The 144,179-nt window shown below is 43.1% G+C and overlaps 1 protein-coding gene and 1 non-coding gene across 2 annotated transcripts; one reads left to right on the top strand and one right to left on the bottom strand.

The window, feature by feature from the left end:
* The first annotated feature begins 42,428 nt into the window (after positions 1-42,428).
* Positions 42,429-119,566, top strand: LOC126108806 (protein roadkill-like). Its single transcript, XM_049914171.1, has 4 exons — positions 42,429-42,522; positions 85,182-85,620; positions 93,510-93,680; positions 119,152-119,566. Exons 2-4 carry the CDS (start codon positions 85,193-85,195, stop codon positions 119,531-119,533), a joined length of 981 nt encoding a protein of 326 aa, XP_049770128.1. The 5' UTR covers positions 42,429-42,522; positions 85,182-85,192; the 3' UTR covers positions 119,534-119,566.
* On the bottom strand, positions 94,049-94,123 carry Trnaa-cgc (transfer RNA alanine (anticodon CGC)). The gene has a single exon. It is a non-coding gene; the product is annotated as a tRNA-Ala (tRNA).
* Positions 119,567-144,179: the final 24,613 nt, after the last annotated feature.

Below are 144,179 nucleotides of genomic sequence, written 5' to 3'. Positions count from 1 at the left end.
GACCAGACAGAGCGATTAATAATTATATTAGCTGGCAGCTGTAGCTAGCAGAGTTGAAACCAGTCGGAAAGATGTCCGCCGTTTACGTTTTCAAGGTGTATTAAGCGTATAGTAGAGCAAAAATGAGACACATTGAAATGGCAAAAAAATTGTTTCTTCAGTACTTTAGTAATAAGAATGTGAGGCCAGGGTCACTAGATTACAGGCGTGGCGTGTTTGCCAGTGCAGGATCGTTGGTAATGAATGAGTCGCGAGTGTCGATGTTGCGTCGTCTCCGTATTGTATAAGCAAGAGACGCCCTCCCCAGAAATGAATATGTGTAACACAACTGAAGCGAAGGGAACAGTCAATTCTGGGAAGCGCGCCATATTTGTAACACTTTCCCTCGTTTGCCACTTGCCTCATCTAAGTGTAATACTTTGCCTAGCCTTTTACGTAAAAATATTTAGAGTACTGTTACCAACAAAAAATATAGGAATACAGACTTTTATATAAGAAAAGGGCTTCACATTTTTCTGTCGTCAGAGATGGCGCAAAAATCAGATTTCCCCAAAAAAAAAAAAAATTCAATTTGTGCAGCGGCTATTCTACGGGGCAGTTGGTCGGATCATTTGCGTCCGGACGTGGGGGAGCAGCGTCGCAGACGTCGACACCTCGTCTGGCAGCACGACGTCAGTGATGCGGAGCCGAAGTAAAGGAGACGAATCTTTCTGAAGTAATCCCGAACAGATACAAAAGTTTAACTCGGCAAGAGCACGGACAGCGTCTGACACAAGAATGGCGTCGCGAGCCACTCCGTTCCCCGTTGTAACGGAATTTTAGGCGGACAGCTGTTTTCGCAACAGTTTATTGTAAACACTGCGTCATTTGAATTGTCCGTTTATCTGATTCTGACGAATTACAGGGCGGTTAACTGGAAGGAACTGCGATTACGATGAGAAGTTGAAGGTTTTTCTTAGCTGTAGATTAATCGGAAAAACGGAACATTTCTTATCGTATCCTCTGTGGATTAGTATGCTGATTCAGTCTATTCACCTATGCGATGAAATAAAAGAAATTAAACAGATTTACCCCTAGTTCGCAAATGCCTTCATCGCCTCGCTAGTACGGACGACCTCCAGATTCAGCCGTTGACAAAAGTTTGCTACCGACGCTTCCTTCTTCCCCAAACAGAGCAGGGCACACAGCGAGAGGTGAATAACGTACAAAGAAATGAATGACTTCGTTAAATATACTGATATCAGCTGTCTTTTTTTTCTGCTTGGATAAAAACGTTTTGACCGGTTTTTTTTACGGTTTTCTTTACATGTTTACCGGGATATTTTTTCACTCAACCGCCTGCTTCTCGGGAGTGTAGGGTAAAATCAGCTGGAGGCACCTCTGACAGAAGGCCATCCATGAATGTGCCGAGTGCGAAACAGCTCGATTGGGATGCATTACAGTGGCCGGCGACTAGGAGTGTGTCTCACACGTGGGGACGGACACGTGTCTCGCATCTGGAGGGATAGGCGAGATCCCGCCGTGGGCAGACATGCGTCATGTAGGGATTCACTCTCATTTCGATGATGAACACTTGCATCTGAATTCTTCTCCCGTTTTCGCTTATTTCACAAAACCGCCATTACTCGCGGGAGAGTTAAAACCGCCAACATTCCGCGGTGCTGGCAGCAACAATCGGTCTCTGACGCAGGGACAAAGCTCTGTCGGTTGCAGGAGACGGAAAATTAACAGAAAAATAAATCCAGCTTCTACATTACTACTCTATGTATTTGTGACTAACGTCTAAATGTGCTGACAATCAGTACAGAGTAATTTTGCAGATCTGATGCTGGTTTCGTGATTTTGTGTGTCGCGTGCTGGCTTTCCAGTGACGCGACGCAATATGGACGGACGACCGGGGTGGGAGTCATTCAGTGTAGCGTACGTTAAAAGTGAACAATTTAAGCAGTGCTGGTTGAGCAGGGTTTCGCCATCCAGCATCGTTATACAGAGTACTTGAAGATGTCTTAAAAAGGTCAAAGTAAATGAAGAATGAGTCACCACTTAATTAAGTAAGCATGTCATAGCAAGTGGCAATGATAGTCTCACGACTCCATAGAAAGTGCTGGAAACGACAAAATGACGGAATGCGTTGGTAGCGATATACAACTATAAAATTTAGTAGACGGCAAGTACGTGAAAGAAAATGCGAAACGTTTAAGCAAGTACTAAATGTATAAATGTGGTGAGAAAAGCGTCTGGCACATTATTATGGGGCAACATATTATGAGCCCCTACAGCGTCGGTATTAATGGAACGAGAGAGACAATGCACCATTGGTCAGTTCCCTATGGACTGAAAATGAAACGCAACTTTTAGTGGCGTTGGTCGCATTGCTCCTATCATAGAGACGAACTAATTTTATAGTTTCTGTGATGTGGAAGTGATGACTCAGAGACTGATGAATAGCGTGGTATCAACTGTTCTCTGTATCTCGATATATCCCTGCGACACAGTAACCCATGAGACCAAATTTCCATGATTTGTTCTCCTGCCAGAGGCGAACTATATTCTATTTACGGTTTTCACTGTACTGAAACGTCGTGAAATTTGCCTCAAGTCCTCCATGTAGGTATCTGACACCTGCAGCAAGTTTCCATGTGTGTACTGAGCAGTCAGGATGAACGATACGACAGAGACGACGACTACACGGGAAACAACATTCAGGGGAGGAAAGTTTCGGAAACCGTTTTAATCATGTGGTTACATGTTAAACAGTAATCGGTTTTGCTTGAGTGAGCAAACGTCCATGTCCCGAGCTTCATAATTATTACACGCGTGGTCTCTGCAATGCAGCTGTCCTTCATGAAGCAGACTTACCAGTCTTTGCGCAATAGGTGGAGACATTAACAGATGGTGGAGAGTACGGAATCCTGGCAGACGCCAGTGGAGCCATGATGTAGTGGAGGGTGAAGAGGAGATTGGAAATAGAGAAACGTTCAAGCGTTCATAGAAGCGTTCATTGAAGCGTTCATAGCTGATTTCTTGAGCGATCAGGATTACGCTCGTTGTGGAAAGAAGTGCGAGATGGGCACTGCTGCAAACACATTTCACCAAAAAGCTTTGGGCGTTTAGGCACGGCGACAAAACTTCTCAAAGAGTAAAAACACACTCACACGGCTGTGCACAGAGTCAGAGGGTGTCTTGTCTCCGGCCACTGTTTGCCGTAGCCCTTGCCTCTAAGCTAGAGGCTGGCTGTGGCTATAAGCACATTTCCAGGATCTATATCGCAGAGGTTGCGTGATAAGACGGAACTGCTATTGGCAGATCCGTTTGCAGAGACTGCTCTATGTAATTAATAGTAGCTGTCCTACTATTTGACGTTCACAGAAACGGACTGAGTACCAGATACGCTCCCCTACGCAAGTATGTTACTGAGAAATCGGAGATTCGAATAGTAGGGAGCAATTGTATCATCGCAAATGTCGTGGCAGTTGTGTTTGTCCCATATTGGGCAATCGCTTCGAGAGAGTGTGTAGATATACAAATCGCGCCGATCTGTGGTACAGCTTTGCAATGTCGACTTTTGAAACACGACGAATGGTACGTTTAATAAGAGGAAATGAAAATGATAACCTTTGTTTTCGAGGTCATTCAAATAAATCGCAGGATTGTTGTAATATATACCAAGAATGTGGAACCGACTACGGTAGAATTTGGAGATATAAGGCGCTGCAGGAATAAAATCAGCATGTTGGCAACAGACGTCACGTAATCTGTTGGTCGAGGCGAACACAAAGCCGTGAGGAGTACAAGTTTTCCTCTTGTAGCCCGTCGAGTTAAACACGAGCGGACAAATATCCGCCGATTACACGCTTTCCAAGTGTGTTAATACCTGTAGTAAAAGAAAAGTTGTATTAAATGGAAAAAATCGTCTGTCCAGAAATGCATGGCTCTTTTGAGAGTAGTTACCGTGTTATTCTAGTGAGAAGCAAAAAGGCCGGGCTCGCCCGATTTCACGGCTAGCACACGTGGCAGTGCGTAGCCGTTCATAATGAATGAGACGCGAGTGTGGATGTTATGACGTCACTGTGGTGTACGAGCAAGTAACGCCGGCCGTGGTCTCTAGTTAATGAAGTACTGTCGCAAAGAGACTGCACAGCTACGCACTAAGCTCTCGATAATACGAGATACAGTAATAACAACAACTCATTCTCTATCCATTATCATCACGACAATTGTAACACTCTTTTAGTGAGTGGCCGAATACGTAAAGGGCCACAGCACCACGTCGCAATGGAAGGTGCCAAATTAAGCTAAACATCTCAAGCAGTCACCTCCTAAAACACAAGTTTAGGCCAGATTAATTATACGTAAGCGACAGAGTTGCTGACGGTAACATAAACACCTCTGAGACGATTTTAGAGTGTATTGAAGCTAGAGCCAAACAAAAAGTATGCCCTTGAAATTCCTTAACTTCCTAAAACGACGGTCTTTTTCGAGTGCTACATGTCTTCTCTTAGTGTGGCCAACAACAGGCCAAGCTGTGTCGGCTCTATAATAGATGCAAACCTTCACAAGTTGCTTTCTCGGTAAGCAAATTTGTCTCCGATGCTGGTTTGACGACGGTGAGTTTCCTGCACTGCTAATGGCGCATTTGATTGCCGGCGGCCAGAAACATATGTGAAAACAGTGAGGGTATTAGGAAACCTGAATATGCGTAGGACGATAATGCGAGAAAACAGTTAGTAATAAATGTAAATATTCGCCTTAGTGTTTTGGCAACATTATTTACGTTATTTATATGCAGGTAAAACCAAGGAACATGTGTTCCGTGAGAAGACAGGCCGCAGAGACGGGAGTGTACAGCAGTAACTTGTACCGTCACGGCGGCTGCTGGGAAGCTGCAGAGGCTCTCCTAGACTCGATAACTTTTAACCCGTGGTGGAAGCAGCGTCGCAGACATCGACACCTTGTTTGGCAGCACGGCTGCAGTCGGCTGGTTCAGAAAGAGGCGACGGAGAGATTCGTCCGAAGCTCGGTTTGTTATTCACGGCTAATCCGGCGAAGAACGCCGAAAGCGTGTGTCAGGGCAATGTCGCTGCGATACTCTCCGTCCCCATTTGTAGTCTCTGTAATTGTTCGTTTACGTATTGCTGAAGAAACAAAAGCCTCTGAACTAATTACGGTGGTGAGTTAACGAAACATTCAGCTTTGCGAAGACAACGGCTATGGAAATTACTCTCGCTTATATAAGTTACTATCATTTTCTGGCGACCAGTATCATGGGTAGTTTCTGTTGGAACGAACGACGACTTTTGCGATTCGGTTTCTACGTCTGCATACGAGTTTCAGCAGCTGTTTCAGAGCGATAAAACATTATCAATCCCTGTTAACAGGTAGCTCACACAACGTTTGTGAATGCCGACATGATAATTAAGCAGTATCAAGACGAAAAATTTTTTTAGCTCGTCAATTACTATTGCGAAAATATTGAAATGCTTTTATATGCGGACAGTGTTTAATATAGCAGACAATCGTTTGCTACAGGGAGGTGGAACTGTCACGCAAGCACGACGCCACAAGTGATTAGTGGAAGTGAGTAGCATTTTTCATTGAAGAATTCGATGTGTAATTTCGATTGGACAGAATGATAACTTTTGCGAGTTTGTGTGTGGAAGGCCTAACTCTAAATGAGAGTTTAAATGGACTACGTACAGTTATGTGTGCCCCACCGACGTTGTTTACCGTTTAAAGGTTTATCGTTTATATATGACGATAGTATCTGTTCCCGAAAGAACAGTTACCGTTGATGACCTTGCAGCTTTGCTAGAAATGATAAGTAAATGGACACCCTAGCTGCAACAGGCGTTGATATACTTCACTGGGGACATGTTGAAAATGTGTGCCCCGGAGATCCCGGGTTCGAGTCCCGGTCGGGGCACACATGTTCAACATGTCCCCAATGAAGTATATCAACGCCTGTTGCAGCTAGGGTGTCCATTTACTTATCATTTCATTTAGTTTATCGTTTACATGTAAAGTTTGATTGGTGGTTGTGCATTTACTATAATTTCTCCGTTTTCATTTTCTCCATAAAACCGCCATTGTCAGCGAGCAAGTGATAAACTGCCGACATTGTGGAGCGCCAGCAGCAACAATAGGTCGCTGGGGCAGCGACAAAGCACTGTGGGCTGCTGCAGACGCAGAATTAACGGATAAATAAACTCAGCTTTATCTTTCTACGATGTGCAAGCGCGATTAAAAGTGCCCAACGTCAGTACCGTGTCATTATGCGAATGCGACGCCGGTTTTACGATTTTGTGTAACCCGTGCTGGCGTTCGAGTGGCGTCCCTTTTGGTAGTCGGTCAGCGACGTGTGTGAAAAAAAGCAAACGTAAGCAGTGGCGGTTGGGCGGGGTTTTGTAATCCTGCACTGTTACACATTATCAGACATGACCGCAGTCTCAATTCTTCGATAAAATGAAAGTGCTTAAAACCGTAAAATGATGGAATGCTGTGGTAGTGTTTTTTTCGCTTCAAATTACAGTACGAAACCCGGCATCGGTAACGAGGTTTCGGGAGTCGATGTGATAGCGTTTACATGACGAACCAGCAGCGGTAGTGGCAGATCGGTTTATGAAAAGCACATTCGTTAGCCGTGTGTAGAACTGTTAAATAACGTTTATATTTTGTTTGGCAGAATGGAAGCGATTATTAACGTACCGTTACTTTCTCGAAACGGAAACACAAGAGATTCAAATATTTTATTTTTACGCTAAAGATTCTCCTCCGTTCGACATTTATAATTTACTATAAAAAGGTATCAGAATTTCAGTGTCCATATTATACACAATGGAGCCCGTAATATTTTTCGCGCTGTGTATTCCGTTTACCGTCATATTCCCTATACGAAAGCTTAACACGGCAAGTCGCATGCTGCCATCTGTCGGCCATCGACTACACTGCGTCCTCTGTAACTCCTTTCGCAGTTACCTTCTTCTGCTACACGGGGCGCCATCACAGCGTATACCGCTGATTCGGGTGCGAATCAAGCACTTTCAAGAAATAAAAGCGGAACATCCGTACATCGAAATCTCTTGCTGTGGACGACGAGTGAAGGCTGTACCCTATTTGTATGACAGAAGGTAAAATGAGACAACTGTGAGTGGACAAGACTGCCACACCAGAGAAACGGGCGGCTGCGATTTCAAATCCGCCTCCACACAGCACCAGAGAATATCGTATAACGCAGTCAGGAGCCGTAGAATAAATTTCAGACTGTTTTCGTTCTCGAGCGAAGCGTTGGTCAGCACTTTCAAATAAGTAGTAGCATATTAAAACATGAAATAAGTTTATATTTCGTATTTCTCTTGAAAAGAATGGAAATAAATAAAGTTTTTTTCGTCACATTCCAACACTCCCCTGAAAGGAAAAAAATTGATTTCAATGTCAGGTGCAAGTATATTGCCTACGAAGCGTACTTTTCAACTACTCAAAATAATACGTGGCATTAATTTTTCTTTAGTTCTTCAGTAAAAGGTCACAATTCGTAGCATGGAGTAACAAGAGGCATAAGCAGTTAGGTGCGGCGCTGGAAGATACATTATCTGAATGGAGAAAGAGCCAAATTAACAACCGGCGGCAGTCTATAGAGAACGTGGTCGCGGACCACCTCTTGCGAGCGATCGACTGTCTGGCGGATCTTGAAACGGAAAATCTGAACTACATCGACAGCAGCGGGAGGCAAAGAGCGGAAAAGTTGTGTTACGTAGGCAGAGTATCCAGGAATCTGTGGCCGGCGATATGGCACCGGGTGGACAGATTAAAATCGGCGTAACTGGTCAGTGAGTGGGACACGTTACTGGAATGCATCTTACAACTGGCAGCAGACGCGAAATAACGTCTGCCTTTTTCGTAGAAGATCAAGTTTTGCTTGCAAATCATACAGACGTGTTAAGCACCTAATACTACTAGAGATGTACCTTGTAAAACCGGGCCAAGTTTCAAAGGTGAACGTAATTTGCTTGACGCTGGGTTTAGAATGAGGAAATACAGTAAATAACGAACAAGTACTGGACAAAAATTGAATGTAAAATTGTTAATAATCGTGCCGCCCGTAAAAAAGTATTATACAGAGCGTTTAAATTGATTGTATTGATACCGAGAAAATATACTGGAGTTCAGAGGTGAGTAAATATGGAAATGCTCGATGAAGATAAACAAGTGATTAGATATAGTTAAACACGTCGTGCGTTGTCTTGGAGACAGGGGTGCCTTGTGACGTCACCCCACGCTGTGGGCTGCTGCTGCATCTGTGGACGAGCCTCGGCAGCCGTGGCCGCCATTAAGATTTCACGGATGACTCAGCTGCCACTGCAGCTCGGCGACGGCAGACATCTGTAGCCGAGTCTCAGCATTTCGTGCCCGTCGTTCTTTGTTGGAAAATCGCAGCATTCATTCACACTATGCAGTACTTAACTCGGTTCGCCCTTTTACTAAATATTCAGTTTATACAGTAAACTATGAATTACATGCAAAGGTAATTGTAAAATCATTCCTGTGTCGGAGAAAGAAATGTTCTGGCTGGAGGAATTGTTTCCAGGATGATTGCATGATGGACGCAAGACTGCTTTATCGTGTGAGCATTGTGCTAACTCTTTACCTAAAAAAAAAATGCGAGAGTAGTAGTAGTAGTAATAGTCAACTTCGTCATGAATTACAGGCTCAGTTATGTGTAGTTCATTGGAAATAGTGTAATTTAGTTGTGTTTAAAATGAAACTTGGCATGGACGATAACTATAGTGAGTTTGTCTGTGGAGGGCCCAACTTAAAACCTGGGTTTCTGTAATTGCTGGTAACTCAATCGCATCACGAAAGTTATCATTCAAAATTGTCATCGCATCAAATTACCAGAAACGTACTGTTTGATTCCGAGTTGCCTCATTCGTTACTCCTTTCTGTTTTCATTCATTTAACAGAGTCCCAGTTACTCCGGAGAAACTCTGAATGTAACTGACATCATCCCGTGGCGCCAGCAGCAACAGTCGACCGCTGATGCAGCGACAGAGCTCTGTGGTCTACGGGAGACGGGGAATTAACGGAAAGATAAACTCGGCCTCTACATTACTATGATCTGCAATTGCGATTAACGTCTGAATGTGGTTACGACCAGTACACTGTCACGATGCGAATCTGGTGCTGGTTTCGTGGTTTTGTGGATCGCGTGCTGGCTTTCCAGTGGCGTGGCGGAATATAGGCGGACAACCTGGCTGGGTGTCATTCAGTGACGTATGTGTAACGAACGTATGAAGCGACTAATTTAAACAGTGCTGTTTGAGCGAGGTTTGCCATCCATCACCGTTATACAGAGCGTGGAGAAACAGTTTGACCAAAAATGGACGGCGGAAGGACAGCATGAAACATGGGAATGTGTGTACGGGAACTAAGAGTCGTAAATCCATATTTTCAGCGCTACGGGAACGTAATTAAAATCTGCCATACTGAGGCCCTTGTTCAAAATGATGGGTATTTTCCAGAAAATGTATACATAAATTTCAAGCGTCACAAACCCGTGTATCGCATTTAGCTGACGAATGAGGCAGTACTTCTTCAGAAATGAGGACAACCACATGCCCACGTTTCTTGTTTGAGTATATTTAAAAAAAGTGAAAATGAGTGAAAAATGAGCGACCACTTAGTTAACAGGAGTATGTCTAGAAAATGTTCGACCTCCGTTTTCATGCTGCCGTAGCGCCTTAAATATTTAACTGCGACCTGTATTTTCTATACTCATATTCCTTCGTTTGACGCTCTCTTTGTGCCCTACGCTTTTGGTCAAATAGTTTTTCCGCCCTGTATATGCCAGACGATGCGTTACAGAATGTTGTTCGAATTCTCAGGAGTCCAGTACACTTAATCGTTCGCAGGATGTTCTAATGGCAAAATGTCAGAATGCGTTGGTAGCGATTTGTAACTTTAAAGTTCAGTAGACAGTAACTATGTAAAAGGAAATGTGACACGTATAACGAGGCACTACGGAATCAGACGTGTAATATGTTTCCTGATTACAAAAAGTTCTCTAGTGGAGCGGTAACCGCATAAATGTCGTGACAAGCGTGTGTGTCACGCTATTATGGAGCAACGTATGAGACCCCACAGAATCGGTATTAGTGAAAGCATGCACCGTTGGTCAGTTGCCAAAGCGTTCAAAATTAAACAAAACACTTAACTGGGTCTATGACATTGGAACTATCATCGTGAATGAAGACGAAATAAATTTATAGTGTCTATGATGTGGAAGTGATGATTCAGAGACTGATGAGTACGGTGAATTTAATTCCTCTATAAATATATATATATATACTTACTTACTTATCGCGAATGGACCCAGAAGGATCACGCAAAGCTTTCTGACGTCGTTTCTTCCATACTTCTTTCATTCGTTCTCCATGTTTTCTTTTTCTTTCTTCTGTCCATTTTGTTCCTGGTCTCTTTAGTGCTTCCTTCTCCGACACTACAATCCACTTTTCCACCTTATTTCTAAAAGTTTTTCTATCTTTGACATCTTTAAGTTCAATATTTGCTTTTTGTAAATCTAATTTTACTTGGCTAATCCATGGTGTTGTTGATTTGACTTTTTCTATGTAAGTGAGAATTCTGTTGGTGAGTCGTGTGGGGGGAAGTCTAGTGACATGTCCATAAAATTTTAATCTTCGCCTTCTTATGTCTGCTGCCAGGTTTGATATAGTTTCTGTGGTTCTTCTTGATTGTATCCGGTATCCTTCTTCTGTTAATTTTGGACCTAAAATCTTTCTCATAATTTTGCGTTCTTCTTTTAGTATTTTTTCTAAATCACATTTTGTGTGGAGTGTGAGCGTTTCACTAGCATATAGTGCTGCTGGCTTAATTATATATATATATATATATATATATATATATATATATATATTGTTCGATTGAAATTATCTAACCTCGCCGCAGACATCCGGAAAAGAAGACTAAAATTTTACGGTCATATCCACAGACTCCCAACACCCAGACTCTCCCACAAAATTTTAATATACATTGAAAAATTGAAAACCATACCCTGGATAAAAGAAACCAAAACAGATCTAGCAAATGCACAAATAAATTCTTCAGAAGTTATAAACAGAAATGTATACAGGCAAAAAATCGATAGTTGGAAAGTACAACCCGAGAATGAAGTTTGCAAGAGACAGGGGACAAAATGGACAGAGGAAAGAAAGAGAATTCATGGGGAAAGAATGAGAGAAGTTTGGAGAATTAAAAAATTGAATCGGAAAAGCTTTGCGTGATCCGTATGGGTCCAATCGCACATAATAATAATAATAATAATAATATATTGTTCGATAAATATCTACGACACTATGGAACCAAGTAGCCACTACTCCTTCTCCTGACCAGAGGCAAACACTATTCTACTTATTAACTGTTTTGATTATACTGAAATGTGGTGAATATTGCTTCTAGCCCTGCATCAAGGCGGGCTAACAGAGTCGGATACCTGCCGCTAGTTCCCATGTTTGTACTGAGCAGTCAGGATGAGCGGCGCGACACAGACGGCGGCCACGCGGGACACGACATTGGGATGACCAAAATTTCGGAAACCACTTTTCTGTAGTCGTGTTTACATGTTAAACCTTAACCGATTCTACTAGCCGGAACGAACGTCTGCGGTACGTTCCAAGATTCTTATGTATCAGACCCATGGTATCCGCTGAGCAAACTATCGACGATGAAACAAACTTGGCAGTGTTTCCGTATTGTGAAAGGAAGACGTCAACATGTAATGTAGAGTACGAATTCCTTACGGAGGTCAGTGAAAATATAAGATGGGGAAGTGTGAGGAGCAGATCACACGTAAAGGGATGTCCAGAAGTCTTATCCAGGCCCATTAAAGCGTTCGTGGCTGCTTTATTAATAGACCGGAATTACGCTCGTTGTCGAAAGAAATACGAGGCGGGCACTGGTGGAAGCGTTCTGCACCTGAAAAGATTAGGCGTTTTCATATGGGCAGGAGACTTGGAGTAAATTCACATTCCCACCCCTGTACGCAGGGTTAGGGGATGTTTTTGTCACCAGCCACTGTTGTGAGCCGGAGGCTGTGCCACTAAGCGAGAGGCGGCTGTGGTTGTAGGGACACATCCAGCATCGACATCGCAGATGTGGAATGTAGTAGCAGTCCTACTATTTTACTGTCACAAAACGATTTGAAGGCCGCATACACCTCCCCAAATATGTATATAACCGACAAATCAGAGATTCGAATACTAGATAATAATTGTATCATAACGAATTTCCCGGAGATGTGCTTGTCCCACACTGGGCAATAATTTAGAAAGAGTACGTAGACATACCAAATCGCACTGGGTCGTGGGACAACTTTGCGATGTCGACTATTGAAACACGAGTGATAGCATGTTTAATAAGAGACAATCAAAATACTAACTTTTGTTTTACGTGACAATCAAAAAAATTTGCAAGATTGTTTTAATATATGGCAAGAATATGAAGGACACCACGGCAGAGTTTCGAGATTGGCCGAAGGTACGGAACACGGTTGGTGTCCAAAATTTTACACAGGCCGACGTGCAGCGTGTAACGCATTCAGGCACCGTGAACAAAGCTCTTGTGGCGTTGGTTCTCGCGACCGGCTCTGCCCAGCAACAGGACAAAAGATTATGGATGAGACAAGTTTTTTTGTTTTAATTTTCTACCGCCTTGTCAGTGAATTACTGTTTGACTTGAACGTGTTCTTTGTCCTCACAGGTGCAGTGTGTAAAGGTTCTGGATAGATATATTTTAATCTGTTTCCAGTTACGAATGGAATCTGTCGATACACACCGCGTTTAAATTCCGCATCGGCACAAAGCAGGTGACATTGTCGACAATTTTTTATACATCTTCACAATCGATGTCTGTTGACAATATAGACGCTGATAATGCGTATATGATTAAGAATTGGGTGTGACTCAAGACGAATCTTTCTAGCCGTTACAAGTCTTGATAACGTTGAAGCGTAAATACGTAACAACGCTTGCCACACAAAGCGTGTGATCCGGGTGAGCATAATAAAACAGAATCTCTTGCATTAACTGACCCGGATGAAAATGTTTGGACGGTGTTTTTTGACGATTTCTGTACGTGTTTTCTGGAAGATTTTCTCACACAACCTCCTCCTCCTCCTGCTCAGAAATTTAGGATACCATCAGATGGAGGCAGCTGTACAGAAGGCCGGCCATGAATGTGCGGACTGCGAAACAGCACTGTCGGCATGCATTAAAAAAGGTGCAACTGGCCATCGACTAGGCGTGTGATTCACGTGTTGGAACGGACACGCATCTCGTGAATGGCGGGCGACGCGACGTCCTGCTGTGGGTGGATTTTAAGAAAGGCCAGATAACAGCCGTCACTCGCGAGACAGTCGAACTGCCACCAGTGGCAAAGCTCTGTAGGCCGCAGGGGACGCACAACTGACGGAGAAATATGTTCGGCTTAACTATGTATAATATTTCGCGGTTGGGTTTTAAGCAAAAATATTGGCAGCACTGTTAACGACGCAAAACCGAGACAAACAGACTTTTTTATTTCATACAAGGCTTTTACGTATTCTGTCATCAGAGAGGCCGCACAGATCAGATTTCGCAACTGTAGTTTCAACCTGGACAGCGGCTGTACTCCAGAGTAATTCGCCGAATCATTGACGCCCCGACGTGGGGAAACAGCGTCGCAGACATCGACATCTTCCCTGGCAGCACGATGACAATGATACGGTACCCAAAATAAGAGCGATGGAACTTTATAAAATAATTCCGAACCGCTACTCAAGTTTAACTCGTCAAGAGCACCGACAGCGTCTGACGCAAGAATGCCGTCGCGAGCAACTCCGTTCCCAGCTGTAACGGAATTGTCGGCCCACAGCAGGTTTCGTGGCAATTTATAAACAACTCGTCATTTTAATTGTCCGTTTATCTCATACCGAAGAGCTACAGAGCGGTGACCGAGAAGGAAATCCGATTACGATGATGAAGTGAAGGCTTTTCTCAACTGTAGTTTAATCGGAAGACCGTAATATTTCTTATCGTGTTTTCTATGGGTTAAGGGAGACAACACTATGCTCTTTCAGTGAATTCCCCTACACAATGAAAGTAAAAAAACAGAAGATTTACCCAGAGTTGGGAAATCGCTTCATCGCCTCACTAGTAAAGGCGACCTCATTTCATGGCAGATGTGGTTTGGAAACTGAGTTTCAGCTGTGAGCAAAAGTTTGCTACCGAAACTAACTAGAGACGCTCCTTACTTCCCAAATAAAGCATTGCGTACGGCGAGAAGTGAATAACAGGCACAGAAATGAATGAGAGGAAATCATATATAATGATTTCATCGTTTTTTTTTCCTTTCTGGTCTCAATATACACCTGCGGCACAAGACAAGCAAAACGCGTGTGACGTTGTGGTGCACGTGTAGGAACGGTTTAGCATAGTCTGTCGGAACAAAGAGGTGCTGTCAGTTTAAAGACCGGAAGACAACACAGCTTCATTTGTCACCAATCCTGATTAGACTGAGCTGCTACATGTAGCCTCTGCAACCGTACGTGGATAACCTCCAAAGCAGTTTCGATATTTACTTCGAGGCGTCGGTCGGAACGAAACAAAAGTAGTATGCGTCATTCACAGAAATATTCAGAGTACGCTATAGTGCTACAACGATGAAAAATAATATTACGACAATGTCAAACCTCATTTTCATAAAATAAAGAAGAACTGACGATATTAAAAATGTAATTATAATTTTATTATTTTAATTTTTGTGCTCAGTGAATCAAAGCCTTTCTATTGCACGGAATAAACTAGCATTGTTTGTACTACGAAACTATATATGATTGTTAAGTGAGAACTAATTCTATGTAAGACATTTTGTCTGGGCGGATTTTGTTCTCGTACTGATCGGTAGAGAAAGAAAAGTTACTTAATCGATGTATGTAATGTGAATGTATAAAGGCTATAAAAAGGAGAGAGACAGAGATAATCCTGCGGACAATGACCATATTGTATAACAAAAGGTGAATACAAGTTATTCAAAACAAATATCTCTAAAGCGTATCGTACTGTGATTTAAAAAGACTGATAATTGCGGTGTTTAATCAAAACCTGTCCTGAATAACAGCGAAGAACATTTAAGTCATCATATATTTTCTTCGTTTGACCACAGTTGTGATTCGCATGTTACTTTTTGTTACGCGACGTGTTAGGAATATTTTCATTATACGCGCAAAAGTGCACACAGCTTTGATCGAACCTGCATCTTTCAGAAACGATAACTCTTAATCAGTACAATTACGCGAATACCGTTTGAATCGCAACCGTGATCAGAAAAGTGTTTCCTGGACCTGATTTTTATAAATGTGTAGACTTGAAAGCGAACAATATTGCACCATCGGTGGCTCGCAACAATTGAAAGAAAACAAAACAGGGACTGAACAACTTTAAATTTTAAGGCCGTCAGCGTTACGAAATCTGAACGACGTAAGTTAATTAATTAAATATTAACAGGAAGAGAATTATTAAATTTTAAAGATTAAATGATAGCAAGAATTTAAAGCATTTTAGCATCAGTACGTTTCTTTGCATTAGTAGTTGAGTATCAGATACCATCATATCTATTTAAAAGATAGTGCGTAAATAACATTGCCACCTTTTATAATTATTGTTCTGGCAATTCAACGTGAGACGCTTTCCTATGTAAAGTCAGTGTATTGAAGACATATTAAACATTTTATTAGTACACACTAGTTTTAGCTTAGCAACTGTGCTTGTCGTAATTGGGACACGGTTTTCATAGATTATCAACATACACAATGCGTGCCATTTTGTAACGCAGTTTCCTGCCATGGACTTTTCGGACACGTCGGAGAGCGGGCGCCAAACTTCGTACGAGCACCTAGTAATGTTAAATTTCTTCTCTATTCTCATTAGGGCAACTTTCATGCTGATTTGATACGTGGATGGAATGTGTAAGAAATCACAGCACTACTTCGCAGAGGAGGAAGCAAACCACAACGAAAACTCTTTGGCAACAAAGGCTGTGCGATTCGATTGTCGATGCAGAAAATAAAGCGATGGAAATTTGTGCGTTTGGAACTTGTAATCCCCGTTTTCCTAACGATCGATTAGATGTACGCCATTTATATGTTTGTGACTAAGACGATACCTGAAAGTAACTCGTACAAAAACTATATGATGCAGCCATGTTAAAATCTCAAGCACTTTGGAATTACTATAAAGGTCCCCTAAAGCTTGGGAAACTTATCCAGAATCGACTGGAAAATCCCCTACTTATCCATGTCAAAGACGATGGAATACACAACATAACCACGGGACCCGTGCGAAACACGCTCGATGGTACAGTTTTAAATAATGTCAGAATTTCGAATAAGTTTAGTCATTGGTGTAAGGGTAGTTGTGGGAACAAGAGGAAACATTTTTAAAAACTAACCGAACGACGTGAAATAATAATCGTGGATTATGTATGATACTTTCATGTTTCCAGAAATGTGTTTTGCATTCGGACTGTTTGTCCCGGTTTGTACGAGTGGCAGAGGTCAGGGACTGTCAGTGCATCCACGTAACCTGTAACTTCCACTCGAGAGGCATTTTCAGTTACAGTGAGCACGTTACATCATGGTGGCTAGGTAAATCAGAATTGAAGGTGCCAATGGCAGATATGTCTGTCGTTTCAGAAGGTGTACTCGATTAGGAAAGTCAACTTGTACAATGGCAGATATAGCGGATAACTGCAGTGGCCACAGACATTATCTGTGACAGTGCTGTATATAGACTGTCCAGTTAATAAGTGCTTTACAACAAATAAAATTATTTTTGTAACAAGGTGGTATAAAGAGGGAGACTCTTATTCCTGTTTAATAGCTTCGTAGAATATAGGTATGAAGCTCACCATCCGCGATACCCTTTTGCGTGTGACAGTTGAAAGTCTTCTTTAAGCTAAATTTTCCGCAAGTAGCAAAATTTTAGTGCAATACTAATATGCAATGACAGAAGCCGGTTAAAAAACTTTTTAACGATACCTCATTTACCCCCGTACGATTAGTATGTGTTGAGAAAAAGAGATGTTGGCTTGTCTACTAGTATGAAAAATACGCCTTAATTTGAGGAAGAAATTTCTTAGGGTTTACGTTTGGAGCACAGTTTTATATGACCGTGAGACACGGACTGTCTGAAACCCAGAACAGAAGAGAATAGAAGCATGTAAGACGTGGTGCTACAGAAGAATGTTGATAATTAGGTGGACTGATAAGGTAAGGAATGAGGAGGTTCTCAGCAGAGTCGGCGAGGAAAGGAATATATGGAGAAAACAATGACAACAAGAAACGACTGGATGGTAGGACATCTGTAAAGACATGACGGAATAACTCGCACAGTACTAGAGGGAGCTGTAGAGGGCAAGAACCGTAGAGGAAAACAGAGACTGGAGTACAGCCAGCAGACAGTTGAGGACCTGGGCTGCCTGCGCTGCTCTGAGGTGGAGAGGTTGGCACAGGAGGGGAATTCGTGGCGGACCGCGTCAAACCAGTCAGAAGAGTGATGAGTGAAAAAATAAATAAATAAACGGTATGGAGTGTGGAGTAGTGGTGAAGACAGCGATGATAGTGACTCAATGACAATGACTCAGAAACGTCAAGATGTGAAGGGGACGTCAGACAAGAAGTGATAACTGACTACAATGGTTCCGGTTCGGTAATTTCGTGGTCCGCTAATTGCAGTGTAGGTAGAAGTAAATTCCGTTCGACAGGAAATCTAGATGTAAAAATTTCTTTGGAGATCCTGCACAATCATTTAATAGCAAAACTTTTTTATGACAGCTTGCTACAAAGATGGCGAGCGAGACGAAGAAATGTGCTGAACAGTTCATAAACGCACACGCTGGACACATTAAAACAGCGATCGTGTGTTCGCAAATGGGTAGAAAAAAGTATTGGGGAATTGTAATCTTTATTCGCTATCTTATTCCTCTCAGGTATTATTTAAAGACTGAATTTTGAAATGTACTGTTTGAGGTTCCTTCATTTTAATGACAAGAGTGTTTATTCAAAATGACTCTGGTATTCCCACTGAATTGTGTGGATACAGATGTGTCATCGATAATCTATAGAAAACATTTGAGGAGGCTTTTTACTCCCGGACATGAGTTATGCCATCATAAATCGCTGTTAATTGTGGAAAGGGCGGGACGTCTATCAATCTCGCTTTGATATTAAATAGTTTCGCTTGTGTAGAGCGGGTAGCGGTTCTTTGTGACACTTTGTAACTTACAGTGGAAAAGACATTGTTTTTAAGCCACAATATAGTGAATATCCTCTAGCGTCTAAAGCCTTTGCTTCACGGATGTTTTAAAATGGGTATACTTTGTTTACCGAGAGGTTCTATATTATTCATCAGCGGTTTCATTTTCTCGTTTCTAAAAGCAGTGGCTGCATTGGAACTATTAGTATTAACTGGAAAGAAATGCCAACAGCTCTGAAGGAGGCAAAACTGCGGAGATGTAAATGTAAGACCTCTTACAGAGGGAAGCTGATGGCAGTGCGGTGGCGAGACAGCAGCGACGTGTACACGCTTCCCCGTGTTTACAGCGGCGAGCTGCGGCAGACTGAGGAGATAAAAGTACAGGGGAATCCTGGAGTGATACTGGAGTGCACAGGGAGAAGGACAGGCGTTGATTCAGCTGACCAATACGGGACCAGTTATTCGGCCACGAGCAAACGTCTTCGAAAATATATATGCAGCGATTTGTCCATTTCATGGACGTAGCAGGTCTGAATGCGTACCTGTTGTACAACCGACTTGGTGGTAACACTCCGAAGACCTGAGTTTCAAATGAACCTCACAGAAAGAGGCAGTACCGACGTCAGTTGATGCTCTCAGGGTGGAACCTCGACAGGTGTCGGTGCCGACACGTCTGGTGGGACGACATCTTCCAGAATAACACACACAGTCTTTCGCGTAAAAGCAGGCGCCGACGCGAAAATGCCGTGTGTGTTGCCAGTCGGAAAAAAGCGAGAAGAAAAGCACGTGTGTTTTGTGTAGAGTGCGAAGTTGGGGTTTGTGGAACACGATGCTTTGAACAGTGTCATACAAAATCTAATTTGTAATAAATTTGTTCGACAAAGCTGCACATACACTGATTCCACCAATATTATACTCCAGAATATCGAATTATATTTATTTTTATAAAAAGATCGTTATTGTGGAAAGCTGGAAACTATTTTCTAATAACAGTCGCCCAGTTTGAAAATCTCGCGACAAAGCGCCGACCGAGGTGATTCTGTGAAGTAATCTACAATTTACTCGTGAAGCAATAATTTGTATAACTGCAGCTGGCTCCTCTTAAAGGAAGAGAACGTAAACACATATTTGAAGTATGAGAAAACATATCTCGTTTGCTCTCTGTTCCTGTCATGATGGACAGTCTCTTTGACACGTAACAATTTTGTATGCAGCGTAATGATTCACAGATTCTTACACTTCTATCGATGTTCTAATAGACGAATATTTCGTTCAATGTAATTGTTTTTGCTTCAAGAGCGAATCTGTTGTAATATTCTTGCCGTTTTTGGCAGAGATGTAGCAACAATTGTGGAATTGATGTGATCCGTGTTGGAAAAAGTTTCATTGTTTTTTATGTATTATTACCACATTTGTGTGTTTTTCATTTCAACAGTTGTGTTGGCTTATTTGGTACCTTACGTAACGCAGATACTGCATTCCATAGAAGTTTCCCATGTCTCGCGTTCATTGATCCGACTGGAGGTGTTGTGAACAAAACTTCACGTCGTCGAATGAATATACGACGTCTTTCTGCTGAAGGTCAAGTCTTCCGCTGTTTACTAGCCTTTTTGATTCCCTTGTAAGAAAACGACGTCCTTCATTAAATATCTGTTACTTACAAGAGAATCGTAAGTAAAACGTCCCGAAATGTACCACTTCATACCTCCCACGGTCCTTAGGAAATTGAAAAAAAATGAGGTGTAATGTTTTAGTTACTGCAGATTTTTACAGAATTACAGACGTTCCCTGTTGAAAAACTGTGTTACAAATGAATATAAATGATGATATTCGCATTCCTCGTAATTCGCATTCAGAACTATAGCTTAGTGTCCGCTTGGAGCGCTGCTGTCAGGGGTGTATAGAGAGCGGGAAGGAGAGTCGGCAGTGTGTGTGTCGGACTGCGGCGACATTCACCACGAGGGGGGAGAGGCGGGGGCCGCCACCTGCACGTGAATGAGGCGCTTCTGTCTCCAGCTCTGCCTCCCTCCCTCCCTCCCCCCACTTTCCCCGTCTCTGTCCATCTGCCTGTCCATCTGTCTAGGTATCTGGAGGACGCAGCATGGTATCTCGGAAGCAGACTTACCAACAGGTGTGGGAGTAGCTTGAGACTCGCCTCAGAGATGCACTGCTGTCCACGTCGTATGCTAATGACCTTGGAGGCAATGTTAAGAGTCAGGCCACAGTTCGTGCAGATGATACATTCTCTATAATGAAGGAGTGTCTGAAAGAAGCTGTACAAATATTTATTCATATTTTCACATGATTTCAAAGTAAAGCAGGATTTGACAAATTGCTTTTTAAGCCGGAAGAAATGTAAGGCTAATCGTGTGATGGTGGCTCGACGAACACTCTGCCATCCACTTCAGTCTGTTTTGCAGAGAAGGTACGTACGAAATTGTGCTCTTAAAAACACGCAAAAACGTCGTAGTCTAAGGTTGTTGTAATATTAATGAGTCACTTTTGGAATCAGTCAACTCATACAAAGTCACGGGTGTGGCACACTGAGGTGATATAGAATGGAAGTATCACATAGTCTGAGTTGTAGGTAAACTAGGTGGCAGAGTGGACGAGACACTGGATGAATGCGGTGAGTCTACAAGGGAGGCAGCTTACGGAACACTCGTGTGGTCCATCCTAGACTATCGCTCGGGTGCGTGGGACCCATTACAAAGAGAACTAACAGGGAATATTGAACGCGTACAAAGAAGGGTACTGCGAATAGACAAAGTAGTGTTGGCGTGAAAGCCTGCTTACAGGAAATTCCAGAGCCAGCAGTGGGTGAGCAGGGCTCAGCCGGCGTGGGGGCGTGTGCCCAAGTTCTGCGAGGGGCTCTCCCACACCCTCCCCCCCAAAACTCTCAGTCCCTCCTCCAACACAGCTCACACATCTCCGTGACGTTCAAAAGAATTCTAACTTCCGTCATTAACGCAGTACCAGTGCAACAGTAGACTGTTACTGCAGGGGACCTACTGTCGTTGTATGAAAATAATTGAAGAAGAAATCTTAATAGTTATTGTTATTACAAAAATGTTAATAATAAGACTGCCACGGGAATCCTTCCAATTCAATGAAATTCAAAATCAGGTAAGGTTCACAAATTTTGTTCAGGATATACGCTTCAATGTTTTCATCACTCGACTGTGGTCACAAGAAATTAACTGAGTTGTAGGTTATAAACACAAAGGGTATACACAAAACATCTTTTCCTCGCTTTTCGAAGATCAAATTCATGAATAGTATCTTCAGAACTCAATTTTGGAACAACGCTGTGTTCTATTGACAACATGACCGACATGCCGCTTCGGAAATAATTCTTGACGAGCTCTGAACGTGGAAAACTTGTTTCAGCGGAGGCGACAGTTCCTGGCACGGCTGGCAAAATTCCTTGGGCGATGAAAATGCCGTCATTCGAGTATTTCAGTATTAACGTAGGAGTTTTCACGTCATCGTGCTGAAGCAACAATGTATTTCGAACATTCACAATTTATGTTTCACTTAGCTCTTTCTCAAGGTTTGTAGACAGGATTTTCAATTCTTCGTCCTGTATATATTTTAAACTGTCTAGAGAAAACAAAAAGTCGAGTACTCCGAAATACTTAGCCATTTGGCGAAACCTCTCTTTCAAACTTTTTAACACTGTCTCAACGACAGGGTAGAGAAAATCGATCCTATATGTCTCCTCTGACGGTTGAGCTCTGCAAACCATGTCGTCACCTTCTTAATCAAATTGCTTCGCCTTCTTGCCAGTTCTCCTTTCTCCAAATTTTGGTCAAGTCTGCGAAGTTTCAGTTACCTCTTTCCCTGTTAACTGCACATTAACGAAAACTTCCTCGCGGAAATTCCCAATAAACGTAATTAGACTTTCGAGAGATTTAGTTGCTACTTTGACGTCAACGTTTGCTGCTTGAACTGCCTTAATTGTTGCGCTAATGGCAAAGAGAAGACCATACTACACGACAACGCCTACAATAAACTCGAAGCTTTTCAGATCGTTCACAGCAGGCGAGTGAGCTCCGCTCCTTTTTTTCGATTCAACAGCGCTGTCGCTCACCTCAGGCAGGGCGCCTCTGACTTCTCTCACCTGGCACTTTAACAGCTTTGACACTCTACACCATACTTTGACATCGACTATCTGAAAGATTCTTCACTGTTAAAGTTGGCGCCCCGCGCAGTAAGATTTCCCATCTCTGAGTGGATGCACTGAAAATAACGTATATTCTTTAAATTACACCAGAAAATGTGACTGCTTTTGCAGTAGATTTCGCCGCATCTGATAACACAAGACTGTGGCTGTCACATGGCATATAAAATGCTCTTGGTTTGCACCTTAATATTCTGGCTTGAACACCAGTTCGATAACCTTTTATAATCGATAACGTTGGCTTCTTCAATAATGAATATCGAACCCTAGTTCATCTAATTTCGACAAAACGGTTTCAGTCATACTTTCTCCTGTTGTTGAAGTGACGTTCAGGAAGTCGAGGAAGTGTTCTTCTACAGTCGCTGCGTCTTCTGACAAACTTACAGACCTAACACTCAGTGTCATTTGTTCCTTGTGGCACGTATCAGGAGTACAATCAAGCATGTCAGAAAATTATTTACTTTCGATTACAGAATCAACAATGCTGTTTTTTACTTTGTTGGCAAGCAAATTTATGAGTTCATTTTGAATGTTTTTTTCCAAGAAAATGGTCATGACTTACTTGAGCCTTTACCCACCTCTAACGTTCTTGCAAAATGGGTTCAAATTCTGCTGTCTTTCGATCAAACCAAGAAAACTACCATTATTTCCTTGATAGAGCTTGTCGCTGCCTCGCTTTAAGGCAATATTACTTTGAACTAGGTACCTGATGGTGAGTATAATTCATATTAGAACCTGACGCTAATGTTCTTTCTCTTTTTCCAGTAGTTCAAGGTCAGTATGATTAACACCACTTTGTTGTTTCAAATTAACTCGCATTCTACCTACTTTCTTGTACTGTTTATGTTGTTAAATTATTATTCATGCTCTTGAAGCCGATTTCCTAAATGAACCCAGTCACAGAGTCCATCACCTGATAGCTTGTTTGAAGGACATCGAATATGTTTACATTAAAAACAAAGTACTTTGTCGGTAGGTTTCGAATACTTAAGCCATTTACGATCATAGTTTTTCTCAATTTGGTAAACTTCTTATTTTAAAAAGGGTTGAAAAATTTCTTCCATTCTCGTTTAAAGGATACTCAAAACTTACAATGTTATTAGGGCCTTTATGTAAAATTTCGTTTATCATTGTGTATGTTAACCTATTAGGCCAAGTGCCTGGGTCCAAACTCGTGATTGCTTCACAACTGCTAGTAGTAGGCCTGCCCGCATGTGGGACAGCGGGAGGTCCGTATTCCAGTGCTTGTGTTCACTTGCATCTGGAGCACCACACGATGAGAGGCTGCTGTTAAGGACATGGCCTTTTAAGCACGCTTAAGTCTCACTGTCTGACGTTGTTGGTCGGAGAAATTTTCCGGGAGCGCCTTTTTGTGAGTTCAAAAACTGTTCAGTTGTAGCTCTTTCTTGATCTTTTGAATACATGAATCGTATCTTTTAAATCTGTCCCTTTCATGAAAGGTTTCCCTTTTGGCTCTTTGAACTCCACAGGACAGGGAAAAACACTGTATCTTGACACACAGTGCACACACAACACGTGAAGTGGGAAAGTACGGCAGGCATATGTTTCACCTGACGACGATAAAACAATCATTCTGTGGGAAACAACCTGCTGACGGGTGGAGTGTAATGCTTGATTGTTATCCACAGCAGTGACTAGAAATGGCGCGGAGAGGCAGCGAGCAGCAATGATTCGAATCGACGCATGGGCAGCGGCCGTGTGTTGACAACAGATACTGCTGCGGCGCGTCCGTCTCACAGCCGCTGGTTCCCTCGACTCCGGTGCGGGCATAATTTTCTGAGAGGTCCTCCAGTGGCCACAGCAGTGTCACAGTGAGCGTAGAATTGAATTACATAACACTAAAAGTAGTTTCACAAACATGTTACTTTTTTTTCAGTTTATCTGCAGTAACAAAATTAGCGCGACAGTCTTCGTATTACATTCGCATGTTCTGTGCGCGGCCCCTGGAAGCGCTGCCCCCTTTCCGAGGCCCCCGTAGCAGACTGCAGTTGGTACCTGCCGGCCTCGCAGCCGTTGGCAGCACTGACTGCGTGCCACAGCCCAGGTGTCTGTCGCATTTGTAGCGAGTCGTGTCCAGTGTGACGTTCTGCGTTGGGATTTCGTGCTGCTGTTTGTGCGCCCAGAATTTCTTCTGCTACACCCACATCTTTAATAAGGTAAGGACGACTGTTTTCATGCGTTCCCGCAGTGTTGAATTATTTTCTTTGTTTTCTTTTGGTTTGTTTTTGCAAAGCCACGGTAGCTGTAAGGTCTCATTCAGGTTCGCTATGGAGACTATCGCGTATAAAGCAAACCGCTTTCGGTTATTACACTCTCAGAATATTAGCGAATTTCGTATTACAAGTTTTGGTACCGACATTCCTATTAATTCTGCTGTTCTACGGACTTTAGGCATTAGTGAAAAGCGTAGGCTCGGACGAGATTTCTACTCGTATTCGCGCCATTTTGTTGAATTTTTTTTCGCGAAATATAGGTTCGTATTTGTACACATGTGATCCATAAAAGGATTATTCTGCTTGTTAGGAATAACAGAACGGAATGATGGAGCACTGCTTGTGCAAGTAGATAAGATGCTATGGCAACTTCGACTATAGAGGAATTAAACAATGACTTTCCGTCAGGATACTGTGCAGACCTTGGGACAGTCTGATCCTACTCCTAATGGCTTCAAATCAAACCAAGCGAGACGCATTTTGACAGTTCCATAGTGGAGCACTGAATCAGATATTTCCCGACGTAGTCAGCTCCACGAAAACTGCCGAATTTAGTACAACTAATCTGTTAGCGTCTTTCCCCCAGTCCTGCATTAGCAATCGTCAGCACGTTAAGTCACGCAAATGTGCTTTAGTACAGAACGCTGTTCCATTGGATTTCGATATTTTCAATTTTCTAGAGTAATGTTTTTGGTGACAAGGTAGTCTGTTGGGTAGTCAGTAAGACAGATAATGTTACCCTTCATTTCGTCTTTGTTCTACATGTGTAAGTGCAGAAATAATGAATTCTTACGTTGACCTAAAATTGATCCTCTTGCTAGAAAAGTTGTCAAAATTCCCGGCGTTAGGGGCTTAGTCTTCACTTCTGTTAATAATCGTGCATCTCCAGGCAGTGACTGTGCCGTACACTTACCAAAAAAGTAGTCGGTTTTCTGCTAAGGGGGTATCTGGATGTGTGAAGCAGTGCCCCACGTAAAGGACCAGTACTGAAACACTTTGGCGGTAAAACCAGCCATCCTCAGAATCCTTTCTGACAAGTGTTTGTCATTGCTCAGAACGATATCAAAATACAGAGTATCAGTTACAAATCTCGCTGCAGAACTCGACTATTATATATATTCTTGATGGAACAGTCCATAGCTGTACTTTCGGTTCATAGCGTGCACGCTGGACACTATGAACAGAGAGTTCACCTGTGGACTGTTTCATCAAAACATAAGTTGGGAGAAACTGAAACCAAACAGGTGCTGCTGAGTAATACTTTATTAGGACAAAGAATTATTCAACTGTTGCGGCTTTAAGAAGAACGCATTGTTATATCTGTAGTTGCCTACAGTATGAAGGGTGTTGCTGTTGCGTAGAGAAAGGAATACACAGTTTATATCACAGAAAGCGGATCTCTTGTCATTAGTACGTTGGGAGTAATTTCATCGCCTTTTGTGTAAGTAAATGAAAAATAGCAATGCAGGTGGTTGTAGACAAACTTCCACAAAGAAGGGCTGACACGATAGCCACCTCCCTGAAATATGGGTTGTGTTGACAAATTGGTCTGCATCCATAGATACATACATTGATCCTTGTTGCATAGTGCATTAATACATTTCGTAATGATGTGGGATGTATCACTTGAACATAAGTTTTCTTTGCACAAAATAGTAAATATTTTTATAGTTAATACTTCATGTCTAAAGGTTCATCTATTCAGTAGGAGCTGTCATTCAGGAATACTTTTATTTTCTTTTAAATGTTGTTTAGATATCTGCCGGATTTTTAATGCTATTTGGCAAATGACCAAATATTTTTGTGGCAGCATAATTCACACCTTTTTGTGACAAAGTGAGATTTAATCCAGAGTAGTGAAGATCATCGTTTCCTCTAGTGTTGTAGCTATGCACTTTGCTGTTATTTTTGAACTGGGTTGGGTCATTGACAAATGTCATAAATGAATATATGTACATCGAGGGTACTGTGAATATCTCAAGTTCATTAAATAAATGTCCACAAGATGTTCTTCGGTGGGCTCCAGCTGTTAGCCTGATGCTATGAATACTTTTCCTCTTAGTGACGAATTGCCCCCAAATACGATACCATGTGTAAGCAGTGAATGAAAATAGGTGTAGTAGGCTAATTTAATGATGTTCATCACCAATATTTTGCAATAACCCCAGTAGCATAAGTAGCTCAACCTAATCATTTCAGCAGATAATTGATGTTTCTTCAAATTCAATTTCTCATCAGTGTACACATCCAGAAATTTTGAATACCCTGCCTTAGCAACAGACTTGCGTTCATAGCCTATATTTATCAATGGTGTTACGCCATTTACTGCACAGAATTGCATACACTGTTTTTTCTCAAAATTTAATGAGTGTCCATTTGCAGAGGACCACTTAATAATTTTGTCAAAGACATTATTTACAATTTCCTTGACTGTGATTACTGTACTTGTATCATTAGCAAAAAGAACTAGCTTTGCATCTTCATGAATATAGAGTGGTGAGTCATTAATATATATCGAGAACAGTAAGGGACCCAAGACTGAACTGTGTGGGACACCATTTTTGCAGACAATCTGTAGTGCTAATTTCAGCCTTCTGCATTCTTCCAGTTAAATATGAATTAAACCATTTTTGCACTGTCCCACTCATGCCACAGTACTTAAGCTTGTGCAGAAGAAATTCGTGATTCACACCATCAAAAGCCTTTGAGAGGTGACAAAATATCCTAATGGGTGATGTGTGGTTATTCAGTACATTTAATATTTGATCAGTGAAAGCATATTTATAGCATTTTCTCTTGAAAAGCCTTTCTGAAAACCAAACTGACATTTTGTTAGTACTTCATTTTTACAGGTACGTGATGCTACTCCTGAATACATGACTTTTTCAAGACTTTTGAATAAAGCTATCAGAAGTGAGACTGGCTGGTAGTTGTTAGCATCAGACCTATCCCCATTTTGGAAATACGGAAGCGTCCGATCCCGCCCATCTGCTTTGACGTCCCAAATATGGCGGAAACGACCGTAAACCACGATTCCAATATGGCGCATATAAAGTCGTTACGTACATATTGAGGGCGAAAATACATCGAAAAACAAACACACACACTTTCCACAAAAAGCCTAATGACACTAACGGGACAAGTACGGGAAATGGGGTGTTTTTGGGTGGGGGCAAACTAAATATAAACTAATTTGGATGCCCACCCCCATACAAAACACAAAACGACGAAAAAAACAGACATCACAAAACTCCCCAAATACCACTGAACACAATATGATCTGGAATCGGACACTTCCCTTGACCTATATAGCTCAACAGCAGCTCCCGATCCCATAAATTAGGATCAAACCCTTTCCTTGGCCTATATAGCTCAAAAACATCTCCCGATACCAATACCAACATACACAGCCACACATTGGGATCGAACACCTCCCTTGACCTGCGCACTGTTAATTTTGTCCGTCATATCCATTCCTGAACAAAAACAACCGATTAATTTTACTAAAATTACCATAAGATGTACAGCGAACACTAAATTAGCCTTCACACAAAATCGTTAACTCACTGAAACGAATTCCACTACAAACACAGCTGACACACTAACAATTCTAGATAATGAACAAAAGCAAACTGAGCCCATTACACCACACGAACGAAAACCCTGAACATACCACCAGAGAGCACAACAAACCACAACACGATGACATCTACAAACATGCCACACTCACAAACCAAACTTCGCGTCGTCGTGACATGACACACAACACCCTTACGTCACGGGTCAAAGCCGACGTGTGGGATCGGACGCTTCTGTCGACCCCTCATTTTTACGCAGTTTTTGAACAACAGAGTATTTCAGTCTATGAGGAAAAATACATATCTGGCTGAGACTCCTACTTATTTGTTGGGAACAAGATTTCAGTACTCCGTAGCACAGCGAGAGGTCTAGGTTGGTGTGGAGTAAGGTGGTATGGCTGTGAGACGGGTAAGACAATGAACGTGAATGCGGAATAAAGGGTGGGGCTACGGGGTTCGTATGTAGCATGTACTTCATCATAAGAGCGAACCAGATGTAAACAAACGCAAGCGGGATGATTGGTCAGCAGCCGTAGCTCTCTTACTCTGGTGGTGTTCCGCTCTTGGAAGTAGGTCCAACTTATGTGGATGGCTCTGAGCACTATGGGACTCAACTGCTGTGGTCATAAGTCCCCTCGAACTTAGAACTACTTAAACCTAACTAACCTAAGGACAGCACACAACACCCAGCCATCACGAGGCAGAGAAAATCCCTGACCCCGCCGGGAATCGAACCCGGGAAATGGTCCAACTTATGTGTTCGATACCTTACTACTATGTCAGTGTGGAAGAACCTTTCAGACATTCTGACGTATTAACAGCCATCAACGTCTATCTTAATCGTACTTTACCTACGTAACTTTTATCTTAAATGGTGTACAGTCAGTGTCTCTGTAACCAGTACTTGTGCTCTGATTGTCTCGCTGTTCATACGTACCGCGAAAATGGACGACACTGCTTCCTGCTTCGTAGTGAAACACGCGCGTGGAACACCGTTAGTGGCGAGAAACAAGTAGTTAATGTTCTTCACAAGATTACAGACAAAAATCAGATTTTGACTTTTTTTCGAGTAGGACTATGTATCAGAAATAAGGGAGGTGTTAACTACATGCGTGGCGTGATGGACAGGGTCGTAGGCTGACCATCGTGTGTGCCGGCGGGCGGTGGTTCTACGCTCCACGTGGTGCGTAATTTTCTTTGTTCGGTTTGAATACCTAAAGCATTTAAATATGAAACTCATCACATCTACATATACATCTATATGGTTACTCTGCAATTCACACTTAAGTGCCTGGTAGAGGGTTCATCGAACCATTTTCATACTACTACTCTACCATTCCACTCTCGAATGGCGCGTGGGAAAAAGGAACACCTATATCTTTCCGTTCGAGCTCTGATTTCTCTTATTTTAATATCATGATCATTTCTTCCTACGTAGTTGGGTGTCGACAAAATATTTACACATTCGGGAGAGAAAGTTGGAGATTGAAATTTCGTAAATGGATCTCTCCTCAATCAAGACTGCCTTTGATTCAGTGACTCTCACCCCAACTCGCGTATCCTATCAGTTACACTCTCACCTCTATTACGCGATGACACGAAATGAGCTGCCCTTCCTTGAACTTTTTCGATGTCCTCCGTCAAACCTACCTGGTAAGGATCCCATACCGCGCAGCAATATTCCAGCAGAAGATGGACAAGTGTGGTCTTCCCAATTTAAGTTGCTCGTAATTGTAATTCCTATGTATTTAGTCGAATTGACAGCCCTAAGATTTGTGCGATTTATCGTATACCCAAAATTACTCAAAAATGGTTCAAATGGCTCTGAGCACTATGGGACTTAACTTCTAAGGTCATCAGTCCCCTAGAACTTAGAACTACTTAAACCTAACTAACCTAAGGACATCACACACGTCCATGCCCGAGGCAGGATTCGAACCTGCGACCGTAGCGGTCACGCGGTTCCAGACTGAAGCGCCTAGAACCGCACGGCCACATCGGCCGGCCCAAAATTACTCGGATTTCTTTTAGTACCCATGTGGATGACCTCGCACTTTTCTTTGCTTAGTGCCAATTGCCACTTTTCTTACCATAAAGAAATTCTCTCTAGGTCATTTTGTAGTTGGAATTGATCGTCTGATGACTTTACTAGACTGTAAATTACAGCGTAATCTGCAAACACTCTAAGGGGGCTGCTCAGATATCTCCTACATCATGTATGTAAATCAGGAACAGCAGAGGGCCTATGACACTACCTTGCGAACGCCTTATATCACTTCTGTTCTAGTCGATGATTTACCGTCTATCGCCACGAACTGTGACCTCTCTCGGAGAGGAAATCACGAATCCAATCACACAACTGAGACGATACTCCATATGCACGCAATTTGATTAATAGTCGCTTGTGAGGAACGGTATCGAAAACCTTATGGAAATCTAGGAATATCGAATCGATATGAGATCCCTTGTCGACAGCACTCATTACTTGATGGGAATAAAGAACGATATTTTCTGAAGCCGTGTTGGTTATGTATCAATAAGTCATTTTCTTCAAAGTGATTCATAATGTTACAGTATGTGCTCCAAAATCGTACTGCAAATTGAGGTCATTGATTTGGGTCTGTAATTAAATGGGTTACTCCTATTTCCTTTCTTGAATATTGGTGTGACCTGTGCTACTTTCCAGTCTTCAGGAACAGACCCTTCAAGTGAGCGGTTGTATATGATTCATAAGAAAGGCGGTGTTGTCTGCATACTTTGAAAGGAACCTGATTGCTATATCATCTGTACCTGAAGACTTGCCTTAGTAAAGTGATTTGAGTTGTTTCGCAACACAAATCTACTTTTGTCACTCACGCTAACAACGGTTCTGGTTTCGAATTCTGGAATATGTACGTCGTCTTCTTTCGTGAAGGAATTAAGGAAAACTGTATTTAGTAACTCCGCTTCAGTGGCGCCACCATCGGTAACTTCTCCATCGCTATCGCGCAGTGGCGGTGTTGACTGTTTTTTGCCACTGCTGTACTTTACATACGACCAGAATCTCTTTGGGTTTTCTACCATATTTTGAGACAATGTTTCATTGTGGAAACTATTAAAAGCATCTACCATTGACGTCCACACTATTTCGAGCTTCCGTGAATCTCAGCCAGTCCTCGAGATTTTGCGTTCCTCTGAATTTGGCATGCGGTTTTCGTTGCTTATGCAACAGTGATCTGACGTGTTTTGTGTACCATGGTGGATCAGTCCCGTCTCTTAACTTAGGCGGTATGAATCTATTGCTGTCGATATTGTATCTGTGAATTTGAGCCATATCTTCTCTACACTTACGTAATTAGCTTGGAAGGAATGGAGACACTCTTAGGAAAGCATCAAGCAGAATTTTTATCTGCTGTTGTAAACAGTTATATTTTGCGTTTGTTTTTAGTGGTTTTGGTTGATATGGTTTTGCACCATATATGGCAATTAACTCATGAGTCACCAATTTCAAGAAAAATGCAGATCTTGTAGTTCATAATTACATATCACACGAATATTTCTGGTTTTCATTGCAAGTATAAATTCTCAATTACCGATATTTCATAAAAGATTGTAAAAGATGGTTGAAGATAAAACGTTATATAAATAAGTTTCTTGGAGAAAAATTGTAAAGTCAAGTACGCTCTTCGCATATGCCCATTGTTTTGTAGGACAGATGTGATCTAACATGAGCCAGAGTGATAAATGGCGCAGAAACATGGAAGACAATTTTGACGCCGTCGAGCACGCTGTACAAATGGATTATTTTAAGAGTTGTGGTCGTAACACTGCAGTCTGAACCCGGCAGAATTGATATGGAGCCAAGTTAAGGCGTTTGTCGCGAGAAATAACAAGACATTACGCTGTCAAACGTACTGCAACTAATGCGCGAAGCTTTGTGACACGTCACTGCCTAACGATGGCGAACTGCAGAACAGCACGTCACGAAAGAGGAGGAGGAGGAGGAAATGTGGACATTTTCCTGGCTTGGGGTTCTGTCTCTGATAGACTCGTTATCAACGTAGCTGTACTGAAGTGTGTTCAGCGGTGTCCGACGTGGAAGGAGTTCAGAGATTACCAGACAACTGACTCCGATACCTTCAGTGGCTTACGTATTTTGCTACAATGGGGTACTACAGTGCGCTTTTACGCCATACACAGCTCATGTAGAAAAATTACCCTCGTTAGTCACTAATTTTCATCACTCCTGCTTTTAATTAAAATACTGTGTTCGCTAATATCGATGGCATGTTATATTTTCCGTCCGGTCACCTGAGGAGAAAATCACCCGAGTTTTACCATATATTATTTCCTTCTGTTTAAAAATTCACGTCCAAAGCTGTGTTGTCCTCTGCTCGTCTCTGTTTACGTCTGAACCGCCACTGCTCACACCAGTGCACGTTAGCTGGACCACTTGCCCGGCCAGCGCTGTCAAAGCTAAACGCGCCGGTAAAGCTGTTGCCCCGTATCACAGCACAAGTCGATACGCAGAGCATAAAACGAAACCTCATTATCGTACTTGATTGCACTTGTGACCGCTTGGCATCTGCTCCTCCTGAAACTAAATCCAAAGAGGTTCCAGCAAACACGCCGAAGAGTACATAGTGTAATGTTTACATGAAGTTTATTGTGATGAACGGACTATAGTCCGATGTTCAAGCTTGCAATGTATTCAACGCACTTTTCCGCATATATCATGCCTTCCAAATGAAAACCTAACACTGCTAGGGCACAACCACGTACCGTAAAACAAGACTCCCCACCGAGTGTCCTAGCGATGCCACACACTGGCTTTGACCTGTGTCGTGATTTCACGGGACTCTCTCTCTACTCCCAGTACAGAGGCAGAACACAGCACTGACGTTTGTTTCCCTCCCACGTTGTTGGTTGGAAGGCAGGGTGTGCTGACACGTTTCTGCAGCTGAGACTGAAAGGGCAGTTTGTGATTTGGTGAAGTGTATGAATGTGCTGTGATGGGAACAAACTAAATAGTCCTTGTTACTACACGTATTTTACGCATACTGCATTTTGGTGAGTGGTTTATCCGGCATTTTCTTCGTCGGTCAAAGAAGATGGGCAGCGGTAGCAACAGGTGCGGTACTTTCTTATTCCTAGTGTGGACACATCTCGTAGAGTACTGTTCCGTAATTCCTTTCACGAAATTCGTGCAGCAAGAATCGTCATGTGCTGTTAAATGTGCATTCAGTCTGCGTCGGAAAACAATATCTTTACTATTCACTCTTTAGGTGTTTCTTCTGATCATGTGATCTTCTGATGCAAACCTGTAAAGTGTTATATGGAACCCAGAATTCAAATGATGGTTCAGTCATCAGTATGCAAATGAACAGACAGTAATAAATTTGTCATCGGGATGGAAATTTCATTTTTAGCTACGTAATGCATACGAAGTTGTACGGAGAATTTTCCCGTCATTTACAATTAGCGGGAAGTCAGTGAATTCTCCCATGACTTCAGTTGTGTCGTGTTGTGGTTGGTTGGAAACAGCAGCCGCAGTAGACGCCAGGTTACATTCAGTTTCCGCGAAGCTTAAGTGGTGCATTTCGTAGTCCTTACTTACTAAATTGCACGCCACGAAACTCTTAGTGACACGTTTTAGGGTACATAGGTATTGGAAAACTGAAACGCCCTTCGCAATTGTGCAGTCCAGGCATGCAGTACGGAGCATTGGACAGTGTCTCCAGTACTTGGAGCTGGAACAACGGTTCTGCTCGCTTCGTCGGCTGTGTTCCTGTGAAGACAAACAAAGGAAATGGCGGAAGATGAGGATTGATGCGGGCCGCCAAGACTGGTTAAAAAAAAGAAACTCATCACACTGTTACCCCGTGAGTTGACGACATTTGCACGTGACTGTTATAATTATTTATCCATCAAAAAAGTAGTAATTTGTCATGGCTGCTACTGGATATGAGGTCCTAAATTCCGTGTTATGAAACCACACCGTTTCAAGGCAACAGTACATGGAAGGTATATGAAAACACTTCACTTTCTTTCTGATGTGTTATAATCATGCGTCATATAAGGACGTATCGGCTGCTAAAGCCTTCATTACATTCAGTTTACGGTGCGGGGGCTGATCTTCCAGCGGTTGATTGTGAGGCAACGGTTGTAAGCGTTGAGTCACAGAGCAGAGGGTAGCTGCGGAGGTGACTCGCGTCCTACCATCTCACTTTCACGTTTGCAAAGGTTCTGGGACTTCTTTATTACGTTAATTGCAGTTAGTTCTTAAATATTCGATATTGTGTACATATAGTAGTTCCCTTTCTCTGCCGGCCGGAGTGGCCGTGCAGTTCTAGGCGCTTGAGTCTGGAACCGCGTGACCGCTGTGGTTGCAGGTTCGAATCCTGCCTCGGGCATGGGTGTCTGTGATGTCCTTAGGTTAGTTAGGTTTAAGTAGTTCTAAGTTATAGGGAACTGATGACCTCAGCAGTTAAGTCCCATAGTGCTCAGAGCCATTTGAATCATTCCCCTCTCTCTCCGGGCATGTGCGTATTAGGTCTGCGTTGTCATTGTCAATGATTTACAAATCTACATATTAAGTGTGAAACTCGCAAATGCGAATAAATATTCACACGTTGATCATCTGGCAAGGCTAATTACCATTCAAAATAAAAAGCATAGAACTGACTAACACATTTGCAACAGAATAAAAAGGTGGCGTAGTCTCAGCTATACATAAAATTTAGCCATATGTGAAGTGTACAAAATACAATTTACCGGCTAGTTTTTGTAGGCCACTTCTTTCCCGGACAAAAATCTCCCATTAAAGTACCTCTTCAACCACTTACATTACGCTTTTCTTGATTTTATTACACCAAATGCTACAGATAGTGACGTGATTTCGAGAGATGCTAGCTGTGTTGTTTCGAAACGGCTTTACTTACTGGACACAAGGTAAGTGAGCTGATGGTTTACCTCACTTGTTAGAGTGGCTGCCCCCCCCCCCCCCCCATTTTTTTCTGACTGCGGACCAACTCCACACATCAGTTTTCAGATGTTTTAAAAACTTTATTTTCTTGAACAACTTGAATGAGCAGAATATTGGAATCTGTGCAGGCTGGCTTAAGATTCTTTTTGCTTGTAAATCAGTTATTGGTCTCACTTTTGGTGTTGATGAAGGCGTATTAGCAAATGCAGTTGGCACAACTTTTTCAGTAAGTTTCGGAGCTAATTCTTGCCAACATTATAAACTCTCCCTTACCCACAGCCCGGTCCACATGAATGCAAAACTTATGCCGTCAAAATAACGTCACGTTTGCAGAAACTCCTGTGAACTGTAGGTTGCCCTTAACACAGCTGCAAGATCACACTCTACGGAAGACTAAATACACTACTGGCCACTAAAATTGCTACACCAAGAAGAAATGCAGATGATAAACGGGTATTCATTGGACAAATATATTATACTAGAACTGACATGTGATTACCCTTTCACGCAATTCGGGTGCATAGATTCTGAGAAATCAGTACCCAGAACAACCACCTCTGGCCGTAATAATGGCCTTGATACGCCTGGGCATTGCATCAAACAGAGCTTGGATGGCGTGTACAGGTACAGCTGCCCATGCAGCTTCAACAGGATACCACAGTTCATCAAGAGTAGTGACTGGCGTATTGTGACGAGCCAGTTGCTCGGCCACCATTGACCAGACGTTTTCAATTGGTGACAGATCTGGAGAATGTGCTGGCCAGTGCAGCAGTCGAACATTTTCTGTATGCAGAAAGGCCCGTACAGGACCTGCAACATGCGGTCGTGCATTATCCTGCTGATATGTAGGGTTTCACAGGGATCGAATGAAGGGTAGAGCCACGGGTCATAACACATCTGAAATGTAACGTCCACTGTTCAAAGTGCCGTCAATGCGAACACGGGGTGACAGACGTGTAACCGATAGCACCCCATACCATCACGTCGGGTGATACGACAGTATGACTATGACGAATACACGCTTCCAATGTGCGTTCACCGCTATGTCGCCAAACACGGATGCTGTAAACAGAACCTGGATTCATCCGAAAAAAATGTTCTGCCATTTGTGCATCCAGGTTCGTCGTTGAGTACACCATCGCAGGCGCTCCTGTCTGTGATGCAGCATCAAGGGTAACAGCAGCCACTGTCTTCGAGCTGATAGTCCATGCTGCTGCAAACGTCGTCGAACTGTTCCTGCAGATGGTTGTTGTCTTGCAAACGTCCCCATCTGTTGACTCAGGGATCGAGACGTGGCTGCACGATCCGTTACAGCCATGCGGATAAGATGCCTGTCATCTCGACTGCTAGTGATACGAGGCCGTTGGGATCCAGCACGGCGTTCCGTATTACCTTCCTGAACCCACCGATTCCATTTTCTGCTAACAGTCATTGGATCTCGACCAACGCGAGCAGCAGTGTCGCGATAGGATAAACCGCAATCGTGATAGGCTACAATCCGGCCTTTATCAAAGTCGGAAACGCGATGGTACGCATTTCTCCTCCTTACACGAGGCATCACAACAACGTTTCACCAGGCAACGCCGGTCAACTGCTGTTTGTGTATGAGAAATCGGTTGGAAACTTTCCTAATGTCAGCACGTTGTAGGTGTCGCCACCGGCGCCAACCTTGTGTGAATGCTCTGAAAAGCTAATTGTTTGCGTATCACAGCATCTTCCTGTTGGTTAAATTTCGCATCTGTAGCACGTCATCTTCATGGTGTAGCAATTTTAATGGCCAGTAGTGTATTAATAATAATAGTAACCTCAGAGTTTTTCAGATGATCCAGTTATCTGTAATGTATTGTGTGCAAGAAGCTGCATAAATATTCAGTCAGATCTTGATAAGAATTCAAAGCGGTGGAAAAACGGCAACTTGATTTAAATGTTCATAAATGTAAGACTGTGCCTCCACAAAACGAAAAAAACGGTATTCTATGACTATAATATCAACGAGTCACTGTTGGAATCGGCCGACACATAAAAAGTACCTGGTATGAAATGGAATGACGACATACGCTTAGTTGTGGGTATAGCTGGTGACAGACTTCCGTTTACTGGAAGAATACTGGCGGAGATCAGTCAGCCTACAAAGGACTTTGCTTACAAACCACTCGTACCACCGGTTCTAGAATGTTGCTAAAGTATGTGGGACCCGCACCAAGTAAGACTAACAAGGGATACTGAACGTATACAGAGAAGGGCAGCACGAATTGTCATGGATTTGTTTGATCCGTGGGAGTGTAACCGAAGTACGCAAGGAAGTGAACTTCCAGACTCATTAAAGACGCACGCAAACTATCCCGAGGAAGTCTATTAACAGAGTTTCAAGAACCGCCTTTAGATGGTAATGCTAGGAATATACTTACAACCCTCTACGTACCGCTCACATAGGGAATGTGAGGATAAGATTAAAATAAGTACTAAGTGTACAAAGGCATTCAGTCATTCTTGCCGCGCTCCATACGTGACTGGAACAGGAAGAAACCCTGACAACTGGTACTGTGGGACGCACTCTCTGCCACGGTCGTTTACAGAGCATGTAGATGTAGATGTAGATGCAAATGTAGATGCTGTTTAGCATCGTATTATCACAGCGTCTTCCGTAGTTTCGGGCAATTCTCGTTCTCATTTTCTTTTCTTTTTTCATCGCAGTGCATCTTAGTTTTCGTTACATCACAGACGCAGGGTTTCTGCTGCAGATTTCTTCTGCACTTCCTCGAGCCGGCCTATTCATCCACAGTTGTTCCTAGTTGTACTTCGGTCGATTCCAAGTTGAGCTCCCATTTTTCTCTTTCAAAATTACCTAATGTTTCTCATTTCAGCTCGCAAATACTGTGGATTCCTATAAAATGTTAAAGATTCCAGTTTAAGTGGACTGCCTGTAGGTATTTGTTATGATTTCCTAAGGCTTCTGTGCATGTACTGTATCTCTGCAACATCGAGCGTTTCCTTACCTGTACTTTCCAGTTCCAAATTTCCTGCTGTTTGTTCGCTCCCAAGTGTCTCGATAATGTCCGTACTTGGCTTACATACAGGGTGGCGCACGAAATGTTTTACCATTTTTGTTTTTGAATATAAACTGTGTCAATACAGTCTGAAAGGAACATATACTACAATGAGGAACCGTCCATGGAGATTTGTTCTGAGCACATGGTCAATATGTCCGCCATTGGGGAGCCAATTTTGTCCGTGATTGAAGCGAGCTGGAAACCTGAGTGAAATGATCCGCATGTCGAAATGCTCGTGTAAAAACTCCAATAGTCCAGACCTCAATCCATGTGACTCTTTTCTTTGGGGGTTCCTAAAGGAAAAAATTTCCCCGAAACGTCCACAAGATTTAATGGAGTTCAGAAGACTTCAAGCTTGCAGTGAAATTATGGACGACATGTGCCGTAGGGTAATCACTAACTTCAGTATTCGTTTGAAGGAAGATCGGAAACGAAATGGTGACCATTTTGAGTATGCGCTGAGTTAGAACAAATATCCATGGGCGGCTCTTCATTGTAGTACATGTTCCTGTCAGATCGTATTGACAGTAAAGTTCATATTCAAAAACAAAATGGTAACACATTTCGTGCACCACCCTGTATGTTGCCAGTGAACATGGGCATTCGTTTTAGTAGATTAAAGAATCCCCTATGATCACCATCAGTCACATCCCCCATGCTCCTGGTCTAGCCTCCTGGCAACCAGCCTTTCCCGCTCACTCCTTCCTGTCCTCCTTCTATCCCACTTAACCTGTTTCCTGCCTCTCCAAGTGCCGCGAGGTTTGAGGCGCCGTGTCACGGATTGCGCGGCCCCACCCGCCGGAGGTTCGAGTCCCCCCACGGGCATGGGTGTGTGTGTGTTGTTCTTAGCATAAGTTAGTTTACATTAGTTTGAGTAGTGTGTAAGTATAGAGACTGATGACCTTAGTAGTTTGGTCTCTTACGAATCACGCACACGCACACGCACACACACGAACGCGTGCGCGCGCGCGCCTCTTCAAATTTCGCAGTAACTTCAACAGCGATATCGTCCTTGATTTTGATTGCTAAATTCTGAACGTTTCTTCCATATCATCAATTTCTGAGCTCAGTGATTCTACTGTAGTCGTTAAGGTGCCATATTCGGCAACTAAATCTCAGTTCAGCTCCTCCTTTGACGCCAGCAAGTCTGCAGTCTGCCTTTAACTCTTCGCTGTGTGCTTATTCTTTTCATCAGCATGGCCAAATTGGCCAATCATGTTCTGCTCAGAGCTACATGCTCTGCTGCCCTCTGTTCACTTCTCGTTGCTTCAGCCTCGCCCGCACTCACACTTAGTAAATTGTGCACTCGACCCCAAACACTGCTAGCTGTGAGTGGAACAGGCTGTGCACATCCTAAATCTAAACATCTCCGCTGCACCACTGAAGTCTGCCTCACTCATTTGCCTCGCATCGGAGGAACCTACTGTTTCATTTTGCACATTTTCGTGGTTAAAAGTGGGGAGAATCCATCTCCCACACGTCTCTGTACCGTCGCAGTCTCTTTTCTGGGCATTTCGTCTACTGACTCCTCACCACCTTTTTTTCTTTTCTCCTCGTACTGCTTTTGGAGCGACTGCACGTAACTATTTTCTAATAACGCAAATGAAAATCTGATACAGAAAAAACACTATCTGAAACAGATTCACTTAAATAACATTCTACATTTTTACTAAGTTCATCACACTGGCTAAACAAGAGTATTCATCACAAGCAACCTAATAGAACGAAAATGAGCTTCACACGCAATTCCCAACGCAAAATCATTGTCACACGAGGGTTAATTACATTTAAAAACTCCCCAATCAAAAGGATTACAACGAAAAGCTCCCAAAGTACCGTAAACATACTTCACACAAAATTCAAAACAGACAACAAAGACGACACTGTTTCATAAAGCAAGCAACAACGCTGATCAACCACAATGAAGAAATTGTGTGAGATCTGTAGAAAATAAAATTTACATGTTACTACACCCTAACAATGTCACAGCATCAACATAAGATCCCTGGGGTGACCGAAATCCTGTGCAAAAGGGTCTCGCCATTATGAAGGCTACCTGTTCTCCGCAAAATTCAGATTTAATGGCCAAGTCGGTGTTCCGAATGAAACCTGTTCACGACTTCAAATACCAACAGCCACCAGGCAAACAGAGGTTATTTTCGTTTCATTGAGCACGCACCAGACACACAAACTTAGATTGTGGCTGAAATTCGTTCATATACTGGAAAAATAGCCGAGAAAACCACCACCTGTCAGACTGTTGTATGAGCTAAGGAATGAAATATCCTCGTACTGAATACACAAGACAACATATTACAATTTTATTGATCGCTATTAAGGGAGGATAAGAACTGAATGATTTTAGGGATCTTGACTAGGAAGCAGAGTGGTCCTGTGAGGTGGTATGTAAAGAGCCACTCGACGTTTATGTCTGAATTAAAACACACGAAAATATTAAATGGTGCTTAAAGTTCGACATATGGTACGTGTCTCTCGAATGCAACCTCCAAATGCGGAACCCAATCTGCTAAATATGGGGTAGGATTTACTTGATGCAGACACTGACCATCCATACATTATATAGTTTTGAAGAATGCTTGCTTATTCTGCTTTGAAGTACACTGGGACAGAGAGCAACTACTTTAGACAGTCAACTTCTGAGGACAAAGACCCGTTGCAAGAATTCGCTATAAATCCAATAATTAGACGGTACAGTTACCGAATAAGAACACCTCTACTCTGTACGTGACAAAGAATTTTATGTTCGGTTTTTGGCCTCTAATATGAGACACACAACACCTGTGGGGAATGAAGTGGTTTTGGCGCTACACATTCTACCCTCCAAAGGGACTTCACAGTTGAAAATATTCTTTCCACAACAATATTTGTCTGGTACAGCAGGAGCAAAACTCACAAGCGTGTCTATATTTTTACATAAAGTACCTGTAGTTTTAAGTGTATTGATACATCGCACAGTCTCTCATCTGTTTCCAAATTAGCTCTTTCCAATTCCTCAAGTTTCTGGGATACAATGTTGTTCACGCATCCTTCTCGTCTGTAATGTTGCACATGAGTCTACTGCCTTAAGAATTATCAGAAAATTTAAAAGTTCAGCCCAAGAAACAGTATTTTTTTGTGTTATCCAGTGAAATGATTTCAGAGGTTGAAGTGGAGAACTCTGCTTTTCCAAACAAGTCACAAAAGTGTCTTAGAATTGGTAAAAGGCTCGTATTTGACTGAGTGAAAGTACCTTCTTTTCCAAGTTAATTAAAATGGTATTATTTCTTGAAGCAAGCTGAAACCGTGGTTATTTCCATCTTTTGGATTGAATTTAAAAAACATTTTCAGTGGGCATTGTGTGAAATGAAGCCAAAGAAGTGACTGTGGGTTCTCGAAAATTCGTTTCAGCAACGTGGGACACGTATTGAGATAGAAAACAAGATTTCAAAGGTTCATACACATCAATAACTTTTGTAACTCCTGGCAACAATGACAACCATCTAGTTTTAATACTACCTAGAACTTTGCCGTATCCAGTATCAATAAAATCACAGAATGATTTCAGTTGGTCCACACGTTGAGGGTAAATGTGTGTCGTGCTCAGTGTAACTTAGAGTAAGTAGTACGTGAGCCCAGGCACCGATGATCTCAGCACTGACATCCCTGTAACCTTCTTTAACGGAAACTTGTCACACTCGTCCGTCATTTATGGAGTAGCAAATGATCGATACGAATCGCGAAGCTCGCGCGTAAGTCACTGGCACTCAGCACGATGGCGGAAGATGTTGTGTTCACACCTCTCCTCATCCCGTGACCAAAATGCAGCGTCTTTGTTCCAACTTTGCGTTGACCAAAAGCGGTACTGGGGAATCGGTTGACGAAATCCGGTTTTTGGGGCGCCAGGCGAAGGGGGTGTGTGTTGGCAGCTGTATAGCGCGGTTCGAGGTAACTGACTGGCGTGGGTGGGACGCAGGCGGTCCGGCAGTGCCGACACAGACGTAGACGCCCTGCTGCAGCCGTTCCCTCGCCTGCCGCGCGAGCTGGCAACGCCGCCCCGTGACGTCAGCGCTGGGGGGGGGGGAGGGGGCAGCCGGCTGTCTGTGCGGCCCAGTTGTGACGCAGCAGCCTGGAGGGAAGCAGCGTGCCACGTTGTCCTGCCTACCCAGTCAGAGCTTGTGTATCTTGTGTCTGCACGGGAATACCTCAGAAAGGTAAGGCAGGAATGTATGGGAGCGGCGGATGTTCTGCACGCTTTCGTGTGGTTTTTGTCGCGTAACTCACTTACTGCTCCTGTCTAATACTTGTCTTACTTTGAAAAATTACGACCGCTACGAACAAAGGGGGTGGCTAACAGTGTGTTAAATTACCGTCTTGAGTGTTCAGTGATTTATTGGTCGTTACTTATGGCCTTGCTCCAGTCTATGAAAACTTGAGCGAGAATAACGTGGAACGAATGGAAAATAACGCCACATTCAGTCGGCTAGTGTTTCGATGCGCCAGTGTAGATTTCCACGGAATTCACGTACAACAGGCATTCAAAATGAAAACCTCGCGTTCTTGATTATGTTCGTAGGACGCAAGTTTACGAAAACCATCAAACGAAGAACTTCGCAGTAAGCGAGTTTTAGTGCGACAAGGCGTGTAGCGGCTTGCAGGCGTGCCAGAAATTTATTTTTTAATGTTTCGTGTAATGTGGCCGAATTCAGACATCTAAAATGTTGTCAAGATGTACTCATTCAGAGGTATAATCTTAAATTGCGGTTGTCACACAGTAAGAGAAGTACCGCAGTTGGAAACATAGCGCGTCGCGAGGTAACGTGACTAAGGGCGCTGAAACACGCGGACGTTATTCAGACAGTATTTCAGAATGAGGGCAGTTACCGACTTCCAAGAAACTGCACGCAAGACTACGAAAACTGGAGAGATTTTTCCGCTACCCCCCCCCCCCCCCTCCCCCGGGTCACGTTGTCGCTGTTCATGGAGTCAACTTAGGCATCAGACGTATCGTTGTAGTTTGTCGGTAGCTAGCTAATCGCGACGCAGTTTGCAGACAGTATCCCCACACCCCGTAGGGTATCTGCAAAAATTACATCGTCGTACGGCCCACACATCAGTAGACTTGACGTGTCAAAAATTTAGACGCGCGATAAACGGGCTTTTCTTTAAAAAGCAGCGCAAATTAGCCAGACTGTATTCACGCAGTATTTCGGAATGAGCACTTGCTTTCGAACACACGTGAAGAACAATTTCAAACCGTTTGTAAACTTTATCTTGCTTACATGCTTAACGTCACATGTTACTCATCTGCAAAGTAATCAGACGTAGGAAGCTGTTTCGTGCGCGGGCGTTGTGGATCCTGAAATCCGTTCCCGAATCACAACTCGTGGCGTCACGCCAACACGCTTGTGGCGATGAGACGCAGCACTCGCGTTCATTTGCGTATTTTCACAATGTTCTGGAATTAATGTTGTGGTGAACGAGCGATCTGTAGCTTTCCCCAACATCTTCATTACAAAGAGGCGACCATTTGCGTAGTAGTTGGCGAATTCTTGAGAATTTATCGTAATGTTTGTGCTTCACGAAATAAACATTTCGTATTTTTTATCGCTCTGTCACGTCTCCTCGTTTGTGATTTGCTGATGAAATTTTTTTAGCACTCTACAACGCTGCATCGCTTTGTTTGGCTGTTCTCGCGTTACTATTTGCCTGATGAGAGAGCCCGGTGTGTCGACAGAGCAACGCGTCAGCCATCTGTGAGGCGCGCCGTGTTTTGTGCGGCCTGCGCTTCAGTCGTATATTATGTCAGGGAGGAATGAATGTCGGTGATTCTGACGCCGTCACTTACCAGCTTCTTTATTTGACCGGCAGAACCTAGATTTAATTTGTGCCATTTGCAGTGCAACAATTGCGAGAATCGAGGTAGATTTGTTGTTAGTTTCCGTCAGAGGACTGAATCACGTCAAAATTATAACATTTGTGGGGGCATTTGCTAATTATGTTTGACAGAAACCTGCAGTAAGCATTATTTCGTTTAGCCAGATACTGTTACAGAAGCCTTACCCGTTATTGATGGTAAGTCACAGTTTCGGAATCGTGGGTGGCCACTGACGTCGCATTTACAGACACTTCGGCGTGACAAAGTACTGAAGACGACCCGTCTTGAAGAGTTCAAAAATGCCATGTGTCAGTTGGACTGCACATCGTCGTAAAACGCAAATTTGAATACCAAAACCATAAAATTGACAATTTTATCTTCGGAAACAGGTAGATCAACACGACGACTGTTCAGTGTGCTCCCCTCATCCACTGCCAGCAAAGAACGCGTGACGTCACGGAAAAGTGACTGTCGTCACACGTGAGGGACAGGATGATTTGATAAAAGTTGCACGAATTTTATGTATAAAAAGCAACCCGGAATCAGTGCTGTAAATGCCCTTCACTTTCGTGACGTGGAACTGTGTGTGGTGGCTTTCGTATTTATACTCGCCTATCACAACACCTGTTCAAAACGTGTCGTGTGTAGCGAGATAAGATTTGCCGAATTGTAGAAAACTGTGGCGTTCACGGATGAACAGTAGCGGCAGCCAAAACAGTTTCCTAAGAAGGCCTCCACTTAATCGCGATTGTGTGGAATCAGCTCTTTAGGTCACACATAGATATCCAATAGTAAGGGAGTAAGGTCACTCGTGACTTGGGAATGTGCACAGTGTTTCCGGGTGCTTTCAATTCATTAGGTGTTCTGTCCACCAGTAAAATATATGATAGCCGCATAAAATTTCACACTGTGGTGTCTCACATGATACTTGGGCTGGCGGTAAACGTGACTCAACGTGGAGGCGGTGGCGAGGTGTCGCCCTGACACGTGGCTGAGGGTAACCTGCGTGCAGGAGGAACCGTGCTGTACCGGTGTGCGGACATTCGCCACGATTTTAGCTGCTCCGAAGGACTGGGTCCCTTATCTCCCCCCCCCCTCCTCCTCCTCCTCCTCCTCCTCCTCCTCCTCCTCCTCACCCGCCGCGTAGTAAAGCCACTTGCTGAACCTTTCCGGTGATTTACTTAACACAGGACCAGAATCTCTTTGGATTTGCGCCACATTTCTAGAGATACTTTCGTTGTGGAAACTATTAAATGCACCTGGCATTGAAATTCGCACCAAATTTCGAGCCTCAGTAAAACTTCGCCAATCTCGGAGATTTTGCGTTCGTCTAAATTATACTTGCCTTTTTCGGTGCTCCGGCGGCAGCTTTGTCGTGTTTTGTGTACCATGGGGTATCAGTTCCGTCTCTTTCTAATTTATTTGGTACGAATCTCTCGAGTGCTGTTGATAACATTTCTTTGAACTTTAAGCCTCATATGGTCCTCACTTACATAGTTTGGAAGGAGTGGGGAGTGTCTCTTAGAAAGAAGTCCACCGAATTTTTAGCAGCTTTTATAAATAGTTATATTTCGCGTTTAGTTTTGGTGAATTTCTTTTTTACGGGATAAAGCCTCGCTACGACTGTGTGTTCACTAACCCCTGTATCCGTCGTGATGCTCGGGATTATTTGTGGCTAAGAGGTCAAGTGTGTTTTCGTAACCATTTCCAATATGAATGGTCTCGTGAACTAATTGTTCAAAATAATTTAAAGAGACTATTTAGAACAATTACAGAAGTTGTTTTGTATAGGGTCTGAAAATGAACTTTTGACAACATATGGAAGGTAGATTGAAGTCGCTGCCAACTATAATTGTATGAGTAGCGTACCTATTTGTGATGACGCTCAAGTTCTCTTTGAACTGTCCAGCAACTGTTTCATATGAGACCGGGGGTCGGTAAAAGGAGCCAGTTATTAATTTATTCAGGTTGTCGAATATAACCGCTGCCCACCCTAAGTGACAGGCACTATCTGCTTCAATGTCACTTGTCAGTTGGAACAGGCATTACATTATTTTTCCTTACGTTGTGCCTCTTGTTTCTGTTCTAGTGTAGATCATTACAATTACGGTTTTTCCCTCCAAAACCTAGGATGTTTTCTCTGTGATTCTGTAAATATCAGAGGTAAACAATGAAGAACAACGTTCGTTACAAGCATAGCATTCTCTGTTACCACAGTTCCTTATCTCTAACATTTTTAAAAATGTACGTAGACTTTAGATGACATGTCAATCATAGTTCTTATCTCTATTTAGTAGCGTATTTTCAGTCATGTTTTCAACATTGTCCCGCTACACTTTAATAACTAATGTTTCGCCGCAAGAGATACCGGATTTTAGAGAGTAAATTAATATGGAGTATGTCGTTCTTTTCAAACGTTCACATACCCATTTCTTCTTTCCTTATTGTCTTTTGGGCATGCAGTTGTAGTAATTAAAGTAGGCACATTGCAGTGACCAAAATGAAATGATTAGCGTACATTCGCACTCTTTTACATCTTCCAGTTCTTGTTGTTCCCTTGGCGATGGACTGTTTCTATCTCAATAAGTAAGCGTGAAAGGAGGCTACCGTAGAGACAAAAAAAAAAGGCTCAAATGGCTCTGAGCACTATGGGACTTACCATCTGTGGTCATCAGTCCCCTAGAACTTAGAACTAATTAAACCTAACTAACCTAAGGACATCACACACATCCATGCCCGAGGCAGGATTCGAACCTGCGACCGTAGCGGTCACGCGGTTCCTGACTGGAGCGCCTAGAACCGCACGGCCACACCGGCCGGCCCGTACAGATAGAGGGATCTGTATTTATACTTGGCACAACTAATCACATACTGACTTAGTCGTCGGTATTGCTTTCGTTTCCAAAATGTTATAAATGTTTCGATTTCGGAGAAGCAGCTCTGTATTTCCCCCTTACTTACTGGTTGCATCGAGTAAGATGGGAAGACGCCGGTTTGAAAGCGGACAAAAGTAGTACGAGGAAGGGCGTCCCTAACCTGAGGGATCGCTAGTCAAGCTAGTCAAGTGTTGCAAATGTCCAGCGTGGCAAATGTGGGTCATTCGCTGTACCACTGTGTGCTTGTAATCTGAAGTTGAGCCACTCACAGAGGTCCATCGTGGGCTGTGACTGCTGTATGGCGGCGAAACTTGGTATGCTAATGCGCCCATGCGGAACCGATTTACACTGGAAAGAAATGTTCCCATATCTAATGCATTGGGAACGGAACGTGCACAGGAAGGGACAAACAAGTGCGAGAGGCAGAATGTCGATATTGTTAACCGCCACTTGCAGAACTTGTTCAGTGTGAGCACCGGAGACTCCCGCGAGGTGTTGCACAGTGACAGATTCGCACCTGCTGACCAACATTGGAATTGATTTCCTCCGGCGCCAACTGGCTTCGCGTTAACGCATTAGCATGTCTACAGTGTTTCGCTGCCTTACCATACTCACAGACCACAGTGGACTTGGGTCAGTAGCTGCATTTTACGTATGAGGACCCGGTACTTCAGTGTCTCAGATGAAGAAAAAAAAAAACTGTTCGCCAAAATTTCGCTGTCGCCTTGGTGGTCCATTTGGTGATACACCATTCAGTAGTTATTCAGTGAAAAAAATCTGCAGTTTTCTCAGACTTCCGTCGTGTGTTTCACTTTTCTCAAAGCATCAAGGCTCTGCAAGTACCCGTATTTCCAGTACAGGCGGCTGCCTAAACTGGAGCAGCTCGCAGCTGCTGATAGCGGCCGTCGGCATTGACCCGTGGCGTAATGGTGTGCTGCGTGACGTCACACACACTCACGGATACAGCAGAACGCGTGGCTGCTGTATTATTTTCTGTAAAGTGTTGTGGTGGAAAAGTGATCCGTTGCTAGGCCAGAGTTCTGGTACAGGTTGTCAGGTTACAGTATGGTTGTCAGTCAGCGGAGCCAAAGAAATGGAATGTTACAGTAACAATTTTTGTGTGGCACGTATTTCACGCATGTTAGCTTTGGAAGAGTGTCGTATGTCCGTTTTGGTGACGCACAGTTGGAATCGGCAGGTTGAGTGCAGGGCGCCGCTTGCCCCTGGTGTGGGGGCAGGTCAGGTCCACACCTGTGCGGCCGGCCGGCCAGCCGACACGTGAGCACGGCAGACAGCGGCAGCCCCCACTCTCCGGACGGGCGCAGACCGCGCTCTCTCCCGTCCACTGTGTTTTTTTTCTGTTTTTTTGTACTGCGTCTCACTGTTACCTTCCTGTGTTTCCCGCCCTTTCAAATTTTCGCAAGCCCATTAGCCGAGTGGTCTAAAAAGAAACAAAATGGCCCTGAAGATCATCGTGCATACATACCTGTGACGCGAGTTCTCGGTAACATCCAGTATGGCCTCTACTTTGTGTAGTCAGTGATCGAGTGGCCTTCTGCTAATATTTCAAGTTCATTTGAGTCAGCCACAGTGCAATGAAACCCTATTTTAATCGCTAGATTTTCGAAAATAAATATTAAGAGAAACAGGGCTGTAGTAGAATTATAAACATTATGACTTAAATATAGGAGCCAGCCGCAATTACGACACACAAAGTTTAATTACACAAACCCGTGACCAGTTTCAGATTTTCAAATATCCATTGTTAAGTGCTTTTGCAAGCTGATCAGTACTTGCGTTAACCGCCTACGGCCAATCCAGCGATGCGAAATTTCGTCGTTTAGGTAGCGACAAACATCGATGCTCTCTGAAGGAATGAGTAGTCGAAACAACCACAACTGCAACATATCGAGGTAAGATGTACCCGCCACAGTTGTCTCACAGTATTAAAACGGCCTATTCAGCTTCGCCTGTCACACAGCACAGGATACATTAACCCTCGGCGAATCTCCTTCATGCGCCGAAATTACGTGAGGTTTTTCAGTACTCCACTCGCTCACATTGCGGAGATAAACTTTTTCAGAAAAGTGTTTGTTGCTTTGTCGCTGAATATCAGCGTGGGGGCGGAATGTCCATCAATTGATCCCTGCAATGTGGCGCAAATGTGGAGGCGCCGGCCGTAACAGTCCGCTTTTAATTGTTGTAAGGGATCCGGACGGTACGGTTTGGAGTGTGACCGCCGACGCACTGTCTTCCACACACTTTGCTGCCGTGTTCAGAGTTCGTGGCTTTTGCGTGCTGTTGACTTGTGTGGACTGCGTACAGAAATCTCGTTCAGCCCCCCCCCCCCCCCCCCCTTACACGGTTTTTTGCAGCTGCCACATTTGGTCAAATACCTCGCATGTTCCAACACACGAAAAGTCTTCCCTTGCCTTGTCGGCATTTTGGCAAGGCGCTGAATTCGTAATGGCATGCAATCATATTCGTACATCTAATACTGCGGAAAAATTCGAATTCTGGAAACGAGTGAATCGTTGATGGTAGCCCTCTGTTCCGCCTTTTACCCGTCGTCCTTAGTTTCTGCACCAGTACGGTGCTGAGCAGCCCAACTCATGATGTCGATCCCTTTGCTCATTTTACACAAGGCCAAGAAGTCTTTAAATTCTTAGTCAGTCTGGTTGACAACATTGCATTTACCAATTATTTCAATAACGTACGTAATATCTGTACACGTAATGTGCCTCCAGGAACACCCGCGAAATATTAACCATCAAAGTACTTCTGTGCCCTTACAATTAATCACTGCAGCGCCTAATATTTAATTCACAGAATCTGGTACTTTCTGAACACGCTTGGTTACACTTCACGTGCTGACTTTAATCCCAGTACATACACCGTGTACCTTAGTGTCGAGAATCTTTCCGTAAGGAATGAAAGATAATGTACGTAAATGATGAGTATATGCCTACTTCTACTGAACCCATATTACTCCTCTGTGGTACACAAGTTAGTTATGTACGTACATGTAACCGATGCAGTTCCGCGTGTAACTGACGTATACAAAGACGCAGGTATCGTTAATACGTCGAGTGTAAGTGTTTGAATTCTAAAATTGGATGTAGAAGTTCGTTATGTGGAGAGCCAAGTACGGAAACCACTGCATCAATGGCTTTATTCTTCTTTCAAAATAATGCTGAGAAATTTATACACAAGTGCTTTTTAACGCGTAAATACCTACTGTACGGTGAGCTGTGAGTGTTGCTGTTCATTAACTTGTAATTCACGCCCTGCCTACCCTTAGTTCACTTACAGTATCACTGAAGCGTCGTTCCTTTCCGTACGTAAAATTCCGATTACAAGTTACGAAATGCCGCAGTAGGTGACGTAACGTCCTCTATAAAGCACTGCAGGACCTTTGCTTGTCTCTGAGTTGCACGGCTGATACAATGAATTGTCGTTACCACTCACGAATAATTCCGTCTCTCTTTTATTGACGATTAAAATGCTTAATACTTGGGCAAATCTGGTGATAGCAAATATCGTTCTGCTTACTGTTTATCAAAATATGTCCCCGACCTTCATGCCTTCTTTCTTTTGTCGTGTAAATTTTGCCAACTCCAAGGAAACAAGACGACCGGCAAGTCAGGGATTTTTGTCTCCTTATCTATGAGTTTCAAACAGCTGTTTCTCTTTCTTTTTCTCCTACAGAAATTAGTATTGCGTATTTCTTTATATTTACCGCGTGTACAAATTATTTCCTCTTTTTTACTTATTTACATAGAATATGCAAATAATCGTTACCACCTAGATGGACGTAAAACATGAAAAATATGGACGGTTAGTCTCTAAATTGGCTAAAAGAGAATGGCTACCATCTTTGTAGCCTCTTTCATGTAGGTGCTTTAAAAATATATTCATTACATGATGAACGGTGCAGTTTTTTTATAAACTCACGCAAAGATTTATTAACGTGACTTTTCTCGACCGAAATATTTGAGACAGGACTAAAGAAAACAACGATGGCGTCAACTCTTGACAGTTTTTGTGTGGTGATCCACAGTGCGGACCTTACTGTAGTTTCTTACTGTGCTTAGTTTGAAGCGTCAGAAATTAAACTTGGTATTTGAACCTAAAGTAATTGCAGCTTGCGGGGATGACGTCATATAACGATATTTTGCGCGGTTATATTGTAAGAATTCGTATATTTAACTAAGAGATTTCGAGGGATTTTTTTCCTTGCACTTTCTTCAATACAAAGCCACAGAATGGGGCACCAGTGCTCCGGTAGTGTAAAACCGAATACGGCGACCGGTCAGTCTCCTCTGCATCAACGAATCAGAGCGCAGACAACAGCCACTTACTGGGGACCGCTGAAAGTGACCAGCGCAAATATATAAGGGTTACTGCAAAAAACAGCCGCCACAGAATAAGTTCTGGCCATCGTACTCGGCGCAGCACAAGGGAACAGACAGGAAAAATTTAGGTTCCTCTTCCGCCCACGAATGGCGCGTGGGTAGGGTGATCCTCCGTAAGGCGTCTTTATTGGCCGCAGTTTCTCGATTTTTCTCGTCGTCGCCATTTCGCTGCAAGCCTGGAAGCTTCGAGGAGACGCGCTGGCTCTGCGGAACAGCGCTTTGTGGGCGGGAAGCGGGCGTCCGCGCAGTGCAGACAACTCCCGAGTTGCCAGTCCAGGGTCAGCGGGTGACGTCACGCGGCGAGGCTGGTGGAGACCGGCTGCAGTGGGAAACACAGTGCAGGAAGGGCGGGGGGGGGGGGGGGGCAGCAGCGAGACTGACGTCACGGCGCAGCGAAGAACGGCTCCGGTGAACAAAGTACCCATCACCACATTCCGCAAAGTCGTGTGAGGTTCGAATCTGTAGGTGGTTACTTAGTTTTACTGCACGCCCCATCAAGACATTAATTTTGTGGTGCTTATGTTTAGATTTGATTCATACATGAGAAGTGTGTTGGAAAAGAGCACTATAACGTATTACGGTTTTGCACATGAGGGCATACAGGTACATTCATGGCGGTGCATTTTGTGTGGTTCATATCGTTTGAAAGATGTTTCACGCTGATACGGAAAACACTGGGGCGTAAAATGTGTACGCCACAGGAAGTTTTCAGGCAGAAGAACGTTTCCTTCAGCTTGTATAAATCATACAGAAGTGTAAATGTTGGCATAATTTGACAACAGTAATTGTATAAATTTTTCGTTCCTGTTTAGATATAGTAAAAGTTGTCTGTGGACTGGCGCGGACACACACACACACACACACACACACACACACACACACACACACACACACACACACTAGAGTGGTCCTACAAGGCTTTAGTTTTTACCGACTGAGCTGCGGAGCCATGGAAACGGACTGAGGTGGCAGTGTTGGCCGGGAGATTTGCACCCGGGGTTGCTCGGCCGGTAGGAGAAAGCCGTCCCGTTTCACGCGACTTGGCCCATCTGCTCGGCGGTGAGATGAGCCGAAGTTACGGGGGCGGCGCAAACACCCAGACCCCGAGAGAAGGAAATTAGCGACTCTGTCGGGAATCGAACCTGGGACGCTAACCACGGACTGCGGACACTGCTGCACCGACCGTGAACACGAGTCGGTCTGGGATACGCTGTGTGGGGCTCACCACCTCTCTTTCCTGCTAGAAGCAGTCAGTGTTCCGAAATTCTTCCGTTCATTACCGCCTTAACAACGTCGCGTTTTCTCTTTGGGGGGGGGGGCGCCCAGCGGGGGGGGGGGATGTGAAGATGTTGTACAAAACAAAAATCTACTCGCATTTTGACCTAGAACATGCGAATTTCTTCTCAGATGGGTCTCTGATAAGAGACGTGTTGTCCGTTCAGCGGAAAGAACGATTGTGTTTTGCGGCATGGAATATCCGCTGACAAGCTTCGGGGTCACGTTATTCTGTTTACACTTATTAATAAATGAAATGGCCATGCTAGTGCTCGCAATTATGTAGGAAAATTATATTACAAATCGCCTACTTTCAAAAAGAAATTCATAGCTCAGATCCTCAATAACAGAATTGCGGAATTCTATACAAAGAAAGATGGGTTAAACGAGAAAGCTTACTTGTTGTATCTTGAAATATTGATGCACTATTCGAAGTCTTAAAACTATCGAATAGATGATTTTTGGGCACTGGCCAATGATTTCATTGGTAAACAGAAAGAAGAAACACGCTGCAAGTCATGCGAAAAAGCGTCAAATTTGTGTAAGGGTGTTATCAGAGGTAATCAACAAGGATGTTCGAATAATAAAGTTTTAAACCCACGTTCTGTGAACGTGTTATTAGTAAAACGTATATAATCTTTCCAACAGCTAAGACCCAGTTACTGTCCAAAGGGCTGAAATTCATTATCGCACCTGCGATTAAAGAACCACACATGATAGACAATTTCATAGCAGGCCTTAAATTAGGTATGGAGTGTACCAAAACGCCAAAGAATGTTCAAACTCGGTTAGGCTAAGAATTCTGTGAAATCTTAGGAAATGAATTGTCTGTCGCTCAATCAAAGCATTACGTTGTAGAACCGTCAAAAGTTTTAATCGTAAACTGGAGAATAATGGCGCCCTAGTTACGAAAGCCGATAACGGGAACTCGTTAATTATAGCTTCCGTATTTCCGTTACTTCGGCCGGCTTTAAACATCTAAAATGTTGTAATGTACTGATTAAGAGGTATAATCTGACACGCAGTAAGAAAAGTATCACATAATCATCTTGTGGTGCAGCTCTTCTTGTTGTCTCCGTGCTTGCTAAGAAAATGGGATGAGAAGTTCCGCCTTATGCAAGACACCTTTTTTCTTTGTTTCACACATACATGTTTCAGCACTTTTGTGCTATCGTCAGTGGGTTCTATGTCTGTTTTTAACTGTAAATTTGTTCTTGACATATTAACATTTATGTCGTTTACAACATTATGTAAAAGTTGCATTTATAACTTAATTGGCGAAAAGTGGGTGTAATCATGAGTAACATGCGTTACATGATATTATTGTCCACTTATTTTGGTAGCTGCTACACAATATACAACTTGTCATCTGCAAACAGCAAAACGTAATTTATTTTAAATGCGAACATTTTTAGGTTAGGCTTTACCGTGACTGTTACTGACATTAAATGAAACAACAAATTCACTGTTACCAGTCACCGTTTTATTTATTTCCACGACGCGTTTCGAAGGTTTAAACCTCCATCATCGGGTGGATTTACATTAGTAAGTATTACATTTGTGTGTGTGTTACGATTTTTTGTTTGTTATGCATTTACGAACAAGACTGTATCACGTTTTCTTTCCGTAACTTACAGTTTTGAAGTTGTGGTACGTTTCCCTGTATTGTTGGCGAAGTAAATAGGCTTACTTCTGTGCCTTTGTTCGCGTGGCAATGCAGTTTGTCAAAACATGGGCGGAGTTTTCGCTGCCATTACGTGTTGTTGTGGCTGTGTGGCGTTCATTTGTTTCGTGGCGTGTTCTGCTGGGTGAGGCGCGCGAGCTTCAATTGCATTTGGCGGTGTGTGTGTGTGTGTGTGTGTGAGTGATGAGTACTGGGGCAGAGAGAGAGAGAGAGAGAGAGGATTTTGTGTGTGTGTGTGTGTGTGTGTGTGTGTGTGTGTGTGTGTGTGTGTGTGTGTTACTTGTATACTTCTTCTATAGTAGTGAAGAGGGTTTTGTTGCACAGTGATGTGTGTTCATTGAGTACTTTACTTCCTTGGGCTCTTGAATTTTGGATGTGGTAGTTTTCTTCTGTAGCTAATTTTTGGTATAGACTGCTGCTAGTTTTTAGGATGTGAAGGTCAGTTGTTGGGTGGTGGTTGTGTGCTACCAGGTGGTCTGCAAATGTTGAGTGTGTGCTATTGCTTTTCAGTGCTCTGAGGTGTTCATTATATCTAGTTCTGAAGGTCCTGCATGTTTGGCCCACACATACAGATTGACAGCAGTTGCAACTAAATTGGCCATGTTGGTGGTATTTCTTCAGAGTCTGCTCTGTATTGTGTAGTTGGTTCTGTATGCTATGTTGAGTCCTTGTTTCTTTAGTATATTACCCACCCTGTGTGTGATCTTGTTGTAAGTCATTATGTGCCATTTGTTGCTTACTGTCTGCTGATTTGTTGTGTGATGAGTTGTCTTTGTGTGTGTGTGTGTGTGTGTGTGTGTGTTTGATGGTTATGTGCTGTTTGTTTTTGTATTTTCTCGTTTATTTTGTCTACTCTCTTTGCGTCATATCCATTCTCCTGTGCAATTTGCTGTATCGTGTTCAGTTCTTGTGTGTAGTCATGCTTGTTCGTGGGTATTTCGTTCAGCCTGTGAAGTAAATATCTGAAGCTGGCTTCTTTGTGAGTTATGGGGTGATTGGATTGGTTATGAATAATGGTGCTGGTGGGCGTGGGTTTTTTGTAGATTGTGAATTCATGTTTGTTGTTTCTCTTGTGTATAGTGAGATCTAAGAAATGAAGTTTTTCATCTGTTCGTGTTTCTATGGTGAATTGTATATGTGGGTAGATGGAGTTTATCATGAAGTTCTTTTATGCGAGACAGTGGTTCATCTATTAAGCAAATTATGTCATCTATGTATCTGTAACAATATATTATATTGTACTGTTTTGGTATTACTATTTTGTCAAAGATTTGTTATTCTATCTGACTGAGGAAAATGTCAGCTAGGAGACCACTGATGGGGATCCAATGGGTAGTCCATCTTGTTGAGAGTAAAATCTGTCGTTGAATGTGAAGTAGTTTTGTTCTGTGATGAGCCTGAGTATGGCTAATATTTCTTGTATGTTTGTTGTGGGTATGTTTCCTTGCAGTTGGAGGTTTCTTTCTATTATGTTGATGGTTTCTTCTGTTGGGATGTGTGTGTACATTGAAATTATATTACATGAAACCAATGTTGCTGTGTTTGGTATGTTTTCATTTCTTACTTTTCTAAGACATCTGTTGTAAGTGTATTTGTATATTGTCTGTAGCAGAGTGTGTGTGTGTTTGGCTAAGTGGTATTTTGGGTCTTTGGTGAAGTTTATTAATAGACATATGGGTATTCTGGGTTTGTGAACTTTAGGCAATGATTTTAGGGTGGGGGCCTTGGGATTTTTATGTATCATTTTTTTAATCTGTGTTTCTGTGAAAATTTGTTTTTATGTTTCTCAGGGTTTTCTGTAACTCACTTTGGTATCGGTTTGTTGGGTCACTGGTTAATTCTGTGATGTTGTTGCTTTGGATGAATTCTAATCTTTTGTGAATGTATTCCTGTTTGTATGACTACTATTGAATTACCTTTGTCAGATTTTGTGATGATGACATTTTCTTGTGTTAATTTATTCTGTAGGTATTTTCTTCAGGAGTCCTAGTGTTTTCTTTTATGGTGGTTTTGTTCTCTTTGATTATGTTTCTTATTTCTTCAGCAATTAGTTCTCTTGTTAGGTTTGCATTGAATACAGGTGTGTTTAGCCTTTCTTGTTGCTTTATGATGTTTTCAGTTGCTGTTATATTTTCTACTGTCCTGTGTGACACCACTGTGTTAATGTTATGTTTGGGACTCTTTTCAAGTAGGCTGCTTTCTTGTTCAGATAATTTTATGTCCATTAGATTAATCACTGTTTTGTGAAAGGTGTGTTTGTTGTATTGGTGGTGGTATTGGTGGGTGTTTGTGTGATGTAACATTCTTGTGAGTTTCTTTTGTTGGATTGTCTGTTTCCTGCCTATTATGGTATCTGTGTATGCTCTAACCCTGTACGTTAGTTCATTATGTGATTAGCTAGTTCTATATGCAATCTGTATAATTCAATATTCAGAGTCAGTTTTTTGGAATACAAAGACCGGATTTCTTGCTTTATCCAGATGATTTCTGCCTCACGTTTTGTCTGCTGTGCTACTGGTGACATGTTGTTTACAGTTATCGTTATATAGTTAGGTACAATTTTATAAGCCAAACATAGTTTATTGAACTTAATGTTGAGTATGGTTTTGTGAAGTCTGATGGTTGTTCTGATATTTGTTGAAGAGCTGTGATGGAAATACCTGGCTTGGTGTAGAAATAATCATCTTGTGGTGCAGTTCTTCTTGTTGTCTCCGTGATTGCTAAGAAAATGGGTTGTGTCACAGCTGGAAACTTGGCGTGTCTCGAGGTGACGTAACTCACAATGCTGAAATACGTGGTCGTCATTCACCCAGTACTTTGTAATGATGGCAGTTAGCGACCCGGAACCAACTTGAGACAACATTTCAAACACTTGAGATAAATTCCCCTAATGTCACCCTGCCCCACACACATACATACACCCACATAAACATGCGCGCGCACTGGGAGATTGGCATGTCGAACATTTAGTCGTGCGAGAGACTTTCTTTTGTTTAAAAAGGGGTGTCAACTAGCCACACTGTATTCACGCTGCGTTTCAGAATGAGAGCACTTGCCCACCTCGAACACACGTTAAGAATAATTTCAAACCGTTCCTAAACTCCTCTCATACATGCATCACGTAAGATATCACGCGCGTTAACTCATTTATAAAGCAGCCAGTCGTCGGGCGCTGTTTCGTGTGTCGGCATTACGTGTCCTGTAATCCACTCGCGAATCAGAACCCGTGACGTCATGCCGACATGGTTGTAGTCATGAAACACAGCACTTGCATTAATTTCAGTTTGTTGTTGTTGTGGTCTTCAGTCCTGAGACTGGTTTGATGCAGCTCTCCATGCTACTCTATCCTGTGCAAGCTTCTTCATCTCCCAGTACCTACTGCAGTCTACATCCTTCTGAATCTGCTTAGTGTATTCATCTCTTGGTCTCCCTGTACGATTTTTACCCTCCACGCTGCTCTCCAATACTAAATTGGTGATCCCTTGATGCCTCAGAACATGTCCTATCAACCGATCCCTTCTTCTGGTCAAGTTCTGCCACAAACTCCTCTCTCCTCAAATCTATTCAATACCTCCTCATTAGTTATGTGATCTACCCATCTAATCTTCAGCATTCTTCTGTAGCACCACATTTAGAAAGCTTCTGTTCTCTTCTTGGCCATACTGCTTATCATCCATGTTTCACTTCCATACATGGCTACACTCCATACAAATACTTTGAGAAACGACTTCCTGACACTTAAAACTATACTCGAAGTTAATAAATTTCTCTTCTTCAGAAACGCTCTCCTTGCCATTGCCAGTCTACATTTTATATCCTCTCTACTTCGACCATCATCAGTTATTTTGCTCCCCAGATAGAAAATCTCCTTTACTACTTTAAGTGTCTCATTTCCTAATCTAATTCCCTCAGCATCACCCAATTTAATTCGACTACATTCCATTATCCTCGTTTTGCTTTTGTTGATGTTCATCTTTTATCCTCCTTTCAAGACACTGTCCATTCCATTAAACTGCTCTTCCAAGTCCTTTGCTGTCTGTGACAGATTTACTACGTCATCGGCGAACCTCAAAGATTTTGTTTATTCTCCATGGATTTTAATACTTACTCCGAATTTTCCTTTTGTTTCCTTTACTGCTTGCTCAATATACAGATTGAATAACATCGGGGAGAGGCTACAACCCTGTCTCACTCCCTTCCCAACCATTGATTCCCTTTCAGGTCCCTCGACTCTTATAACTGCCATCTGATTTCTGTATAAATTGTAAATAGCCTTCCGCTCTCCGTATTTTACCCCTGCCACATTTAGAATTTGAAAGAGAGTATACCAGCCAACATTGTCAAAGTCTTTCTGTAAGTCTACAAATGCTAGAAACGTAGGTTTGCCTTTTCTTAATCTAGCTTCTAAAATAAGTCGTAAGGTCAGTATTGCCTCACATGTTCCAACATTTCTATGGAATCCAAACTGATCTTCCCCGAGGTCGGCTTCTACCAGTTTTTCCATTCGTCTGTAAAGAATTCGCGTTAGTATTTTGCAGCTGTGACTTATTAAACTGATAGTTCGGTAATTTTCACATGTCAACAGCTGCTTTCTTTGGAATTGGAATTATTATATTCTTCTTGAAGTCTGACGGTATTTCGCCTGGCTTGTACATCTTGCTCACCAAATGGTAGAGTTTTGTCAGGACTGGCTCTCCCAAGGCCGTCAATCGTTATAACTGAATGTTGTCTATTCCCGGGGCCTTGTTTCGAGTTAGGTCTTTCATTGCTCTGTCAAACTCTTCACACAGTATTGTATCTCCCATTTCATCTTCATCTACATTCTCTTCTATTTCCAAAATATTGTCCTCAAGTACGTATAGACCCTCTATATACTCCTTCCACCTTCCTGCTTTCACCTCTTTGCTTAGAACTGGGTTTCCATCTGAGCTCTTGATGTTCATACAAGTGGTTCTCTTTTCTCCAGAGGTCTCTTTAATTTTCCTGTAGGCAGTGTCTATCTTACCCCTCGTGAGATAAGCCTCTAGATCCTTACATTTGTCCTCTAGCCATCCCTGCTTAGCCATTTTGCACTTCCTGTCGGTCTCATTTTTGAGACATTTGTATTCCTTTTTGCCTGCTTCATTTACTGCATTTTTATATTTTCTCCTTTCATCAATTCAGTATTTGTTCTGTTACTCAAGGTTTTCCACTAACCCTCGTCTTTTTACCTGCTTGGTCCTCTGCTGCCTTCACTACTTCATCCCTCAGAGCTACCTATTCTTCTTCTACTGTATATCTTTCCCCCATTCCTGTCTTTGTTCCCTTATGCTCTCCCTGAAACTGTCTGCAACATCTGGTTTAGTCGGTTTATGCAGGTCCCATCTCCTTAAATTCCCACCTTTCTGCAGTTTCTTCAGTTTTAATCTATAGTTCATAACCAATAGCTTACGGTCAGAGTCCACAACTGCTCCTGGAAATGTCTTACAGTTTAAAACCTGGTTCCTAAGTCTCTGTCTTACCATTATATAATCTATCTGATACCTTCTAATATCTCCAGGATTCTTCTGTGTATACAACCTTCTTCATTTTAGTATTTTCACAGTTTTATGGAACTAAGGCTGTGCTGAGTGAGAGACCTGCTGCGCTCCCCTGCACCTCGGTTAGACTGAGGCGAAGGCTGGATTAGCAGCAGGCGGATTCTCGAAGTTTTGTCGTGATGTTTTGCTTCGTGAAATCAAATTTTGCATACTTCTCTTTTCATCTGTGACGTCACGTCTCCTGCTTTGAGATTAGCTGATGAAAGGGAAGCTATCAGACACAACACTTTTTTTTTTGTACTATGCAACGCTGCAGTGGTTTGTTTTGGCTGTTGTTGTGTTAAAATTTGCGTGAGAAGTCCATGGCGTGCTGACAAAGCAAAGCACAAGGGATCTCTCCGAAACGCCTCGAGTTCTGTGTGGCTTTTTGTGCAAAAAATTTGCCGCAATCGTGCTTCGGCGTTAATAGCATCCTTTGTTATGAAAGAATGGGCGACTGTGACGCTGTCACTTACAAACTTCTTTACTTGAGGTTCAAATGACACGATTAAAGAGCAGTGTAAATTTTCACGTCCAGCCTACAACGACGGTAGAATTTTGTCATTTCCAGTGCAATAACGGCAAGATTAGGCGTAGACTGCTCTGTTATTAGTTTTCCTGAAGGGACTGAATGGCGTCAGAATTAAAACATTTGCGCACATATTTGCTACATATGTTCGATAGAAATCTGTAGCAAATTTCAGTTTTTTTAGCCCTCTAAGGCTTAACCGTTGGTTTTTTTAGCCCTCTAAGGCTTAACCGTTGATGGTCAGTCACTGTTTTGGAAACATGGGCAGCCGCTGACATTACATATCTTGAGACTTACGCAAGACAAAAAGTAATGAAAATGACCCGTTTTGAAGAGTTCAGAAATGTCGTGTACAAGTTAAACTGCATATCGTCGTAATACGCAAGTGAGAGTAAGAGAAGTATTAAATACGAAATTATAGCTTCGCAAACAGGTAGATAAACCCAGCGACTGCCCAGTCTGCTCCCCGCATCCATTAGTGGCAATATTCAGAACATGGTACCTCTACTTAATCAGAAGCACCGTCCTCCGGGTTTTGTGCGTAAAACGTGCTTGGTGCTGCGTAGAGCTGGCCGCATCTTCGTCGTAAGTAGTTACAGAGTACACAGCAGGCAGGCGCCGCATTCTGCATATTTTCTGTATCACTTTTTAAAGGACTGGAATGTGGAAGAGAGAGTCGGAAACACGTTCTCCACAGTTCTTCGACAACGGGATAGGGGATAATAGCAAACCACCTTCTCAGAATTTAGTACCTTGAGACTATAGGGATCAATAAAATCGTGCCTTACGCAGAAGGCATCTCTCCTGCAAAAACATACAGCAGTTTGTGACCTATGACACAAGATTCACACGGTATTCTTAACTTACTTTTCTTCGGTTTGTTGCAAAATACTGTGTTTCGCACAACGCCACCATCAGGTATCCCGTCATTGGTTCCAAAGTCTCCATAGTGAACTCGTAATTTGCGTTCACTGTTGCAAGCAGCACCATGTTACAGTAGCCGTTGTAGTTGCCACTCTCCAGGAGCAGGGAGGATTAATGCGCACGTGTTCGCCGTCGATATGATAAAGACATTTCGGAACTATTTTGCATTGTAAATCCATCCCTCTTGAGACCTTGGGAACTGTAACATAGGAAGGAAAAACACAGCTACATATAACGTCAACTTTTTTTTAATTTACACCTACCTCCGTGTGTTCATTTATCAAAGCATAGAAAATTGCGGCACAAGTGTCTGGCATAATTTTCGAGAGACCCAGTTGTGAAATAGCAACACTGTGCTGCAGATGACGGTATGTAGGGCCAGTAGCTAAGTATCTTAATGTTGGTGCTGATTTCTCATGCGGTGCCGCAGCTCTCCCCATCTGCGTCTCCTGTCTTTGTAGTAAATGGCTCACGAAGGGGGAGCAAGTGCTGGTAAGTTTCTCCATCCATTCTTAGGTAATTGTCGAAATCACCACACTCTAAAACTGGCAACATTTCTAGGTGAGAGACTCTCCTCTCTTCTTTGCAGCCATTTCTTCGTCGAAAATTTTGGTGTCCTCCTCCTCTTCTTGCTCGAGCAGCAGTATAGTTTCAGAACCGGAAGTGCGCACAGCGACAGCCAAAGCACGTCCTCGTCCACCCTGCCCCGCTCCACACAGCAGGCTGACAGTCGGTGCGGGAGCAGCCGCGGTCGAGCGGTTCCGCCACCGAAAATCCGCGCGTTTTCTGCCGGGAGAAAGTGTCCTCTGGAACAGCGCTTCGTACGAACAATTTACCCGCGGCGGGAAATGTGCGCGCTCCCGCCTACGCCCTGACAGCTTCCCCTGCCGGCAAACCGCGCATCTTACCCCGCGGTAAAACGCCGTGTCGCATAGCGCCGACGGGGAAACTGCCCGGGACGCTGAGCGCAGAGACGGGCTGCGGGTGGGTGGGAGGGAGGGAGGGAGTGGGAGCCGCTCCACGCCCTCAGGAGTGGAGGGACGGCAGTCGGGCTGGCAGAGGCCGAACCACGCAGTGGGGTGGCGAGTGCCAGTTTGTTCAGCCCTTCCAGGCGAATTGCGCTGCTGAACTCACGGATAGTAATGTTCCCGTGTCACGACAGGGTGGCGAGCGAGAATATTACCGGATCGCTGCTGAATGGCTGTTTCTGAGACACTCGCCATTGGCCAATCTCTATTCTCAGAGCGCGCGTGTCCGTGACGTCCACAAATGCGCCAGTACTTTGTCAGTTGATTTTGATTCATACATTCTGTTAGGAAAACATTATCTCATGTCTTCTTCAGTAGCGTTAGTATATAAGCAACTTACTTTCTGGAGTTGAGGTTTAAGAGTGCCGTTGGCGGCTGCTCCACACGTGGTACACCTTCGGTCGTACAGGGCGGCGCGAGGCGCACACAGACTGTTTCTGCAGCGTCGTGGCGTATCCCCAGTCCAGACCAAACGCTGCCGAAGCTGCCGACACAGACAGGCTGCTTGTAACACTGCAACCGGTTGTACGTAGCGTGTGCAATCAGATACCAAATTTGGTATATTACGTACTATGCCCCAAAAGAGCAAATAGTCCTGTCCCGGAAAAGCCACGTATAACACTTTTGTCAAATACAGCTACTGTTATGGTATAACCTCAAAACTGGAGGCAGTTCGTATATTGAAATTATTTTTATTCAAGCAATTATAGTATAAAGTAGCAGAGCAGTGTTACCCTCTGACAGGAATTTTGTTATGTTGACCGTGTTGTACCTAACGGAGGTGGTTTATCGGAAGTGAAACACAAAATTACGTAAATATTTAAACAGTAACAAACAATATCTTAACGATCTACACTGCTCAAAGAATAAAGAAAACCATCGCCAGCCTAATTAGGCAAGAGAATGATTGACATTCTTGTTCAACAAAATAGGTATGAGTAACTGTAACGGACCAACACAACATATACTTTGCCACACGCGAGTGCAATGAACTCTGGCACCTGAATACAGCATGTTCACGTTAAGGCTGGAGCTACCAAATCAGAACAAACTATTTGCATAAATATAACAGATAACAAAACACACTATTACCTTGAAGACTTAGTGCTCTCAATATCGTTACTACTAATATTCACTGTAGAATAGTAAATTGGACACAGATTTAATATTACTTTTCAAACAAATTCCTATCTGACATGAAATATGGATATGGTCCACAGCAAATTTAGGTACTCTGCGTAGATTAAGTCTCTCGCTACTAAGCACCTTTCTACTTAAAATGAAAATTAAATGGAATTAACCAACAGATTACTCCTCACTGTCTTTTGAATAAAGAAATTGTTTTCATAGATAGTGGTCTTTCTATGAATCGTTATCTAACATGAGCACAATAGACAAACTGTTGCTCCTGTTACACAATTAATGGTCACTTTTAATACACAAGAGGAACCCAAAATTGTACAGAATTTCACTTGAATAGCAAGAATAGTAGAAACTACTTTGAGTGGAGAGGGGCCCTTAATCATGACCACTGTAGCAGAGCATACTAAACACAATTTCAATACACTAAAGAAACAAGGCCTTAACAAGTATGAACATGTAAACCTCCAATAGTATTAGTTCTCAACTCTTACTGCAGTAGAACACAACTCGATGTGGTTATAAGACAACAGCTCGCCTTTGGTTGATTTTCAACAGACTGCACTGTCATCATTTACTAAGCAAACTTCATAAGCCTCAGTTTTGAGGACTTTCACTTTAGAAGTTGGCAATAAAATTTTAATAAGCAGTTTTAATAGAGAAATTACTTTCAGCAAGCATTATTTACTATATTACTCAGTTCTGCTAAAACACTGAGCTTTAAATGTTCTTTCAATAAACTTTCAATAAAGACACTCGGTAATCACTTTATCATGGGAAGGTCCCTAAGAGGTTGTGTGACTAAGGATAAAAAAATCAAGGTAGGGATAAGAGTTCGAGTATAAGTTACCTTGTATTTGTCCGCACTAAAACATCCAATAAGCTGATCCTTCACCATACACTTCTACTATTCCTTGGTTCCTTTTCAGTGGCTGCGCAATGTGGTGGCGATTGCATGTAGGTAGGTGGATTTGCAGGTAGAATTGCTGGACCCTGTCATTTCTTGGTGGAGATGATAGATATCAATTGAAGAATAGTTCCAGCTCTTTATCCATCCATCCGAGGCATTGGAAAGCGCCACGGAAAGCCTCTCTCGGTACCAGCACAGAACACAACTTTTACATGAGCAGTTGACAGTTTGGTAGCTCGGCCCCGACTGACTCTTGGTCTTTCTGTCCATACCCACCACGTTTAGCGCGTGCTACAAAGTTCCGTTCCCGAGGGGAACCACAACACCTTTTACATATGAAATAACTTAAGAACCCTAAGTGAAGGTCAGCAGTTTACATAACAGCAAACAAACGTTTAAAAAAAAACAGAACATTAGCATATATTGACATTTCTACAAAAAATTATTTAAACCAAATTACAATTATGTACATTAAGTTTTGTCTCCCTCCGAATGAGACAAAGAATTTAAATGATAGATACACTACATTGCATAGAATCAAACCATGACATCAGAGTTTTTACAAAGAAAGGACTATACAATTTTGTCATCGATTCAATCAACCATCATTTACAGAAACTCAACGATGTGACATTAAATAAAACAAAAGGCAAAATGAATCAGTAGAGCATTAGAGCTATGGTGTTACACGCTGCATGTCGGCGGGCACATTTCTCTGTACGACATGCAGCCCGTCTTGTTCTCTCTAGTGTGTTAACTTTATTCACAAAAACGTGATACCTCTTTTCGGTAGTTAGATGCAGACATCAGTTTAAATACGTACAAGCAGAGACAAATTTCAAAATTATCGACATGTGCTGTGTTTTACCTATAAGGAAGACGCCGTTTTCACATCGTTTAAGTGACATCAGAAGACATCAATGTGTACGACACCGTCCTGCTAGCGTCATTCACGAGTGCAGTTTGCTACTGAGCTCGGAATGGAAATGAAATCTGCGTCCTTCTGTGCAAGAAATGAGAGTTGAAACTACCGCTCACGAAGCAGACAGCGTAATTTCGAAGTAGAGACAAATCGTTATTAAAGTATAAGTGGGCCACGTCACAGATGTATGCGCTTGTTCGCGCCCTGACAAGACTGCTCTGGGAAATCTTAACCCAATAGTCTCTGTCAATGCACGATAGTTCCAACTGCATATTCCAGTGTATTCAACTAGATCCTTAATCGAGCTAAAGTAACGCCTAGATATTCTGAAACAAATAGAACTCGATGGTTACGATGGCTGTGTCAATACCATCTCTGTATCACATTACACTGCCCTTGGGAGATGCATACACTCTCTCTCGTCTCACGATTACAGCTGCGTAAATAAAGCGAAATGGATTCGCATTTCACGAATCTGGATTTACGTGAGCCGTTTGTGGCACATGGAAGTTTGTGCGGGATTCGGGTTCGAGTCCCGCTCCGGCAAAACGTTTCATGTTTCGCAAATAGCGGACGTCAATTCGGATTCGCGAAATGGGAATAAATTTCACAATAAATGTAAAACTCTTTCCAAGCTAGATGAACCACAGATCGGTGGTAACGTTTCTACTGAGGTTATGTTTCTCACACGCAAACAGATTGTCTATCGGAAAAACATCACAAATTGCAATTTTGTAAGTTTTTTTAGTGTGTCAGATGTGACGCTTGCATATCTTCCGTATAAAGGAGGTAACAGAATGAACCGTGAACGCTGCAGTGTTGCGTATACTGTTGTAAAACTTGCTGACATTAATTTTGTGACGCACGACAGATGAAGTTTGCCTATCTGGACATGTTTAAAGTTGTCGTAAGGCGTGGGCGGCTAGCTCAGCTGGCAAGAGTGAAGGTTCCACACTGGAAGCCTCTTTCGGGGCACAAACGACACAACAGCCAGAATACTCGGGTGTGGCTGGCGTTTTGTTGACATGCGCGGGAGTAAACACTGTGTCTGCAAGCCTGGACGCTGGGGAGACACACAACCCAGCCGCCGGGAGAGAGCGGTCTGCCGCCAGGGAGCGGCCGTCCGCCGGTGGAGACATCTGCGTCCGCTGCGGCCAGCCCGGGCTCCACAGAGGCCGGGACTTCCCCGAGGAGCTGACGCAATGCGGCCACACCCGCGGAAAAGTACTGGCGGTAGTGGGTGAAGGAGGGACGGGGGGGGGGGGGGGGGGAAGGGGCATATGCGGCAGAGAAGGGGGCGCGCCGGAGGAGCGCAGAAAGGCCCTGGTGCTGAAAGTACCCTCCACCACACACCGTAAAGCGGCAGGAAGTACGTTACTTTCTCATTTTGGATCACACCCCAGCTGTGCGGTGCGATTAGAATTTTCTCAGGTACTTGGCAAAGTGAGCTATGACATGGAAGTTGTATGCTTTGGGTTTTCCGCAATTTTGTGATTAAACCGCCCTTAATCCACTCACTCGGCTCGTACTGCTTCAGAGCGCAATTTCCAATTATTTTACACCTTGTCCATAATTCTTTCACGTCCATAATATCGAAATTAAATGATGCCTATTCATTGTCTTAAGATACTAATACCTGCCTATCTACTATATCCATCATAGATATTCTCCTAGGCTTCGTGAAGCATGTGTTAGCTTCAGTAACCATCGTCCCTACGTTGAAATAGAGATCATCAATTCCTGTCCTTATAGTTACAATATCTATAGCGTCAGGTCACTTTCTAGTTTCATCGTCTAAAACATTCCCAATGTGTGTGGGTTCCCGAAATAGCGGCTCAAGACAGTTCTCAGAAAAAGCGCAGTAGCACTTTCTCTTGCGATTCCACTTGGTTTTCTATCACATGGTCGCATCTTTCGATATCTGCTATTTTGACGTTTGTGCGATTATTAAAGGCGGAACTACGGACCAATATTCGTCAGTGAAACAGTTTTGGGAAAAGACGTTTAGTATTTGGGGCTTTTCTCTGTAATCCAAGTTTTTGAGGTTTTCTGAGGAATTGGAAGAGGAGTTAAACGTAATGGACAGTGTCGTGGAAGGAAGATACAAGATCAACAAAAGCGATACAATGTAGCCAGATTATATTAGGCGATTCTGAGGAAATTAGATCATGAAAAGAGACGCTAAAAGTAGTAGGTGACCTTTGCTAGTTATGCTTAACTGATGGTAGACAAAGTAGAGAAGATGTAAAATGCACACTGGTAAGGGCGAGAAAAGCGTTTCCAAAGAAGAGAAATGTTTAAAATTCGAATATAAATTTAAATATTAAGAAGTCTTTCCTGACAGTATTAGTGTGTAGCCTTTTCTGGAAGTGAAATGTCGACGATAAAAAGTTCAGACAGGAAAGGAACAAAGGTTTTAGATTGCAGTGCTACAGAAGAATGCACAAGAATTGATGTGTAGATCACGTAAGTAATGAGATACTGAATAGAATTGCCGCGCAAAGAAATTTGTGACACAACCTGACTAGAAGGAGGCATCAGTTGACAGGACACATTCTCAGACAGCAAGGGATCCCCAATTTAGTAGTGGAGGGAAGCGTAAAAACGGGGGGTTGGGGTGGACAGATGGTTTCGACCTATTTATCCACTTAAAGTGGGACTAAAACTTCCTGGTACCAGTACATCCTGTCAAGTTGGTAGACAGGATTTGACTTCTAAATTCGTTGAATGCCGCACATAAGGCTCTCCTTACTGTAATTTAGTTCTGCTGTGGGGTTTTGGCCGCGCGTAGTTTTGCAGTGGAGCTGTGTTTGCCTCCTAACGCTGGTGCGGAGCCACGGCGGGTGTCGGCCCTCCTCCCTCACCACTCTGGCCGGCGCACCCGTGCCGGAAGCGTGTCGCACAGTACTGCTGAACTCTGCCCACTGGGGCTCAAGACAGCCGCTGGTGGTATTTTCATGCTGACCCCCCACATAACCTGCCGGCCTCTGTATGTGTATTTACAGCCGTACTGAGTGATGCTGAAAGATACAGTTACCAGTTTGATCTCTTGCTTCAGACGTTGTTGTGGAACATAACAGTGCAGTGATACTTTAGAGGTGATTAATCTTCTTCTTGTTGAATATTCTACTTTGGTAAAGTATATAGTCAGCATCAAGGCTCGTCTGATGGACCCCATACAACCACTCACACGAAGAAACATCCGTACCTAAAGACAGGAAAGTCGCACGGGTCACAGCAATACTCAAGAAAGGAAATGGGAGTAATGCGATGAAAGACAGCCTCGTATCACTGGAATCAATCTGCAGAATAATTTCGAAAATGAGTTACCTCAAAGAAAGCGATTTGTAGAAAAAATTTCTTGTAAAGCACAACTAGCTCTTTTTTCACACCAAATAATGAGCGTTGTCGACAGAGGATCTCAAATCTATTCGATATTTATGAATTTCGGGAAGGCTCTTGTCAGCGGTCCTCACATGCAACTTGTAATCGAACTGCGTGTCGCCGGCCGCTGTGGCCGATCGGTTCTAGGCACTTCAGTCCGGAACCGCGTTGCTGCTACGGTCGCAGGTTCGAATCCTGCCTCGGGCACGGATGTGTGTGATGGCCTTAGGTTAGTTAGGTTTAAGTAGTCTAGGGCACTGATGACCTCCGATGTTAAGTCCCATAGTGCTTAGAGGCATTTGAACCATTTGAAACGGCGTGTCCAGGGAGTGCCTTCCCAGTTGTGCGACTGGATTCGTCATTTCCTCGCAGAAAGGTCGCAGTTCGTAGCCATTCGAGGAAAGTCATCGAGTAAAACAGGAGGTGCATCTATGGTGCTCCGAGGAAGTGTTGAAGGTCCTCTGCCGTTCCTGACGTACGTAATTGCTTTACTAGATAATCTGAGCAGCCATTTTAGACTGTATAAAATTATGACATTTACCGTCTGGTAAGGTCAGCAGAACATCGAAACCAAATGCAAAGTGATTTGGAGACGGTAACTTGTTTGTACGAATACTGGCAACTGATCCTACATAATGACATGTTAAGCTATATGCAAAACCGCCACGTAATTACCATTACGGACAACTTAAATTGGAAAGAACACACAGAAAATGTTGTTGTGAAGGCGAACCACAGAGCGCATTTTATTGGCAGAACACTTAGTAGATACAATAGAGCTGCTGGAGAGACGGCCGACACCACGCTACTAAATTGGTGATCCCTTGACGTCTCCTCGTTCGGAATGTTTGCTGTGGAGAAGGGATGCTTACCAGATGCGATTGACTGAGAACATCGAAAAAGTCCAAAGAAGGACAGTTAGTTTTGTTTTATTACTAAGTAGGGGAGAAAGTGCCACGGATATGATACGCGAGTTGCGATGACAATAAGTGAAAGGCCATTTCGTCGGGGCGAGATCTTTTTACGAAATTTCAGTCACCAGTTTTGCCCTGCCAATACCAGAATACTTCGCTGCATAGAGTGAAATGACCATCGCATTAAAACAAGAGAATTAAAATTGTCGTGGAACGTCTTGAAGTGTGCATTTTTCTCGCGTGCTCTTGGGAAAGTATAACGGGAAATAATTAGTCGCAGGGTAATTCGATGAACCTTCTCTTAAGAGTGAATCGCGCCATAATCATGTACACGGTGAAAATGTTGTGTGGCATAAATTATATGAATTATTCATCTGGAAAACTTTGTTGCATATTGCATGGTGAAATGTAAGTAAGTTCTTGATGCGAAATTGAACGAGAAGTGTATCTATATTTTAGGGGTATCTTCGATGTACATCACCTACGGAAGTAGCCCGCATCTCGTGGTCGTGCGGTAGCGTTCTCGCTTCCCACGCCCGGGTTCCCGGGTTCGATTCCCGGCGGGGTCAGGGATTTTCTCTGCCTCGTGATGGCTGGGTGTTGTGTGATGTCCTTAGGTTAGTTGGGTTTAAGTAGTTCAAAGTTCTAGGGGACTTACGACCACAGCAGTTGAGTCCCATAGTGCTCAGAGCCATTTTTGAACCTACGGAAGTACGCAGTCTTACCTGTCGTCTCAGAATTAATTGGGGTGAAAGTCTGTCTACTTGATATGAGAATAAGGAGCGGATTTTTTTATCTTTTTATTAATCAAATTTTTATTTGATGTTTATTATCTTTGTAGCAGTTTACCGTCGGCCGAGAACGAGTGGCAGCAAAGCTAAACACTCGAACCAACAACGATAGTGAATAATAATGAAAAATGCAAAAATAATTCCCAGGCCCGTCCTGTGTGGCCGCGGTCCAGCAGATACCGCCACGTTCTGACACACCACGGCGGGGCGCGGATTTCTGAGCAGGAAGGCAACTGCTGGGAGAGAACCCACGACCCCTTACGTCGGTCCAGTAGTCAGGTCTCTGTAGACGACACGGCAGTCAAATACTGTCTCAACACGAGCAGAGGTCACTGGGAAGGTCTTGAAAAAGTGTAGTAATTGCTGTGGTAGGGTCTTTTCTCGCATTATGAGATGCAATACCCACTCTTTACATGACGAATAGTACAGTGTTTCCAGCTGATGCAAAAGTTTATGAACGTGGCTTTTCTGGAACGAAATTTTTCAGACAGGAGTATTCAAAACTACTATGACCTCAACAGTTTTGTGCGGTGATCCACAGTGTTGGCCTTACACTGAAACGGCGGAAATTAAACTTGGTATTTGAGCCTAAAGTAACTGCAGCTTACGGGGATGACGTTTTGGTATTCCGTTATTTTGCGCCGTTGTATTGTAAGAAATTGCGCAGGTATATCGAGTGTTCGGTGGCCTTTTTTGCTTTGGACGTAAGTTTCAATACAAAGTGAGCAAATGTGCCACCAAAGCGCGGATAGTATGAAACCGGAAACGGCGACTGCTCAGTGTGTTCTGCCTCAGCCAATCACAGCACAGATGATACCCTCTTATTACGAACTGTTAAAAATTACTACCGCTTACTGCAAAAACCGCTGCTGCAAAATAGACATTTAGACCGTCGTACATTGCGCAGTATATAGGAGCAGACAGAAAATTTTAAGCTCTTGCATGGACACCAGGGCAGCAGGCAGTCAACTGAATCGCTATAACATGAATGGCCAGATGATGCGAATTAATTACGTTATGTACTAGTGACCAATGAGCTTTTCGGTTAAGACTGAAATCAAAATAACTACGGAAAATACAGGCGATGACGTAGGGAGAAGCGAGCGACGGAGTTGTTGATTCGTTAGGCAGCGTTCTGTCGCAGTAAGCGTTGCGTGTGCTCGCTTCTCGGAAAAGGGAATGAAACGCTGCCACGAAGCGCCAAGGTCGTGGCTTGCAGCTTTCGTTGCTGGCGGCGGAGGGGTCACGTGACCTGAGAGCCGCTGCCCCGGCCCGCCGCTTGTGGGACGGCGAGGCGGCGCTGAGTCGCTTTGCCACGGCAGGGCGGGCGGGTGTGCGTGTGGGCGCAGCAGCAGCAGCAGGCGGGGACGACGCGCAGTCGCCCCGTGCTGTCTGAAGAGTGCAAGATTTGTTTGCAAAAAATGTTGCAACTGATGCCGGTACTAATAGTTGAATTCAGTATAAAGAGCGGCAAAGTACAGACAGCTGTTAACAATTGACAGTATTTACTCAGTTTAATCTCAAAACAAACAATTTTTGTTGTTGTAGTGATCTGAAAAGGCAGCAACATGCATTTCACAACTCATTTAGGTACAATAAACTCAGCTTGCTACTAACTGACAGAATAGAAATGAAAGAAAATTACTTGCTCCCTCAGACACGGCGTCTCGCGAAACAAATTTTATTGCACGCAACTTCCTGGCAGATTAAAACTGTGTGCCGGTCCGAGAGTCCAGAACTCGGGTCATTTGCCTTTCGCGGGCAAGTGCTGTGCTGCGGAAGTACAGCTATGAGGAGGTGTTTTGAGTTGTGCTTCGGCAGCTCAGGTAAGCCGTCACGGTAGCTTAGCGTGTTCGGTCAGAGAGCTGTTTAGCCTCTGCAATAAAAAAACTGAGTCCAACGATCAACAAACGAACCTGACCGGATGTCATGTGACGTAGTGACGTACACAACGATCAACAACGAACAAAATGTAAAAAAAAAAGTGGTAGAGCACTTGCTCGCGAGAGGCAAAGGTCGGGATTTCGAGCCTCGGTCGGGCACCCAGTTTTAATCTTCCAAGAAGTTCAATATGAGTGCACACTCCGCTGCAGAGCGAAAATTTCACTCTGGAAATTTTATTCCATGTTTAGAAGTGAAACTGTGACTGAAAGTACTCTGGTGAAGTAAGTAGGATACTTCGGACTCCGTCTTGACTAAATAAAATTCGTTTATATCGACAAGCCTACATCAAACTACAAATGGCCCACGTCGTCTGTACAAGCCTCTTACAAATAGTTACGTAGGTGAACCTATGGCGTTAAACTAAGGCGCCTCAAACGACTTCTGGACGCAACAAAAATTTTATTCTCAGTATTTCACTATTTATCCGGCAAATTTAAAAGTTCTGTCGTAAACTGCTCGCTAAGAGGTAGAAACTTGTGTTCAAAGCCCTCTTACAGCGAGACAAGTATTACGCTGAACGAGACAGATACAGAGATTGCCATCGCATCTCGTGGAGCCCAAATAACCCACGATACGTTCATCCATTGTCTGGGAGTGACAGCACTGGGCAACTTGCAACAAAGTTTGAACATTATCTCAAACCTTCTCAAAAGTTTCTCTCGCTTCCATGCATAACGTCGAATATTCGAGACAGTGGCGCATTTGTAAAGTAATAGATTACACGTGTAGTATAAGTGCGAGTTGTAGTCTTGACAGAATCGGGCGTGGCGTGGGGTGGGGTTTATACTGGATGTGACTTGTGAGACCTCTGCACTGGACCTCATGCCGCTGTAGGACTTTCAGCAAACCTGCAAGTCCAACACCTAAGTCTGTATGTACGTGCCGGCAAGCCGCGTGGCAGTGTGTGGCAGAGGGTACTCTGGTACCACTGACTGCTCCCATCCGCCTTGGCTGTGCCGCTCGCGAGTGGTACGTGGCTGGCGTCATCGGCGCTAAGCCCGTGTAGAGGCTGCAGTTTCTCGAATTTTCTCATTTCACTGCAGGCCTGAAAGCGTCGAGGAGACACGCTTGCACTGCGGCACTGCGGTTTGTCGGCAGGAAGCGGGCGTCCGCGCGGTGGGTGCAGATAAGTGCGCGTCGCCAGTTCAGGGTCGGCAGCGGCGGGAGGTGACGTCACGCTGGTGATAGTCGGCGGGGGTGGGTGGGAAGCCAGCGAGGCGCAGAGTAGAATGGCCTCGGTGCACGAAATACCCTCCACCACACACCGTAAAGTGCAGGTGGTAACTCATTCCTGCTACATTATGCATCGCAATATTAGCTTTTAGTACTTCATGTTTAGACTTGATTGCTACGGGTAAGGGGCGATGTAACGAATTAACAATTATGCAGATGAGAGTATACCGGTACATTCGTAACAGGAAACACTGGGAGCACTTAAAATTTACGGGTTACGGGTGGAACAACAGTTTCCTTCAGATCGTATAAATAATATAATTGTTTACATGCTGGCGTACTTTGACAACCAAATTGTACGGTTTTGTGGTGAAAGTGGTTCGTCGATGGGCGGTCAGCGTCCTCTTTCCTGCTCCACGCTTCCGCAGTGCGTTCCTGCCGCCACTGAGTCCACGACACTCCCACCCGTTGCTGAGGAAGGGCCGTCTCAGGCGTAGGCGCAGACTGAGGCGCGACACGACGCTACAGCGCGACGCGCACGAATCACGCGTGGCGCGCGTGTCCAACGCGTGTCGAGACGCGTGCACGTGTTTTGCACGCGCCGGCTGACGGCGCCCTCCGCTGACAGAAACGAAGCGCGCGCACACTGTAATCTTTCTCAAACGATTTTACAGAAACTACTCGGTAAAAATATTTAATTTTTTACTTGATTGTAGCGTTATATGGCAGCTTCGTGGCCAAGTGCCCATCATCTCGCTAATTGTCATACTTATTGCGGTATACACATTATAGTAAGACGCTACGCAAACTTCGAAAAGTCTGCAATGAAAAATACGGGTCGCTATGATTTTGCGTTTGGTTACACCATGTGTTGTTGCGTTTGAAATTTAGCCAATATGTTGAATTTTTGAAACGTCCTGGCAGATTACAACTGTGTGCCCGACCGAGACTCGAACTCGGGACCTTTGCCTTTCGCGGGCAAGTGTTCTACCATCTGAGCTACCGAAGCACGACTCACGCCCGGTACTCACAGCTTTACTTCTGCCAGAATCTCGTCTCCTACCTTCCAAACTTTACAGAAGCTCTCCTGCGAACCTTGCAGAACCAGCACTCCCGAAAGAAAGGATATAGCGGAGACATGGCTTAGCCACAGCCTGGGGGATGTTTCCAGAATAAGATTTTCACTCTGCAGCGGAGTGTGCGCAGAGCACTTGCCCACGAAAGGCAAAGGTCCCGAGTTCGAGTCTCGGTCGGGCACACAGTTTTAATCTGCCAGGAAGTTTCACACAAAAATTAATTGCCAATTCTGTTGGAGTTTTGGTCGAATGCCCGTAACCCATAGTGTCTAACACTGAGCGACTGGAATGGAAACTTACCAAAGGATTTTATTCCTTCTCTTGTCTGAGCAGTGTTAAAATAATGACGACCGTTCCTTCAGGCGGAATAATACGCACCTGCCGGATGCTGGTTACTCACCTACTGCTCTGGCCAAACTGTGTGATGGCGAATGAAATAGTTGTTACTGAGAAAAGGAAAGAATTGATCTGTCGCACAATACACTGGTCAGTGTATTGTCAGCAGCGGAGGATAATACGGGCGACAGGAATGCAGAAGATGGCCATGTGTGCCTTGTGAGCTGCAGTTGCAAGAACATTGTCATCAAAGTAGATCTCCCTTTGTCAGCAGTTCATTTCAACAAATTACATATACTAAGCACCACACTCTTTTAGGGTATTCCTACTTTCGTAATAATACCGACCATTTTTTTCATTTGTATAATTAGTTTATTAATGCGGAATAATGTGCATGCAACAATTGAAATGCTGTTTCTCATCTTGGCGAGCCAATTGAAACATTTGTTATTTCTGACTGCTTTTCGAGTGTTTCTAGCTTGCAGTGGACATGTAATGTCCACAGGTACATACCATAATGTCTCTTATTACATCTATATCCAAGTAACGACAGTGAAAGCTACGTACTTCATATCTTCGACGTTTTATCAGAAGCAGAAAGAGGTCATACCGGTGGAAATAACGCCTTTTCGACTTCTTGCAGCAGATCGTAGAGATACGTCAGCATTACAGGCAGCAAGTACATACCCTTATTTTAATTTCCTGCCTCGTTTCTAAATCAATTGATTTTATAATTATTCCTTAGGTCCTTATTCACTACCCTCAGGATGAATCGTCTATCCCTTCTGACGATCTGAAAACATGGCGGAGGCAGAAGATAATAATGCCAGTGGCTAAGGGCTCACCAGTTACTGAACTGTCCATTGTTCTTGACAAAAGAAGAAACAAACCAAAAGAACTGTAGAGATATTTGCAACTGAAAACTATTGTGTAGTAACGTAAATAGATGGAGCTCTTGAACGGCGGAAGACGAAACACTACTCAGTGTTAATAAAATTCAGTATACCATAAGGCTGTATTTTTCGGACGGGCAATACTTCCACTGCCCATACGCGCCATGCCGGGGTGAGCACACGGCAGGTCTGCCTTCCTCCTCCCCCCCCCCCCCTCCCGCTGTGCTAGCGTGACGCGCGTCGCCAGAAACTGTGCCGCAACCACAACGCCGCGCGACCCGGCGCAGGCGCGCGTCGCGTCCCGGTCGCGTCGCGTCGCAGTTTGCGCGGCCCCATTTGACCCTGAAGTTAGGAAAACGCGCGCTGCGCTGCGTCGCGCCACACGCGCTATATGCGTCTCAATTTGCGCCTAGCCTGGAACCCTAAAAATGAAGTGAATTGACCGGGAGATGATCCCGTTTGGGGTTGCTCGGCCGGTAGGAGAAAGACCTCCTGTTTCACTCGAATTTGTCGGTTTGCGCGGCGGTGAAACCGACCGGCAATGATGGTGGCTGAACAAGCACAGAGACCCGTAGAGAGGGAAAACACCGACTCGGCCGGGAATCGAACTTGGGACACTAACCACGAGACCATGGACTGCGGAAACTGCTGCAAAAATCGTGAATGCGAGTCTCTGTAGGACACGCTGTGTCACATGCTGTGTGTTAAAGCGGTAACGGACGGCAGAATTTCGAAATATTGACAACGTGTAGTAGATATGAGATGAACTACAGTGTCACATTTTGTCTGTGTGTGTGTGGGAGGGGGGGGGGGGGGAGTGAAGATGATGTAAAAAAAACAGTGGATCAAGTAACGCAGACAAGTAGGAGCGGAACGCCCATTCTGCTGCCTTTACTTGTGTAATGTCGCACCCAACATGCGTATCTGGTTCGGGAGCTTTCCTGCATAATAACAAATAATAAAATGAGAAATAAAATGTATGTAGCGAACGTCGAATTTTCTACCTAAATTAGAAGTTACTAAAAGTCCATGTCGATGAAAATTCTTTTCGTGTCGTCTGTGGCTGAAATAAATCCGACCCGATCCGTGAGCGGTACGTGATGCCTGACTCCTTTTGGCGAGCCAGCTGACCGGCGCTGCGCATGCGCACACACTCCGCCCCCAGCACAGCCGGCTGCCCTGCCGCTCCCTCTGGGCTGACGCGATGCACGCCGTCTGACACTGCCGGAAAACCGTAACAGCAGTGCAGCGACGTTTTACAGATCGTTAATACCTGAAAGTTCTCTTGAGAAATGCTTGAAAAACTTGTTCTCTCCTCCAGATGCCACACACATTTCGGTTACGGTTCTTCACAGCGGTTGTATAGGTCACCCGAAATACACGCAGAATGACTGAACATGTGTCGAGGTGCGGCTTGCGCTAAACTGTAACGACGCAAGTTACAACGGAGCTGGACTTCCATTTAATTAGGATGTTTACATGAGATGTGCGCCTAATTTTCCCAGTTACTTTGGGAACGCGTATGTTCCGAGGAATAATGAAAATACGAAAAAAATCCAGATACACTTGTAAACGAATTGTTACTGTGCGACTGGTAATACACAGTAACGAAAGATAAAAGTATGGAATAAATAAACGGCATCAGCCATAACCTTAGACGAAAAATAACTCGAACGGTCGCCAGGTCAATTCGTGAGCAAAAATTACTGTACGATTATTAATTAATAATCTCTCTGCATAAAAGGGAATGTCCTGCCCGTCTGACCCATCATCGCCCAGCCCAAACCGAAACTGGAAATCTCCAGGAGGTGCGTGTAAGGAGATTGCGCGAAATTTCAACCCTAAGGGGGTGAAATTGGGATGAAGGATTTTTGAGAAATGTCTCTAAGGTAATTTTGGAGCTAGAACTACAGAAACTAGTGTTTGCTTTCTCAGTCAGAAAATAAAAAAAATACGTGTTTGAGTATTTCTGGAAATTCAGCCCCTAAGGGAGTGGAATAGGGGATGAAAATTTTTAAGAAAATATTTCGTTGCATTAAAAAGTTTCAAAGCTGCATTTATGAAAGTTGCTGTTTCACCTCTGGGTTAGGTATAAAGAAATATTTGTCACGGTATGGAACTTGGTACGGAAATATCTGCAGAGCAACGCAGAAGGCGCGATAAAGAAAAACTCTGGCCTCCAGCTACCGGCTACAGGAATCGCATTTTGGTCAAAACTACATTCGGAAGAGACCATGCTTACACGGCCTTAATTAGCGTGAAAACCTGTAACGGTGTTGCAGTTTGTGCAAAACGTAAAAATCTGATTAAGTTAGAACAAAAAGGTTTCTGCCGGCCGTACAGACCACGCGATCGAAGCGGCAGTCGTTTCTGGACTGCAGTTACGAACCACTCAGGCGAGAACCGAACCAGGAGCTCAGACGTCGAAACACGATTAATACCACGAGAGAGAAGGTCGGTCGTCAGAAAACCAGGAGAACAGTTTGTGCCGAACATGCGTGTAAATGTCGACGGTTTGCGAAACTGTTAGCGCATTGAACAACTTTGCGTTACCCACTGTGATGATAGGTGCTACCGATGTCATACATGAAAATGTTCAGAAGTACTCGTTTTCTGTTACAGTAAGTTATTTGTGGAAAGCTCGTAATGTGTCCTGTAGGAAGAATCAGTAATTTTACAGGATCGCACTCCCTTGCCTCTAGTGCAGTGTACTGCTGCGCCTATTTTAAATAAGCTACCACAAGAATTCAAACATCTTAGCAGTAATCCAAGCGCTTTCCAATCGAAAGTGAAGAGTTTCTCATGGGTGAGTCCTTCTATTCTGCCGCGGGGTTCGTTGAAAAAATTCAGCTGATTCGTGTGTTACGTTGTTGATTGCGTTTACATAATCTTGTGGCGTGCCTTTTTTGGGGTTCATAAACATTTTATTGTATCTGTTGGTCGGAAACCTTACACACATTCTCACAATAGGTCTGGACTGTAGAATGACTCACACTACAGAACAGTAGAAACGTAAGACCAAAATGATGAAAGTACTCACAGTCCGTCAGTTGACTCCCTTGCAAACCTTCCAGCGTTTCAGATACATATGTAGCTTGTCTTGGTGTAACCACAATCCTAGATTGAAGCTTTAATTGTACAAGTGTAGAAAAAAAGGCAGCGTCGAACATAAACACCTCAAATAGCATGACTTTGGCTCTGTGAAGGAAGTCACACGAGCTGGAGTACAAAGTTATAAACTGATGTTGAAGAACGAGTGATCTGACACTGATGTAGAAGGAATTTGCTACGCGTATCATTTTTTTCTGTTACGCAAATTAGCCATGTGGAAAACAAGGAGTAAAATTGTACAGAACGAAAGCAACATTCATTTAACGCTAAGTGTGTGTGTGTGTGTGTGTGGGGGGGGGGGGGGTCAGCGTAAACACCACCAGTCCTGCACATTTGTTTTTTTTTTTTTCCTTTCTTTAGTGCAAAGTGAGTTTGTGAAAACGTGCCTTCACATTTTTGAGGAAATAAAATTACTATTTCCGCTGGATGGGCAACTAGTTTAAATGTTCAGTCATTTTCTATTACTTTCAAAAATTACATTTTCATTAAAACTTAATCTCCCTTTGTACTGGTTAAAGAAATCTACGCCAGTTGGCATTTTTATACATAGATCAGGGATTATAAGCAAGTCATGGAGTACACCATTTATTTTTACTGGCAACAGAACTTCGTGTTTAACAGGTTTTTTAACTTTTCGTGTAGCTACAATTATCTGCAGCCCCGTTACTGGCATTATTACAACTTCATTTCTATTTGGCAACGATCCTAACCAACTTTTACCCACAGCACGTAAACCACTGCCACTATCTGCCAAGCACTGCTCTTCTTCGTTACACACTTGCAGACTGATTACTGGCTGACTCAACACCTTCCCTCCATTGCTGGTGTCAGAACCCTGCTCCAAAAAATCGTTCACAACCTCTCTTCTATCGAAATCTTCCCTGTTTCCAGAAATTACACAGATTTTTGCAGAATTACCCACATCACTTTTCTCCCCCATACTATTTATTCTGTTCACTAATGACAGCTCAAAAATTTTTTCCGGCGTTTCGCCATTCTCCGTGTTCTCCTTCCCCACCCCCCACCCCCAATATCTCTCTCTCTCTCTCTCTCTCTCTCTCTCTCTTTCTCTTTCATGATTAGTTGGCTGACCGCCATTTTGGTCACCGTTTTCCTGCCTCTCCCTTATAGCCTCACAAATGTCATTTATAGATAATAGTATTTCTTTTATACTGACATCACCAATCTCTTGTAATTCTGCAGCTTCTGTACTTATTCCTTCCCCAGAACATGACTAGACTTCAACTTGGTTGCTAAGGACGTTCTCCGCCAATTCATCACCCGTTTCGTCTGCAATACAGTGCTTATTTTATGTCTGTCCAAAAAATCTCCTAGACCTCTGTTAAATGTACAGATGTGTGTATGTAGGTCGTTTCGTCTGTTGTTACTACCTTCTTCTGCTCCTCACTCACAGTCCCAGCCTGTTTAGTTCTAACACGTACCAAGGGTTTTGCTAGCGGGTTCAAATTACTACTCCCCATCTTGTAAACGCTAGCCCTTTCACAGACGGCATTTAGTTTAACGGATTCTGTACCATTTCTTAAGTTTACCACCATTTGCTGTCACCTTGGCGCATCGTCATCCTCTCGCACCGGAGAATACGGCCGATAATTGTGCACCTGCTCCCCATTATTTCGCCTATCATTTGCTGGGTAGCGCCACCTCCCGCTGTTTCCGGGGTACACACCAATTCTGTTAACGTTTGCATTCTGCCGCGGTTCTGCATTATTTGGTGGTCTGATGTTACGATTTGCATGCTCCTCCTCATGGAACAACTTGTCAACTCTCTCCAAACAGCAATGAATTTATAAACGTCATCCCTAGGAGCTGCAATAATTTTGTTTCGCCAGTTCATGGGCAATTTACCTTCCAGGCCCATAACAATTTCTTCTGTCTCGGCTTTGTTGTTTAAAAATGAAAAGTTTGTCGTCCACTTTAACGCAAACTTTCTTAAGCTTTCCTTCCTGGGATTAAACGTTTCCCTAGCCCAGAAGCTATTTAGCAACTCCATTTGTTTTTGCTTGCCCCAATATTCTTTAAAAAACGCCTCTTTAAATACATATAGAGTATCGTACTGTTTAGTAGCGATAACCCCCCAAATTCTAGCCTCTTCCTAGAATTGAGAGGTAACGAACCCTACTTTTTGTCTGTCTGACCACAAAGTAGGTAGAACTCCTTCGAAGTCATTCCAAAATTCTTTTGGATGTACATTTTCTGTTGAATCAAAACGTGAAAACTGCCTGTTAGCGACATATGATATTTCAGATGATGCTGCTACAAAACTACACCCACTACTGTTAGTTCCGTATCTGAGGTTAGTTTCAACTTGGCATAATCTACTGCTGTGCTCACCAGACTTATTTTCAACCTCTTCTACCTGGTTAGTTAGCTGAAGCACATTTCCTTCTGTCACGCCCATTCAGTCGGACACACTTTTTACTTCAGTCATACATTTGGCATATTCAGAACTGATTTTACTGCCTAACAGTTTGTGATCTTAACACACACACTCTATTGCCGTTATTTTGACCTAGTTTCTGCACTCTTTCTTTTATCACATCTGCCCTTTCTTTGTTTCCAATAGCAACTTTTTTCAAGGCATCTGTTAATTCACTTTCTACAGTTCTAGTGGATTGTTGGCAGTTATTCTCAACTTTAGAAATTTTGCCATCCACTTTACTTTCTAATGACTTCAGATCATTTTCCCACATATCTTTTAAAACCGCAGTCTGCTTTTCAAGTTTTCCATTGATGTTCTGATCAGTTGTTTCAGCCAAATTAGTATGTCCCTCTTTCATAGAATCCATTAATGCTGCAAACATATCTTCTTTCTTCTATTTTCTGCTTTACTGTTCCCTGTTTATCTTTTTCCTTCGGTACTATTCCGAATTTGGTATCCACATTTGATTCAGTAACACTACCAATATTGTCATCACGCAATTGATTGTTACCGATTTCATGCGTAATGTGACTTTTTTTCAAATTGCTCTGAGCACTATGGGACTTAACTGCTGTGGTCATCTGTCCCCTAGAACTTAGAACTACTTAAACCTAACTAACCTAAGGACATGACACACATCGATGCCCGAGGCAGCATTCGAACCTGCGACCGTAGCGGTCGCGCGGATCCAGACTGTAGGGTCTAGAACCGCTCGGCCACTCTGGCCGCCTTAATGTGACTTTCAGGATCTTCATTGTCTCCACTAGTTATATCAACTGACGTACTTGAAGCAAAGTCTACTTCACCGTCCGTAAATAACAAAGAAACATCCTCAAAAACCTCCTCTTTTACTTTAACATCTACTCCTCCTCTCTATTCAAGTGTGCTAGTTGCTCGGGCGCCCACACACACACACACACACACACACACACACACACACACACACACACACACACACAACAGTTCTAACAAACTTATCTTTCGTCGAATGCTGCAGCCTCGGCGTGCTGAAACTGAGTGTCAGACCTCCTCCGTCTGCCGCCGTCCCAGTTTCAGGGTCCCCGCTTGTCGTGTAAGTTGGCAGCGCTGCCCTGCCATATTGCTGCTCGTTGATACCGCTATGAATGAATTTATTTACCTTCAATGTAAAGCACTTTTGAGACATGTAGCACATGTAGACACGAAACTGGCAAACAACTACTTCCTTCGGAGCTCATACTACACATGACCGTACCATTGAAAGGTTGGGCTCTGACTTCTTAGATTGGTGTAAGCATTCTCCGTTTGCAAGAGAAGAGATGCGTGAAGAATACTCTGTTCTGATTGCTGAGTCTAAATTAAGGCCAATACAAAAATATTATTCTCCTGTGTTAGCGCGCTTTTTTCATGACTAACAAATCAATAAACACACTCGAACTGTACTTTTTCCAAAATATTTAACATTGTGGTACTTTATTTATACTTTACATTATTAACTGTTTTCATTTACACTGAAATTAGCTTCCCTTTACCATAAACATACTTGACACACTATAATACAAAATTCCCCGTCGTCTTCATTCACAGTGTATTAAGAATTTCTCACGTTACTTCGTACGGCTTTTGTCACTATAACAATGATCTACATATTTACTTTAGACCACATTCACGCATCATCCACACTAAAAACATACACAAAACTGTACTAACATAAAAGAAAAATCCTTCAAGAAATAAACATTACAATTCACAAAAACATTCCCTTGACTGTTTCTTGAATGTGTCTGTCCGCTACTGTACTCTGGTGGATGACAATTTGAACTGCGTACTCGGCTGAACCCACTTCACGACCTTTCACTGTGAACGCACGAGTCAGTCTCCCGACACACGGGCTTCATCCCCTGTGTGAAGCAACTCCTGCAAGGGTTCATGCATGACTGCTTGTTAAATGACGAATAATACAGATTCAGGTCATAAAACAGTGTTGTTTTCTTGAATAACAGGAGAAGTAAAGAGAACATCTCGTTGAATAGAGTAATACTATAGTTCTGTACAGCCTATTTAGTATTTTGGTAGACGTCTGTTTCAAACCATTTCCATACCAAATAACATTGCACTGTAGAAAAAATGATGGAAATAATGGCCTTGCCGCTTCTGGAGCTTGTTCTCCAAATGAAATATGCTGATAGAAAAGGTAAAGCTTGAAAATGGTATTATTAAAGATTTGCTATTATTCACCAATGGCATCCGTCGGACAGAAAGGGTGTGATACTGCTGGAACCGACTAAGGATGGACTGTACAGGGTGAGTCACCTAACGTTACCGCTGGATATATTTCGTAAACCACATCAAATACTGACGAACCGATTCCACAGACCGAACGTGAGGAGAGGGGCTAGTGTAATTGTTTAATACAAACCATACAAAAATGCACGGAAGTATGTTTTTTAACACAAACCTACGTTTCTTTAAATGGAACCACGTTAGTTTTGTTAGCACATCTGAACATATAAACAAATACGTAATCAGTGCCGTTTATTGCATTCTAAAATGTTAATTACATCCGGAGGTATTGTAACCTAAAGTTCACGCTTGAAACATTGTCCTCACTTCATTGCAGGGGCCCAAACAGCTGCAACATACATCGCGTTTCTACAGAATGATCTGCCAACGTTCCTCGAAAATGTCCCACTGGAAACGCGTCGACGTATGTGGTATCAGCATGATGGTGCACCTGCACATTCTGCAATTGACACTAGGCTGACCCTTGACAGGATGTTCGACGGGCGTTTCATAGGACGTGGAGGACGCATAAGTTGGCCAGCCCATTCTCCTGATCTTACACCTCTGGACTTATTTCTGTAGGGTACGTTAAAGATGAATGTGTACCGTGATGTGCCTACAACCCCAGAGGATATGAAACAACGTATTGTGGCAGCCTGCGGCGACATTACACCAGATGTACTGCGGCGTGTACGACATTCATTACGCCAGAGATTGGAATTGTGTGCAGCAAATGATGGCCACCACATTGAACATCTATTGGCCTGACATGTCGGGACACACTCTATTCCACTGCGTAATTGAAAACGGAAACCACGTGTGTACGTGTACCTCACCCCTCATGGTAGTGTACATGTGCGTCAGTGAAAAAGACCAATAAAAAGGTGTTGGCATGTGGACGTAATGTGCTGTTCCAGTCTCTTCTGTACCTAAGGTCCATCACCGTTCCCATTGGATCCCTACGTAATTCGGTGCTCTCAGATACACACGATCGAACAGCGGAGGAGTGGTACTCAAGCGTCAACTTTAGGTTACAATATCTTCGGATGTAATTAACATTTTAGAATGCAACAAACGGCACTGATTACATATTTGTTTGTATGTTCAAATGTGCTAACAAAACTAACGGGGTTCCATCTAAAAAAATGTAGGTTTATGTTAAAAAACATACTTCCGTGCATTTTTTTATGGTTTGTGGTAACCAATTACACTAGCCCCTCTCCTCACGTTCGGTCTGTGGAATCGATTCGTCAGTACTTGATGTGGTTTACGAAATACATCCAGCGGTAATGTTAGGTGACTCACCCCGTATTTATCAACTGTCGCTGGAGACAGGTGTGGCTGTCACTCGTAGAAGCATCGTCAGTCACCTGTATGCTGAAACGGCTGCTCCGTGTTGCCGTGTTTCAGAATCGTCCGCAATGGAAGCAGTTAAGGACATCACAGAGACAGTGGCTGTGGACCTGGGTGCACTCCTGGACGCCGGGGACGACGCCATGGTGATACTCGAGGCAGGTGACACTCGGCTGGTGGTGCACAGGGCCGTCCTCGCGGATAGGAGCCCTGTGTTCGCGGCCATGTTCGCCCACGACACCCTCGAGGCCTGCACTGGCGTGGTGAGGATTGCCGACATCGGGGGCCCGGTGCTGAGGCAGCTGGTCTCCTACCTGTACACCCTGCGGGCCCCCCAGCTGCCCGGCATGGCCCCCCAGCTGCTGGCCGCAGCAGATAAGTACGGGGCGTCGGGGCTGAAGGCGGAGTGCGAGCGGCAGGTGGCCGCTCAGCTGACCGTCGAGACCGCGGCGGCCGCAGCCGTCCTCGCAGTCCGCCACTCCTGCAGTGACCTCAGGTGAGCCGCCATCGAATTTATTAAGACCTGTCCCTTCGAGATGATGGCCACTCAGGGGTGGGCAGATGCGATGCTTCATCAACCAAAAGACTTGGTCAAAGTGAGCCGGTTGCTGTACGATCCACCACCACAAACCAGGTAAGTGTGAGACAACCCACTGATTAGTGTCTCTCAGTTCTAGGTGTGTGTATTTCCAACTGTATAATTTTTCCCACTGAATTTTCTTAGATATGTGTCTGCTGTAAAATACATCGTCATAGACAGTCATTTCACGATAGCTCACAATGCTATCATTACCCTCATGTAGCAGTTTCAGTGAACCCCTAAACTGAACAGTGTTCATTACCAGGTATGTTAGCTAACAAAAATCATCAAAGAGCCAGTTTGTAGGCATTATATTAAGCTACATGTATACAGAAAGTGGTTGTTTAGGTTTTAGCATCAACTGTCATGACAGAGGGTACACTCACTGTGTGAATAGAGCAGGAGGCAGACTGCTGTGGACACAAAGTTGTATTGCCCAGCACAGGCTCAGGTGCAGTGACGGGTGTAGTTTTCAACCGGCAGCCTGTACTGGTTGCTGTAGGCCTGTTCCCATAAAGTAGTCTCTAAAGTTGTCCATTGCCTCTGTGGCTGATGACAATGAGACATCTTTGAATAGTGGCACGCTGCATAAAGATGATGACCGAGTAAGTCACTTACAGCCGACACCTCGAGAAAGGTAGTGTACTGCAGAATGATTAGAGGAGGGCGGCAACTTACCTACAATTTTATGTTGCTGATGTTGACCTGTGGAATTTTCTTCGTTTAGTAAAGGAGACTATCAGAGTAATCACTATTCACACCTTAGTATTACAGCTTTGGCTCTTACGTAGTTGTCTGTCACTTTCTTTCCACGTGCAAGCCATATGCCAGTAACTATTCCAAGATAATTCTTAGTTCTCTCCAAATCCAGACAGTACACGGAAGATGTTAATTGCTCTAAAGGCACATTATATAAAAGAATGCTCTGCTGTGAGGGCTTGTATGGAAGATGTTCAGAAAACCAGGTGAAGTAAGCATCGGTGCCCCAGTGGCTGACTGCTCACACCTCTTGCAGCCTGAGACCACTTCGCGGGATCACAGGCCAGACCTAGCAGCAGTTCCAGCTGGTCCCATAAAATTAAATCTTCCCACCTCATTTTGTTCGCCTCTGCACTCAGCATTACATAAAGCTCACGCAGTGCTTGGATACGTTCCCTTCTGTGACACACAGAATACCGTGCCTTACTGTGTATTCGATGAACAGGTGTCCACCCCTGTGTGTGTGTGTGTGTGTGTGTGTGTGTGTGTGTGTGTGTGTGTGTGTGTTTCAGTGGATCTATGGCTTCACTATAGCCACCCAGTGAACACTACAGGCTTCCATTCTCCTGTGGCACACCTTATGACGGTATCTATCCCATCCATTGTTGTTGCTGTTCCAACTCTGATAGTCTGTGATGCTTAAAGTGTCTGTGCGACCAGAGTTACCATTTTTCTGCACCATCTTACAGTTACATATGTTCATACGAGTCTAATAGCCACTAACACTGGTAAATAATCATTTATTTTTCATTTAGATTTTAATACTTATGTAGTATTTTATGTGCTATTTGACATATTCGAAATCTTGTGTTCGAGATGACACTGTGCATTCCCTGAACCAATTGTAATGAACATAGAGCCAGTGTTGTCAATCATTCAGTGTCTTTCTCTTTTATTCTATAAAGATTAACATCAAAATTCATTGTTTAAGCAATAAACATATTACAATTGTTATTTACATTCTTGAAAAAAATTTAAAACATTATATTATTCCAAACTCGTTATACACGCTGTGGGAAATGACTGAAGCTCTTATGTTGTAAAAATATTTTGTTAACGGTAATCTTTTTACTAACAGTAATCTTTGTGTACATTTTAAAAATTCTCTTGATGATGTATACTAGATTCTTGTCGTGATCTTCACCTAGTTCACTGCCTCATACTTCCCACATTATTGGGTGTCAGTTACAGACAGATATACAATGTTTGGTTCTGGAACTGCCTCTGTCTTTCACTGATTCCACTTGACCCCCCCCCCCCCCCCCAACCTCTCAAAATTATACATAGTGTCACACTCAGATTTTATACACCACATGTGCCTATGATTTTAATAATAATTAAAATAAGATGTATAAAACCACATGTAAGCAGAATTATTTTTTACTTCATACAGTGTCCACTTCACACAGTGAAGTGATAGTGTTTTCCCATTTTTTGGGGAGGATGTCTCACTATCCCATGTTCATCCTACTCCCCCTTGTATCCATGCCAGCCCTTCTAGATAGACATCAGATTCTCATGGAATTTACCATTCATACCTACTGTATGTGGAGGACAAACTTAATTTTATTTCAGTAGCAAGTTCACAGCACAACTTACATCATCAATCACAAACATTGCTCAACCCCCCCCCCCCCCACACACACACACATTAGTGTGTGTTTTTCCATCACTGGGGAATGACACAGCTTACTTTAACTACCCCATGGTTTCATGTGTGCTTACAAGGTGAGGATGCTCACTTGAAAAATACTTAAATTCCTGTCAACCGTATTTAATGAATGAAATTTAGATGAATGTGGTAATACTGTTATGACACGTAACTGTTGCACAACCACAGCCTCTTTCTGTTGTCAAATCACGGGTTTCACCGTGCCTTACTACCTGCTGTACTGAATTCCTTCTCCAGCTCAATTTGAAACACGCTGTCAACCATTTAGTTACCTGTACCTTTCAAAGACCAGTTTTTAAAACAGGCTTTGAAGAATGTCTGATGATCAAAGTATCACATTAATTACAATAAGAAATGTTTCACAATCAGACGAGTGTCGTGCCTGTCAAATTTATATGCGTTTGTTACCATGCTCAGAAGCAGCCAAATTTCCTGAACTGCATTCCACCTGGTTTGTACGCAGCCACAACTTTCTTGCGCTTTGTCTATTATCGTCCATATGAAAACCAATACCACAGTAATGTAAATATCAGAAAGCCCTTTACCAGAGATGGTGATCCTCAGTGCTTGTAAACTCAAGTGAATTACAATAAATGACATTTCAAAAAGCAAGATTCAGCTTCAAACTACATGCTTTTTTATTGGACTGGGATCCAGGACTCCAATCCGGTTACTACAGATCTTAACTATCATTTTAACCACATGTAACATCATATGCAGTTTTTCAAACTTGATATGATGGGGCATAAAGTTTTGTTTTGGGCAGGGATTGTGAATGAAGCACAATAAAATGTTATAATTTTATGTGTCAAAATTTTTCACCGCTAGAGGGATGATGAAACTGAAATGATTATACAACAAAGTATTCCCCTGCTGTGTTTCGAACCCAGCATATATCATGTTGTTTTCCAGCCACATATAGATGCACAATGTCGGTTTATTTCACCACCAGTGAGATATGCTCATGTCTGAACTAGAAATTATGCGAGGAAAAGTTCTGTGCTGACTGGGACTCTTAACCCTGTATATGCTATCACCACTGGCTACACACCTGTCAAATACTTATCCACCAGCCACTAGGAGTGAAATTTATAAATCTGAAATGATAGGATAAAACGTTCTCTGCCTGTTTCATAGTCAAAATTGGCACCAATTGTTATTGTTGACGTTGCAAGCACAAATGCTAAAATTATTGCTTTCCACATATTACTTGCAGTGCGAATGCTACAACTTGAAATCACACAGTGAAAATTTTTGTACCCAACCAGTATTTAAAACCAGACCTTCCCCTTTCATTGAAACCTGGATAACTATGGAATGTTGGGGACCCAACAAAATGATGGAACTGTGTTGTCCGAAAAGTGTTCAAAATGGCAGAAAGAGATATCAGAGTTAGATTCCCAGTTCAGCACCAACATTTTCAACATTGCAAGTTCAAATAAGTTTGCCGTGACTTTACATGACAATTGTTTCAGGAATGAAATAAAATTTCTGGTGCAAGAAAGGTTAATGGTGAGCTTCCACTAGCCGGACGTCTGCCTCTGTCGTGGCCCAACATACACCGACTCTCCTCCAGCAGGTAGTGAAGGAGTGTCGGCTTTATTGTAGATTAGGAAGGAAAGTGGAACCTTATGTTGTTCAACAGAAGTCACCTGAGGCAAAGAGGATCTGTTAATACTAGTTAAGTGTTTGGCTGATCAGTGACTCGGACACAGAGCTTAAGAAAATGAAGGTAGAGCAATTTTAACAGACCACCAAACTACTTTCAATGCAGTGCCACTGTTTTGCTCCTCACTGGATGAGCGTCCCGTTTCCCTGGAGGTTCATTTCAGCCTTTACAAAACATTCTTTTCCTTGTTAATCCATATCAATGGTCACTAGTTGCCTCAGCTACCTAATGTGTACTTTAGAGTTGTTTTTGTAATCACTGAAATAAAATCACATAATTGTCAGCTGCACTACTGGCATTATTGTAGGCTACAGAAATTTGTGCAGGACGTGTTTTCTCCCACCTGAGCTGCTGTGATCTAGTACGAGTTTAAGTTACACCAACACTAGATCGCACAAAATAAACTCAGCGACAAGTATCAATCAAACTTCCAGAATGTTCTCCAGGGATCATTGTCACATAACTGCAGTAGTGTAGCATTGTGTCAAGGAACGTTAATTATTTTCTAGTTCTTTATTATTGTGATAGAGGCTTATAATTTTACTAAAAGAAGAGATGCATTTGATATATAAGGAAGTCAATCATAGGCAGTGACTGTTGTTTGAGAATGCATCCATTGTTATTCTTGAAGTGGTTTCCCTTTATTATAATTTCAGAAGGAATTTATTTTTTACTTTGAAGTGGTATTAAGCTACTAAGCAGCCATGTTTATCCACTATAATAGTTTTTTGAAGAGATCATTCATTATTATAATTTCTTATGTTATTATTAACACCGTCAATCTTGGCAAAGATGAGGCTTGTCTTCAGTAAATGTAGCTTATGTAGCACAGATAATCCCTCCATATAAATTCCATGTGGAAAAAGGGGGCCTAAAAATGTACCGTGCAAGTGCATAAGAAAGTCCATCATTTTTCCTCATGTAGCATACTAAATTGATGCATGTAGCCTAAAAGGACCACCCATAATTTAACTGAAACAAGTAGATTCATGCATAATATCATAGACATTTGTCTGACGTGTTGTCATGCAGTTTGGAATAAGTATATTTATCAATCATAATTTTTTATTTGTAGCTATAAAATATTCTTGGAGTGACTTATTGAATATTGTACACTTGAAGGTCATAAGGATTGTTGTTTAAACCTTCAAAAATGCTGCATGAAGTATTTTGTGCATCACAGTATATTGATAATTTTTACTTATGGACCATCTGACAGCAACTGAATAAAACACAATTTTAGTGCCATACGCGTTTAGAGTTTATTTTCTGCAAGGCGTTATCAGTGGCCTGGAATATGAACATATGTTAGCTATTTAATTTACATTTTTGTCACTGTGCCTATAGGTTATAAACAGTTCTGGTGGTTGGTATTTCCTATTAAGTAGTAATGTTTTGCACTGTACTTACAGGTTGTGTGGACAATTTCTTACATATTACACTCCCATTGCATTTTTGGTGTTGTTCTTCTTATGAATGACAATTTGCAGTTTTTTCCCACACTCCACAGCACTATGAACTGAAAGATTGTTTCAATGCAATGTTTTGGTTTCTGTTGCCGACTGTCAAATGTTTTTACCAAAGATCGAATGTTATTGCGAAACTTTAGAGTGTAATTATTGAAGTATCTGTGATCCGTTTGTGTACGCATTTGTGTGTGTGTGTGTGTGTGTGTGTGTGTGTGTGTGTGTGTGTGTGTGTGTGTGTGTGTGTGTGTGTGGTGTGGTATTTTTTTTATTTTGGCTCCGCTTATGTGTGTAGGTCATGGTGTACCATCTGGTTCTTTTCTGTGTGGTGTTGTCAGTGTGTGTTTGTAAGTTTTCAGCTTGTGAGTCCTTTTGTATTCTGGAAATGTGTTTGTTTTGTTGTATTATTTTGTGCATGTATGTGGTGTGTCAAAGAAATTACGTCAGGAAATAATTTTCTCATTTTCAGTTGGTTTTTGATGTGGTGGTTTACCAGTATGGCTCAATCGATCATTGCCAAATGTCACGAAATGTGACCAATTAGCCATCATGCGGCACTTTAATTCAATAGGAAATGTTGAGGAAGAAAGAAAGAAGTAATTAAGTGTCAAACATCCCATCGACTGCAAGACCATTAGAGACAAAGTAGAATCTACAGCTCTGAAATGTTAGAAAGGAAATAGATAGTGCCATTTCAAAGGAATGGTCACAGTATTTGCATTGCTTAGTTTAAGAAAATAAAGGAAAACTTAAAACAGGATGGTTGGATGGACATTTGAACTATTTGGCTTTACCTTCATAAAACAAAAATGTTTGGTCCTGACAAAAAACGTAGAATCAAAGCCTAATGTGAGTCCTCAGAATGTAACAGTACACATCTGGTGTAATGAAGCTCTTTTGTGTTAAGAAATTCTTCCCACGGATATGTCCATAGTTATTAGCATCCATTGTATTCATGGTTGTCTGCAAAGATTTTCATTGTGTCGTGTACATAAAACCAGAGGAGAAAAGCAATTTTGATTTTTATCGCCTCTGCATGTCTTGTCAACTGTGACACCTGGTGTCGATTTCAAGTCTGTCACACAAAACTTTAAATGATTGCTCGAAAAGTTAAAACATGTACCTCGTAGCGAGTGGCGAAAAAGAATTCGATGATCATCATCATCTTGTGTGCAGTCAACAATGACGGTGCATGCAGCATGCAGGGATAGATTCCCACCCCACACAGAATGTTCCGTTAGGTTATTTCCAGTTCATATATGGGCACATCCTGCTACAGCTAAACTAAGCAGATGTTTAACATGTATTTGTGGTTAGAAAACAATGAGAGGTGGTGGATTCAGATCCCAGTAAAGGAACAAAATACTTTTTCTCGACAGTTCAGATTCTCATTTTGCTATATTTGGATATGTATTGTATTATTGCACTTAGTTAACAATCCTATTAGTTGCTAGGTTTGACTCAACGAACACAATGCCAAGTCATTTCAACATGCACCCACACACACACGCTTACCTGTGGCTGAAATGGTATTTAAGATCTTTCGTACTTAGTTAACAGAGACAATAGATGCTCAATTGGAATCCTGGATGGTAGTCTTAATACAAATGTTTTCGTCACTTAATTTGAAGTTGAAACTTAGTTTCCAAAAAGTCATTTATTGCAATAAACTTGAGTTTACAAGCTGCCATCTAATTATAACAGGTTTCGATATTCACATTATCGTGATATTAGTCTGATTGTGGACTCAGTGTTACAAATCAGGTCTTGTAATAATCATTTTGTTGAGTGAAATGCCCATATCGAAAAGAGATCAGAGGAACTGCAAGACAGTAACATTATGTGGGTGCATTCGTCATTCCCCTACACTCTGTCAAGGAATATGGCACTTCATCATCATCATACAATTTAGGTGGAGTGGAATTCAGGCCGTTTGGATAGTTTTGATGGTGATAGCACCTGAGCTAACCTGTCCAGTAATTCTGTAATTGTTTTGTGCAAGTATTGGGCGTTGTATGTACCTTCTGGCTGCACCTAGATTTGAACTACCTGTTGTATGGGGTTGAGCGACTGCCATGGAAAGCTCAGATGGTACGACTGATTGTTATTAGCTTACTGGTAATTCGTTTATATCCCCTGTGTGGATGGTCCCTCAGCAGTGCTGGCCACAGTGAGCCACCTCCACATCCCCACGAGGACACGCCCAGCCAGCTCACACCCTGCCTCTCTGTATGTGCAGTGCACCAGTCGTTACAGAGCCGAGGACCACCACCACCAGCACCACAACCACAACCAGAACCGCCACCACCACCGCTGCCACCGCCACCTCTGCCAGCGCCCCTCACCAGACACCTGCTGCTGCGCGGCCCACGACTCCTCCACCTGATGAGGCCACTGTCTCTCAAATGCGGTGAGTTCCCTCAAAACACACACACACTCACACACACACACACACACACACAACCATTATATGGTAGATAAGATATAAATACTGAAAAGCAAAGTTTAAATGCTCAGTCTAGATTTAATGAGGGTCAGCAAAGTGAACTGGGAATAAAATCAAAACATACAATCAGAGGTGGTATCCCCACAACTAGATCATAGTATCATGGGAGAGAGGTTAGTTAAGAATAGGTTGGTAGGAAAAATAGTTATTGTCAACAGTTCAGTGTCTTATTCACCAAGACCAGCAAACCAATGCCAACAATAATTCAGACAGATTTTCACTCTGCAGCGGAGTGTGTGCCGATATGAAACTTCCTGGCAGATTAAAACTGTCTGCCAGACCGAGACTTGAACTCGGGACCTTTGCCTTGCGTGGGCAAGTGCTCTACCAACTGAGCTACCCAGGCACGAGTCAAGCCCCGTCCTCACAGCTTTACTTTTGCCAGTACCTCGGCTCCTACCCTCCAAACTTTGCAGAAGCTCTCCTGCAAACCTTGCAGATCTAGCACTCCTGAAAGAAAGGATATTGTGGAGACACGGCCTAGCGACAGCCTGGGGGAGGTTTCCAGAATGAGAGTCGTGCTTGGGTAGCTCAATTGGTAGAGCACTTGCCCGCGAAAGGCAAAGGTCCCCAGTTCGAGTCTCGGTCCGGCACACAGTTTTAATCTGCCACGAAGTTTCAATAATTCAGACAATGTCATACCCAGAAAATTTAGTGATGGGGAGAGTATGAGTGCACTGAATGTGTAACACTGTCAGATGAGATAAATGTCTATTACTTTAGATGTATTGGAGTGGTCTAGCAGAGGTCACACACACACACATTTATGAGACCATTTTTGGTGCTTGTCAGGAATGAGAGAGGAGAAAGAACCCAATAATTTGCTATAGTTTCTGTTAGTAACAAGAAATATACTCGGCAATCACCAAACAGAAGCAAACGCCAGCAGAGCCTCAGCTTGCCAGGGTGTGGACCACCTTGGTTGCCCCACTGTAGTCTGCTGTGTAACAGCCAGTCTCGGTAACCACAGACATGCAAAGGGGAAACTCTGCCTTCTGTTGACAACGTGTCCGTCTGTCTGAGCAGCAGAATTGCAGTGCCATGAGCTCCCAGAGTCCACAATTATTTATGACATGCAATCCTATCTCTGTCTTTCCCTACAGTTTTAACCTCAGCAACCAACTCTAGTTCCACAGCGGTTATTCCCTGATGCCTTCAAATATAACTTACTCTGCTGACCCTTGTACTTGTCACAGTTTTCCACATACCACACTATCCTCACCTATTCTGCAGAGATGTTCGATAGTTCTTCTGTTATGAGTTCACCTAGTTTAAACATCCGTCAATAGCACAGCATTTAGAATGCTCCGATTCCCCTCTTGTTTTTTCCATACTCCATGATTAATTTTTATGCAGTACTCTGCTTCAAGCATACTTTCAGGTATGTCTAACACAAATTAAGGCATATCTTTGATATTAGTAACTTTGTTTTGCGAGGAATCTCCTGTTTTTCCATGCTACATTATTCCTTATAACAACCGTGCTTTGACCCACAGTGTAAATTAGCATCACGTGTACCAGAGTCCCTGCAAGTGGTCTACTGTGTGGTCCTTAATTCTGTAAACTTTGCCACCAATGTTACTTCTGCCACACCCCAATACTTTCCTCTTTCTTCCATTCATTAATCCTGATTTGGCACTCATTCAACTGTTTATTACATTCACCAATTCTTGTGATTCAGTCTGACTTTCAGTGAACACAGAAATATCACCAGTGAATTTTATCAATGATATCCTTTTCAACTTCAGTTTTAATTAAATTGCTATAAGTTTCTTCAGTTCCACCAATGATTCTTCAGTGTTCATCTGAACGTGTGTGGAGATTACCTGCATCCTTATCTTTAACAATCTTTAATTCAGAATACCAATTCTTGTTGATTATTGTACATATTCTATGTTACCTGCTGTTCAATATATCTTATATGTACCTTTTAAAAAAATTTCACACACTTTTATTATTTCATGCTGTCAAATGTCATGTAAAGATCTTCAAATCCAATAAAGATACCTTGATTTTTCTTACACATTCCTTCCACTATCCCTGGATCCTTTACTCCAAATTTATCTTCCTCAAACAGATAATCACCTTTGTCTTCCATTCTTCTTCATGTTGTTGTTATTTTTTCAAAAAGTTCTATTCATGAGCTGTTTAGCTATTGCACTTACAAGTGCTTGGTTGCTTCTGTAGTATCTGGATGGTGTTTCTCTGGCATTCTGTTGCTATGACTCCTGTCTCACGGATTATGCAGACAAATGTGGATACTCGCTTGATCGCCGTTCATTATCACGTTGTCTAGAGCCTCGTAGAAGTTAAAATTCCCATTCCATTCCTGGGTACTTTGCTATCCTATTTATTTACACACTGAATTCTCATAAGTTCTCTTAAAATTTAGTTCACTCATTATCATACCTGAATTGTGCTCTGAGTGCACATCTGTTGCTGGATACACCTTACAATTCAATACCTGATTCCAGAGTGTGTGTCTGGTTGTGATGTACTCCAGCTGGAAATGTCTTTACCAACTAAAGCTCTGCCTTCCTCCTGAAGAGCTGAAAATGCCAAGATACCGAAGCAGCCATACAAATGTCACAGAATACAGGGCACAGCCTTGCAGCAAGTCAGCCACCCACATGTGGTGGAATTGTGCAGGAGGGCCCCTCCAAAGGGACTGCTTTTAACGGTAATGTGGCCCACCATAAAAGGCAATCAGTTCTAACCTTAAACCGCTGTGAGGAATTTTTGAGAAAGTTGTGACCACAATATAACCTAATGGGAACAGGACAAACACTGGGATTCGTTTCCAAAACACCCCAGCAGAGTATAACCAACACTTAACATTTGTGTGAGGAACAGATGTTCTCCAGCACAAAAGCAAGTCTTATTAATTACATATTAGTTATGTATTAATATCAGTCGCCAGCCTAATTAGGAATTCTTGTCAAACAATGTAATAAAGCAGAAGGCAGTGCTAAGGCTAACCTAACCTTCCTTCACACACACACACACACACACACACACACCTGTTTCTTTATATCTGTTCACATTACAACAGAGCAATGTAACCTTGCAGATAAATGTAATACTAATTTGGAGGTCAAACAAATGGCCAATAAGATTGCAAACTGTAGCATATGCCTCACAACAACATGTACCTTGAATCAGGGCTTAATTTTGGCCACAATGCATTCTGGCACCTCCCAGAAACTCCCTTTCTTCTAATTCTCTCTTTTCTCCCCCCCCCCCTTTTTTTAACAGTAAAGTACCGGAGATTTGAAGTAGTACATGTGTATTAAATCAAACCGTAACCGTAATTTTCCGCTGCACCAGAACAGGTGAACATGACAATGGCTCGCCAACATGATGTGACGGGCAGGAGGTAGTGTGTGTGTGTGTGTGTGTGTGTGTGTGTGTGTGTGTGTGTGTGTGTACGCACGTACAGTATACCCAAGATAAGTGGAGTATCATTCTAAAGTTGTGATCGGTGCATATTGCCTTTTGTATAAGACTGCCAACAACCTCAGCAATGTAGTAGCAAGGCAACATCTCATGTTATGTGTGTTAATGAGAAATAAATAATGTAAGCCATGTTTGAATGTGAACGTCTTTATAATGTGCTTTCACGAAATCATTTTATTCCATGTTGTAATTTACGTCACAGCTAAAAATCATATGTGCGTATGGAGCAAACATGACTAAAAGTTGGCAGCCTTGCGACCCGATATGTCCCTTTGCCCACAGCACTCTTGACCTTTGTCTTTATCTGCCCGCACCCTTGTTAGAACATGGTTGACGCTATACAGTAGAGGGGAGCTCCCACAGGGGGCAAATTTGAACTCCCAATGCAGAACGGACATGTATATGTTTGACCCTTAAGTCTGTCTGTCTGCCCCAACATAGTTCTCAAACGAAAGTTCCAATTTTAAAGCCGTTTTTTTATTTGAAAGCTGGTTTAATGGAGACGGTTCTTAGCTATATTTCTGAAAGTCTGTTCAGCCGTTTAAATGTCATCAGCTATATGAAGTAAAAATGTTTTCTGCCAGCATGCTCTCTTGAAATACATTACATAGTCCATAAGAACTATATCACGTTATGTAGTACCAAACTGTAGAGCTCAAAAAGATGTACCTAAATAAAAGATTAAAGTTGAAGAATAATGATGATTTTTGTCTTCTGAAGTCAGCTGTTTAAACACCCACAAAGCAGAAAAATTGTGAGTGTGACTCAACTGTGAAAGACAAACATATGCTCTTGCTGACTTTTTGTGGTTCTTTTTGAGGTCTACAATTCATTAAAAAATCAAATGATTTTGCTCTAATAGTGTAAGGAGCACGACGGCAGCCCAGTTTCTTGCGACTTGACTTACAATTATAGCCACAGCTTATTTCTTGTGCTACCTAAAGTAGCTAAATATATAATAATAGATAGTAAATGAATATATCTGTGAGTTAAAGAAAGAAACATGTAAATCCCATAAGTGGTTCTCGCATTACAGTTGCCTGTCTGTATGTCTCTATGTGAATTCAGTCTTTTTAGTCCACTATTCAGACAGGTTGTGTCTATGGCTTTTTCAATTTGAATCAGTTTACCTTGTTAACCATCGCTGCCTCACAGAGAAGCCAACAAACAATCCAACAGGCACTTCAGGAATTCACGTTCAACAATATTACTCAATCACTCTATGTACGTCAATCGCTTGCAGTGCAGTTGTTCTGCTCAGAACCGACAGCATTGTTTTGGTTTGTTCATAGTGTTTATTTACACATTGTGACTCAGTGGACAGGAGAGTTTAATAGTAATGTATATCTCTACAAAAATTAGTGACTTCTTTAAACCTAAAAGACAAAACGTTAGTGAGGGCAATGAAAACCATAGTTTAGATGTAGAATCCATGACGTCAGCTGTGGCTGGAGAAGAAGATGCAAACAAAAAAGCAGACAATCCTTCTCCTATGTCATTGTTGCAAAATGAAAATTTCTATAAGTTGGTGGATATGGATACAGACAAAACATCTATAGACAGTATTGATAATTGTAATGATGATGAAAAGCCAGATTGTCGGTCTGTTGAACAATGTACAGATTATAAAGCTAAAAACCCGTGGTTAATTATTAAAAAAAGGCAAAGTTTGTAGAAGTGTATCTACACTAGGTGCTGAAAAAACAAAACGGTTAAAACTGAGTGAGCAATGGCTTTTAGGAACTGTAAGCTCATGTGGGACATGATCAAATAACGTCTCTTAGGAAAAAACTGTTTGATCACTGCACATTTGAAGCTCACGGTTTAGCAAACAAAATCCAGACTACGCAGAAAAATATCACATTCAGAACTCCGTCGCTTCCACGGTAAAGGAACAAGAAGTTGTTACTGAGCGTATTTTTGGACAGCTTATAAGCAAGCAAAGTTAAATAGACTGTTTAATGAGTTTGAGACAGAAATTGATCTCCAAATTAAAATTGGTTTGGATATGGGCCGAATACTATGTTCAGATGTTGCTTGATCTAATATAGTGATTCATATTTCTGACCAGATGACATCAGATCTAATAAATAATTTAATAAAAAGTGACTCCAAATTTTCACTTCTTTTGGACAAAGCCACTTCTCCTTCACACAAAAAAGCTTTGATTGTCTAGTTCAGAACATTGTTAAAAGGGAAAACGCCATGACAATTTCTTTGACACTTTTTGAGCTAAATGACACAACAGCATCTGATACCTTGAAAGAACTTTTAAAGCAGTTAGAATCACTAGGACTAGGCTGTGAGTTTTTGAAATACCATTTAATCGCTTTGACTTGCGATGGAGCTTCTGTCGTGTTAGGAAAAACGTCTGACCTTGCAAAGCTGATGTTTCCAAACTTATTCATCTGGCATTGTTTGAATCATCGTTCAGAACTCACCATGCATGACACGATAGAAGAAGTGGTGGGAATTAATCACTTTAAAATATTCATGGATAAAGTTAGCAATATCTTCAGCTGCTCCCCGAAAAACAGCAGTGAGTTGGCAGTTGCTGCTAAAGGTTTGGAGCAAGAAATTTAAAAATTGGTCATGTGTTTTGACACTTGTTGCGTGGCCTCCAGTTTATTGGCAGTAAAAGCTGTGTGGAAAGATTGCAGGGCTCTGTACAGTCATTTTTTAGAAGTATCAGAGGACACGAAACGAGACTCCAAACAACGGTCTTCTTACAAAGGGCTTTGTAATACATTGTCATCTACAACTTTCGTCTCCAACCTAGTTGTAATCTCTGATGCCTTAGAAGAGTTGGCCGATCTATCCCTACAGCTTCAAAGATCAAGTGTTAACCTTGCTCAAGCTCACGACGACATTACACTTTTATTAAAAGTGTTTGCAAGTCTGTTTGATGCAATGGGACAACATGCAAATGTAGCTAACATTGCACTGGAAAATATGAACTTTCAATGTGTTAAACTTTCTCAAAGAACAATTATTTCTAACATTCCTGATGAACAGTTTAATCGCAGCTTGGCAAATAATTTGTGATCCAGGTTGCTATCAACAGTGAATGCATCTGAAAGCTACGATGATGTTATGAACTACATGAAGGCCATTCACCTGAAATTCTGGCCTAAAAACATATCGATCACTTACGGAGAAAATGAGATTTTTCGAATGTTTGAAAGATTTAAAATTAATAGCCCTCTGAAATAATGAAGGACTTCCAGGGAGTACAAACAGGGTCTGAAACCACTACTAAGTGGAGAAGTGCCAACTGTTCTTGTACAGCCACCAATGTTCAAAAATTTTGTATCAATAATAAACAGCATTGCAGTGTCGATTGCAGAGTGTGAACGTGGCATTTCTGCAATGAACTTAATTATGACACCACTGAGATTGTCACTCTACATCAGCACTGTTTGTAGTTCATTACGCATCAGACTTCTGGGACCACCTGTAGCTAGATATGAAAATGGGCGTCTTGGATGGCGAGGGGATATCATTCTGCACTTGCTACACAGTCAAAAGCACGAAGTGATAAAGTGTATAATGAGAAGAATTCTGTATTATGGAAATGTTTTTCTTAATCCATCTCCATTGATTGTGTTTGAAATAATTTCACAGTGCTTACTTTTTCTTCCTTTATTTGAGCCACTGAGTATGAACTTAGTTAAAACTATGAGTTCAGTTAATAATACGTCCTAAAAAGGTACTTTTTAACAATAAATACACAATGTATATTCTGTATAAACAGACTGGTCATATGCCACTGACTTTTGTGAGGATAACAGATGTTTGTCATTTTAAGTTAATACGCTATGTTGAAAGTGTAATAAAATTTAAAGGGAAATATTTAAACAAAGTTGTATACCCTTAGGTCAAAGATATATACTGCATGTTGACAGGACTTATTTTATGAGTGAAGGGAAATTAAATTCATATTTCAAACTACGAAACTGTAATCTCAAAATTAATGCTCAGTACAATTTAGTATTAATGTGATATTCTTGATTTGGAATCATTTGTAATTTTATCATAAATGAGTTAACAGATCAATACTCAATCCCACCGATTCAGTTTATTGGTCATTAGCGGTTTAATTGTTGAACGGCAAATCGAGCTAAAAATCTACTGAGATGTGGGATTCTTGAAGTTTTCAACTGCTGTTTGAAACAGTATAACATCTTCGTGCAGCTCGCTGAAGTAAAATTGTTTAAATAATGGTTTAACATACAAACTAATTTTTTTATATACACAGTATGTTATTGGAAATGAAAAAGTAATTCTAACAGAGCTATAATGGAACTCAAGAAGCTTTGACATTTTTGTAAAATATTCGCCAAAGATGGATGATTGTTATAAGTGCGACTTTGACTGAAATGGTAGACTTCACTGTGAAGCTGATTTTAATATAAGTGCATGTTTATTTTTGTAATAATTCTCTCCCAATGCCAAATGCATTGATTGCTTTTCCTACAAGATGTATTCTACATGTAAAACGTTTTTCGGTCAGATTTCAGCAAATGTGTTAACATTTATAATAACAGGTCCCTTTTGATTTTTTGTGGTTTAATAAATATTTTGTGGCGGTCTTCGTAGCAACGAGCACCGCCACACTTTTAGTAGCGGGCCGACCGGTCCGCTGGAACAGTGAACAAAGAATTGAAAACACAAACACTCGGATTGAATGAAAGTCGGTACTTATCTTTATTACGAAGATACAGAAGCACAGTGGTGAACATTGTCTCTACAGCAATCGGTCTGGTTCGAGTCGGGCAGCTAGGTCAGCGTCGGCTGACAACAAATAACAACTCGGCTGCGATGTACCCACACTGACTAACAAGTACACACTGCGGTGGCGAGTATACAACTCAGTGGCAGAATCCAGAACTGAACTAGCGCTCGCGACGGCAGTGCTTAAGAAGCCAGTCGTGGCGCGTGCAGACTTGCGGCGATTTCCTTAATCGCTGGCGCTGCTTGTGCGGACGGCGTCCGGACTGATGCTGCCAACCTTTTGGCAGCGGGCTCGGTTGGCCGGACTGGCCAGGATATAACAAAATAAATATTCAGTTTGCAGCGGCTACTCATGAAATATGTTTTTCTCAGTTAAGACACTATGGGCTTATGGAAAAGAACAAATCTGTCATCTCGATGACGAGTTTATCATTTCCTGATTATTATAACATAAAGAACACTTGCCCACAAAAAGCAAAGGTCCCGAGTTCGAGTCTCGGTCCAGCACACAGTTTTAATCTGCCAGGAAGTTTCATATCAGCGCACACTCCGCCGCAGAGTGGAAATCTCATTCTGGGAACAATAGTGTTTTTTCAGTTCAATTTTTACACGTAGGGTCTCATGTTAATTAAATGGTAAAGACCTTTCTCTTTGGCTAGTAACATAGGAACAACTAAATTTTTTACGAGTGTAAAAGTTAAGTCATACATATTTTTTAGTCCATTAGTTACATTTTACATTCAGAAGGGAATTTATTTATTACCTGTATAAATAAAACTTGTGATTTCTTTTTCGCTCACTATCATGAAAGTTTCAAATGACAAAATCTGACTGAAGAACATTACATATAGTCTTTTCCCATGGCAGTGTAACATGTGGGGAGGAGAGGAGAGGAGAGGAGAGGAGGAAGATTACGGCAGCCTCAGGGTGAGGAAGTGGGAGGGGGGAATGTTTTAACTTTATCTTGCATTGTTATCAACTCAGGCGCGACGCAACGATCAGCTGCTATGGTACAAAATGCTCACAGAATTAACATTGCGTGAAGACGTGGGAAATCGAAATTGTACTAGACCCAGATGGAGCAGGAATATCTTAGTCATTAACTGCTAAATGCCTTATTGATAAATACTGTACACACGTTCGTAGAGCAGCTACAAAAAAACTGTTTGAATGTTGTGGCTGGCAGCATTTGAAAACGTGATGTCGTGAGTATGACTTGGTGCCAATACGTGTGAAGCAGAACTATGGAGCAAAGTGACACTGGTACGGCAGATGGTGGAACCTTGTGGTGCTATGTTTTTGATTATAAGATATTATGGTTTAAAAACCTGAATTTCAGAACTGTATTTTCTAAGAAAGAATTTCTCATTGTAAGTCTTACCACAAGTCTCTCTCCGTGGCCAGTGGGGGGAGTGGTAGAAGGGGGCGCCTTACGGCACCTAAAAGTTTAAAAATTAAGCCCTGCCTTGAATGAACTAGATGCAGCAGTTAATAGAACCCGTCACCAACACACATGATACTAATAGCAATACTGAACAGGGCAGAGCATGAAGTGATTGATTTAAATCAGGAGGTCTATTATGATCATACCATATAACATCATTGCTAGTACACGGTCTCTATACCTTTACGTTACCCAGCTTGCATTAAAGTAGCTAATGCAGTAAATATTTCTTTATTGAGCATAGTTTGAAGCAATTAAACAGAATGCAAATCTAACTACACTGGCTGTGGAGGTACCTTTGCTTTGCTTCATTAACTAACTAGTTTAGTACACGAGGGCCTCAAAGTTTCATGGTTTGAACAGCCATGCTCATTAACAAATCTTCACAAGTGTGTATGGAAAATGGTGAGTCTTCTCATCAATAATTATTCATTAAGCGAAGCACAACAAACTATAACTCTTCAAATAACAAATGTGCTTTGAAAATTAGTCTTTTAACCCTCTCAAAATATAGTTGGCTGGGCAAATGCCAACACCATTAAATTCAAGTTCAAACACCTTCTCATGAAATGAACAGTAATAAAACTTTGTAATTCTGATCAAAGTGCATAAATACAACAATTAATAATCTTTTTCACTTCTAATCAGTATTATTATTATTATTATTCTTTTAACTAACAACTTTACTATTTTTGGACAGCTTTTACGTAAGGCAAAGTATTTAAGAAAATTAATGCAGATTGATTTAAAAATGCACTGGAAGTGGTGTATTTCTCAAATTATTAAACTGAACTTGAAACACAATAACTCCACACATTAGAAAGCAATCACAACTATTTTTACGGCTGCTTAATAGTCTTTTCATAATAAATTAGCACACTCGGAATTAAATTCACTGGGATAGGATTCTCAAGGTTTGTGATTTGGGATAGTCACTGGTGTAATATAGAGGTTTTAGCAACACCACAATTGTTATTAAAATCAACCAAATTTCACAAATACCTAGTTCATTTACAGTGCCAAATATAAACATTTCGGTGGATGGCTGGTGGCACTGGTGGCTGTTAACATGGCGGCGGTGTAGTCATGGCAGTACTGTTGGCCTCGCCCTGTTATAGATCTTCTGAATTATATTTTAGCAGGGCCGAAAACAATGCCATTATACATGGTATCACCAAATGCAGCATCCGAGGTCCATATTTAACACTCTTAAGTTCCTCTGCCTCAACACTCCAAGAATATGAACTACAATGTTCCGCTACTGCTAGCGAGATGTTAACCACAGCACTGGTCAGGCCCGATTCCTTACCCGTTGCAAAGGACACATTTCAGCTTGCGCTAACCACTCCTTTTCCATTCCGCCAGGCTACTTCCGTAGCTGCAGGGCTTCCCCTTCACAAATTTTCTGTAAAATCCACACCAAACCAACCTAAAAAGGCTTAAAACTGTTTCCTATTTTTTGGAGGGGGAAATTTTTCTAAGGCACGTAGCTTTCTCCAGGTCCTTATTAATGCTGGTATTAGTAATTATATGGCTCAAGAATTTAATTTCTAATTTTACAAGTTCACATTTTTATAATTTTAAAGTGATGCCTCCTGCTTCAAGAGCAACAGTTTGGAGCTTTTTTGCCAGTTTTCATTGGAGATAAATCATCTACATAAATAGTTAACCTGGAACTCAACTCCTCCCCTAACACAAAGTCCAGAGCTCTAATAAACACTGCCAGAGAGGTATTCAGTCCAAATGGAACTACTTTGGAGCGATAACATTTCCCGGTAAACAGGATTGCTTTATATTCATGCAATTCTAGACTTAATGGGATTTGCCAATAGCCAGCAGTCATGTCGAAGCTGGTTAAATACCTCATTATGAAATTTTTGCAACATTTTGTCCATATTTTCAGGCCTGTGCACCTCTCTTTTTACTTTGTTTAGAGTTTGTGCATCAATGGCCACATGTACTCCTCCATCCTTGTTTGCAATGATAAGTGGACTGATATATTTGCTGTTACTGTGTTATATCACTCCTCATTCCATAATCTTATCGGTTTCATTCTGCACGGCCTGTTTCTTAGAAAAAAGTACCGAATATGGTTCCACAAAGAATGGATCATGATCCAGAGTTGCAATACAGTATCCAAAATTTTGAGCCAGTCCGGGTTAACCTAAAATGATCTACTGTTGGTTTCTAAGATAGTAATAAATTCCGCTTTCTCTGGGCCGGCCAGAAATTCTGCACGCGTGCGGTGCTCCTGCACATGTGCAACTTCCGGGTCACAGCGTGCATGCCGCAGCTGCCAGAGTTCATGTAGTGCATGTTTCTATGCACAGATGTCGCTTTATCCACTTGCTGGGGTACTCTGTACCAGCGCATTCTAGTGCTCTTTCCACAGCTTGCAAGCCAACCATGGGAAGGTATTTAAAATACTGTCACAGTCTACTCATTGAGACGTCTACTTTTATGTTACCAGTTTAATCCAGTAAGAAAAGTAATACAGTTAACAACCGTGGGTTTTTATTAAGGCAGCTTGACTGACGGCTCGCAAATATGCGTAACGTTTTTGATCTAGTATTTAAGAAAGAGAGCAGTTAGTGACTTCCAGCGAACCTTATTCATGATTACAAATAACACTAAACTAATGCAAGGTTTCCTATAACTAATTCTCGGTGCCCTCAGTTACACCCACATAATTTCTCTCTCACTGACCTCTGAACAGAGTGATAACCGCAGATGTCAGGATCACCTGTTATTTCAACACTATTATCAGTTCCGTCTAAAATCTGTATAATACCCGACAATTAGATGGTTATTGTTTATTGACCTCAGCTGAGTATAGCCCTTCTCACATTAAAAAAACCCTAAATGTAAGTATACATTGGAACAATCGGTTTAATGAGCAATTTTCCTGATAATAATGTACCATGGAGCAGAATGATGCAATAATGCACAGTTAGTAAACAATAATTTTTTATTATGAAAGGAATAAATCCAAACACATTTATCACTGGTCATGAGAAATGATATAGTTAATATCGGGCATAAAAGATCAGCTCATTGACGAACGCAAGCAGTTGTGAAGATTTTCATCACTTATGCTTGATTATAAACCTTGATTTATTCATTTTCATCACCCAGAAAAACCTTTCACAAACATATGTCAACCCGAACATGGACATAAGTCTCACGGCATCTTTGTGCAGGTGTGGAAATTCTTGTTGTGAAAAATTTTCGTAGAATTCTTCTGTACTTCGCACTGCAAAGAACTTGTCCTTCAGTCTTGTATTGCACTGTAGGTCGATCAGTTCCATCTGTAGATCATTCGGACGACGAGAATGGTCGGGCAAAGAAGCGAATGGCAGGAGACAAACTCGTATCATCTGCAAATTGTGCTCGAAATTGTTCCTTAATTTTTACAATTATTGATACGTATTCTTGAAATCTAGCACTTTTATGGACCAGTCCAAGAGTCGGGAAATGTGCAGTGTTTTCCGTCATTAGCTGGCGCTCCCAAAACGCAAGCTTCCTTTCAAAGGCATTTACTTTTTCCAACATGTCAGAAATTAAATTATTTTCACCTTGCAAACTGACATTCAGGCTGTTCATGTGAGACGTAATGTAGACAAGAATTTCAAGGTCTGATATCCAACAAGGGTCTTCCAACATAGGTTCACTTTTTCCCTTCTCGTGTAAGAATGTTACTATGACCAAACGTAAATCACAAAATATTTTCAGCATTTTACCTCAACTGATCCAGCATACTTCAGTGTAGTAAGCTATGTCACCGTACTCTGCTCCTAATTCCTCCAAGAACTGCCGAAACTGGCGATGCTTTTGCCCATGTGTCTTCAGGTAGTTTACAGTATGCACAACAATTTGCGTGACGTTTGCTAACGTTACTGATTTTGCACAAAGCGCCTCTCGATGCAGAATGCAGTGAATTCCATACGTCCCATTTGTGCGCCCTAGCTTTTGGCGCATCCGTGCTATGAGTCCTCTCCGGTGGCCTTGCATTGATGGTGCTCCATCTGTGATCACTGAGACTCAGCGCCGGTCGGGGTGGTCGAGCGGTTCTAGGTGCTACAATTTGGAACCGCGCGACCGCTACGGTCGCAGGTTCGAATCCTGCCTCGGGCATGGATGTGTGTGATGTCCTTAGGTTAGTTAGGTTTAAGTAGTTCTAAGTTCTAGGGGACTGATGACCTCAGATGTTAAGTCCCATAGTGCTCAGAGCCATTTGAAGCATTTGAGACTCACCGATTCCAATCCATAGCGACACCATCAATTGCTTGCTCGACAGCTTGGAGTAAGTCCGCACCTGTAGTAGTCCCTTTCAAAGGTACTAAGTCCAAAATGTCCTCTGTTTCACAAAGTGCGTTATCGACACCTCGTATGTATATCACAACTTGGGCTGTATCTGTAAGATCTGTTGCTTCATCGAGCGCAATAAAACTAACGAAAATTAATTACAGGTTCCTTGACATTTTAGAAGAAATCAAGGTCTAAACCAGATAGTGATATTCGTCACTGGATCGTATTTTTTTTCAAAGATTAAATTCTCTCGTTTCTTCATGTTCTGAATCGCATAATCGAAAATGGAGTTCACATGACGCTTCTTCTGAGGAAGTTGGCGTATGTATCATATTAATTATTTATGCGTAGTAGCTTGTGATGCCGGTCGGAGATGTACGTCCAAAAATCTCCTTTGCTCATTTCTTTACTGGACAGCAGGTAAAATACCGCGTGTCCCTTCAACCAGTTGACAGCATTTTTCTTTGAGGTGGGGTATAATTCTTCTTCCGGGAATAAAAGCCACGTTGGCGTTATCAAATACGGCGGTTTTCTCTGCATAGTTGCTAATTATTTTCTGATTGACAACCATATATTATTTGCATTTCCACAGACAAATTGATGTTCATCTGTGTCAATCAGGTTGCAAGTGGTACACGAAGGGGAATCAGCCAGATTAATAGAATGTAGTCTGGAGTTCGTAGAAAATTTCCTATTCACAAAATAATACCACACGGCAGCTCGGCACTGGACCAACATTTTATACTGATAAGGCACCTGAGAAACTTTGGATCGATTTTTCTCGTGATTTTCCGAGTAGTGCGTCCTAGTATTTTAACCACGTGAGGTGTTAGGGGTCCTCTTTCACCACGCAAAATTTCGGACAAATCCCCGACCCCGTGGTCGTGCCGTCTCCTTGTGAGTTATGGTGGGGAGGTGGCTGATCTCCACGTGGCCTGCGTTTACGTTTAGTGGTTTTGCTGTCTCCTCTTCGTTTATTGCTGTCACGTCAAACGAAAAGAAAATTGATCTCTGTGGCCGGGAGCTATCAAGCGAAGTAAAGTACATTGATATGAGTACGGTAAACTAAAATATGTTATTAGTTTCAGATTTTATTTTATTTCCACCTTCCTGACAGTTGGGCCTTAATCGCCTTGCAGCTGTTTGCTGCATTTCAAAAGTGCACGTTTTCATTCAACCAATTATTGTGTTACTAACACCTGCAAACACGATTTAAGTTTTGACAGAAACTTGTCCAGATTTTAGGTATAATCTATCCTGGTTGCTTACATGCTCCCCATAAAATTCTGCAGGAATGCAATTATGCGAGACGAAATGCAATTTCGAAACCAAAGACGAGAGTATGTTGGATATCTGGCCTTTGGGTTTACACAAATTTGTGAATAGACCCGAAATACTATGAGCGTAGAACCGCAAGTGGAGAGGCACGTCCTGCAGAAATCTGCGCACTATACCGGGTTGCCCGTTCGTGCAGCTGCCTCTTAACGTGATCTCATTTCGGCGATAACAGAACCAAGTCAGGAGGACGCCTTAGGTAGCCATGGTGGCCAGAGACTGTCGATATGGACAAACAAAGAAATGTTTCGAACAGGTTGTAATCGACCCCACGGAATCGGAATTTTCCATTAGTGTGCAAAGGCCTTCATTACGACAGTCGTGAACCAGTGCTCTGTGCAGACGGGTGTTGATTTGGAATGATTCTTGTGATGGTCGGGGCTAGGTTCTCACATAAGGCAATCAATTTAAGAAGCACAAACAGCACATCTTCACCTCTGGTGACGTCATTCGAAAAATGTAGTGTTGCACTGTGGTTGCAAACGGACATAAGAGACGTCACTTCGCTACTTGTTGCGCGAGAGTCCTTATAGGTTGGGCCATGACGGAGGCCTAATCATGCCAGGTTGAAAGTCGGTCACCAGTGAGCTTTCTTAGGCGAGAGTGTTTTTTGATGAATGTGCCACCCATCGTGCAAGATCAGTGGGCAGCTGATTCTTATTTTATTTCGGCATGAGATGTGCAAAATATCGGTGCTGGACTGAGATTCGAACTCGGATCTCCCTTTTCGTCACGTCTGATGCCTTTGTGTTGATACTTTACACCGTTCGCCGCGCGGTCTGCGCGGCTGCCCCTATCAGAGGTTCGAGTCCTCCCTCTGGTATGGGCGTGTGTGTCGTCCTTAGCGTAAGTTGAAAAGTCCCCTCTTGAAAAATTTATACATGACTGTGCTTAAACTGACACACAATATTTTTAGCGCAACCTAATCTGACTTCCAAAAATCCCTACAAAAGAATGGCCATGACTAACATTAACCTATACCTTTCACAAATCACTTACCTCACCAAAAATCTTCGTTACTCGAACTACTGCAATACAGCGAGCGCCACCACTGCCAGCTAAATAAAAGATTCAAACTACTGACGGCACTAACTACTGATAGGCATAGTTAGCAAATAAAAGATTTTGATAGAGAGCAAACCTTAATAGTCATAATTGACATCCAGTCTTACAAATTTCAAAACTCCGCCATTTCTCTCCCCACATCCACCACTGCTGGCGGCTCACCTCCAACTGCGCAACACTACACGCTGTTCACATCCAGCTGCCCAACACTACAATGGCAGACAACAATGCAAACCTAGCCACAGACTGCACACAGCACAGCCAGTGATTTTCATACAGAGCGCTAGATAACATTGCCAATAAGAAAACATAAACAGCCTACTTACAAAGTTAGTTTTAAGTTAGATGATGTGGCGGAGGGTACCGTGAGTACCTCTATCGGTTCTCCCTTCTATTCCAGTCTCGTATTGTTCGTGGAAAGGAGGATTGTCGGTATGCCTCTGTGTGGGCTCTAATCGCTCTGATTTTATCCTCATGGTCTCTTCACGAGACGTAGGAGGGAGCAATATACTGTTTGTCTCCTCGGTGAAGGTATGTTCTCGAAACTCTGACAAAAGCCCGTACCGAGCTACTGAGCGTCTCTCCTGCAGAGTCTTCCACTGGAGTTTATCTATCATCTCCGTAACGCTTTCGCGATTACTAAATGATCCTGTAACGAAGCGCGCTACTCTCCATTGGATCTTGTCTATCTCTTCTATCAACCCTATCTGGTACGGATCCCACACTGCTGAGCAGTATTCAAGCAGTGGGCGAACAAGCGTTCTGTAACCTACTTCCTTTGTTTTCGGATTGCGTTTCCTTAGGATTCTTCCAATGAATCTGTCTGGCATCTGCTTTACCGACGATCAACTTTATATGATTATTCCATTTTAAATCACTCCTAATGCGTACTCCCAGATAATTTACGGAATTAACTGCTTCCAGTTCCTGAGTTGCTATATTGTAGCTAAATAATATGGGATCTTTCTTTCTGTGTATTAGCAGCACATTACACTTGCCTACATTGAGATTCAAATGCCATTCCCTACACCATGCATCAGTTCGCTGCAGATCCTCCTGCATTTCAGCACAATTTTCCATCGCTCCAGCCTCTCGATATACCACAGCATCATCCTCAAAAAGCCTCAGTGAACTTCGGATGTCATCCACAAGGTCATTTATGTATATTGTGAACAGTAACGGTCCTACGACACTCCCCTGCGGCACACTGAAATCACTCTTACTTCGGAAGACTTCTCTCCATTGAGAACGACATGCTGCGTTCTGTTACCTAGGAACTCTTCAATCCAGTCACACAATTGGTCTGATAGTCCATATGCTCTTACTTTGTTCATTAAACGACTGTGAGGAACTGTATCGAACGCCTTGCGGAAGTCAAGAAACACGGCATCTACCTGTGAACCTGCACCTATGGCCCTCTTGAGTCTCGTGGACTTCTAGTTTCCAGAAAAGTCATTATACTCGAACGTAATACGTGTTCCAAAATTCTATAACTGATGGATGTTGGAGATATAGATCTACAGTTCTGCACATCTGTTCGACGTCCCTTCTTGAAAACGGGGATGACCTGTGCCCTTTTCCAATCCTTTGGAACGTTACGCTCTTCTAGAGACCTACGGTACACCGCTGCAAGAAGGGGGGCAAGTTCCTTCGCGTACTCTGTGTAAAATCTAACTGGTATCCCATCAGGTCCAGCGGCCTTTCCTCTTTTGAGCGATTTTAATTGTTTCTCTATCCCTCTGTCGTTTATTTCGATACCTACCATTTTGTCATCTGTGCGACAATCTAGAGAAGGAACTACAGTGCAGTCTTCCTTTGTGAAACAGGTTTGGAAAAAGAGATTTAGTATTTCGGCCTTTAGTCTGTCATCCTCTGTTTCGGCACCATTTTGGTCGCAGAGTGTCTGGACATTTTGTTTTGATCCACCTACTGCTTTGACACAAGACCAAAATTTCTTAGGATTTTCTGCCAAGTCAGTACATAGAACTTTACTTTCGAATTTATTGAACGCCTCTCGCATAGCCCTCCTCACCTTACATTTCGCTTCGCGTAATTTTTGTTTGTCTGCAAGGCGTTGGCTGTGTTTGTGTTTGCTGTGAAGTTCCCTTTGATTCTGCAGCAGTTTCCTAACTCGGTTGTTGTACCGCGGTGGCTCTTTCCCAACTGTTACGATCTTGCTTGGCACATACCCATCTAACGCATATTGTACGATGGTTTTGAACTTCGTTCACTGATCCTCAGCACTATCTGCACTTGAGACAAAACTTTTGTGTTGAGCCGTCAGGTACTCTGAAATCTGCTTTTTGTCACTTTTGCTAAACAGAAAAATCTTCCTACCTTTTTTAATATTTATATTTACGGCTGAAATCATCGATGCAGTAACCAGTTTATGATAGTTGATTCCCTGTTCTGCGTTAACTGTTTCAAATAGTTCGGGTCTGTTTGTCACCAGAAGGTCCAATATGTTATCGCCACGAGTCGGTTCTCTGTTTAACTGCTCAAGGTACTTTTCAGATAAAGCACTTAAAAAATTTTCACTGGATTCTTTGTCCCTGCCACCCGTTATGAACGTTTGAGTCTCCCAGTCTATATCCGGCAAAGAAAAATCTCCACCCAGAACTATAACATGGTGGGGAAATCTACTCGATTTTTTTCCAAATTGTCCTTCAGGTGCTCAGCCACAACAGCTGCTGAGCCAGGGGGCCTATAGAGACATCCAATTACCATGTCTGAGCCTGCATTAACCGTGACCTTCACCCAAATTATTTCACATTTCGGATCTCCGTCAATTTCCTTCAATACTATTGCACTTCTTATCGCTATAAACACGCCTCCCCCTTCACTGTCCAGCCTGTCTCTTCGGTATACATTCCAATCTGAGTTTAGAATTTCATTACTGTTTACATCTGGTTTCAGCCAACTTGCTGTCCCTAGTACTATGTGGGCGTTGTGACCGTTTATTAATGAGAGCATTTCTGGGACCTTTCTATAGACACTCCTGCAGTTTACTAATAGCTTATTAATATTGTTATTCCCGTTGCGTTTTGCCTACTACTACCTTGTCGTGTCTCAAGAAGGGTCTTGTTGGGCCTAGGGAGGGAATTCTCTAACCTAAAAAACCCACATGTGCACTCCACATGTACTCCGCTACCCTTGTGGCCGCTTCCTCACGCCTGACCTATTCAGGGGGACCCTACATTTCTCCACGCGATAGCGGAGGTCGAGAAATTTGCACCCCAGATCTCCGCACAATCGTCTGAGCCTCTGGTTTAAGCCTTCCACTCGGCTCCAAACCAGAGGACCGCGATCGGTTCTGGGAACGACACTACAAATAGTTAGCTCTGGTTCCACCCCGCGAGCGAGGCTTTCCGCCTTCACCAACTCCGCCAACCGCCTGTACGAACTGAGGATGACCTCTGAACCCAGACGTCAGGAGTCATTGGCGCCGACATGAGCAACAATTTGCAGTCGGGTGCTCCCAGTGCTCTCTATCGCCGCCGGCAGGGCCTCCTCCACATCTCGGATGAGACCCCCCGGCAAGCAGACAGAGTGAACACTGGCCTTCTTCGCCGACCTTTCCGCTATTTCCCTAAGGGGCTCCATCACCCGCCTAACGTTGGAGCTCCCAATAACTAATAAACCCCTCCCCCCGTGTGCCTGCTCGGACCTTGCTGAAGGAGCAGCCACATGTCCACTCACAGGCAGAGCGGTCGATGCCACACGGCCAGCCTCCACATTGACCCTCCGCCTCGTGCGCCGCGAACGCCGCTGAACCCGCCACTCCCCTTGGGGAGAGGGTGGCCCAACCGCGCCCGGTACCCGCGAAGATGTCTCGACAGCAGGGACAGTGGGTGACGCATGTGTAACACCTGGGGTGTACCATGCGACGCACCAGACTCCCCACTGCCGCTACACTCCGAGGCAGCAGCCTGAAGACGGCTGACCCCGGCCATCAACACGCTCCCCCTGCGTCCGTACACAGAAGTCACACATCCTATCCGTCCTAAGAAATCAATTTACTGTAGAGAGTTAATCAACTTTTAACTAGACTGCTAATTCACTAAAGGCCGCTGATAGTTGACTTAACTGTGGTTACCAGACACTTCTTATAGAAAACAATGAAAAAAGCACTACCTGTCAAAGGACTGTATTCAAAACACTAGCACTGCTGGCACTATGGCTGACTACAGGGACTCTTGAGATCAGTTACTGCCCTGAATGGTGGTTACAATATTAATGGTGCGCGTTCTTGCCTGGAGAGTGAAAATGATAATGGATGAGGTGACTGGCCCGTATGGAACTACGGTGGGTAGAGGCAGATCAAGTATTCAAACTGTCCGTGAATATAGCGATATCGTAGCTGCGGCACATGTTCACACGCTCGAGTGCGCCGTGATGTCGCTCGATTTCGGGAATGCTTTCGGTAGGGTGAGTCACCAGTGCCTTCTTGAAACAATGACCGTACTGGATTTTCTGCAATATTTTGTCAAGGTAATTGGTATAATGTTGAAGAACAGCAGTTTGCAAGTCATGATCAGTGAGTGGTCAGCTAAGAAGGCAGCTTCCACTCAAGAGTTGTGTGCCACGAGGTGGTCCTGTGTGGAGGGCCTCGTTCGCCACTGCCGCTGAGGCCCTGCTAGCCGCTCTGCAGAAGCTGCTACGAGGGCTGCACGCATGCACACACACACACACACACACACACACACACACACACACACACACACACACATCGCCAGAATATCGTGTGTTGGGCGTACACAGGTGATGTGGATGTAGTGATCGTTGGCGACAGCGACTGGGAAAAGGCACTGCAGGTCACCAGCAAATCCGAACTTGCATCAGGTTCAAAGCTAAGCAACACTAAACCACACATCATGAATGTGGGGTGCGGAATATCTTTGCGAAACATGCGAGACCTCAGTCAAAGTTCTGGCTCTGGACTACAGGTCTAACGTAAATCGTACTGCAGCTGCAAACTCTAAGTGCTTGCCAGCGTGCCAGTTGGAATCAATGAGCATAGGGCGAGAAGAGTTGACGACCTCCAAAGGGCACACTTTGCGCATATGTAGATGGTCTCTAAAGTCAACTGCGTGGCACATGTTTTACCCATACCACGTGAAACAGCAGCAAGATTTCTGTCAGCTTTGGGCCATTTTGTAACTCGTGGTAATATTTTTAAGATAAAGTTTGACACGTTGACCATGTCAGGCGGAAACGGGGGGGGGGAGTAGGGGGGGGGATTAAATCTCACCGACTTTGGGAGAAAGTGAGAAACTATATTCGTGTGTTCCACACACGAGATGCGGAAGAAGACACACACGGCCCTCACGCCGCACTTACCAGACGAAATTACTCCCACTGTCTGGGATCCACCCACAGATGTACGGCACGTCGCCAATGGCTTTTATCATTTTGAACAATTTTGATTCGAACTCAGTTATACTCAAACCAGAGTTGGCCGTCGAATATGGTAAAAGTGAAGAACATGTGCGTGGAATTAATGAGAAGCAAAAGCGGAAACGTGACTGTACAAAAGTAGCCGCACTACGGCTGGAGGGCCATTTCGACAAACATCGGCACCCCTCACCTACCAACAAGTGTGCAAACTACTCGGTAGAGGGCACTGAACAGGAAAGTAGCAACCGAAGCGAAAGTTGAGGCAGTCCACCTGGGTGGTCGGCAGCACGTGAGAGAACTACGACCTGACAGCAGGCGAGGTTCGTACGCGCTCAAGTGAAGGGCATCTGGTGAGTTATCAGACAATTGTTAGCCACAATAGCACGAACTCTGTTGCCAGTACCTTGCCTTCCAATTGTTTCGAATCGTAGCGACGTGCCGTGTGAATGAAGGAATGCTGTAAACTGGCTAAGAGGACAGACAACGTACCACCTGCCAGCAGAGGGAAACGAGGCGGGCGGGCGCTGGGTGGGTCGCCGCACGCACGCCGGCCACAAGCGGGCCGCGGGGCGGCGTGTGCGTCGCTGAGGCGGGAAACTGCGAGAGGAACTTCGCAACATGTTTCAGTACATACAGTTACGTGGTACAGTGTGCAAACTGAATAGAAAAAGGCGTAAACGCAAGAACATCATAATAAATCGTCCTTAAGCTCTTTTGTCTTCAACGGTGTTTCTTACTGACTTACTTATTTTTAAGGAAACAGAAATCTAATTTAAAATACATAGGTCAGAAGCACTCTATTTTGTGTTGAAGGAATCTCGGAGGAAAAGCTGGTACTCACGACAGAACACGTGGTACTTTTTAGTACACTTTATTTCACTTCATTCCGTATGTCGAAACTCCTTTTAACCAGGGATGGCAGAAGACCAACTTTCCAAAGGAGCCTCGGGAACTGAGGCATTGGCCGAGTTACAAGATGTTGAGAAATAAATCGGAAAGCAAACCATCGTGAACACGGAACTTGGAAGGCGTCGCTCTCAGCTGAGTTAGTTTGTGTGCAAACATGGTCTTTCAGATGAAGTGCTAAAAATAAAAAAAATAGAAAAAAATTAAAAAAATTATGCGCGAAAATAGCGCAGCTACTCGGTGACAGGTATGGGGGAGGCGTCGTGGCCAGACCTCGGAATGGTTAAAAAATTAAATGAAAGGAAAGGGGTTAAGAGCGCGAGTTTCTAGTCTGCATGTAGTGGATTCGAATACTGCAACTAGCATGAATTTTAATTCGTGGTAATAGTTGCTAGTTAAGAAAAAGTTGAAATTATTCTTGCTACGAATGCTGAAGGTCTGGGTTCGTTTCTCACATCCGGCAATCATTTTTACCAAGCAAAAGCAGCATCTCTCCCACCTCTGGTAGCCTGGAGGAGAGTCGCTACAGGTTGGGTCCTGACAGAGGCGGAAGTCACGCCATGTCGAAACTCTGTCACCAGTCACCTTTCTTAAGCGATATTTTTTTAAATCAATGAGCCAATTGCTGTACAAGGCCGCAGCGCACTTGACTCTTACTGTATTGGAGCCTGAGACGTGGAAAATATTGACGATGGACTGGAATTAGAACTCAGATCTCCCTTTTCGCCAAGTTTGATCACTTTCAGATGATGCATTTCCACTGCTTCATTGTCTACACTTGTCTGCAAAGTGATAAAGACATTCACAAGAGACACATCTCTCGGTTCGAATCCTGGCATGTCACTTTAAGTTGCAACATGAGCACAGCAAAATACATGTGAGAAATTATTCTGATTTTACAGATTCTCTGGGCTTTGTTAACAATAATGGTGGTACTGGTTTCGAGTCCCAAGTCAGACGGGCAGCTTTTCGTCCTGTCGTGTCAGTTTCAAACATGGCACTCAGAGCTACTGGTGAAAGAGAATAGTACAGTCGAGGTATCTTTGTATGTAGTCAACAACGATGTGTCCAGGGTTCGATTCCTAGTCGGCAGAAAATTTTCATCATTGAATTTAAAATTGACATGTCCACATTTCGCTGCTCATGAACTAAATCAATATATAACGTCTATGCGTGACTAGAGGTCAGTGTGGATAGGTGTTGGTTTCGAATGCCCATAACACAAGACACTTTCGTCTCCTGGTTTCAGTTTGTCATCTCATTGCTGGTTAAAAATGACGGTTTCTGACGTTTCATTGTGCTTAGTTAACCATCCTATTAAGTGCTGTGGTCGAATCTCCGGGAAACACAATACTTTATGGCAGATCATTTCAAGTTTCAGCTTGCACACTGTTTGTTACTTGTGACTGAAACCATACTTGAGATATTTCGTCTTTACTTGTTAGATTGCATTCCCGGATAGTAGCGCAGTAAGAAAACTTTTGTCGTGTCATTTAAAGGAGGATGCTGCTTTCTGAGGTTTCATTTATTACAATAACTTTGAATATGCAAGCGTAATGGTTGTGTAATCTCGAATAACACGTTTTCTGGTATTTGCATTATGGAATTATTAATTTGCATCCAAACTGATGGTCGCACAGAGCAGTTGTCTCTTGTGGCCTCATGCAGTGAACATTTTGTATAGGCAAAGACTGTACCGAAAACAGAGCAGACGAACAATGTTATGAGGATTGATTACAAATCAGGCAAAACACAATTCAGATCGTTCCATAAAGTTTCTGGCGTGCAGCCGCATAAATTCAGCCTCTTCTCCTAATATTTCGGCCGAACACCTTCCAGCCATCTCCACAGTGAGCTGAGGTGACAGACGCTGCCGCACTTGGTCCGTTCTTTTAAACCCGAGGAGCGAACCACTGAATTTATGCGGCTGCACGCCAGAAACTTTATGGAACAGTCCTTACGCCGCAAAAACATTAAGATGGACGACAACTGAAATCGTTCAGATGATCTTGAGCATGATAGCACATGTTAAATACATGTGCGTATGCTATCAGGCGATGAAATCTGACACACACACACACACACACACACACACACACACACACACACACACACACAGTTTTTTGTGGGAGTTGTTTTGCCAATTTGGTGTTTGTTATGTCTGACATGTTTTCAATAAATTGTCCGTGTGTCAGAAAGTTTCAGTGTTTGGTGAGGCTGAATGAAGAAAAGTGCCGGCAACTGCAGTGAATTTTTTTTTTTTTGCCTGCATAGCAGGGAAGTGTCTGTTTGAAAACCAGGAGACGGGATTCTTCTTGTGTGTGACGTCTGGCAGTGAAGCTGCAGACAGAGACCAGTATTAGCTGCAAGAAGCCTGTTCTGTAGTGGAGGTGAGCGACTGGTTAGGTGTAGCGTCCCGAGAGCAGAGGAGCTGACATGCAGGAATGAGTGTGACAAAGTGTGGTAATGAAATTCTTTCAGAGGTTGTATAATGCTATTTGTAATGGACGAGGAGTGAAGATTTTCTTATGAGGGGGATAGAACAGATGTACTGCAATTTAATACATACACACAATTGCGCACTGTTTTGTACTGTGGGAGGAGGAATACGGTAGGTTTGTTTCAGGACAGATTTGTATTCACAACAGTTGTTTCCTCGTGTGGCTGTTTTCCCCATTCTGTGTATTGTGTGTTTGTAGCAGAGAGTGGCAGTTTGTGTGTTTTGTGCAGGAGCCTCTCTGCAGAGGAGAGGGGCAGGAGGCTGGTCCGGGCGGCTGACGAGGGGGCAGTGGAGGAGCTGAGGGCGCTGATCGCCGCAGGGGCCGACGTGGTGGCGAGGGGCGGGTGGGGGTGGACCGCCCTGCACTGGGCAGCGTGGAGGGGAGACGTCGAGGCGGCGAGGCTGCTGGTGGGGGCGGGGGCGGCGGTGGACGCCAGGGATGTGATTGGGTGGACGCCGCTGCATCTTGCGGCAGCCAACGGCCACACAGAAGTGGCGGCTGCGCTGCTCGTCGCGGCTGCCGACAGGGGGGCCACAACTGGTGATGGACGGACAGCGCTGGACCTCGCCAGGTGGCGCAACCACAGGCGGCTGGTGGAGATGCTGTCATGAGGCAGCCAGTCCAGCGAACTCTGTGCAAAAAAACAGGAGAACTGAAAGAGTTTGTAGGAGAGCAATATTCATAATTTTTTAAATAAAGATCCAAAAAACTCAATCCTATTGTGACTCACTAATTTCAGACCTCTTCAAGTAACATACAGCACACACATACTCTAAGGAACGTTGTAGCAAAACCCAGACAACGCCAGATAACAGGAAAATAATTCAGGTAACAACGGACAATCCTTGTTTCAAGAAAAATCTCTCAAGTACACTTCCAGACTAAACTAGGGAAAAGTCACAGTTCACTGTGAACAAACACAACTGCTCTATAATATCTGATCGTTGAAAAGTATTTCACACCATTCAGCAAGGTGCTACATCAGACTATTCTAATTTGCAACATACCGAGAGTAACGCTATATCAGATCTATCACCAGAACTTTCGCTCCTGATATCAGACTCAATTTACTTCTCCACATTCAGCAAACATTCTACTCTACCGTACCTGTTGTGTTTAATAACAATGAGATATTAGTAGCAGTATTCACACTACATAATGCGACCATCATCTGGAACCATACAGTCAATCTACGTTTAACTAAACACAATGAGACCAGAACATGACACGCATACAAAATGTGAAGGAAATCCTCTCTATCTGGTACTGTTGTCTCTACTTGACGTAAAAGATTGCAACGAGCAAAGTAATCCTAGTTGTATTGGAGGCAGAACACCGAGGCCCGAGTTTCAGCACACGAAAGCAATTTCGCAACGACGCACACCAGTCTCGACACTCATCGGTCACAACAGCACAGCTGAGACGGTGACGCAAGTCGTGCAACTACAGGTAATAAAATTACACTTACCTTCACTCGTACATCGAGTAAATAAGTGTAGTGGAGAGTGTATACGCCTCCCAACTCAGCTGCTGTCGCCTCACTTCACTCCCTGCGGCCGCAGCTGACGCAGCTCGCCGCTCCCTGCCAGTCCGTGGCTCCTGCCACAACTGCCAGCGGCCTCTCTGCTTGTGAGGCGCCAGCAGGCAAACGGCAGAACAGTCCGTGAGGCCGTCACTCAAACTTCACTCACAAAGAGTACTGACAAGGCGGAGAAGAAATGCTCAGACACAACATTGCCTTCACGAATCTTTTCAACAGTAAAATTTCTTCTCCGAGACCCTAGTTATTAACGTCTACACTGTAGCAAGATTCGTCGTTTCCCAGAAGCTCTTGGACCGCAGAATCGTTTTCGCTTACGTAGTTCCACGGGAAACGGAATGTCTCCGTGTTGCACGTGGCTGCACGCGGTACAGTCAAGTTCCCTACAGCTGTGTAATAACGTGGCAAACATTTAGCTGAAAACTGTTCCTCGAGCTTTGGTTTAAATCGTCCCCTGCTGCTTCATCAACAAAGCGTTTTCTTCTGCCTTGCCGTTTCTCTCCGTCATCAATCATTACATTCAGTTCAGGTGATATTCCAATATTTTCTGCTACTTCCCAACTTTCTGCGTAGTGTCCCAACATTTCTCAGCTGATTTAATTCTTCCGCGTGACTCTTCTTACTACTACTTGAAACATATGTTTCTCCGGTTGGAAGTACAACTTTACGTATGTTTATTGCAGCCAATAATTTCAAATACTTATGAATGCTCCTTAGTTCAATGTGTTGCTCCCGCAGTCCAGGTTATTAGCAAGTTCAACCGCCCATTGTAATCCTGGCAAATCCTCGGCAAATGGATGCGTGGCACCTACCCACGCAGACCCTCTCGTTGCCGATATTTTCTTTTAAAACTTTCCATAGCTGCCACTTTCATTTTAAATGAGTTTCTTAGAAACAGCAGTTGTACTGAAAACAGAGGAGAAACGTATTGCAGTTAACTCGAGTGCTTCTTTATGCCACGTCTTCCCCACATGTGGCACATGTAAGTTGACGTTTCGTTGCTCTGTGTGCAACTATGACTTCCACATCAGACACAATCTTACACGCCTCCACCGTGATATTAAACGCTCTTAGTGGAGGTAACAGAGAGCCATGTTGTGCATCTCGCCGAAAGTTCGGCACGCGCCTGACTCCCTCCACCTGGTGCTGCCTGCTACTGCGGCTCACTGGAACGGCACAGCAGAGGGGAAACAGCCCAGAACTCCGTCCCCTTTCCTCGCATCGTCAAACACGCCGGAATTCACTGCTCATATCGCTCAATAACCGGACGCCAAATAGTCTGAAACGTGTTCCTGTTTAAACTCGTGTATGTAAATGTGTGCTTGGTATCTGAGAAACTGGTAAAATTTATGTTGATATGTAAATAGGTTAATCTCACAGCAGGGCAGCAGAACTGTTTTAAAATCAAATTTTGATCGGAAGTATGTGAAGCACACGCTACACGATGCGAAATCCAGTCTAGCCACCACGTCAAACAATTCGTCTGCGAAAGAGCATGGCGTTTTCAATGAAACTTACAAATGCTATTTGATTGCAAATGACTCAGGTTTAAATGTTGGCCCTGAATGTTGTTACGGTAATTACAGAGCAAATGAACACACAATTTTACGCATCCAACTCTGTGTTCAAACCGTTTCAAAACTCACAAGGTAACACCTGTCTCAGGTCATGTACCGATTTGAAACCTCTGAAATGATGTACTTCAACAGATATATCCTGACAATTACACTATCTGACAGTGGGCAATGGTAATTAAATATGTTGGCCTACCTCTGAGAACCGAAGGTTCGTTTCTTCTGCAACCTATTTAGTATTAATATAATGACAGAACTGTCAAAAAGCAAAAAAGAGGAACTGAAGTTATCGTCTGACAAATGACAAAAACTTTCCAAGTATAACTATGCTTCACTAAGCCACAACAGCAACACACCCTTTCATGAATTACTCACAACTACACATGTCAGCACACTCACTGGTGCGACGCGCTTACACACTACGAGTAAAATACTTGAAACGACTCACCACGCAGGAACTGGAGGATTTATTGTGACTTCGCGCGCTGCGTTGGTAGCTACGGTGCTGTGCTATAATGCAAAACACATTGTCCACCTTGGCACCATGATTGTTACATCGTTTCATATTTGAAATATTTTGTGTTATGTTATTAGTTTCGGGGTAATTCCTACATTTCGTGTTTTTACTGATACGCCTGTGGTTGACAGCCTCCAGCTGTTCCAGCACAATATGTCTCCAGAACTGAGTCTGAATGCAGTGCTGGACGACCCACACCTTACATGAGAAAATAATTACGAAATATTATCAGCCCTGTATATGTTTATTGACAGCTGCACAGTAAAGGCTGATATTAGGAAAAGTATTCTGTTTTTCTCCCATTGCCAGTTATAGAACAGTTCTTACATGTTGCGACAGTCTCTAGGAGACTGCAGAACAATCAGGTGAAGAAAGGTTCAACCGTAATTTCGTAACTGTAATGTAATTCAAATGACGCAACGGATATCTGATTGTGCAAGAAAATGTCTTAGAGCTGAAGTGGAAAAATAATTAACATAATCGGTGTTGAGCGCACCGCCTTCGAAGAAAATGGAAAAATCTACAAAGTAATGGAGCTAAATAACTAGAAATATTCCAGAGTTTAGTTTTAGACGTCTTTCCTTTGGCAGATTCTTAAAATACAACGTTGTGTGTATGTCAGTTTTCACCTCTGCAACTGAATGTAGCCCAATCAACTGGTTGTTGTCCCATAACGAAACTGCGGAAGATCTTTTAATGACGTGTTTTGGCCTACTAAATAATAATTTCGTGATGGCTGCCTTGTAGCAGACTGGCTTCACAACGAGAGATCCAGAAAGCCTCAAAATTTTCACTCTCTTCTCAGATTTTCGTTCGTTTCACGAAGACTATGCGTTTCTCGGAGTTGAAAACCCAGAACAAAATTACAGCAGCCAAACTCTTCTACAAAACGCACCAATCAGGTCTGATTTTGTGACGACAAGCGGTGACGGCGCTAGAGCGCGCTGAAGAACGGCAAGTGCCGAAAATTCGGAACGCTCCTTTAACCGCCTTCGTCTTTTGTTCTCTGGTATTACGGAGCACTGCAACGGTACGGCACGCTTCAGCAGAGGGGAAACAGCCCAGAACTCCGTCTGCGTTCATCGCATCACCAAACACAACGGCATTCACCCCATACATCTGGTGACGAAAGTAACGTCATATCTTTTGAAACGAGTTCGTATTTATTTAAACTGGTCGTTGAAAGTGTCTATCTGGTATCTGAGAAATTGTTGAAATTTGATACCGAAATGCGTAAATCTCAATACAGTGCAGCAGAACTGTATAAAAATATATGTGAAGGACACGCTACACGATGCGAAATCCCCTGTAGCAAGTACATCAAACAATTTGACTGCGAGAGAGCAGGCCGTTTTGAATGTTAATTAATATACGCAACTTGTCTACAAAACAAATGACTCAGATTAAAATGTTGGCCCTGGATACTGTTAATCCTTATCTTTAGACATGGAAACAATGACTGTACCAGAACTGCTGCCGGCCGAAGTGACCGTGCGGTTAACGGCGCTGCAGTCTGGAACCGCAAGACCGCTACGGTCGCAGTTTCGAATCCTGCCTCGGGCATGCATGTTTGTGATGTCCTTAGGTTAGTTAGGTTTAACTAGTTCTAAGTGCGAGGGGACTAATGACCTCAGCAGTTGAGTCCCATAGTGCTCAGAGCCATTTGAACCAGAACTGCTTTTGTATTTATAACGCATCTGAGTTTGTGTCAAACTGCTTAAAAATTGACAAATAACACCTTTCTGAAACAATTTACCGATCAGAAACGTCTGAAATGATATGATATCTTCACAGATGCATTCTGGTGTGTGGCGGAGGATACTCTGAGTACCACAGGTGTTTCAGCCTTTTCCTGTTGCAGTCGCGAATGTGTTGTACTCTCATCAAAAAGTTTGAAATCGACTGAAAAACTTCACGTCCACAAGAGTAAACAGCTTTCATAAGTTTTAGCTCAAAGTATCAGTTCTACTTACGATTAGCAGAAGTACCGAGCGCATCCTTCACGTACTTCCGTTCAAAATTTAATTTTTATACAGTTCTGTTGAACTGTATTGAGATTATGAAACTGCATTGTCCTTCTTTTCCTAAAAGCTCCTTCACAACTGTATTGGACAAGGTTCATTCTCACGCTAGGCTTACTGTAACTCAGGAACCAATCGAGAACGGAGCTGAAATTCTGCCGTTTGTATTGACATGCTTCACAGGTGTGAATGATTTCGGAACGGAGGACTCTAGAATATTCGGTAAGTGAAAGGTCGTGCCAGGTTAGTCCTCAGGGACGGTGCGAGAAATACCTTTGGACTACTCGCCTGTTAAGAGCTCTGTCTGGTTTTTCCTCCTTTGGCGACAGACCGACGTCGGGCGGCCATTGCTCCCAGAATCCACTCAACTCGTGACGTGTTTATTACAACCGATCCAGCGCCGTCACGCATGCAGCACGCCATAATCTGGAGAACTTGGCCTTGAATTGTTCTCACTGTCTCAACACGGTATTAGTTAACTGCAGGAGCGTCTACGAAAAGTTCTCAGAACTAATCTCGCTTATAAGCGGTAACAATGGTCACACAGCAGTAGGGACGGAAAGCTGGGTGAAACGCCAAGTCAGTAGCAACGAGGTTCTAAATTCCGGTCGCAACGTAGGTCGTAAAGAGAGGTCGACCGCTGGTGCTTAAAGCAGTGAGAAGTAGGATTACATTAGAGAGATCAGTGGAGATCCCGAAAGTTAAATGATTTGCGTCAAGACAAGCATTAAAGCTGGATCAAACGTGGTGATCGGACGCTTCTATAGACTCAGCAGCAACAGCGGCGCAACAGTTTGAGGGGAACCTGGAGAATATTTCGCGTGAATTTGCTGGCCATGTTATAGTTTTAGGTGGAAACTTAATGTTGCCATGTATACAAGGAGACTCAGGTGGCTAAAACTGGTGGTAGGGCCAGAAAATCATAATAAATTGATCCAAGTGTTTTACCCAAAAACTACCTCGAGCCATTAATCTGAGAAGCGACTGGTGAAGATAACATCTTAGACCTGCCGGTAACAGAGAGACCCGAACTTTTCGAATGTGTTGGGGTAGAAATGGGAATCGGCGATCCCAAGACCGTTAGAGAGTCACTGAATACGACCGTAAACAGGAATACAAAGAAAGGTGGGAAGGTCGTTCTGCCTAGCAAGAGCGACAAGAAACAGGCTTCAGACTACCTGAGCAGTCAGCATCAAAATTTCCTCTGCAGTACTAAAAGCGTGGGTGTCAGTGGAAGAAGTTGAAGAGCATCGTACAGTACGCTGTAGGATCACAGCGATGAGTTTAAGGCCACTGATTTCCATACAAGTGCGCGTCGGCGCACGCCAGAACACGAGAGAACAGTACAGAAATGACAGAGATCCGAATGTCAACAATGGAACTCGAGCCAAGGAAAGAGTTCTTTGTGGGAAGCGATCCATACCTGTAACATGCTGCGTTACTCTCTACGCGACGAAAACCTGCGTAAACATTCGGTGTGGTAGTTTAGGGAAAAATGCTTACAGCACTTTTATCCACGTACGAGTAGCTTCAGGGGGCGACATTTACGCCGCGGGGAAAGTCGTAGGTGGGGGCGCGACGCGGAATGCGGGCAGCGAATCCGGCCGCGCATGCGCAGAAGCGGCGGGCGGGGCGGGAACAGGCGGTAGGGGCGCTGCGAGCAGAGAGAGAGAGAGAGAGAGAAAGACCGGCCACGCGACGGGGAGGCCGAAACTAAATTGGGATTATCACTTAGCATATAAAATTTGCAACACTGTTTAGCGATACGAGCTCCAGTTGCACTCAACAATTCCAAATTCAGACGTTGTCGCAGACGCCAGCGTCCGGCTCGATGTTAATGTCACGATATTACAAAGATGTTTTCTCCCGATCTACCAATAATTTCGTAGTTGTGTCTCAGCACCTTACGTCTACCTAATGGCCGTATACGGTGTACTAACAGTAAACACTATTTTGATAACAGTTGTTTCACTTACGAGACAAAACGTTACGTTGCAATATGAAATTTCTTGTGCAAACTTCAGCCGTACGCAGTGTCATAACAATAACAAACTACACAGTTACAAGTATGTGAAATACGGACATGTTTCCATTACTCGAAGTACGTCGGTACAAGGTCCCCCTGAGCTAACGCTGCCTCCAGCACACGGCAGGCCGAGTACACAGCCAGATCGCCCGACACACACACTGCCTGCCACTGCCGTGAAAGGCAGCAACACCCGTGGTGTCGGCAACAGACCTACAACGAATATGGTTGTACCGATACTACAGAAATTGAGTGCATTTGTCGAATTCACAACTTCATTCAGATTTGTGGCCCAGACTTCTAGGAAATTGACACAGCAAATAGGACACCCCGTTTCCATTTCTCATTCAAGTGCCAACACGAGATATTTCTGCATTATGGGCAGTTTCCAAAAAGCGTGAGCCTCCAGTTTAGCGGCAGTATCAACTCCTGAATCCAATCGAGATTGGAATGGAGTGGAGTACAGTAGAGACAGACCAACACTTCACCACCACTCACACACGTAATTTCACTGCCGCATCCTACACAATGCAGGGCGGCTATCCTTGCATAAAATATCGCCCGGTTTCGGCCGACAGTTGTGAATTCTGTATGTCTGGAGAGACGCCCACACGGCCGTACCTCTTTGAATACACCGACTCTCGTCCGCCCACCCAAGTTAAGCTACTCTGGATGGCGAGCGCCTGTTGGCTTTAGTCTTGTTTTTTCGCGTCCTCTGCTATTTATACCCAATATTGCGGTAGTAACTGCATTACACATTTCGTACCACGTCGCACGCAATCTTCCACACCGTCGCCGTGGAATTAAACGCTCTGTGTGGAGGCGACACAGCGCACTCCTGTACCCAGCTGCCGGCTGTAGCGAGGTGTGAGAGGTTACGGCAAAACACACACCGTGTCCTCCAGAACTGCAAGTAGTGCCGTTAAGTCGATCTCACGTCGTACACAATTCGCGCCACGCTCACTGCTTACACGTTTCGTCATTCATCCACAGCCACAGCTACACTACGCCCAGCAGAGAATAAATCCGTACCATCACCTCATGAGCGTAATTCCTGCTCAAAAAATTCTTCGCATTCAGTCTCGCCACACAGGTCATAGGGAGTGCCGTGAATGTTTCGCAGCTCGCTACGGAGATTTAGGATTGGAGCCAACTGAATGCATCAAAATGAAACACGCATCAAAGGCAAACATCTGTAAGGACTGTGTGAAGAACAAAATTGTTGTCAACCTCTCAGATGAGGGTTTGAATAGTGCGATATGTGGTTCGTTAGGACTGAAATGCTCGATAAAACAGACTGCTGGTTCTCTGACACGAAGAAATCGTAGGCAGTTACTCTCGTAAAGAAACAGCCAACGATAGTGACATAGATGACCAGCAAATGTCTCCGAAATAAATTTAAGAGCTAAAATTTCCATGCCGCAAGTACGGAAAGTTTTGCTGTATGGGATGAAAGAACGTGCTGAGAAGTGTGTGGTAAGGAATGCTTACATACTGGTAGCCCTGGTGGAAAGCAATCCGATGAATAGGGAGATGCAGAATAACGTGAAATCCGGTCGTCAATAGTCGCGACGTTTAATGTACACACTTTGGACCTATTCCTATGAAGCCATAGAAAAGTCAATCAGTGACAGAAACACCATCTTGCATGACAAGGTTTCTGATATTGCTAATGATATAAGGAGCGAAAGAATTTGTGCTTGACGAAGTTGGACTACCCGCATCCAAAACATCGCAGAAATTCACGTCTAGAAAGATAATAAAGAAGGTACCGAGAAGAAGGTCTTAAAACTGTATAATTCAAATTTCGGTGTTGGTACGTTTTGTCTGATATGTAAAGAATACGATCGCTGTTCACAGTGACTCTACCGTGAACAATGAAACCAGTCTCTGAATTTGCGATAAAAGGACGCTTTCATTGAGAGGCGTAAAGAGGCGGATTTGCAGTCAGTATCTGCACCCACATTTCTATACAGGGTAATACACATTATCACTCTGGATGGCTCAGTGTCCATTGTTACCTGTGTCAATCAGCTGGAAAGTGCAGGACTTGTGGAAAGGTCAACGTCACCCACACACAAAGTAGTGACAGACTCATCGACATCTGGAAAAATGGGAACGTAAGTGCTCTTACAGTTGTAATGCGTCACGCTTTTCTTCCGCTTTCAGGAAGCAAATCCCTCTTCTTTCTAGATTTGTGTTTAGCTGAAAGAAATGAAACTAAAAAGCTACCGCCATTCACAACCAGAATTAACCATCGAAGTGTTGCCAGAAAACAGTTCCACTCTTCCGCTAAACAGCTACTTTGTACATTCCGCGTCATACGCTGATAACAAATTAAGTTCAGCCTGTGTCACATCTGTGCGGGCTTTCGTCTCGCTACGGCTGCTTACGTCCGTCTGAGCCAGCTACCAGAGAGCGCCAGGAAACAGGCGTCACTGCGCACGCGCGGCGGCGACTGCCTAGGAAGCCCGAGGTTCCTGTGAGCAGTTGCCAGCGCGTTCGTGCGCATGCGCAGAGCTGAATCCGCGTATGAGCAGTGCCTTCTCCCGCTCCTGGCTACTTGAAACGCGGCTGTTTGCCGTATGAGCAGTAGCAGCGAGCAGCCAGATGCTACCCAAAAATTTCTTTTTAATAATGCCAGATTCGCGCATGCGCAGAGCAAGCTGAGTTACAGTGGGGCGTCATTCTCCATGTGACCCGTGTCTGTGTTTCGTGATATTGCCGGTCTCTCTTCCTTTATAGCTCCTACGTCAAATGAAAACGAAACACATTTCTGTGTCTGGCAGCCATCAAGTGAATTAATATACATTCTCATAAAAATGAAAGACTAAAATAAGTTAGTAGTTTCAATTTTCTGATTTTGTATTATTTCCACCTTATTAGCAATTAACCATTAATGTCTTAATGAAGCTATTTCTGTCAGTTCTCGGGAAAACTTTGCTTCTATTAATTTTTTTATTCCGTTGAGGCAGTTAGTTTATTTGAAACGAAGTCTTTCGTTCCGCACTATTGGCGATAACAGGTATGAAGCTGACTAAGCAGGCAAATTTGGTCAGTAGATTTGAAGTAAACGTTTTGTTTAAAATACACACATCAAAAAAAGTTTTGCGTCACCCCGGTTCCCAGAACTCCTGAAGACAGACGTCGACTGTGGATATTGTATCAGAGACACGGTCGCTTTGACTGTTCAGAGATGTCACTAAACCGTCCCAAACATGTAAACAACCATGCATGAGCAGCGCCAATTAGATGGAGCGGGTCCGACAGTTGATCAGTTTGAAATGTCTCTTTCAACGGCCTCTCCGCGATATTTTCAGAAATTTTATAAATTATATAACTCAGTACATATCTGGAAATATCTCTTCTTATCTTACCGATTCCCAAACTCTAATATACGATGATTATCAATCCAAAGTAGTTTCAAGTCCTATTATTCCTTGGAGCGTGGATTTACTCCATGGAATAGCTCCTCTGCCGTCTACGTTTTCTCTTATGAAAAGAAGGATTGAGATCTTGCCGATCAGCCGTGAAAGAACGAAGATGTATATGTATGTATTGTTGAGCTAGTCGCCATCTTGATGAGATTCTGTATGAGAAGGAATTTAATACATGAACTAAACTAAAGTAAGTGTGTTCGCGTATTATTTAACTGATTATTATTGACAGTGTCTGCTTACTACGCTGTGTTGCACGGGATCGGTGGGGAACGTCTGAGTTACACAGGACGAACCTGCCGTTTTGTACGCTCAAGATATCCAGTCTATTACTTCCAATAAATGGGCTAACACCGTCTTACCAGCAGATCTCCGGTCTTCCCCATGTGGTCACCGAAAATTAATAATTATCACGAACGTTTTCAGGACATCGACTGACAATTTTCGTCGCACCGAGACTTCGAAATTGCTTCACTGCCTTATGGAATTTAAGTTAAGCTCAATTTAATCAGGATAGAACAGTACTGAACTGTGTGAATGTGATAACCCTGCTTTGTGAATGAAAATTCCCTTAATATACGCATGTTTTTTACTATCCTGATCAGTGAAGCTAAATCAGGCCGGTGTGAGAGAGGTTTTTAAATTTAAGATCCCACAAAAAATATTAAAAGTTCCAGTCATTCCACCAGGAAGAAGGTACGCGACTCGTGTTGTCTGTAGTTCAACCACGCCTAGACAGCCAGTACCGCGGTTCGACCGCGTCCGCATTGTTACTTTGTGCCAGGGAGGGCTCTCAACAAGGGAAGTGTCCAGGCGTCTCGGAGCGAACCAAAGCGATGTTGTTCGGACATGGAGGAGATACAGAGAGACTGGAACTGTCGATGACGTGCCTCGCTCAGGTCGCCCAAGGGCTACTACTGCAGTGGATGACCGCTACCTACGGATTATGGCTCGGAGGAAACCTGGCAGCAACGCCACCATGTTGAATAGTGCTTTTCGTACAGCCACAGGACGTTGTGTTGCGACTCAAACTGTGCGCGATAGGCTGCATGATGCGCAACTTCACTCCCGACGTCCACGGCGAGGTCCTTCTCTGCAACCACGACACCGTGCAGCGCGGTACAGATGGGCCCAACAACATGCCGAATGGACCGCTCAGGATTGGCATCTCGTTCTCTTCACCGATGAGTGTCGCATATGCCTTCAACTGGACAATCGTCTGAGAGGTGTTTGGAGGCAACCCGGTCAGGCTGAACGCCTTAGACACACTGTCCAGCGAGTGCAGCAAGGTGGAGGTTCCCTGCTGTACTGGGGTGGCACTATGTGGGGCCGACGTACGCCACTGGTTGTCACGGAAGACGCCGTAACGGAGGTACGAAACGTGAATGCCGTCCTCCGACCGACAGTGCAACATTATCGGCGGCTTATTGGCGAGGCATTCGTCTTCATGGACGACAATTCGCGCCCCCGTCGCGCACATCTTGTGAATGACTTCCTTCAGCATAACGACATCGCTCGACTAGAGTGGCCAGCGTGCTCTCCAGACATGAACCCTATCCAACATACCTGGCATAGATCGAAAAGGTTGTTTGTGGACGACGTGATCCGCCAACCACTCTGAGGGATCTACGCCGAATCCCCGTTTAGGAGTGTGACAATCTGGACCACCACATCTGAAGGTCTCGCTGTATGGCGCCACAACAGGCATATATGTGGTTTTCGTGAGCAATAAAAAGGGCGGAAATGTACAGTTTCCGGAACTCTCAGAACCGAGGTGATACTTTCAATATATAGAACGTAATAGTAAAAATGTTAACCAGATGTAATTACTTACCGAATGAAAGAAGGAGGTACTGATTTCTGTGTGTTTAAAAGCGTTCTTTCGGGCAGAGCATCTTCATTTTGCAAATAAAACACAGTTGTTGACAGAAAAAATTGTGGCAGCCAGAATAAATTCATAAATGTGCTGAAAAACAACAGGAGAACAATGCTATTAGTGCAGTTCATAAGGGAATCTGTAGTCAGAATTGGAGATAGCAGAATGTAATATTAAAAATGTAGCCAGATGTTATTACTTACCAGAGTAAAGAAGGACGTAATCATTTCTCTACATTTGAAAGCCAGCTTTGCAAATAAAACGCAGTCGATGGCAGAGTAAGTGGCGGCACGCATAAGATGCTCATTAACCTGCTGATAAAGAGAAGGCGTACAAACCCATTGCTACATTTCATATAGGAATCTGTAGACAGCATTCGAGGTTGCTGGATATAATATTAAAATCGTTAATAAGCTGTAATCGCTTACGAGATGAAAGACTGAAGTACTTATTTGCCCATTTCTCAATGCCAGTTTTCCAGTAGCTTATCTTTATTTGGAGTTAAAGCCCAGCAGGTGGCAGAGTAAATGGTGGCAGCCAGAACACACAGCTTAACCTGCCGAGAAAGAGCAGGAGAACAAACCTGTCACTGAACAGGTCTACTGGGAGTCCGTTACTTGCACTTCTGGATTTTGTACGTACTACGTGTGTGTCAGACGCTGAGAGACACTTCTGAATCGCTTATTATTCGCTCGCAGTCTTCGCTCAGGCCAACTGTGTCGCTGGAAGGTGAGCTCGTTTTTGTCATCGCTGCTGGGATGAAGGAAACATTTTTTTTATTTTGTGGCACTGCAGTCGCGCGTAGTTAGTTACATTGTTGAATTAGAGAGCCATGTGAGGGGAATTGAGATTTTTCATTAAAGATTGTTTAATTTTCACTGTAAGGGTTTTTTCATGTCTGTCAATTATTTTTCTAACAATTGTGAGCGTAAGCATTTGACATAAATGTTGTCCTTTTTCAATGTCAGTGTATGTTGTAACATAAATGTCATACAATTAATAATATATCAGATAACAGTTTGTTAAAGGCATATTTCACCTAAGAGCATTGTGCACATCCTCGGTCCAAGTCATTTTTGTTTAAAGGAGTCTCCCACTCAGTGGTGTGTACAACACAGTTTACTTGCTGTCTGGAGCATCGGCAGTAAGCTCTCAGCAGCTGAAGTCAGAAATTCACAACTGGCGCGCAGAGAGCAGCAAGCACTGCGTTTCCAAGCAGTTACATTACGAGGTGAGACATTTTCATTTCACGATCTGTTTGCTACGAAAATGATCAGCGCACAGGGACCATTTCATGAACAACATTATTTGGCAGACCATTGAAGCAGAGGGACAACTTTGTTTAATTCAAGAGATTAACAGTAAAGTTCAGGGTTTAATGAGTTTGTACATTTTTACAATATGAACAAAGTAACAGAGCGTATCATCTCGTTGGAAGACATAAGACACACGCTATTGCAGGACAAAGAAACAGCAACAAATGAATGTGTACCATCCGGTTATAAACGTACAAACTGACTCACATAATTTCACCGCAGCAACTGACTATGGCTTTCCAGTTACACTGTTTTGTGATGCAGCATGTAATAAACGCAATGCCAACAATTCTTGCTCTGCGATCCCGTTACAAAAGACTAAAGTTAGAGGACACTTAAAATTTACTCTTCATGGCCACACATTTTATGCAGGGTTTTTGATCATCCCACATTTAATAACAGAAGTTATGCTGGGTATGGATTTCTTGATAGAAGATGAAGCCATTTTGGGCTTTAAAGACTTCTATTCTACTACGCAACAATAACCAGCAAGTTGCATTAGAGTTTGAGAAGAGCATTTCCATCGAGGAACAGGAAATTAACAGATTGGAGCTTTTTCCACACACAAACAATACACAATGGTATACACAATTTTTCACCGACACGTCTTTTGCTCTCGCCAATACAGGTGAAGAATCAAAGCCAAGGTAGACACTTGTGAAGCAGCAACAGACGAACCAAACAACACACTGAATGGGACAGATATTTCAGCACACCGTTCATAGAATTCCTAATGATTCAACTCTGCTCTCGCCACATTTAGTTTTGAAGAATAAAAATCCGCCAGACAAAATAAAAGAACTTGTTTCTCTCCGCAAGTCACAATGTTTACGTCATCGTGAATGGATTGACATTGCAATTACTAATACAAAAAAGGCAGCTGAGAAAAGGAAAATGCTAATAAAGAAGGTAAGTCACAATAGAAAATTCAAAGTTGGACAAAAAGTTTTAGTTCGAGCACACCCTTTGTCTTCTAAAGCAAAGAGGAGGTGTCAAATATTTGTATTCCTGTATAACGGACGATTTCGGAGTCGACGAATCCCTCTTCCGAACGTAGTACATCTTGAAACACTCAGAACGAAAGTTTTCAGAGGTTTCCATCACCTCACCAATATAAAACCTTTCATTGTATAATTATTTGACTTTCTACTCTTCCTTGAGATGACTACACCATACCAATATATAACACTTATGGTCTGACAACACGTATTTCATTTTCTTATGACGTCAAGCGTTTGCAAGTAGTAGTTAAGCTTTTTCTACAGGTTTTCTTTCACTGACATGTATGTGTACATGAAAATAACAATTTTTTCTCATACAGTACTATAAGTACAAGCCACTTTGTATGTTAATTTTCACTGTCATTATTTTTATGTAATAGATACAACAGAGCACATATCACGTCATGCTCTAACATAACTCACCCCCATCTTTACATTACATCATTTTACAAGCAGAGATCACGTAAAAGAACACAGCAGTGATTTTTCCCTCAGTGAGAAAGGGATCACAGAAGAAAAAAGCAACACGAGAAACAACAGGCTAACGTACGGAAGTATGCAACAACGGATTCCAGACAGTACTGATAAAACAGGTAGAGTATATATTTTTTCACAGGTATAACACGTACTGTCAGTAATCGGAGGAGATATTCAATTTAAGCGTCTTGCACTGAGATACTCTGAGATATAACCAGGATTTCTTCATTCACTGTTAGAATTTTATTGTAGGTGTCGTACGTGAAGTGAAGACTTAAGGCTTCATTATAGATGAAGTATGTGTAGCAATGATTTATAGATTTTTACAATGAGAATACGATGAGATAATAGGAAGTGAGAATAGCGAACTTTTTATGATTATTATGCAGACGTTTGTTATTTATGACATGAAGTGGCATATCGATGTTAGGGATTGTCACGGACTACGTGATGATTTTGCCCTTGTTTCATTCCTTGTTGATTATGTTTTGGTGTGTATCTCTGACGAGTAGTACTTCTAATGGTTTGAAAAAAGGTGTTGCAAAACGATAATACTAGGCTATGAATTTATAGGAAGATGAACACGTTGTTTCAAAAATATGCATTTTTTTGTGAACAGCAATGAGAAGAGTTGAAGACTCTTATTACGATGTACTTGTTTTGATGAATTTCTGACTTTGCTTGCGCTAGTGTATTTTTTTTTCTCATTTACAGGATAATACCGTTTCTCATTCTTTTTCGCCTCTAGATAACAGACTTAATCGGAAAGAGATAAATTCTTAATTGTTTCCGTTCTGCACCTTGACTTTATTTGTTCGTAGATATTAAGTACTCTTCCAGATACCACTTAAATTTTGCATTTGGGGCAGTTGTAAGTAATCGGCACGTGCATAGGTTAAGGTTTCGTGAACACATTTTCGTTTGCTTTATGTTTTGTGACTCAGAGGCAAAAGACAGATCTAATATTTCTTTTTTTCCTCTGCAGAAGTAAAATATTGTTCACATTCCATTCCTTTGCTTCCCTTTAGCCTGTATCCTTATGGGCATCTACTCGAGTATATAAAAACATACACGCTGCAGAAATCTGAGAATTCACCATTGTAATTTTAGATAAATGTAAAAGATTTATTTTCTTTCACTGTGTTGTGACAGGATACATGTACTTTGCGAAAACAGCACATTGAGGAACTGGAGTGTAGTTATTCTCTGCACTGTGAGACAGTTGGACGTATTATGGACGTTTCCTTTACGACGGCATGCCACATCGATTATCATGATTTTAGATGGCTTCACAGACATTTTATTAAAGTGACGTGGAAGTACCTTTTGTGAGCGGTCTGGCTCTGAGTTGTCACTGGGTTCATTGTGGACAGGTACGGCACCCACCAAGTCTGCCCTCAGCCGCCTCCCACACAGTCACGGTACGAAGCTCTCACCTGGTGAGATATTACAGCGTTGTGAGTGCTGCAAGACACTTCAGCATGATCTGCATAGCGTACTGTGTACACTCGTGCCAGCAGCTTCGTGTACGAAACCCACGGAAAGACACTGCTTCGATACACATTTGATACGACAAAAAGACGACGTAATCACAGCCAGTCTCACGACATTTTGTGCAAAATAACGACAAAGAAAAATGCCGTCAGTGTCATTTTTCCCACAATTAATGACTTTACAACTAGTGCACAGTAATGTAGTGGACAATTTTCTTTAACTTGTGAACACTGCTGTCAAACGGAATGTAGCGTATTCTAAATACACCTGAAAGCCAGTGTAATCAACATTTGTAACTTTACTTGGAGTGCACCTGAGCAAGAAATGGACGATGATTTTTGCAAATTAATTTATCAGCGACGGGGCACTGCCACTTACAAAACAAAAAAATTTTTCATGACTTGTTTACACTGCATATATGCCAGTCACATGTATATATTGCATATTCTGTTATCTTTTTATGTTTCTTTATAATATACTACACTACTTCCTAGTTTACTACTATTTTTGTGTAATATTACGCAGACGAATTTTTCAGTACCATCTTTGACATGTGTAAACATCCTCGTGCAAAATTCTGGCTGCAGAGGCTGTGGGATAGCGAAATACATTGTGAAATAGGTCTACTGTAAGTTTCTTCTTCTCCTTCTTCTTCTTCTTTCAAATAACCTATTTGGAGGGTACGATGAATCAGCTTTGCCTACTCTTCATTGTATTAGATTTCCTTAGTTTCCAGATTTCCTTCCTCCTTTTAGTGTGTTGTTCCCTTTCTTGTTGAGTCCACTCTCGTCTAGTTGTTTTCTTTCCCTCCTGAAATTCTGCCTTTTGTACTGACTTTCTGAAATGTATTCTGTTTCCTGTTGTGTGTATAGTAATTCCAGCGTTTTCCATGTCCTTTTCACTCTCTATGAACCATGCGGGTTTGGATTGGTAGCTACAGAGTAATGTGGTTCTAAGTTTGGTTAGTCTGTTGTTATCCATTCCGAAAATACCTCCAAAAAACTGTAGTCTTCTCTTCCACATTACATCACTTAGTTTTTCAGTTTTCAAGTACAGCACTCTGGTCTTAACCTATATTCAGCATTATCGTTTCTTTTAGCTCCATGTATTTTCCTTAAAATTCTTCTTCCGACCTTCTGTGAGTTCGTCGTTTGCATTTCAGTATTTTATATGTACTATGTGTGTCTGAGACGCCAAACGAGAATCTTGAGTCTGTCATTCTTCACGGGCAGTCTTTGGCCAGAGTCTGCCTGGCAGCGAGGAGCGCCGGAGTTGTGACGTCAGAGGGGTAGCGAGGCAGGCGCCGAGCAGGGGACTCGTGGCAGAGTAGCCGTGGAGGTGGCCGTGGGTGCGTCTGAGTTAAAGTGAACTGTGTCTGGATATTGTGAGACAGGGGGGGAAGATTTGACTAGTGATTTGGAATGAAATGAGAGCAGGAAAGAGTATGAGGGGGAATGAAGGCAACATTACTTATTTAGTGACACCGCAGTCGCACGTAGCTAGATTCACTGCTGAATGAGACATCCACATCAGGGAACTTCAGGTTTTTCATTAAATATTCTGTAATTTTCACTGTGAGCTGTTTTTCATGTTTATTGATTATCTGTCTAACGTTTGTGAGATTGAGAGTTTGGTATCGGTGTCGTCCTTTGTCAGCGTTAATACATGTTGTAATATGAACTGCATACGAGTAATAATATATCAGATAATTTTAAAAAAAGCTGGTTAAAGAGACATTTCATCTACGAGCATTGTCCACAACCTCGATCCAAGTCATTTTCATTTAAGGACTGCCTCACTCAGTGATGTGTGTGAAATAGTTTACTTGCTGTCTGGAGCATTGCACTGCGATCTCAGCAAATGTAGTCAGGAATTCGCAACTGGCGTGCAGAGAGCACCAAGCAAGCAATTACATTACCAGGTGAGATATTTTCATTTCACGATCTGTTTGCTACGAAAATTATCAGCGCACACAGAGACCATTTCATGAACAGCATTATTTGGCAGATCATTAACGCATAGGGACAACTTTACTTCATTAAAGAGATTGATAGTAAAGTTCACATTTTTAGAACGATTATGCAACATGTCTCATTCTGGCAGACAATTATAATACGTTTCTCTCTCTGTTGGAAATGCAGCCAAGGCTAAACAACAGGAAACTAGTACGAAATCTCAAATAAAATGAAACGAATTATTTTAAAGGAAACTTTCAATATTACATTTCACATAGGAATCTGTAGATATTATTTGACGTAGCAGAATGTAATATTAAAAATTTTAACCAGATCTAATTACTTAACAGCCGATAGAAGGAAGTACTCATTTTTCTACATTTGAAAGCCAGATTTCGTGTAACGCATCTCCATCTTCGCAAGAAAAAGGCTGTCGATTGCTGAGTATATATTGGCAATCAAAAGGAGGTCGTTAACCTGCTGATTCGTACAGGAATCTGTAGATTGCATTAATGCAATTTTATAAATGCTAACCAGACGTTATTACTTACCAAACGAATCAAGGAAGTACTCATTTCCCTACCTCCCAAAGCTACCTTTTGAGTAGGGCATGTTCACTTTCCAAATAAAATGAACTCGATATAATAGTTCTTTTGGAGAAACACTATTGAGAAAATTTAGAAAACAGGCATTTGGCGCTGACAGCCGAACGATTCTAATGCGACCAACATGCATTGTGCGTAACGTCCACGAAGAGAAGATACGAGAAATTAGGGCTCATAAATAGGTATATGGAGAGTCGTTTTTGCCTCGCTCTGTTTGCAAGTGGAACAGGAAAGCAAATGACAAGTAGTGGTACAGGGTACCCTCTGCCACGCACCATACGGTGGCTTCAGGGGTACCTATGTAGATGTACTACATTTCTTATGGGAATCTGTAGATATCTTTTTTATCAAATGAAAGAAAGAAGTACTCATTTCTCTACCTCTCGAAGCCAGCTTTCGAGTATCGCATGTTCTGTTTGCAGACAAAAAGCAGCCGATGGGAGAGTAAATGGCGGCAGCCAGAAGACGCTTGGTAACCTGCTGTGGTAAATCACTGGAGGACAACTGTGTTACTACATTCATGTATGAATCAGTAGAGAGCAATTTAGATAGCAGAATATAATACGCCCAACAGCCAGAGAAACTGGTACACCTGCCTAAAGTCTTGTAAGGCCCCCACGAGCACGCAGAAGTGCCGCAACACGACGTGGCATGGCCTTGACTAATGTCTGGAGTAGTACTGGAGGGAACTGACACCATGGATCCTGCAGGGTTGTCCATAAACCCGTTAGAGTACGAGGGGGTGGAGATCTCTTCTGAACAGCACGTTGCAAGGCATCCCAGATGTGCCCACTAAGGGGCGTTTGTTGGCCAGCGGAAGCGCTTAGACTCAGAAAAGTGTTCCTGCAACCGCTCTGTAGCGATATTGGACGTGAGGGGTGTCGCACTGTCCTGCTGGAATTGGCCAAGTCCGTCGAAATGCACAATGGACATGAATGGATGCATGTTATCAGACACCTGTCAGAGTCGTCTATAGAAGTATCACTGGTCCCACGTTACTCCAACTGCACACGCCGCACACCAATGCAGAGTCTCTACCAGCTTGAATGTTCCACTGCTGACACGCAGCGTCCATACCTGCACACGTCAATCCGCTCGATCAGTTTAAAAGAGACTCGTCGGACCAGGCAACATGCTTCCAGTCATCAACAGTCCAGTGTCGGTGTTGACGGGCCCAGGCCAGGCGTAAAGGTTTGTGGGCCTTCGGCTCCAAATGCCCATATTATGAAGACAAACTGAGAAGGTGGATAAGATAGAACCCACGGAAATATGTTATGTTGTGGCAAATCTCATCCTACGTGTTTGCTGCCAACATGAGAACTGCAATGAAATGATTTGAGAAGACTGGTGTTTGTCCAACGAACCTCGACGTCCTTCTAGGCGGTGACTTGCCACCAGCCGCGACGACTGGAATTCCAGCCACCCAGAAGCCTTCAGCCGACCGTTCAGCAAAACCCACGCACTGACGCTCCCGCCGACTCCCCAGACGCACCTCGTGGACTCGCGCAATCTGACTGCAGCGCCAGATTACAAAATACTGAGCTGGAACAAAGACGTCAGTGTTCTTTGACGCCTGACGCTCCAAATTCGTCCATAAGTAACTCCACTGGGTCAACCGTCCCTGGTTTTACCCCGGAAAATGTCACGCCAGTACCCAGAGCATGTCAGAGTGACGAGGAAGACAGGTCGAACCGCCATTCTCACATCATCTGCCTACGAGAATGAGGTACAACAAGAGACCAAGAAACCACTTAAGCTAAAGAATCTGAACAGAATAGAGCAGAGATCAGGCTGCTCGCTGGAGAAGAGAAGAAGAAAGGAAAAGAAACATATCTTCCCTTACAGAAGGGGAACACGAAAGAAAAACATATTGACTCTACAGAAAATGAAACATCCGAAGACGACGAAGATGCGGCACGAACTTATCGCAAGGAATTGTACTGGACTCCAACTGAGGGACGGATTGCCCGACAGAAGAGCAAACAGTGGGCTGGTGACTCGTGTGCCGGCACAGGCAGCGAGGACGATGGATCCCAGCTCACCTCTAAGACGTGCCATCGAAGAAACTTAAAAAAAAAAAAAAAGAGGAAAAGTCGAGGTCCATTCCAGCCTGTGTGGGGAGCGGAACGGCCTTGAAAACACTTTCCTAGTTGGTTGGTACAACAAAGTAATGTGTATTATTCTATTTTACTTTCGTTTGCGGATTATACGACAAAAACGTACCGTCCCTAAGTTTCCGCACCTTGCTCCATACGTAAGCCCCCCCCCCCGTCCTGCCGCTGGAGCAGCGCCCCGGCTGCGCCCCCCGCGGACTCAGCCGCGCCCACGCCGTGCTCGCCGTACGAAGGCTTTCCTCACGGAGCAGCGCACTACACCGGCGGCGCACAGCTGCGCACGAGGCGAACTTCGGTCCAAACCTTCCAGTTCGACGGCCGCCGCAGCCGGCTGCTTCGTTCTCCATTCCTTGTCTTAATGTCCTCGTGTTGTGCACTCTACCTACACGCGTTACTCACCGTTACAAAGCCTCGTATGCCTCGAATGTAGAAGAAGGAGCACAGAATGTCGTTCGCTGTAATCCAGTAAACTCAACAATATTACTTTTCCTGTCTGTAAACACAAATCTACGACCTACCCATTTTCATAGAGGACATCTTGAAGATGGAAAACTCCTGAGAGAGAAAGAGTCTGTTGTCATTGTGTTGCGGTAATGCTTGTCTCTCCTACATCTCTTTCACCAACACGGAGTATTTCGCCATTGCCCATTTCGTATAGGGTTCCATTCGTAGTGCCGTTCTGTTAAGCTTCGTACAGAACACACTGCTCTGAAACCTAAGGTACTTTGCCTCACTTCTATCTACTCCGAATACAGCACAGAGACGGACAAGACGTGGCACAAACACTGTAACGTAATATCGAGTACCCATCTAACACAGGGGTTTCCAAACGTTTCCTCTGACGGAACTCTTCGAGAATGCTGGTACTTTTACGGAACGCCTTTTTTGTTTTGAATGTTAATGAAACTTTAAAAAATGAGAAGGATTTGTTTTATTCAGTGATTACTTGAATTTAACTCATGACTAATAACACAGTAATCATAATAAAATGAAATAAAAATTAATATCGTCAAGGTGTTCACGAAAAAAAGGCCATGTTATAAACATTTTTTCGTGGAGCACATTTTCTGTCCTCGCGGAGCACCAATCCTCCACAACACATATTGGGCAACCCTGCTCTAAGAAAATGCTCTGTGTTGAGCGCAGGGCGAAAGAGCACCGGTTAGTTTGAGACACACTGCGAATCTGGTTGTCATCCTCAGCAAACTAACAAAACACAGTTGCACAGGTGCGTCTAATTTTGGCTCCCAGAATGAAATTTTCACTCTGCAGCGGAGTCAGCGCTGATATAAAACTTCCTGGCAGACTGAAACTGTGTGGCGGACCGAGTTCGAGTCTCGGCACACAGTTTTAATCTGCACAGGAAGTTTAATTTTGGCTTACTGAAAAAGACGCACCGTCCAAAATACAGGGGCGAAAAATTCATTAACTGGATGAATTGGAGTAACATTTTTGCCAATACGTATACTGGGTAACATGGGACTAGTACCATCGCCGTAGTTGTTTTCAAATCGACAGTTCGCTTAACTTTTTTGTTATGACTGACAGTAAACATTGAATGACGTTCGCTACGAGGCTGTTTTTCCCGTCCCGGGCTACTTATCGTTACAACGCAGGAGCACTGTAACAGTGTGTGTGTGTGGGTGGGCGGGGGGAGGGAGGGAGGGAGGTTTTGGTGCTCGGTTCCTGTCTGAGGTGGCTGCGTAGGGTTAACTGCATTTGGTTTACTTGTAACCGGCGGCCATTTGTGTAGCCATTCGACATCTGTCTTACTGCAGCTACGTTACAGTGTACTGTATTAAGAGAGGTGCGAACGACGACCCCGAGCTGGCGCCCAGGCAAGTTGTGCAATGTGATTAATTCGTTTTGCAGAAGATTTTAATTGGGATGAAAGTAATGCACAGCTAATGGTGCCATTTGTAGTTGCACCGATAGCACTTTGTGTGCAATAACATGCAGAAAACACGTTTATCCGGGAATTTTTTGAAATGTGCAGCTTCTTTACTTTTAACTGATATAAATAGGTTCAAATTTTGCACGAAGGAAGCTAAATGGATAAAGTCAAAATGAGCCAAGATACTAGGTACACCTGGTTTCAGTTTTCATCTCTACATGCGCCAGTTGCTACGACGTGCTATTTTAGGTGTCCACACGCGCATCTTTACATGTGTAAGTCAACGTGCGTGACTGATACGTGTCCGTGTAAACCCCGCTTAATGTACCACTCTGTACCTCCCGAGGTCTTTAGCAAACTTAAGAGAGACAAATACGGGTAGTTTTTTAGTTAATGCCGATGTTTACTGCACTACACGCGCTGCCTCTTGTGAAAACTATGTTGTAAGTCATCACACACACACTACTACCGGCTCTCATCCCTTACCGTCTTCAGGAGTGCAGGATACTGTCCGCTTGGGGCGCTGCCATCGCTGTGCATAAGGAAAACGGGCACCAGTGTGGTGGGAGTAACCTGTTAGTCCAGCCTGTCGTTATACAACACTCAGCCACTGCAACATGATATACACAAATACACGTCAGGTGTGTCGTAGGATCCTCAGCGCCTTCTCATCTTCCACCAAACGGCCTCGACGCAGTGGTGACACGGGTTCCCCTCAGATCACCTGAGTCAAGCGGTGTCCGGCTTGGCTGGCACCTGGCTGGGTCACTGTCCGGGTCTGCAGAGTGCTACTGGCAGGCGGGGCGCACTCAGCCCTCGTGAGGCCAGTCGAGGAGCTACTCGGGTGAGAAGCAGCGACACAGGTCACCAGGACTGGCAACAGCCTGGAGAGCGGTGTGCTCTCCACATGCCCATCCGTACCTGCATCCAGTAATGCCTGTGAGCCTCGGATGACACGGCGGCCGGTCGGAACCGTTGTGCCTTCAAAGCGTTGTTCCCATGGTCCGCAGATAAAACATCTCGACCACAAAAAATTTATCGCCAAACCATTTCTTGGAATAGCTGAATTCGTAAGAAATCACTCATCATTATTACAAGCATGTTGTATAAACATAATGTGTTTGCTTTTCTGCACCTACAAAAAGTGGTCATATGCAGGGGTGTCACAAAAGTTTGAAACGTAGGTTGGTGTGCCAAAGAGTGGAAAAGGTCGACAAACGCAGCTCTAAAATCTTATTTACTCGTTTTCGGTATTAGTCATCGTTGTTCTGTAATAGACACCTGCATAAAAAGAGAATTCGAAGTTACTAGTTTTCTGTTCAAGAAATCGGTAACACGAGATTTGAATTTCAGTTGTCAGTGTGGACAAGGAAGTTTTCTCGGCGTAAAGGTAAGAATAATTCACCAGTC

This window comes from Schistocerca cancellata, chromosome 11, assembly GCF_023864275.1.
Source record: "Schistocerca cancellata isolate TAMUIC-IGC-003103 chromosome 11, iqSchCanc2.1, whole genome shotgun sequence".
Taxonomy (NCBI): Eukaryota; Metazoa; Arthropoda; class Insecta; order Orthoptera; family Acrididae; genus Schistocerca; species Schistocerca cancellata.
The sequence above is the reverse complement of the archived record's forward strand: the minus strand, read 5'-3'. Positions and strand labels throughout refer to the sequence as shown.

Bases quoted from the DNA above. Each gene is read 5' to 3' on its own strand.
- LOC126108806 (XM_049914171.1), top strand. From the start codon at position 85,193: ATGGAAGCAGTTAAGGACATCACAGAGACAGTGGCTGTGGACCTGGGT. The intron at 85,621-93,509 runs GTGAGCCGCCAT...CTGTATGTGCAG, and splicing joins CACTCCTGCAGTGACCTCAG to TGCACCAGTCGTTACAGAGC. The intron at 93,681-119,151 runs GTGAGTTCCCTC...TGTTTTGTGCAG, and splicing joins GCCACTGTCTCTCAAATGCG to GAGCCTCTCTGCAGAGGAGA.